A 144,179-nucleotide genomic window follows, 5' to 3' on the forward strand; every position below is an offset into this window, starting at 1 on the left:
CCTTCCTTAATTGCCCTCTATCACTAGTTCCCCTACATTATACATTATAAACCATTTGTTTTACATTTTTCAATGTTCACATTAGTGGTAGCATATAATATTTCTCTTTTTGTACCTGGCTTATTTCGCTCAGCATTATGTCTTCAAGCAAAATTAACCATTTTAAAGTGAACAACTTGCTGGCATTTATTACATTCACAATGTTGTGCAACAAACGCCTCTATCTAGTTCCAAAACACTTTTATCACCCCAAAAGGAAACCCCATACTCATTAGCAGTCACTCCCAAACCACCTTCCCTCCAGCCCTGGGTAACCAGTAATCTACTTTCTTTCTCTATGGACTTATCTATTCTTGATATTTCATATAAATGGATTCATACAATACAATATATCGCCTTTTTTTTGCCTGGCTTCTTTCACTCAGCATCACGTTTTTGAGATTTGCCCATGTTGTAGCATGTATCAGAATTTCACTCCTTTTATGGCTGAATATATACTGTTGCATGTATATACTGCAATTTGTTTATCCAGTTACCCATTTGCCCATCATTTTGATTCTATCATTCCATCTATAGCATTCTTATCAGACCCTGATTTGACGTCACCAGCCCGGGAGGGAGAGAAGGTCTTGGCACCACAAACGAGAGAGCCAGTTTGTGCCCTGCTGTTTCCTGCCTTTTCTTGTCCCCTCCCTTCAACCTTTTCCTACATGCTTCTGAGCTTCCTGATGGCCCCAAATGCAGCTCCACTGCCAGTTACCCTTAAATACTCCCCCTGAAATCTATAAATACACCAAACACTCAGCTGGGAAAAAAGGAACTTGCAAGGCATCTGAAATGAAAATACATTTTTTTTTCCCTATCATCAGCCAAGGATTTTCTCTCCATCTTCCCCTCTTTGGTTCTCGGGTAAGGGTTTGGATTTCAAACCATTATCCTACGTGGGTGAGAGAAGAGGTTCCTTGGCAAAGCCTTGTGGGTAGAGAAAGCCAGAGAAGATATTAGCACTAGCCCTCCCACGCAGAACAGCCCCTTGCCTCCTGCCCCAGCAGTCTGATTTATGGTCCGTCTTCTAGACTCTGTTGAGCCAGTTTTTGAGCTGGTTTACTGGATTGGTGAAGAATGGCTTTGGAGGCAGATAGACCCGTGTTCGAATCTTGGTTTCGCCAGCTACTAGCTGTTTGACCCTAGGCCCTCCATTAACTCTCAGGCTTCAATTTCCTTTCATTATAAAATGAAAAAAGAAAAAATACTGTCCTTGCAGACTTATTGTGAAGATTAAATGAGATGTAAGTGCAGGTGTTGTGCTGAAATGAAATAAGACCTAACTCTATGCAATGCCTAGGACTTCAGCTAAAGAGAGAAAACAGCTTGGAAAACTTGGGGGAGGACTGGTTGATCTTACACGGCCCTGATTGCCCATCGGTTTGATCCTATAATTAAATCGGTTTGCCCTGCAGACTCACACTCCACCTTTTTCTTCCCTGTTGTCTGTCCCAGGAGGCAGATCTGAGTGTATGAGCTCAGCTGCTCTCTGGCCCTTTGGCTCCCAGGTGGGTTTAGCCAGTGGAGCATGAGGTCAGGATTGGCTGCATCCTTCAACCAAAGGCTCCTGTTAGCCAGGCCTCGCCATATGGCTACTCTCTCGGGGTCCTCGTACCTGTTCCTTTCTCTTGCTGCTTCAGGCTTAGGGACAGCAATGGCCACCTTGTGTTACTGGCCCCTGAGGTTGCACTCTCCCTGCCTACATGATTATAAATATACCCTTTATTTAGCTCTCCTCCCTTACCCAGAATGTGCCATCTTTATCCTGCCAGAATGCTGACTGATACCAACATTATCAATTTTAGTCTGTGACTCAGATTTGCAAGAGGAAGGACATTTTATTTTATAAGCAACTTAAGTCCAACTCAGAGACACCATTCTCCAAATTGGAGAGAAACTTAATCTCCATCATTATTGGGCATTCTATCTCTCCACACCCCCCCCCCCCAAGTTACCTGAGTTCTTTTGCAGTAACAAAGTCTTGGGGAGTCCTCTGTCAGTGGCCAACCCTGGGGACTGCTTGGTCACCCATCATTCCAGGTGGCCTGGTCCTTTCCAGTGCACTGGCACTGGTGCTTCCATGTCAGATCTGGGACAAAGGAAATTGGGCCAGACTGGAAGCCACTGGACTCAGGGTTTGGCCTCCCTGGGGTATTTCTCCCTTCTCAGGAGCTGCTTGGGACAGATTAACCTGTGATCCCTTCCCACTTGTCTTAGTATTTCTCTCTTTCTCTTATTCTTCTTATTCTCCCCTCTTCCCCCTCCCTGAGATCAACCATTATAATATCCCCCAAGTACTTAAGGCCTTTGCAAAACACAGGAAGTGCAGCTTCCGATTCTCAACCTGCAAATATCCTTGAGGAGAGGATATGCAAATTATTTAAAGGGGAGAAACAGAAGGAATACACACATAAATTAATACGTTACTGAATTCTGACACATGTGAACTATTTAGCAAGTTCCTGACATACAGTAAGCATTAATGATGACATGATTATTATTTGAGCCCATTAAGAATGTTAGGTATATCCTATATTTCAATCCTGAAAACCAATCCACACTGGTAATTAATATGAACTGCATATTGTTTTGTATACTCTACACTGCCCATTAATCTCATCAGTGATTTCCGGTCTTTGCAAATCATAGCACCTATTTGACAAAAATGTATACTACCAGGCATACATTTAATGAGTTCTCTGGTATCTCATCCATTCAGTCAAATGTTGCACATATTATTAATCTTTTTTACCTTTTAGGAAAGCATGTCCTGCTACTAAACATGCCAACAACACTAAATTGCCAGAGCAGAGACAATTTAGGATATTTGCAAAACTCAATTCAGGTTTCCATTTAAACTTAATTTCTTTCATCTCCAAGTAACCTAGATGGCAAAGGCATTAAATGACAATTAGTGGGTAACAGAATAACCCACTTCCGAACTTGTTCCAGCACCTGGGTCATTTTTCCCAGCCTTAACACAGTGTGCAGAGTAGCCCCAGATGGGATAGCATCTTGAAAACTGGCATTCACTGAATACTCGAGCAGAATCCAGAAATATCTCATGGTCAGGATGAAAGGTCTAAATTTAATACCAAAAACAGAAAATTGGCTTGGCTTCTCTGTACACTGCATAGGAAAGTTCTTGTTTTGGAAGTTCTGAAATGAGAAGGGGCTGGAGACCTTATGTTCACAGCATCCGCAGATTCTGTGGGGACCTGGAGGGTCTGCTGTTATCCCAAGACCTCATTTGACCCACGATGGAAGCCTAGCATTGAAGAAAGATAACTTGTTGGAAGGAAATCAGGGTGAAGGTTCTCACTGATAACAGATACTTCCCACAATAAGTACAGGCTCATTTATTCTGGTTTTTCTTCCTGTTTGCCACTTTCCCTGATCGGCTGTACTGGACATCCATTGTTCTGGTTTGCATTGCACTCTAGCTCTAGTAACAGAATCTCGTCCTTCCTTTTGGGGAGCTACCCTCACGTAGTCTATTACTGTGGCTACAGCAGTTGGTTCAAGAGTGATCAGACACACTTCAGACTAATGAGAGTCAGCCCTGAGTATTTTGCTGGAACTGTTGGAGAAAAGGGTCTACCTTTACCGAGGTTGCTAGACTGGCAGACTGTAAGCCTGTTGCCACCGGTGGCCCACTGAGAGGAAAGTAAAGATGTGAGACAGAGAGATGAAGGCAGAAAGAATGTCAGGATAACCTCACAGAACTCCTCTGCCTGGAAACCTCTCCTCTTCCTGTTTGGCTAATTCCTACTGATCCTTAAGCATCATTTTGTCTGGCAGAACCTTTCTTGATAGTGACTCCCTCATCCCCTAATAAACTCGGAGTCCTTCCTCTGGGCTCCCCACCACTGGGTCCTTCTGTTCTGTCATTTATCCCACTTGTGCTGGAGTTGCCTGTTTCTTTGCTCCCCTGCTGACTGTTGCCATCTCCATGAGAGCACAGTGCTGGGCCTGGAGGAGGTACCTAACACATCATTTATTTTTTTGTTGTAAGTTGAATGCTAAAATTGCAGTTGATTTTTTCTAAGAGGTACAAAATTGGGTTTTCTCTCTTCTCATTTTGCAAACTGCAATCACCAAGTACGGTGGTCTCCAGTCTAATAAGGGGAGGTTCAAAATGCCATTCACCAACTAAAGTCTGCCCCAAACCAGCCAGTACCATCCCAGGGTCTCTGGTTCCACTAGTCTTCTGGGCGTGAAGATCTTCTCCCTGCCCATCTCATAGGATGTGAACTCCACCAAGGCCCTAAGGACGATGTAATTCATTTCTGCATGTGCATAAAGAGAGCCTCACAGAAGCCAAAAGAAGCCTTAGGCCATTTACAATTTTTTTCAGGCTCTCAGCGTATTAAAAAATTACTGGACTTAAAATAACTTTAACTCCCAGTACAATGTGGCCCAATAATGTGACACAGGAGCTGAAATCTATATGATGAGTGGGTCTTGCAATCCTGCCAAAGACTCTCTACAATTGCTCCTATGTATAACCTAATTTGGAGATACTCATGCCAAAAACCTAAATTTGAAGCTCAGGTCAACCCCTACAAAGAAGTCATCAATCATGTTTGGTGAGTGAGTCAGTGAATGAATGAATAAATGAAACAACACACGCATCTTGCAAAACTGCGGGACTTCTGGGAAGGTTTATTGCCGAGAGACAAGGTCCCGGTACGACCTGGGATTCCGAACAGCACCAAAAGCTCCTAGTTCTCCGCACAGGCTCAGCACCGTGAACCCGCTTTGCACGTGGGCCCGGCACGCGCCGTTCTTCCCCGCCCGCGACCTCCCCCCCAGCGTACGCTCGTCCCGGGGCCCCGCGGAAACGCGCCCAGTCCTCCCTGCCGGAAGTGGCGTGACGTCACGGCTTAGCAACCGTTGCCAAGGAGTTGGTCTCTTGGAACCCAGTTAAGCCCGGGGTTCCTCCTGGGGGGCAAAGTGGTTTCGTGGAGAGAATCTGAGGTAACCTCGCCAACCTTCGGCCGGAAACTCCCCCGAGCCCCGAAATAGGAGAGGCCCCCGCCCCCTCCCCTTCCCGGTGCTGCACCTCGCGAGTGGAGGGGGCGCAGCAGCTAAGATCCTCATCTGGGGTCGAGCCCCTGCTGGGCCTCGCGGTGACCCAGGCGGCTTTCCCCGCGGGAAGAATCGCCGGGGAGCCCAGGGCAGCCCCGCGAGGTGCCTGGGTCGGGTCGTGGTGTCCCGGGTCCCCTGCCCCCTCCCCCGAGTCCTGGGAGGCTGGTTCAGCGCTTGAGCCAGCCTGGGACCAGGGCAGCGTCGTTTCTGTCCCGAGTTGTCTCCAGATAAACGCACGTCCTGGTTTTAATTCTTCCCCCCACCCCCTCGGGTTCTTATGTGGGTAAGTGCTTGTGAATTAGTGTGGCGACTTTCCGCTGGAAGAGGGTGATTAATTGCTTTTGCTAATTTTAGAGGACAAAGCCCATGGGCATAGACAGCCTACCTGTTCTGTACATCTTTGTCCTTAGCGAGTGACCATTGGGAAAGCTGGTGAGCAACTAGGGGGAGAAACCCAACTAGTGTCTAGTTTCCTCCTGATAACCGGGTTATTCACTTATCTAGGGATTTTGGGGGTGGGGGGGTGGAGTGGAGGGAGGAAATAGATCTGTAGTTCATTTCTAAATCATTTAAAATTGTGTGTGTGTGTTTATGCGTGTGTGAAGGTTATGACGTGGACTTTTACTTAAAATACTTTAAACAGTGAAAAGCTTTCATCTCCAATGTGGGTTGGTTTTTTTTTTTTTTTTAACTTATGTAAAGGTTTTCCTTTTATAGCTTAAAGGAAATCTCAAATTATAACCACACTTGGCTACCCTTTTTACTTTCTTTTTACTTATTTCTTAATAATAATTATTAACTCATAATTTCATTATAATTCTGGAGGAATTATATCTCTACATTATAATATTTTCTAAATATCCACCCAATTTTAAAAACCTGTTTCAGACCAAAATGCATGCTACCCCAAATAATGTCTCTGGTAAAATAGCATCTATTCATTTTGTGGTTTTTACTGTTAGGTAATACTGAAACAATTTTTCTTTCAGTTTTTAGCAATTTATCTTTTAATTTATTTTGAATTGCTAAAGTTAAAAAAAAAAAAGGCCTGCCTGAAAAACATCTACAACTTCTCCCTATACTAAACAAGTGATGTTTGCATGCAGGAAACACTAGGGCCCTTGGTAAAGCTTTGGGCAATTTTAAAGATCAGATATTCAGGTTTTTTTTTTAAGTTATGATCTTTGTAACCCCTCTTTTTAAAGTGACACATGTTTTTTTCCCTGGCCTTGGCCGGTGACCAAATTTATTCAGCCTAGTGGAAGAAGTAACTCTTTTAGACACAGTGGATATTCAAAGATGGAATTAGGCACAGATACTATCCTCAGGGAACTTAAAAATAGACAAGATTAGTAGATAAGTTTCAGTGTGTGCATAAGTAACTAAAAAAATTAAAAATAACACTAGGAGAGAAGTGCAGATAAAGTGTGCTCAACTTGGAGGGAAGGAGCTGTTATTTTGCAGAAGATGAGCGATGACTAAAGAAAGAGTTCCCAGACAAAATTGCCTTTGGTGGGCAGGGCTTGAAAGATGGTTAGGACTCCCACTTCTGGAGATGGAGGAAGAGGAAAGGGTCATTCTAGGCCTAGAAAACAGCATTACCTAAAGGCAGAGCGGTGGAAAAATGAAGGAGCTGTGTTGTTTTCAGTTGGCTGAAGAATTGAGTGAAGAAAGGTAAAGGTTTGGAAATAAAGTTGGGAAAGGCTAGGTTGAGTTAGATCATGAAGGGTCTCGAAATCCAAGAAGTTTGGACTTTATTTTGTAGGTAATGAGGGGCCAACAATGGGGAATGGGGAAAGGCAGAGACCAGAAAACTGGGGCTGTTGTCTTATTAAAGGCAAGAGGAATTGAAGACTTGAATTAATCAAGGGTGGTCTAGTGGGTGCCTACAGCATCAAGCCAAGGACATAAAAGGGCAAAGATTGCTTGGTGGAGGAAATAAAAAAAAAAGTTGAAGACTTGGTTGTGACCATAAAAAAATGTAGGCCCAGGGTTGCCAGATCTGACTTTTCATGAGAAGCTGGCAATCTGGATTTTCATTTAGAATCTGCTAATGTTTTACATGTAGGCTGCTAATTAAAAAAAAAAATAAAAAAAGTTAGAGTGTTTGCAGCCTAACAGATTTTTACCCCTGAGGAGAGCTCAGGGAAGCAGAATTTATTATTCATTTGTCCATATTAATTCAGATTGTGGCTGTCATCCCAAATGCATAAACAAAAACATTTGACGTTAAATATTAACAGTATATACTGCAGCTTTCATAACAAAGTCTTCATATCCTGATTTCTTTCAGCAAAACAACCCTTTTGACAGCATTTTGTATGATACGTAGAATTATACTTTTCATGCCTGCTTTCTATGAACTTAATACTGATTTTTTTTCCAGAACTTTTCTTCCTAATATTGTGGGATTTGTCTCCATTTTTATTCTTCAGTAAAAGTTATAAGACCTGATTATGAGTGAACAAATCAAATTCATTGTGGACAAGCTCAATAAGGAGCCCTTTAGGAAGAACTATAATTTAATCACATTTGATTCTCTGGAGCCAATGCAACTGTTACAAGTTCTGAATGATGTTTTGGCTGAGATTGACCCAAAGGTAAGAGTTTTCTCTTTTGCTGTGGTGGAAAGGGTGATAGGAATTCCAGTGTCTTTCTCTAAGTAGCTGTGAGTCTTAGACAGCTTCCTTTAGCTCTCTGGGCCTTATTTTCCATGCCTGCAAAGTAACAGTAATTGCTCTTTAAGGTTTCTCAACTAGCTCAAGATTAAATTATCTACTTGTACTTTTTTAGAAAGTAAGTCTCTACTTTCAGACAGAAATGGATTTGGTCCTGGAATGAAAAAGCTACCACAAAAGGCTTTATTGTATTGCAAGTTAGCTCATGTCTCTCTTACACTAGTCATTTCCACTGGAGACTGCTTGTGTTTTTTTTTTGTTTGTTTTTTTTTTATAAGCTTAACAACCTCAATGTGAATCCTGATCTGACTTGTGTGTTCTTTACTTGGAATCTGGGGCCTCCATTCTTAATCTGTTTTATGAAGAGACCATTGTGCCCATTTTGCACTAGCAGAGTCATTTTGTCAGTGAGGTTAAATATTCTTTGTTAGATATCCAGTAATAACATATTTTTTTTTCAATTTCTTTATTTGTTAGCAAGTTGTTGATATCAGAGAGGAGATGCCAGAGCAGACAGCCAAACGGATGTTGAGCCTTCTTGGCATCCTAAAATACAAACCTCCAGGAAATGCTATGGACATGTAAGAATCTGATCATGTACTGCTTTTTAAAAAATATGTTTTAATACATCCAAGCCTTGGCATGCCTTGGTCAGTCATTTTTAAGCAATATCTAGAGTCCCTAAGTTTATGACCTCAGCATCATTGAATTCCAAAATAATCTTAAACCTTTTAATACTATTTTGACATTTAGAAATCTTAAATTCTACCCCCCCCCACCCTGCCCCATCAAAACAGTCAGGGAAATCCATTAATCCATTTTATCACTTATCTGCTATCCTAGATAAAAAGGATTTAAACACTGCCAAGTCAATGAAGTGACATATTAAGGCTGACTTCCAATTCATCGTTTCAACACAACTCCAAATTCTCCAGTGATATTTTGAGGGCCTAATTTTATGCTCATTGTTATTGTACAGCCTGACTTTAGAATAATAGCCTTTGTTTTATTTTTTAAAAAGAGTTGTGGAAAGCAATCAAAAAATTATAAATTAAATTTTGAGCAAATGCTGTCTCTTTTCAAGGTTTATGATAAGCTTGTGTGTATGTAACTATTTTATTTTAGGAGTACCTTTCGTCAGGGTCTGGTTATTGGAAGTAAACCTGTAATTTACCCAGTGCTCCACTGGCTTCTCCAGAGGACGAATGAACTGAAGAAAAGAGCATATTTAGCTCGTTTTTTAATAAAACTTGAAGTACCAAGTGAGTTTCTTCAGGATGAAACTGTGGCTGACACTAATAAACAGGTATACAACACAGAAGTCGTACTTTTCAACTATCTGTAGTGGATTTCAAGGGTACATATTCATATATACGTTAAAGTCCCTTTAATTTATTTACTATTTCTCTAGTGCCAAAGGTGGCACCAAGGTAAAACAGTATCGACTAATGTTCAACTATTGTCAAATCTTAAAATATTGAGTTTTGCACACAAATACCATTTTAGGGGTATGTGGATAGAAAGAACCCTGATATTCTTATTTTAGAATAATTTATTACTTAGGAATTTTGTGTTAGTAAGATTCTGGGCTGCTGGTTACAGAACTCTCTGCTGATTAGTAAAATGACTATACAGTTGGTCATCCAAATCACAGAGAAAGGGGTTGGTGTAGGAATTACACCAGGAAAAAGGTATATGTTGGCAATATCCCAAGCAAATTGAGGTATGTGAACCCCCTAGAGAGATCTTGGGTAGGCAAAGAAACTAGGACTCAGAGGGCTTCCTGATTAGGCAGAGGGTATAGGTATGGCCCTGAATTTGAAATCTCAGTGTACTTTCCTCACCAGCTAAGGATTCTGGCTAGCCTGACTTCTGGTCCTGGGATCTCAGAGCACATTGTTGATCAGACTCTGGGAAGAAAAGATTCTGGCTGGATGAAAGTTTTTATTAAAAAAAATTTGCCTCTGTTAAGCACTTTGTACTTTTAGTACATGGCATTTACATAGACTGATTTGTGCCAGAGTTTCTTCTGAGCAGTTTGTTGATCTGTCTCTCCCAATAGATTGAGAGGTCCGTGAAGGCAGGTGTCGTGTCTTATCCATCTTTTTTTCCTCCAGGGTTTTGTATAGTCACTTCAGTATGGTAGGTGCTCAGTATTTGGATTTAATCAAAACAATCAACTGACTGTTTTTATTTTTTAACCATTTTTTTTTATATTTTGAGTGAACATGGCAGTCAGGCAAAATAGAATCAATTTGATTTCTTAAGACATTTCAGAGGCTGAAAGACTTATGCAAATAATCATCATAGAAATAGCCTAATTTTATAGCATTATGAAATTTCACCATCTGACATTTTTGATAGGTAACTGCAAACCTAAGGTTAAAAAAAAAAAAGGTAAACTCATACATGTATTCATTCTCTTTGAATGTCAAACATCATAGTAGATAACCATGGGAGAAGTACAGTGAAACAAGACAACCCAGTCTTTACCTTTGAAGTTTTGAAATAAAATATATGTGTAAATGTGAAGTATTTCCTTGTCCCTCCATCAATAAGTTTGATAAAAAGTAATTTTTCTGAAGTAAGTTTATTAATAGTTTTCACTAACTATGCTCAAAATTAGTGGAAGAATTGCTAGTTATAGACATGTTTGTTCTTGAAGTATACACAGCTGAGGTGTATATAAAATGCCTTACACATTTAGCCAGTCATTTATCAGAGACCTTAAGAAAAATGCACATTGTCTTTGCAAATGAAGAGTTTTAGAATGAATTACTATATTAATCATTTGTTCATTTGTGGGATATGATCAGTCAAGAAAAATATTAGTAATTTCCTGTCATCACTCAAACAAAATATCCTGTTTTTTAAAAGTTTTTGGGTAACTGTTATGATTTCTTCATTCAGCAAATTTTTATTAAGCACCTATTAAGATTTTTGTACTATGCTAGACCCCAGGGATGCAAAGGCGTACAAAATCAATGATTCTTTTCTCCTAGTTCCCACCACCTAATGGGAGAATATAGACAGATAACTGGGCAATTATAATGTTTACCTAATAGCAACTGAGAGGTTTGGTACAGGAGCAGAGAAAGCATCTCTGAGAATAGTGCTATCTATGATGAGCTGTGAAGGATGAATAGGAATTGTTCAGGTTAATAGTAAGGGCGCCATAGAATATTAGAGGCAGAGAAAATAGGGTGTGCAGACTGCAGGTAAGAGCCTGGAATGTGCCCGGGACTGAAAGACAATCAACATGGGTAGTGTATAGAGTGTGAGGTGGAAAAGTAACCAGAAATGAAGCTGGAGTAGTATATTGGCCAGATTATTAACCTATTTTTTATATTCTAAATAAGGATGAGTTTTTAATGTTGTTCTTATAATGATTTAAGTAATGACTATAAGTTAAATTTCCTTATTAAGGAAAGCTTACTGGATCTAGTTATTAGTTTATAATTTTTTAACTTTTGCTTTTAGTATGAAGAATTGATGGAAGCCTTTAAAACTTTGCATAAAGAATGTGAGCAGCTCAAGACATCTGGATTTTCTACAGCAGAAATAAGAAGGGTAAAGAAAAGAAAACAATATTTGTTTGGATTTGAATAATATTGGGTTTTAGCATTTTTGTTTTAGTTAATTCTGTATGAGTCTTAAGACCATACTGGGGCTAGTAATAGCACACGGCAGATTTTCTATTGTAAAACCTTTGCTCTGAAGAAATTAATGAGGCCAGGGTAAATTGACGAATTCTCATGTATCCTGTTGACTACTACCATGGATTAAAAAGGATATATTTGAGTCTTTCTCAATATGTATTTGAGTCTTTCTATATAAACACAGAAAATAGAGAACAAAGAAGAAAAAAGAATCATCTGATTGTTAACATTTTGTTATATATCCTTTCAGACTTTTTTATGCATGTGTGTGTGTGTGTGTGTGTGTGTGTGTGTATAAGATTGGGGCCAAACTATATATAATTATTTGTAGCTTGCCTTTTTAATCATTACATTATGAAAATAATACCAATGTAATTTTTCTACAATATAATTTTTAATGACTAAATAATATTCCATAGTATGCACAGTTTATCCATGCTTGTTTTCATTTTTGCTAGTATAGATAATGCTGTGATTATCTTCTACATGACCTTTTTTGTATATCTGTGATTTTTTCTTTAAATAAATTTCTATACATGGAATTGCTTATTAAAATGTGGAAAATTTTAGGACTTTTGATGCACATTACTTAATTGTTTTCCAAAAAATATTTTATACTCCCACTAGGCATATATGAAAGTTTTCATTTACTCATGACTTGCATGGATTTTGTTTTTTTTTTTAGAATTCCCAGGGTATCTGTTCCATCTTTATCTTCTCATTCAGTCAGAAAACATTAGGAGTTGCTTCCTCAGAGAGGCCTTCCCTGATTCCCTGAATAGATTAGTCCCACAATTCTTTAAGCTCTGTAGCACTCCTTGCACTTATAGTTACTTTAATGTCGGTCTTCCCAACTACTTTCAAGCATTATGAGAACAAGGACCATGCCCATGTATCCTGTTCACCACTCTACTCCTTGTGCCTGTGATGGTGCTGGCACTTGGTAGGTTCTCAATAAGAGTCTGTTGAATGCATTAGAAATGGAAGATGGACTCATGTCACGTTTGGGAGAAAGACCCACAAGCAGATGTTTATAACAACTGAAGAATGAGCTATAGATATCCGTTTCCTGTTCCTCCGTTATGTCACTGTGACCAAACTGAAAACGGTAGAACCTAGAGTATCTATTTTTATTTTATTCATTATTACCAAAGTATTCTTAAACATACTCTTTGTAGAAAATATGATTAAACAAGAAATAGGGAATAATTCACTCATAATGCCGTGCTCCACAGTTAACCGCTATTGATGTCTTGGTGAATATATTTAAATCTTTTTTATTGGTATTTTACTATACAAAAGTGTTGTAATCTTTTTTTCAAGTAATGTCACATTATGATTTTTCCCATGACATTAACATTTTTCTTCATATTTTTTGATATCTTTCATTGTATCAAACCATACTTTATTTAACAGTCCTCAGGCATTTGGGTCATTTCCAAATTTTAGATATAATTAGCACCAATGAGAATCCTTATGGAGAAGTCTGTGCCCTTTCACGAATATTTTATTAGGACAGATTCCTAGAGGTGGAATTACTGGGTCAGAAGGTATGCACATTTTTAAAACATTTTATATTTTTCTCCAATGCAATTCTACCAGTAGTAAGAACACCCATTTCCCCCAAATCTTATATTTTTTCATTTTTAGTTTTACAGAGATAATTAAGCTTTTTTTTTTTTTTTTTTTTCAGTTTTAGGAAGGTGTGTGTTTGTTTTATAAAAGATAGTATGACCCCAGTTAAAAAGAGCATAGTATATGGGACCTAGAGATAGACAGAGCTAGCGAAGGGGGAGTAATAATCTAATTTGTACAGATACGATAATGAGGGAGAACTTAATGGTATGGGAATGGTCGGGTGTGACTATGGTTCATTAATGGGATTATAAGTATCAGTAATGCATTGAAGGCAAACATGTTCGTAAATGGTTGTTTAAAGGCACATAACCCACAGAGTAGCACCAGAAACCTAAATAAGTGTTATCATGGTATAAAGTATGACACTGGTGCAGAGGGTTAACAGCAGAATGGTATATGGAAAAACTATCCATTACATATTAAAGACTATATTTAATATGAATATTTTACCAATACTACACTAATACTAGGGATGAATAATTACCAGCTGATAAGAGCTCTGGGGTGTGTTATAACTGTTTAAAGTTGAGAGTGATGATGATTTTACAACTTAGTGAAGATAAGGTAAGAAACTGACCATTTATTTTGGGATAGAATATTTAAGTGAAGTTAGGAACCCACTACTTTATAAATCAAGCCCTTGACTTTTGAGGATTGCTCTTGTGAAACTTAGGGTTGTAAATAGGAGGTTGAGCCCTCCTATAATTATGCCTAAGAGGCACCTCCAGGGAACCTCTTGTGTGGCTCAGATGCGGCCTTTCTCTGTCTAAGCCCAACTTGGCAAATAAATTCATTAACCTCCCTCCCAGGAGGGACATGACTCCCAGGGGAATTAATCTCTCTAGCAACATGGGACATAACTCCCAGGAATGAACCTGGCCTGGCAGTGAGGAATTGAAAATGCCTACTTGACCATAAGGGGAAAAAAGAAAGGTAACAAGCCAAGGTCACAGTGGCTGAGAGATCCCAAATAGAGTTGAGAGGCTATCCTGGAGGTTTCTCTTATGCAGGCTCCAGCTAGACGTTCCAAATGGCTGCAGAATGCCATGCCCTTACCAAAAGTAGTCCCCAAATAACTAGGTCTCTATCTGAGATTCTATAAAAGATTCTCTCACTAAGTTTTATCTCTCAGAAACTTAGTCCACCAGAGTGTTCCTATGCCAGACAAGTCCTAAAACCCAGAGGCAACAGCCTCTTTAAGAACAACAATCAGATGCAGCCCCCTCCCCATGCTGTCAACACCGCCTTTTTTTTTTGTCATTTTATTTTATTTATTTATTTATTTATTTATTTATTTTAATTAAATTCAGTTTTATTGAAATACATTCACACACCATACACTCATCCATGGTATACAATCCACTGTCCACAGTATGATGACATAGTTATGCATTCATCACCACAATCTATCTCTGAACATTTTCCTTACATCAGAAAGAACCAGAACAAGAATAAAAAATAAAAGTGAAAAAAGAACACCCAAATCATCCCCCCATCCCACCCCATTTGTCCTTTAATTTTTATCCCCATTCCTCCACTCATCCATACACTAGATAAAGGGGGTGTGATCCACAAGGTCTTCACAATCACACTGTCACCCCTTGTAATCTACATTATTATATAATTGTCTTCAGGAGTCCAGACTGCTGGGTTGGAGTTTGGTAGTTTCAGGTATTTACTTCTAGCTATTCCAATACATTAAAGCCTAAGAGGTTCAACACCGCCTTTTAATATGAACAAGTTAGGGTGCTCACTGCCTAGACACCCCTAAAGATGGAGAAGGAGATTAAGTGAGAGGAAGGGGTGGCAACAAACAAGATAAGGTTTATAAAGGTCTATGAATACTGAAACTTTATATAAATATATGTTTTTAGATGCTGAGGTGTTGGAATAGTAGAAGGAGGTAAATGACATGGTGGAACTGTGCCCTATAACATCCTTTGCAATTTGCTCTGTAGCTACTCGTTGAATTGTGTTTTGAAAGTTGTCACCTTTTTGTATATACCTTATATTGCACAGTAAGGAAAGAACTGAAACTGTGAAACTATAACCCATAACAATTTTTGAAATTACCTATATAACTGCTTGTGAGCTGTGCAATGAAAGTTAACCCCATTCTATATGTATGTTGTATTTTACAATAATGGAAATAGCTGGAAAAAAAAAAGCACAATTTATTTTTGAAGTCTTTATTTTCGGGAAGGGAATTGGTTAATTGGCAAAACCAGGCACAAATTTATGTCTTGGAAACACCATAGCCTTAAAAATAATTATATTGGGAAATTGGCAGAATATATGATTTGGTATTTAACAGCAGATGGGATGTCAGCATCTGTTGTTCATGTATTTAGACCTGCACACTTTCTGTGATGGATGGTTTTTGAAAAATCATCTGCCCATATTTGGACTCAGAATACAAAGTGCTGGTTGGCATCTTCACCTTGCTGCATTATAACCTGTTTCAGTAGCTTTTCTAATTGTACACCAAGCTGCCAAATAGATTACTTTGCGTAGAGAACCCTGGGAGAAAGATAGAAATGTCCTTCATCCAAAAGATGATATTTGTTCCTTAATGCTCTGGTTAAAAGTGATGAAAATGGTAGATGTATATGCATATAAAAATCTTATCTGAATTCTACAGACTAGGAATACTTGTTCTGATAATGCCCTCTTTTTACTACTTCTTAGGATATTAGTGCAATGGAAGAAGAAAAGGATCAGCTCATTAAGAGAGTTGAACGTTTGAAGAAAAGGGTAAGGCAAAAATTAACACTGTAAGATGATGGCGCCAAGTCCCAAGGACGTGCAAAAGATTTAGGAATGCAGATAAAGATTAATCCAGGCATGGTGTATATCTGAGAATGGACTCAGAATAACAGTGACAGAAAGGAAATCTCTCTAGACAGTAGCCCAAAACTTTTAAGGACTTGGAGTCTGGAGCTTTACTGTCATCCCTAGGAAATGCTGTTTACCAAAAGGAAATAAGTGAATATCTGATTCAAGTGACATGCTGATTTTTTTTTTCTGAAACCTGACAGTAACATGTACTACTTATTCCCTTACTGTAGGTGGAGACAGTTCAGAATCATCAACGGATGCTTCAAATAGCAAGGCAACTTCGAGTTGAAAAAGAGAGGGAAGAATTTCTTGCACAACAGAAACAGGAACAAAAGAATCAGGTACCCACATAAAAGTTCATTTTCTCATCATGAGGGAAATAGTTCCTCCGGATAATTCAAATATAGAGATAGAAGAATTTTAGAATTGTAGATGTTCACATTTTCTTCTACTTTGTTAATGTGAGGAATTATTCATTTACTATCAAGAATATTTTATGGCACTAACAGCAATATCAGTGCCACCTTTTGGGTTCTGTACTATTTAAACTCATGTCTTCCCGACATTACAGAAGAGTCACTGTAATGTTAAATAGTGAGGTTAACTTCTGGAATTTCTGAAGGGCTTCCTGAGAGTTTGGGGCTATGAGAACATCCTTTCTATTCCATTGATCACAGGACCCTGTAAACTTCATTCCAATGGCAAATAAATCAAATCATGAAAAGGCCCCAAATCACCCACACTCCACATTTTTTAGACATTGCCTTAAAGGAAAAACAAATCAGCCAGAAAGTGTTACATTTATTTATTAAAGTCTATCTTAAAATTTGGGTAGACTTAGACATTACAAATATATTGCAAATCGGCTCCATTTCCTACTAGGTTGGTAGTTTAGTTATCTGACTCTCTTTTAAAGCTTGACCTGGCATCATAGTAGTTTCACTGCCTCAGCGAGCTATGTTGTCCAAACCATCTGAAAGGTTACTTAGTATCAGTTTCCGATTCTGAGACATCATTTATGAGAATGTTGACATTCCTCAGAATTAATAAAACCATGTTAAAACAAGAAAAGCCTGGTACATCTATTTCTTTAACAAGTATTTTTAATCCCACCTCCACCCCATCACCAAATTCAGCAATTAACTAAAGGAAAAATTTCTGAAAGCTTTTTAAAAATTTTTTTACATGAAAAGGTATTGAGAGAACCAGTTATATTTTGGTCTTAACATAGTAATTTACTTAGTTCTTATTATTAGTTCTTTTATATCATAAGAATTATATGGACCTTGCCTATATGAGTAGTAGGTTTTGATAGACTAAGTAATGGATCTAATTTTATTTTAAAGCTCTTTCATGCAGTGCAGAGATTGCAAAGAGTACAAAACCAGCTGAAAAGTATGCGCCATGCAGCAGCAGATGCAAAGCCTGAAAGTAAGTGAGATTTATTTTAGGACATTGGTCATCAGAAAGTATGAACTTCCTTTGATTATGTTACGTTAGTTTGAATCAAGAGTCTTCCTACAAGTAACCAATTAGTTCATTTTAATTATAGTCAAATGATATCTTAGCATTTTGGAGCATTGTTTCCTAGCTGTGAATGAGTGCCCAGATAAAGACATCCTTAGGTTTTCACCTGGGGATTTTAAATTTCCATCCAGTTTTATTAGCCAAAGGGTGAAAATAATGATAAACACAGTGGAGAAAGGCTCTCTGAAGTGTGAGTATTTAAAGGGCTTGGGATGGATGTCATGTGAAGATGGATGGAAAAAATGTGGACATTGTTTTAGAGCTAGAACTATAAAGAAAAAGAATAAAATGGTGGACTATTAAAATTGAATGTTTTCCATATTGTGCCTGGCTCTGTTCTCATCATCTGAACTTAACACAGAGAATAAAACTGTTCTAATGCCTCAGATTATATCACTGAACCCATCCTAGGCATTTAAAAAGTGTTTTAGCTTATCCAAAGGGAGACCATGCATATTGGAAGAGCAGTGCATAACTCTCGTTCATATTGGAGAAAACTTCCAATGTAAATAATCTAATTCATAGAGTTAGTTCATCTTTCTGTAGTATTTTATTCAATATTATACTATAAGATAAAATACATAGAATGACTATCATTAAAAAGGCACAATATCAAGTTGTGGCAAGAATGTAGAGAAATTGAAAGCCTCATACATACCTGGTGGGAAAGTAAAATGGTGTGTTATGGTAGTTCCTCAAAATATTAATCATAGATTTACCATATGACCCACCAATTCCACCCCTAATTCTACCCAAGAAAATTGAAAACATATCCACACAAAAACTTGTGCATAGATGTCCATAGCAGCATTATTCATAGTAACCCAAAAGTGGAAACAATCTAAATGTCCCTGAGCTGATGAATAGATAAACAAAATATGTATCCATGCAACGGAATATATTTCAACAATAAAAAAGAATGAAGCTCTGATACATGCTACAACATAATGAACCTAAAAAACATTATGCTAAGTAAAGAAACCAGTCACAACAACTCCATATTGTGTGATCCAATTATAGGAAATGTCCAGAACAGGTAAAATCTGTAGAGACAAAAAGCGAATTAGTGGTTTCCTATGGCTGGGGCATGTTGGGTGGGAGAGCAGTTGTTGTGGGGGAGTAGAATGGGAAGTGACTGCTAATGGGTACAAGGTTTCTTTTTGGGATGATAAAAATGTTCTGAAATTAGATTGTGGTAATGGTTGCATACTCTGTAAATTGAATTGTACGCTTTAAATGAGTGAATTTTCTAGTATGAAAATTATATCCTGAAGTGTTAAACAAGATAATACAGTAGTTCTTTAATTCTAGACACATTTTTTTCTCATTTTAATTGTTTTTGCAATTAGGATGAATCTTACAATTTATATATGTATATATGTAAGTACATTTCACAGGGTATTTTTAATTTGGTTGATGGTGTCTTATATTTGACGGTATATTAGAATCAAATTAATAAGGTATCTTTAATAGATACTTAAGAAACCAGTTCAGTGATCTCTATAAGAAGTATGGTTGATACATATTTACTAGTGACTTTCCACGGATTTTCTCACCCCCCTCAGTAAGTGTAAATTCAAATACAATTTGTGTAAATTGCTGTGCATTTAGTGGTTGGTGTCACCTGATTATTTATTCACTAAGTTTTTACTGTTTTAGGAAAATGTTAATTTTCAGTACAAAAGAAAATTAAGTTTTTAAGTTTTTTCCTCTTTAAGGGTAGGATAATATATATCTTTTTAGTATATGTTGTTTGCATCTGATATTGATTCCTTCTTGTCTCTACTATAAAAAATTAAGGTGAATCTTCAAATTACAGTCATTTAAAAAGTAAAATCAATAAGCAATTTATTTGTATAGGCTTATTCTTGCTAAGAAATTATTAGCAGTTACTATTAATAGTAAATTTTTTAGATATAAAGGTAATTAATACAAGAATTGAAGGGTTTGGTATGCAGAAAATTAATTGGTTGATCAACACAGTTTAATGTAATTTAAATTGTTAGCCCAAATATGTGTTTTTACAGTATCTGTTATCCTCAATTTTATTAGCTCAAGTATTTCTTGGTGTTGTGTTTTATCTCTGGTAACTAAACAGAATATACAAGAATTTTTGTAGTATTAGCAATATTTCATTTTTTAATTGAGTTGATAGACTTTATTTTGCCTTGGCTTCCACTTCTAGCCTAAATAGAAATTGTTTGGGCCAGGAAATCCATTATCATTTTTTTGGTAATGAAATGGGCAAATAAATTGTTCTGTTCTGGCATCTCTGTTTTGGCAACATCTAGGGATGTTGGCTTAAAATATTAATGTAAGTAATACATTGAAAGTAGATGCTGTTAAACAGTAAAATGAATTACACTGTTAAGTAATTGTCCCCAAATCCATAGTGCATTAATTCAATATTTTGTTGAGCATCTACCAAATGTTAGGTTCTGTACTAAGTGCTAGGAATAGAGAACAAAGGTACTTCTGTTACAGTGTTCACAGTCTAATAGAGGAATGGCAAGCAGTGGACAGTTACAAGGCAGTGTGATAACTCTCTGATGGAGCTGACCCCAGGGTTCTAGGAGAACCAAGAGGCAAGGTCCTTCACTGTGATGCAGTCAGATGGCTGCCTGGACCTGGTGGCAACTGAGTGGAGGTAAAGTTAGAAAGGTGAAGGGGTTATGGAAGGCCTTCTATTCCACACAGAGCACAGTAGCCTGAAAGAACATGATTATGGGGGGCCCCAAGAGCAAATGATAGTGAAGAAGTGGAGATAAAATGTAGGCTTCCTCCAAAGGCTTGGTTTTGAAAGGAAGGCAAAAGTCAGTACTGTGCCCAACTTGAGGGCAGGCCATGGTGGATTTATATGCTGAAGGAAAGAATCAGACAAATCAAGATTTGAAGATTCAGGTGGAAAAGTGAGACTTGAGGGTCATCACCAAGTCATATTTATCTTTGTGTTTCCAGGCCCTAGCACACTAAATTGCACATAGCAGGCCTTCAATAAATAACTCCGTTGAGGGAAGATGAGAGAGCTATATAAGGAGTTGGGAAGGGTGTGCGTTAGAGAGCTTAACTAGATGGGAAGAAAATCATCTTCTCCACAGACAGGAGGGGAAGCAAATAAGAAAAAAATGGCTGAAAATATTGATAAAAATAAGATATGATCTGTGTGATATGTGTATTTTGTTGGTGTACGTGGAAGAGGGTGCAGGAAGTGAAGGAATTCCTGCTTTGGTGACATCTTTCTGGGTAGTGGGAAATAGCCATAAGGGTTGTGTTTAACAGCTTAGGAAAAGAGTATTTAAACAGATCTTTAATGGAATCAGATGTTTAATTGAACCAGTAAAAATCTAAAATTTTTACTGACAAAAAATGACTTGCAATAAGTTTCTTTCTGCTTTCTTTTTAAATAACATAAAAAATATATTTAGTGAAACGATGTAATTTGTTTTTGCAGAGTGGCAGTCATTAAATCAGGACAGTTTACTTTAAAACATTCACTGAAGTTAATTTACCTTTATACTTTACACATTAGTGAGATTTATTACATAAGAGAAGCCATTTATTCATTATAGTAGGGTATTTATGGTAGGATCAGTGAGATATTTTCAGAAGGGGCTTAATAAAAAAGTTTGCTGACGTCTTAGTGACCTATATTTAATTTCACCAGGGTTTCTTAAAAAAAACAGCACATCACTATTTTTCAAAGTCTAAGCTAAATTCTTTAAGAGAAGAATTTTAAAATATAATGAAAACTCTTTTTATGACCTTTTAAGCAGCTTTACTGGGTAAAATTGACATAAAATAAAGTGCACATATTTAAGTATATGATTAATAAGTTTTATAGATGAATACATTGGGGGAACCATCACCATAATCAGAAAAATGAGCTAGTGAATGTATCCATACCCCCCAAATGTTTCTACTGCCCCTCTCCCACTCATCTACCCATCCCTTCGCCACCACTAATCTGCTTTCTGTCACTATGGAATAATTTGCTTTTTCTAAAACTGTAAATGTTCTTAATAGAGGAAAATTTTTTTTAGAAATTTTAAATCTTTGAAAATATTTTAGGCTTTGATTCTTTGCATCTCTGATTACATCTGGTATGTTTAAGAACTTGAAGATGGAAAACCTAGTAATCTAATAGCCAAAAAAGCCAGGATGTATATTTAATTGGAAACCACATAGGAATGAGTGCCTAATTATAGTATGATTCTCTAAATACTTTCCCTTTCCTCCCTTTCCCCAATTCTGAAAAAAAGGGGGGAAGTTGAGGAGATGAATGGAAAACTTGTGAATTTGCCTTGAATAAATTTTTACATGTTAATATATGCGTAGCACAACAGAACTAAAAATAATTTTAAGGCTTTGGGCCAGATTTGTTATGCAATTTAAGTACATAGATTACTTAAACCGGAAATCCAGTGTTTTAAAAAGTCAAACCAGAATGTGTAAATGTGTAATGGAAAGATTTGAAATAAACTTTTTAAAGCTCTCTAGACTGGGAATTTATAACAGAGCCATTCTTCATTGAAAATCTGTGTGTGTGTATCTGTGCACTCTGCCAAAATAAGAAAACTATTAAATCTCAAATACATAATTTAAGTTGCTACTTAACTGTAAACTAATCATTTAAAAACTCAAAACCAAACCATGAAAAGCCTAAAACATTTATGAATGTAGATAATTTCTCTTTTTTAAGTTTTAATTTGTTGTACCTTTAGTAATGTCTTCATTGGTTTGAAGCTAACAAATTATAATGTATTATCATTTATGAAGTATTAGAATAGAAATATAAATTGCATCAGGAGTATTACAAAAGAAAAAGAGTAAATGATTTCTTTCTTACATAAGAGAGAACCTGGGTTAGATATCATTAGCTTATTATTTTTGGTTCATGGATTTCTTATATATTTAGGAGGCTAAATATGACCCCAAAATATATCTGGATCTGTAAATGTTATTTTTGTATGTTGTGAGGTTTAAAATAATTAGACTAATTTTGAAATATCATATTACCTTTTTCTATAATTATTTAAATATTCTTCCATGTAAATTGTTTAATTTGCCTCTTTATCATTCTAATTACTATCAAAAGATTTTATTGGCCAATCTTTTATTGTACTACATTAGAATGCTTTAGACATATGCCTTCCTATCTAGGTCTTACATTCAAAACAATATCATTATACCCTACTCTTTGGGTTAATATTCGTTTATTTTATTTTTAAAGGTTTAATGAAGAGGCTAGATGAGGAGATAAAGTTTAATTCATATATGGTAACTGAAAAATTTCCTAAAGAATTAGAGAACAAGAAAAAAGAATTACATTTTTTACAAAAAGTAGTTTCAGAGCCAGCTATGGGCCATTCTGATCTTCTTGAACTTGAATCTAAGGTAAGTGACAATCATCTTCTTTTTATAACTCTCAATTTTATCTCACCTCCAGTCCTGTGAAAATTATGTGAACTGTTTCCTACAGTGTCCCACTCTTGATTCTGTACTAAGAGCGATAACTCTTTTTATGAGGAATTGTAGAATGTAGTGCTGTTATTTAATTCTTTATGGTGTTACAAAAACATAGTCAACTAATTAGAAATCTAAGTAAATTGGACATATAAATTAATATATGAGTTGATTCATAGGTTTCTGTGTAATTAGTAAAATGTATTAAATATATTTAAATTAATAAATCTCTTAAATTTTTATTTGAAGAATAACATCATAGCAATTTTATATTTTAAGTTAATATTTTTTGTTTACCCTTGTGTACCAGTTTTGGAATTAGTAAACTTTGTTGTAATGCTCATTGGAACCTAGTGTCATAACACTTTTGTTCCCTAGAAATAAAGCACTAATCAGATGTAGGTAGATAGATAGATAATTTAATAGGGAGTAAGTATCATGAAAATTGTTTGAAAGGTTTTGACTTGATAATTCCTTGTCATACTTCAACTGAAGTAGCCTCATCAAAAGATCCCACTTACAATGGGCTCACACACACACAGGAATGCATTAGCTTTGAGAACATGATTTTCTGGGATACGTACAGTTCCGGACCATCACACTCCACCTTCTAGACCCCAAAAAGACATGTTCTTTCTATTTGAAGAATACATTCATTCCATCATAATATCCCAAAGCGTTGAGTCATTTCAGTAACTATGCTCAGTACCTGGTCTCATCAAAATTGGTTACAGGTGTGGTGTATCCTGGGGACACATTCTCCTCCATCTGTGGGCCTGTGAAACCTAAGTAACAGTTATTTGCTACCAGTATACAAAGCAGATATTTGTACCTATTCTATCCTGGCATAGGTTAAACATTTCCATTTCTGTAGGGAGAAGTTAAAAGGAAAATGGATTACCGGTCCCAAACAATTCTGAAACCCTGCAGGGTATGCTCCATTAGATTTCAAGGTCTGAGAGTCATCTGTAGAACTATCTTTTGTCCTCTGGGCCTGATGGAGCCACAATCTCAACCCTTCCAAGTGGTTGTGCAGTGGCCCTGCTCTTCTCAAACACTGGAGTGAAAGTTCCATCCTCTTTAAGCATTGTGGCGACTCCTGGGCCCTAGGCCCCACCTTCATCAAGCATTGGGGTGGCAGCCAGATTCTCTGTCTTCCCCCAGGCATCTGAAAAAAACTGGAGTGGTAGCACTCTTGCCGAACAATGTGGTAGAAGGTCCACCCTCTCCAAGTGCCGGGGCACACTCACCCTTTACACACACACATGGCTGGGCTCACTCTCTTGGCCCAAGAAGATGTCTTTAGTCCAGACCTCAGTTTCCATGGGTCTGCCTTTGAAGTCATTTTTTCTTTGATCTGTCCCTTTTAGTCTAAGCTTCCAGTGATTCCATTCATACAGATCTTACAAAAAATGTGTTGGTTTCACATGAAGTACATAGGGGTCCAAACCATCTGACAAAAGAACTTTCCACAAATCCTTTCTGGATAACTGCACTTCCAATCCTGACTTGCACTGAAATGGATGACTGATTCCATGTTTAGTTAAACCCTCACACGGAGCTCTGTTCCCTGGGGATTTGCTTTCTGGAAGCTCAGAATTTTCGAGACCATCAATTTCTATTTTTTTTTTTTTTTTTTTGTGCCCAGGACTTTAGTTCTCAGTTTATCCCTTCCCTCTTGCATTTTACTGTAAACTGCAAGGAAACCAGGTTGCACTTCCCACATTTAGCTTTGATATCTCCTCAGATAAATATCCAACTTCATCAGTCTCAAATTCTGCCTTCCATCTGACATCAGAACTCAATTTTGCCAAATTCTCTGTCACTTTAAAACAAGGGTCGCCTTTCTTCCAGTTTCCAATGACACATTCATCATTTCTCTCTAAGGCCTCCCTGGAAGTACCTTAGCATCCGTATTTCTACCAACAGTCTTTTCTAAACAATCTAGGCCTTTTCTATCAGGCAGGTCACAATTCTTCCAGCCTTTACCCGTTACCCAATTCCAAATCAACATCTTAGCTAAAACCTAATCTGTTTTAGCTTCCTTGGCTGCTCAAAACAGATACTTTGAATTGGGTTGTCTTTAAACAATTGGAATTTGTTAGCTTACAGTTTGAGGCTGTGAGAACATCCAAATCTAGGCATCATTAAGGCAGTGGTTTCTTCCCAAAGACTGGCTGCTGGCGATTCTGGGCTCCTCTGTCACTTGGCAAGACATGGCTACGTCTGCTTGTCTGTCCCTGCTCTTCCGGGTTTGGTTGCTTCCAGCTTCTTGCTTCCGTGGCTTTCTCTCTCTGTATTCATTCCATTTACAAAGGACTCCAGTAAGAAGATTAAAACCCATCCTGAATGAGGTGGCTCACACTTTAATTGAGGTAGCCTCATCATAAGATCCTACTTAGAATGGGTTCACACCCACAGGAATGGAGTAGCTTTAAGAACATGATTTTATGGGGTACATGCAATTCCAAACCACCACATTCCTTAATATACTTAATTCATGCTTAATAGTCACTACCATTAAATCCATAATTCTGAACATTTTACTTTTAATTTATGTAGAGAAATTAGATACTAAGCCAGATATAGCTCAAATTTAATGTCATAGAATTAACAGGAGATCCCTAGTCTCTTACTGAAAGCCATGTAATTAAAAAAAATTTGTCAAGGTATTGCATGTTTTTATTGATTTTAATCATCTTTATTTTATTACTTTTTGGAAAGATTTAGATGAATGACAGGATAAATGACAGTTATCATAGAATCATTAGATCGTTAGAACGGGAAAAGTTTTTAGCTGTCATCCGTGTCAACTGTTGGCTGGGTTCATGAATTCCTTGTATTAAATCCCTTGGGGATATTTGTCCAGACTTATTTTTATCACTTGCAGTGACTTGAAAGGCATGACCTAATGAGGAGATAGCTTTAGCATTTTACATATCACCTTATTGATAATAATGTATACATTTTTCATGTAAAATGCATTAGGATAATTTAGACAGGAATAGTTAAATCTAGATAAATAATTGAAATATGTTAAAATATAATTGTACTATTAAATATAAGTTTTTTCTAACAGTAATTATAGCAACTCACTCTCAGCATTAATGAAAACTGTTCCTTCCATCAAATTGCTGATGTTAAGAATTCTGAATTCAGAGTTTGGCTTAGCCAGATGTCATTTACTTTCTGTAATCATAGGGAGTGTTTTAACATTTTTTACTTTAATTCTGTTTTAGATAAATGAAATAAATACTCAGATCAATCAGCTGATTGAAAAGAAAATGATGAGAAATGAGCCAATTGAAGGCAAACTCTCACTATATAGACAACAGGTAAGACCACTCTTTTGATCCATGTCTTTAGATCTGTAATCTTATTGATGAACATCTTCATAACAACCTAGAGCTGTGTTGTCTGTAGTCTTAAAGTGAGAAGGAAGTAAAAAATAAATGTTCTTCCGTCATTGCTAATCTCCAGATTATATCACAGGATTGGTGGAAAAGCCACAAAAGATGCATGTTCAAGTTAGAAATGCAATACAACTGATAATGCCTAGTTTCCTTAGTGTCTGCCAGCTGTGGTGATAGAGTTGTTTGTGTTTGTATCTGTGAGTGTGCAATGTCATTTTTAAAATGAAAGCTTACCTCAAGTGGTATAAATTAAAATATATATAATCTTGAATGAACTAAAAGGCACTATAACTTTTTCAGGTTGAAAGTTAGGTTGCATGTGTAAAATAAATTAAATTTTAGTGATAAGGCATTGGTTATTAGGTTGTGAGAGTACGTATGTTGTTTTGTATTTTCAACAAAAGAGTCAAATGAAAGCTGTGGCTTATATGACAAGAATCCAGACAGGAGGAGGTTAGTGTGAAGAGCATTGTATAACTCAGAAAACACTGAGCTATATAACAAAGCATTATTCAAATACACTACAATTTTTAGCAACTTTTTATAATGGAAAATTTCAACCATATACAAAGGTACAGTCGATCCTTATGGTTCTCCATACTATAGCTATCAAGGCCATCATTGTTTCATATATAACCTCCATCCCCAACATAATTATTTTGAGGCAAATCTCAGGTTTCATATCATTTCATCTATAAATATTTCAGAATTTTTTCTCTAGAAGATAAAGACTTATAAAGAACTAAATGACAATGACATCACATCTGAAAAATTTAACAGTAATTCCTTAATGTCACCAAATTCAAGCAGTGTTCAAATTTCCCTAATTGTCTCATTTTATTTTTGTAGTTACTTTGTTTGAATCAGGATTGATACAGCATTTATACACTGCATTTGGTTGATATATTTAAGTCTCTTTTAATCTATAGGTTCTTCTTCCCACTTATTTATTTATTTAATTTCTTGCAACTTGTTTATTGAAAAAACTGGGTCATTTATCCTATAGCATTTCTGTGGTTTGGATTTTATTGATTGCATCCCTATGGTGTCTTTTAACATGTTCCTCTGTCTATTAATTAGAACTAGAATCCTAAACAAATTCTGTTTTGATTTTTTTTGGCAAGAATACTTTCTAGGTGGTATTGTGTCATTTCATTTGGAGGTACATAATGTTTGATTATCTCTCTTCTTATGATATTAGTAGTTATCGATTATCATTGCCTATCCATTAATTTCATTTGAGGTTATAAAATGTTGAACTATTATTCCTTCTTCATTCATTAGCTGGAATAATTCTATGAAGAGAAGTCTCCTCTCATCAACTATTTAATTACCCTGAGATACAGTTTATATAGGAAAGGCAGGATACATGCTTGACTTTTATCTTTATGTATCAGTTTTCAGAATGAGTTCCAACAGTAAAAGTGATCAGTTGGGGTTCTTGATTTTGTTGTTTTAGTTGTTTATTTGTTTAATGTCTTTATGAGTCCTTGAAATAAGCATATTCGATAAGTTTTGAACATTTTCTTTAATGATGCTCAGATTATCCTGTTTTTGGCTAGTAGGGGGCTTTTCAAGTTAACTTCTGATCCTTTTAAGATTCTAGTGGTCTTTGATCATTTCCTTGCATTCTGGTATGATTTAAAACATTTCTAGGCTCATCTTTTACATTCCCTATCCCAGACCTAGAATTAGACTTTCACCTATGAGCACTGCTTTGTTTTAGTAGGAAATGATTTTTAGAGACTCCGCTGTGGATGATAGGAGTTCTCATTGCTCTTACGGTGGCCAATTTTAGGTGTTTTCTGTAAACAGAGCTAGTAAATATATTTTTCTTTCTCTCCCATGAAGTAAACCATGAGTTCATGCTAATCCTTCCAGTTCAGATTCAGAAATAACTGAGTTTTTCCCCCATCTCATTTTTCTCACATCTCTCTCCTTAGTCTACATTGAAAAGCCTGATTCTTTTGTTTTTTTTTTGTAATTCAGTTTTATTTATTCACATACCATACAATCATCCATGGTATACAATCAGCTGTTCACAGTATGATCATATAGTTACGCATTCATGACCACAATCTATTTCTGAATATTTTCGTTACATCAGAAAGAATCAGAATAAGAATAAAAACTAAGAGTAAAAAAAGAACACCCAAACCATTCCCCCCATCCCACCCTATTTGTCATTTAGTTTTTGTCCCCACTTTTCTACCCATCCATCCACACACTAGACAAAGGGAGTGTGATCCACAAGGCCTTGACAATCACACTGTCACCCCTTGTAATCTACATTATTATACAATCGTCTTCAGGAGACCAGACTACTGGGTTGAAGTTTGGTAGTTTCAGGTATTTACTTCTAGCTATTCCAATACATTAAAACCTAAGAGGTGTTATCTATATAGTGCATAGGAATGTCCACCAGAGTGACCTCTCGACTGCATTTGAAATCTCTCAGCCACTGAAACTATTTCGTCTCATTTTGCATCCCCCTTTTGGTCAAGAAGATATTCTCACTCTCATGATGCCGGGTCCAGATTCATCCCCAGGAGTCATATCCTGAGTTGCCAGGGAGATTTACATCCCTGGGAGTCGGGTCCCACGTAACAGGGAGGGCAGTGAGTTCACCTGCTGAGGTGGCTCAGTTAGAGAGAGAGAGGGCCACATCTGAGCAACAAAGAGGTACTCAGGAGTAGACTCTTCGAAAAGCCTGATATTTAATGACACTAAGATAATTCATCATTTGTCTTATTCCACAATTTACAGACAACAACCTCAGAAAACAAGTACCAATACCATCAAGAATATGAAAACTGTTTAAAATATATATATATCTTTAGTTTGTTTTGCCTTTAGGGTATATCCCATAAGGACTCTACAGTCCTTGTTTTAAAGTCACTTAGAATAGTTTCACTCTATGATTATGCTGCCAGTTAGACTGGATACATATGTAGGTTCGTTTATGTTTCAGGGATGACTTCTTAGGGACTAATTTGTTTTATAATTATTTAAAATATTTACATGGACGAGGGGACACATCTTGTTTTTGTTCTTGAAGAGCTATTGCCTCTGGGTTTTGGGACTTAGCTTGTATAGGGGTTCTCTGAAGGATTTAAGATTCTGAAGAATAAACTTAGTGAGTAAAACTTTTATAGAGTCTCAGATAGAGTTTCAGATATGGGAAAAGTATCCCCTTTTCTCATAATGTTGACACCCCTTTTCAACATGAACAAGTTTGGGTGGTCACTGCCTAGAAATCCCTGAAGATCAGGAAAGCGATCAAACTAGAGGAAGGGGTAGCAACAGACAAGATGGAATTTAACAAAGGAATATGAATACTGAATCTCTATAGAATTTTTTTCTCAGTTGCTAGGGTATTAGAATAGCTAGAAGGAAAGAAAGTAAGTGGTGGCACTGTAACCCATAGCATCCTTTGAAATTTGTTCTATAGCTACTTGTTAAATTGTAATTTGAAAGCTATCACCTTTTTATATATGTGTTATATTTCACAATAAGGAAATAACTGAAACTATGGTACTCATAACTCATAAGAACTTTGGAAATTTCCTGTATTATTACTTGTTAAATTATACTTTGAAAAACATTACCTTTTTGCATATATGTTATATTCCACAATAGGGAAGTAACTGAAACTGTGGACCTATGACCGATGATATTCTTTGAAATTTGCTTACTGCTTGTTAAATTTCTCTTGAAGAGTTATCACTTCTATGTATGTATGTTATATTCTACAGTAAAAAAAATATGAAGAAAAACTAACTTCAAAAAATTATTTCTTTAGGTATTCTAGATCCTTTGCTTTTTCATATATATTTTAGAATGGGATTTTGCTAAAAATTGCATTATGCCTGTAACTTTTATATGTTGACTTGTCCAAATACATTTTTATTTAGGAAAAAATAAAATATTTACATGGCTCTAAAGTCAAATCTATAAAATAGGCATATTTAAAGAAGTTTCTAGTGTCTCTACCTATACACTCCACTCTATTCTTTCTTTTGCCCATAGGTAACAATTTTTTTTTAATTTTTGCATTTATTTTTCCATTAAAAATAAGATATTATATATATATACATGCACACACATATAAATATATACTCATATATCTTCCTTAGAGAAATAAGAGCATATCATACATTCTTTTCTTCTCTTTGCCTTTTTTCGCTTACTATATGCTAGAGATCGCTCCACAGAATAATCATTATTCCTTTTTTATAACTTTATTGAGATTAAATAATTCACATACTATACAATACCCCCACTTAACTTGTACAATTCAGTGGTTTTTAGTGTATTAATACAGTTGTACAATTATCACCACATTGAATTTTAGAACATCTTCATTATCCCAAAAAGAATCCCCATACCCATTAGCGGTCACTCCCCATTTTCCCCAAACTTCCAGCCCTCAGCAGTCACCAGTCTACTTTCTATCTCTATGCATTTGCCTTTTCTGGACATTTCACATAAATGGAGTCATACACTATATGGTTCTTTGTGACTGACTTCTTTCTCTTAGCATAATGTTTTTAGTATTCATCCATGTCTTAGCATGTATCAGTACTTCATTTCTTTTTATTGCTTAAACAGTAAAATGTGGCTGTATACCATACATTTTGTTCATCCATTCATCAATTGACAGTTGTTTCTACTTTTGGGCTATTATGAGTAATGCTGTTATGAACATTTGTGTACAGGTTTTGTGATGACATATGCCTTCATTTCTCTTGATATATCTAGGAGTGGAATTTCTGAATCATATGTGGTAACTCTATGTTTAGAATTTTGAGAAACTGCCAGTCTTCTTTCCAAAGCACTTGCACCATTTTACATTCCCTCCAACAGTATATGAGAGTTCTGATTTCTCCACGTCCTAGTCAACACATTTCTTTTTTACAGCCACATGGTCTAATCCATTTAGTGGGTTTGCTACAGTTTATTCAACCAGTCTCCAGTTGATGGACATTTGGATTGTTGCCATTCCTTCTCTTACAAATAATGCTTGAGTGAATAAACTTACACATACATCTTTGCATATTTTTGCCAATGTATCTTTGAGATAGGTTCCTAGAAATAAGATTGCCATGTCAAAGGATAAATGTATATGTAATTTTGCTAGATTTTTGCCAAATTCCTCTCCATAGGAGTTGTACCATTTTACATACCCACCTTCGATATGAGAGTCCCTGTTTTTTCACAGCCTCACCAATACAGTATGTTGTTGAACTTTTAGATTTTTGCCATCCTCAAAGATGAGAAGTGATACATGATATCTAGTTATAAACAGGGTTGAGTATCTTTTCATATGAGTATGAACAGCCGTTTTAATTTCCTTTTCTGTGAATTGTTCCTTCATATATGTATACTCTTCTATAGGATCGTTGGCTTCTTTTCTATTTTTAGAAAATCTTTATATATTATGAATATTTACTCTTTGCCTAGCTTAAAAGTTGTAATATTTTATTCCCAGTTTATGATTTGTCTTTTTAATTTGCTTATGGTGTCATTTTTGCCTTGGAAAAATTCTTCATTTTTATGAAATAAAATTTATCAATCCTTTCTCTTACTGCTTCCAGATTGAGTCATAGTTAGGTATGTTTTCTCCACTTTTTGGCTATAGAGAAATTTACTCAAGTTTTCTTTTTTGACTTACATAATTCAATTTTTTATATTTAAATCTTTAAATCATTTAGATTTTTTTCTGGTGGATTACATGTATGGTATACAGCATATCTTTTTTCACATGGCTATCCAACTGTCCCAATATCATTTCCCCGTACTGATCTGAGATTTTGCTTTATTTTATTCTAAATTTCTAAATGCTGTTGGATTTATTTCTGGACTTCTTGTTCTGTTCCATTGGCCTATTTGCCTATTCATATGCCTATATCAACTGTATTATTTATAGGAGCTTTATAATCAAGTTCTAATATCCAGTAAAACTGACCACTTCCACCCTGAACTACTTTACTTTGTGGAGTTTTCCTAACTATTCATGCTTGTATGTTCTTCCAAATAAACTTTATTATCAGCTTTCCTAGCTCTAGGAAAAAGAAACTGATAATTTTTTTATTATTGGGATTACATTATTTTTGTAAATTAATTCAAAACTTACATCTTTATGATGTTGAAGCTTGCTATCTAAGAACATGGTATGTCTTTCCATTTGTACAAGTTTGCTTTTGTGTTTCCAGGAGTGTTTAATGGTTTTCCTCATAAAGATTTGGGACTTGTTAAATTTATGCTTATGTATTTTGTTTTCTTTTTTTGCTCTTATAAATGAGGTTTTTTCTTTCCTCTAACTGATTTTGTTTGTCTAGGAAAGCTATTGATTTGTTTGCTGTAGTTTTTTGATTGGTTCTTTTTTTTTTTAAATTTTTGATAATATCATCTGTAAATTCCAAATTTTCCTTTCAAATTCTTATGCTTCTAATTGCTTTCTCTTGTCTGACGGCATTACCTAATACCTTCATCGCACTATTGTGTTATAGTGGAGGTTATGGGCATTCTTATCTTATTCCTGACTTAATGGAAAATGCCCTCATGTTTCTCAGTTAAGTAAGATGCTGACTTTTGGCCACACGTCTCTGGCCAACAGACTTTTGACAAGGATGCCAAGTACATTAAATGGAGAAAGAATAGTCTCTTCAGTAAATGGTGCTAAAAAAATAGATAACCACATGCAAAAGAATATTGTTGGTAAAGATGTGCCATCATCAATTGTAACAAATGTTCCACACCAGTGCAGAGTATCAGTGGTGGGGAGGTGTATGGGAATCCTGTATTTTATGCAATGAGTGTTTTATAAACCCACAACTTCTCTAATAAAAGAAATAAAAAGAATAATGTAGTTGGATACTTAACTCACACTACATACAAAAGTTAACTCAAAACGAGTCAAGGGCCTAAACATAAGAACTAAAACTATAAAACTTTTAAAAGAAAACATAGGGGAAAACCTTCAGTTCCTTGGGTTTGACAGTGATTTCTCAGATATCACACCAAAAACACAAGCAGCAGAAGAAACAATAAATAAAATGGACTTTGTCAAAATTAAAAACTTTAGTGCATCAAAGATCATTATCAATAAAGTGAAAAGACAAACTATAGAATAGGAGAAAATCGTTGCAAATCATGTATCTGATAAAGGTTTACTATCCAGAATATATCAAGAACTGTTCCAACTTAACAACAAAAAGACAAACAACCCAATTAAAAAGTAGGCAAAGGAGTTGAATAGACATTTTTCGAGGAATATATACAGATGGCCTAAAGGCACATGGAAAGAGGCTCGGCATCATTAGTAATCAGGAAAATGTAAGTCAAAACCAAAATGAGATGGCACTTCACATGCACTAGGATGGTTATTAATTTAAAAAAAAAATAGCAAGTATTGGTGAAGGTGTGGAAAAATTGAAACCCTTGTACATAGTTGGTGGTAATGTAAAGTGGTGCAGCCACTGTAGAAAAGCAGTTTGTTGGTTCCTCAGAAAGTAAAACAGAATTTCTATGTAACCTGAAGGTCCCACTTCTAGGTGTGTACCCCCCAAAGGATTGAAAACAGGGACTGGAATGTGTATTTGTACACGAATGCTCATAGCAGCATTATTCACAACAACCAAAAGGTGGAAACAGCCCAAATGTCCATCAACAGAAAATGGATAAATGAAATGTGGTATATCCATACAATTGACTAATATTCAGCTATAAAAAGGAATGAAATTCTGATACATGCTATTACATGGATGAACCTTGAAGACATCACATTAAGTGAAGTGACAGACAGACACAAAAGGGCAAATACTGTATGATTTCACTTATATGAAATATCTAGAATATGCAAATTTACAGAGAAAGGAAGAAGATTGCAGTTTATCAAAGGGTAGGAAGTTAATGGGGAGTTGTTGCTAAAAGGGTACACAGTTTTTCTTTGAGGTGATGACAAAAGTTTCACTAATGGATGATGACGGTCATAGCACAACATTGTGAATGTAATTAATACCACTGAATTGTACATTGAAAGAGGTTAAAAAGAAATTTTGAAGTATATGTATGTTACCACAAATTTTTTTTAAAAAGATGTTGGCTTTTGGGCTAAGGCTTATATTTATTTAATCATGCTAAGGTAGGATACGCTACCCCATCATTTACTAGAAAGTATTCATACTCTGTCATTCCTTCAGTTTTTTGACCCAAATACTTTGAGAGAAACATTCTTTTATCAACCATCTTTCCTTTTTTTAAAACCTGGAAGGACAGTAGAATTTTTAAAGGGTTTCCCTGTCTCCTGTCAAATTTGTTTGAAGAAAATATTTACACTGTTTCATTCAAGAAGACATTTTGACTTAACGTTGTTAATTATTACAGTGGGCCATGTTCATTTAAGCAAATCCCTCAAGAGCACTTAGCGAATATAAAATGCTACATTCATGGCTTCAAACAGCTATTTGGCTTCTGTGAATATTTGCATAGTTCTGGTGTGTAGGATGTTTGGTTTTGAACCTGCATTTCGTTTATCGGAATGCTCCAAATACAATAGATGTTTTAACATTTCATTTTTTTAATCATATTTTTTATTGTAGAATATAACATATATACATAGAAGTCATAACTTTCCAAATGGAATTTAACAAGTAGCTATAGAACAAATTTCAAAGGATGCTATGGGTTACAGTTCCACAGTTTCAGTTATTTCCTTATTGCAAAATACAACATATATACAAAAAGATAATATCTTTCAAAGTAAAAAGATATGCCAAGTAGTTATATAGGAAATTTCCAAAGTTGTTATGAGTTACAGTACCAGAATTTCAGTTATTTCCCTATTGTGAAATAAAACATATATACAAAAAGATAATAGCTTTCAGATTACAATTTAACAAGTAGCTAGCTATAGAACAAATTTCAAAGGATGCTATGGGTTACAGTGCCATCATTTCAATTCTTCTCCTTCTACCTAGTCTAATATCCTAGCAACTAAGAAAAAAAATTATATAGAGATTCAGTATTCATAATCCTTTGTTAAATTCCATCTTGTCTGTTGCTTCCCCTTCCTCTAGTTTAATCACTTCCTCGATCTTCAGGGATGTCTAGGCAGTGACCACATTAACTTGTTCATATTGAAAAGGGGCATTGATTTTATGTGAAAAGGGGACACATCTGGTTGATTTTCTTGAAGAGGCTATTTCCTCTGGGTTTTGGAACTTAGTTGGCATAGGAGTACTCTGGAGGATTTAAGTTTCTGGAAGAATAAACTTAGTGAGTGAAACTTTTATAAAGCCTCAGATAGGGATTCAGGTATTCTTTAAGGTTTTCGGGCTACTATTGACTTGGGCTTATTATATTGTGGCCATCTGGCATATCTAGGTGAAGCTTGCATGGGAGTAACCTCCAGGACAGCCTCTTGACTCTGAATTCTCTTAGCCACTGAAACCTTATTTTGTTGTCTTTTCTTTTCCGCCTTCTGTTCAAAAAGGCATTCTCAGCCCCTTGATGTCAGGGTCAGGCTCATTCCTGGAATCCATGTTCCACGTTGCTAGGAAGATTCACTCATCTGTGGGGTCCTGTTCCACGTCAGAGGAAGGGTGATGAATTTATTTGCTGAGTTAGGCTTAGAGAGAGAAAGTCCACATTTGATTAACAAACGAGGTTCTCTGGGTGATTCCTAGGCATAATTATAGGTGGGCTTAGTCTTCCCTTTACAACCATAAGTTTCACCTGAGCAAGCCTCACAGAGGGCTTAACTTAGAAAGTAGGGGGTTCCTAAGTTCACATGGCATATGTTATGTCCACGATAATCCATTCATATCTCATATTATCATCACTTTTTAAAAAAATTTATCAAAAACTTAAAAAAAAAACCCATTTCAAACAAAACAAATATCCTAAAATAACTACATTGATTCCAGTATGCTCCTACCAAATTAAGGAAATTAATGAACCATAGTCATTCTTAAACGTTCCCGTATCATTACGATTACCCTCAATATCTTATCTATTCTTATTAGATTATCATTCCCCCTTCACTAGTTGCTGCCTGTCTCTAGGTCCCCTGTATTCTACAATATAAGACCCTCGTTATATGTTTTTTGCAGAGTTCACATTAGTGGTACCATACAATATCTCTCCTTTTGTATCTGGCTTATTTCACTCAACATTATGTCTCAGTGCGGGTTGCTGGTGCTGAGTTCCAACTTGGCGGGCCGGGGCCAGGGAACCTGGTCAGCCCCTGGGGGAGGCGATGAGCATGGGCAGTAGCGCTCTCCACAGCCCCCCCCCAGGGAACCTGGCCAGCCCCTGGGGAGGGTAGTGGGCATGGGCAGTAATACCCTCCACAGCCCCCTGGGCCTGAGAAAGTGGAGCCGGCCACAGGCCCCATCTCCCTCACCCAAAATACAACCGTTAGAGGAAGCTTGCCAGAGAAAACCGCCCCCCCTTATCTTGCCCGCACACTCCCCGTTGCCAGAGCAACTCCCGCCACCGCCAGTGCGCATACACCGTTGCCAGAGCAACTCCCGCCCCTTTTCAAACGACCTCCGTGCCCTCTCAGAACCAATCCTAGCCTTTATCCCCTCAGCATTGCCATGTAAGGACTCCACACCCCTAACTCCGACCCCGCCCTCTTGCCACCCTATATAACTTGTGATCACCCCTGAATAAACGCCTTGGTTCTTCTGCCCTCGAAAGGAGAGTGTCTCGCGTCCCTCTCTCGCCACCCTCCACACCTTGCACGCCTCCGCCGGGGACTCGGCCAAGTCCCCCGCCACACCTTCGCCTCTGGGAAGAGCTGCCGCCGGTACCCCTCAAGCAACCCTGAGCGCAGAGGGTTCCGTGGGTGCCCGCCCCTAGCTGCGACCGCATCTCAGGATTCATCCATACTGTCATATGCTTCAAAACCTCATTCTTTCTCACTGCTGTGTAGTATTCCATCGTATGTGTGTACCACAGTTTATGTATCCATTCATCTGGTGTAGTGTGTTTAGGTTGCTTCCATCTCTTGGCAATTGTGAACAATGCCGCTATGAACATCGGAGTGCAAATATCTGTTCGTGTCACTGCTTTCAGGTCCTCTGGGTAAATACCGAGAAGTGAAATTGCTGGATCGTAGGATAACTCAATACCTAGTTTTCTGATGAACAATCGAACTGTCTTCCAGAGTGGCTGAACCTTTATACAGTCCCACCAGCAATGAATAAGCATTCCAATTTCTCGACATCCTCTCCAGCATTTGTAGTTTTGTGTTTGCCTGATGGCAGCCATTCTTATTGGTGTGATGATACCTCATTGTGGTCTTGGTTTGCATCTCCCTAATAATTAGTGAAGATGATGTTTTTTCATGTGTTTTTTAGCCGTTTTTATTTCCTTTTCGGAGAAATGTCTTTTCATGTCTTTTGCCCATTTTATAATTGGGCTATTTGTATTAGAGTCATTGAGTTGTAAGATTTCTTTATATATACAAGATATCAGTCTCTTATCGGATAGACAGTTTCCAAATATTTTATCCCATTGAGTTGGCTATTTTGTCACCTTTTTGACAAATTCCTTTGAGGTACAGAAGCTTTTAATTCTGAGGAGTTCCCATTTATCTATTTTTTCTTTCATCACTTGTGCTTTAGGTGAAAGGTCTAAGAAGTGACCTCCTAATACTAGGTCTTGAGGATGTTTCCCTACATTATCTTCTAAGAGTTTAAAGGTGGAGTCTCTGATATTGAGATCTTTGATCCATGCTGAATTAATTTTTGTATAGGGTGTGATGCAGGGGGTCCTCTTTCATTCTTTTTGATATAGGTATCCAATTCTCCCAGCCCCATTTATTAAAAAAGGCTGTTGTGTCCCAATTAAATAGATTTGGGGGCCTTATCAAAAATCAGTCGACCATAGATCTGGGGGTGTATTTCCAAATTCTCAATTCAATTCCATTGTTCGATATGTCTGTCTTTGTGCCAATACCATGCTGCTTTGACTACTGTGGCTTTATAGTAGGTTTCAAAATCAGGCAGAGTAAGTCCTCTCACTGTTTTTCTTCTTTAGAGTATTTTTAGCAATTTGAGGCATCTTTCCCTTCCAGATAAATTTGATGACTAGCTTTTCCAGGTCTGCAAAGTAGATTGTTGGAATTTTGATGGGAATTACATTAAATCTGTAGATCAGTTTGGGTAGAATTGACATCTTAACTATGTTTAGCCTTCCCATCCATGAACATGGAATATCTCTTCATTTCTTTAGGTTGCCTTCTATTTCTTTTAATAGAGCTATATAATTTTCTGTATAAGTGCCCTTTTACATCCTTGGTTAAGTTTATTTCTAGGTACTTAATTTTTTTAGTTGCTACTGAGAATGAAATCTTTTTCTTGAGCATCTCTTCAGTTGTGTCATTTCTGCTGTATAGAAACATTACTGACTTATATCCTGCCACTTTGCTGCATTTATTAGCTCAAGTAGGTGTGTCATCAATTTCTCAGGGTTTTCAAAATATAAGATCATATTATCTGCAAATAAAGAAAGTTTTCCTTCTTCCTTTTCAATGTGGATGCCATTTGTTTCTTTTTCTTGATGAATTGCTTTGGCTAGAACTTCTAGCACAATGTTGAATAATAATGGTGGCAACAGGCATCCTTGTCTCTTTCCTGATCTTGGAGGGAAAGCTTTCAGTCTCTCACCATTGAGAATTATACTGGCTATGGGTTTTTCATATATTCCCTTTATCATATTGAGGAAGTTTCCTTTAATTCCTACCTTTTGAAGTGTTTTTATCATAAAAGGATGCTGGATTTTGGGGAATGATTTCTCAGCATCTATTGAGGTGATCATTTGATTTTTCCCTTCTGTTTTGTTAGTGTGTTTTATTACATTAATTGATTTTCTTATGTTGAACCACCCTTGCAAGCTTGGGATGAACCCCTCTTGGTCAGGGTGTATAATTTTTTTAATATGTCTTTGAATTCGATTTGCAAGTATTTTGTTTAAAAATTTTACATCTATATTCATTAGAGAAATTGGCCTGTAGTTTTCCTTTCTTGTAGCATCTTTTCCTGGTTTTGGTATTAGTGCGATGTTGGCTTCATAAAATGAGTTACGTGGTGTTCCATTTTCTTCAATTTTTTGAAAGAGTTTAAGTAGGCATGGTGTCAGTTCTTTCTGGGAAGTTTGGTAGAATTCCCCTATGAGGCCGTCTGGGCCTGGGCTTTTATTTGTAGGAAGCTTTTTGATAACTGATTGGATCTATTTACTTGTAATTGGTCTGTTGAGTTCTTTTATTTCTTCTTTAGTCAATCTAGGTTGTTCATATGTTTCCAGAAAATTATCTATTTCCTCTAAATTATCTAGTTTATTGGCATGGAGTTGTTCATACTATCCTGTTATGATATTTTTTATTTCTTCAGGATCCATAGTAATTTTTGTTTATTATTTTGTGTATTTGAGTCTTCTCTCTTTTTGACTTTGTCAGTCTAGCTAAAGGTTTGTCAATCTTGTTGATCTTCTCAAAGAAACAACTTTTGGGTTTATTTATTTGCTCTTGTTTTTTTTTTTTTTTTCCCATATTATTTATTTCTGCCTTAATCCTTGTTATTTCTTTTCTTTTACTTGCTTTAGGATAGTTTGCTGATCATTTTCTAACTTCTTCAGTTGTTCCGTTAGTTCTTTGATTTTAGCTCTTCCTGTTTAATGTATGCATTACCACTTCAGTGCATCCCATAAATTTTGATATGTTGTGTCCTCAGTTTTATTTGTCTCTGGATACTTAGTAATTTCTCCTTTAACCCATTGATTGTTTAGGAGTGTGTTGTTTAACCTCCAGATACTTGTGAGTATTCTGGTTCTTTGATAGTTATTAACTTCTAGTTGTATTCCATTATGGTCAGAGAATGTGTTTTGAATATCTTTTTAAGTTTATTGAGTCTTGTTTTATGCCCCAGCATATGATCTATCCTAGAGAAAGTTCCATGAGCACTAGAGAAGAATGTATATCCTAGTAGTTTGGGATGTAATGTTCTATATATATTTCCAGTAAGTCAAATTCATTTATCACATTATTTAAATTCTCAGTTTCTTTATTGGTCTTCTGTCTAGATGATCTATCTATAGGAGAAAGAGCTGTATTGAGTCTCCCACAATTATTGTGGAAACATCTATTGCTTCCTTCAGTTTTGCCAATATTTGTCTCATATACCTTGGAGCTCCTTAATTGGGTGCATAAACATTTATCATTGTTATTTCTACTTGATGAATTGTTCCTTTTGTTAGTATATAGTGTCCTTCTTTGTCTCTTATGACATCCTTGGATTTAAAGTCAATATTATCTGAAATTAGTATTGCTACTCCTGCTTTCTTTTGGCTGTAGCTTACATGGAATATTTTTTTTCCATCCTTTAACTTTCAATTTCTTTGTGGGAATTTTTTCCCAACTATGTCTTGAAACACTCTTCCTAGCCCTTTACCTTTCTATTCTTCTTCTGGGACACCAATGATTCTTGTTTGTTTGCTTCCTGTTGGCCACGATTTTACTGAAATCCATTTGTTCTTTTTTGCATTCACATTTGATTACTTTGTCTTCTAGTTCACCTATTGTTTCTTCTGCTTCTTCAAATCTGCCATTGTGTGTCTCTAGTATATTTTTAAATTGATCTACAGTGTCTTTTATTTTCATAAGGTCTGCTATTTTTTAATTTACTCTTTCAAATTCTTTATGCTCTTCTAGAGTCTTCTTGATTTCCTTTATGTCTTTAGCCATCTTGTTGAAGTTGTCTTGGAGATTTTTTTATACATCTTTAATTAATTGCTCCAAATTTTGTGTCTTTTCCGGCTTTTTAATTTGTTCATTTGGCTTTTCCGTATTTCTGGATTCTTCAAGTACTTTGTGATTTTCTGTTTGCTTCGGGGCAGTTGCTTGTCTTGATAAGATTATTTTGGGAAACAGGATTATTTGAGCTTTTATATATAATTTGGGAGAGCTATAGCTTGCTGGAGTGCAGTTTCCCAATCGTACCAGCAGGTGGCGCTTTCAAGCTGGTCTTTCTTGAACTTCTCTGGTGTGGTGGGTGGAGTCCAAACCAGCTGGGGAACCAGTCAGCGCACCAGTTATCTTCTTTGGGGACTGCTGGCCCTGGGGCTGCAAGATGAGCAGTTAGGCGGGAATTGCTCAAGGGCACCGTGCAGATGGAATGTGCCCCACTCCCTGCCTGCCGGTTTGCCTGCAAGTCTGGGGTGTAGGAGGGGCTCCTGATCTGCAGTATGGTGCCCTCTCCTTTCCCCGCCTCTTGCTGGTACAGCCCCAGACTTACATTGGGGGAGAGCAAATTCTGCCTCCTGGGTTCCCTCCCGGCCATTTGGCTGTGGAGGATCACCTCCCCAGCCAACTGCCAAGATAGGTGTTCTAGTTTGCTAATGCTGCAGAATGCAAAACACCAGAGATGGACTGGCTTTTATAAAAAGGGGGTTTATTTGGCTATACAGTTACAGTCTTAAGGCCATAAAGTGTCCAAGGTAACACATCAGTAATCAGGTACCTTCACTGGAGGATGGCAAATGGCGTCTGAAAAACCTCTGCCAGCTAGGAAGGCAGCTGGGAAGGCATGTGGCTGGCGTCTGCTCCAAAGTTCTGGTTTCAAAATGGCTTTCTCCCAGGACATTCCTCTCTAGCAAGCTTGCTCTTCTTCAAAACGTCACTCACAGCTGCATTCCGTTTCCTCTCCTTGAGCCAGCTCATTTATATGGCTCCACTGATCAAGGCCCACCCCGAATGGGTGGGGCCACACCTCCATGGGAGTATCCCACCAGAGTCACCTCCCACAGCTGGGTGGGGCACATCTCCATGCAAACAACCTAATCCAAACATTCCAACTTAATCCCCACTATTCTGTCTGCCCCACAAGATTGCACCAAAGAATATGGCTTTTTCTGGGGGACATAATACATTCAAACCGGCACAGTAGGTGTATAGATGTGGCAGCCATTGCTCACTTCCTTGCCCAGCAACGGTCTCACTGCTGCTGGCCCAAGGGGTGGACCCCACCGGAACAAACTCACCCCAGTCCCACAAGGCACCATCTCTCTTGTATTTTTGTCGAGGTCCCTTCTACGTCCTATGGGGGAACCTCTATGCTGTCACACCCGGAAACCATGTTCCTGGGAGTCCTCTGGCCCGTCTCTAGTTACTTTCTTGGAGAAGTATGTTCTGCCTCACCTAATAGGCTGTCTTCCTCAACATTTCATTTTTAAAGTGTAGATGTGGAACTCCGATAAGATTTGTGTTTGTAGTTTTGAGAATAAGGCATTCTTGTTTTCTTCCAATGAAAGAATACAGAAGAATGAATATACAAAAAACAATAGACTCAGTATTAGCTTCTATTTACTTACCTAGAATGTATTTTCATTAGCATTTGAGTGTTACTTGACAAAACTTTATTATTATTATCATTATTTCATTTTTGTTTCTCTGACAATATCACCTATATTTTCAGGGCTTTTGTCTTACTCGGTATATGTGGGTAGATTCTCAATGTACATTGTATGCTCAAACTGAATATATAACTGGTGATGGTAGTTCATGACACACGGTGTATTGGTCAGGAGAAACCATCCTGGTACTGAAATAAATGTTGGTAAAAATCTAAAATATAGATAATTTCATAAGATAATAGAAAATTGATTGTATAACTTATTTTATTCTTGTTTAATGACCAATTAGGCATCCATCATTTCTCGTAAAAAAGAAGCCAAAGCTGAGGAACTTCAGGAGGCAAAGGAGAAGCTAGCCAGCCTAGAGAGGGAATCATCAGTGAAGACAAATCAGACTCGTGAATTTGATGGCACTGAAGTTCTGAAGGGAGATGAGGTAAATTGAGGTATCTCATGGGACAGTGGTGTGAATGTTGTTTTTTTTTTTGAAACCATTAATGTGTTTGACTTTCTTAGTTTGAATGACAACTATGGGGCATTAATCTTAATTTATAACAGTTATTTTCTTAAAACTGGAATTACAGGCATTTTCCAATGAGCTATTGTTTTTTTTTTTTAGTTCAGTTTTATTGCAATATATTCACATACCATACAGTCATCCATGGTATACAATCAACTGTTCATAGTATGATCATATAGTTATGCATTCATCACCACCATCTATTTCTGAACATTTTCATTACATCAGAAAGAGTCAGAATAAGAATAAAAAATAAAAGTAAAAAAAGAACACCCAAACCATCCCCCCCATCCCACCCTGTTTGTCATTTAGTTTTTATCCCCATTTTTCTACTCATCCATCCATACACTAGATAAAGGGAGTGTGATCCACAAGGTTTTCACAATCACACTGTCACCCCTTGTAATCTACATTATTATATAATTGTCTTCAGGAGTCCAGACTACTGGGTTGGAGTTTGGTAGTTTCAGATATTTACTTCTAGCTATTCCAATACATTAAAACCTAAGAGGTTTTATCTATATAGTGCATAGGAATGTCCACCAGAGTGACCTCTCAACTCCATTTGAAATCTCTCAGCCACTGAAAGTATTTTGTCTCATTTTGCATCCCCTTTTTGGTCAAGAAGATATTCTCAATCCTACGATGCCAGGTCCAGATTCATCCCCAGGAGTCATATCCTGTGTTGCCAGGGAGATTTACACCCCTGGGAGTCACCCACATAGTGGGGAGAGCAGTGAGTTCACCTGCCGAGGGGGCTCAGTTAGAGAGAGAGAGAGGGCCACATCTGAACAACAAAGAGGTACTCAGGGGGAGACTCTTAGGCACAATTATATGCAAGTTTAGACTCTCCTTTGCAGTAACGAGCTTCATAAGGGCAAGTCCCACAATAGAGGGCTCAGCACATCAAACCGCCAGTCCCAGTGTTTGTGACAACATCAACACCAGTCCAGGTGAGGAAGTCCAACATTTCTGCACCTTCCCCCAGCTCCTCGGGGTGGGGGTGGGAGAAGGCTGTAAATATATTTTTTATTCTCTGCCCAGATTACTTTGGGATGTGCCACTATTTCACTCTAACCTATACTAACCTACCGTATCTCACTTCCTTTTCAAAGTTCCATGTAATTGTGGTGTTTGAACAAACTGACTGTAGAGTTATACTGTTTAGAAAATATAGATCCTGCACCAAATAGACATCTCTTCCCTTGGTCTCACATGGAAGTTGAAGTTTTAAAACACAGTCAGTTTCAACCTTTACCCTTTGGCCCGGTTTGCCCTAGACTTAACCAGATATGCTTCATTCATATCACTAATTGAAGTCTGGGCTGTTTTTCAGCTTTTTTTTCTATAGTTGCCTATGCACTAATACTGACATTCATATTTGCCGAGCTCTAGCTCTGAGCTTCAGATGGCTCAGAGATACGCATTGTTGCAGAGACCAATCAGGTTACACACTAAGGGATCAGCATCTCAAAGTTTAGAGATAGGCATTACAATTCAGGAATAGAGTTGACTGCTGTAAGAGCTTACAATCTAGGGACTATTACCATAATGATGTCCATGTTAGGCTATGTTCTAAGATTCAGTTCTGAGTTTACACATTGTAGTTAGTCCATATTGTGAGGCATTATAGTGTTTGCCTTTATTTCTGATGTACTTCACTCAAATACCGTGTACAGGATTCATTCACCTCATAGTGTGTTTCACAGCTTCACTCCTTCTCGTAGTTGCTCAATATTCCATTGTATGCACACACCACAGTTCACCATTCTGTTCCTCAGTCAATGTACCCTTAGGTTACCTCCACCCATTGCAACTCATGATTACTATCTCCATGAACAACAGTTTGCAAATGTCCATTTATGTCTCTGCCCAATGAGCTATTCTTAATATAAAATGTCTGAGATCCTAGTGGTTTTATGAAATAATGTTCCAATTTTTCACTTTTTAATTAAATGAATTATATTGGATTTATTATGAGTATTAAATTATACAAATATATAATTACAAGAATATTTAAAACAGAATTAATGAGAACTAGCAGATAAGATTAAAATTCGTATTTCTTGATAAATGTATTTCCATAAAGGGCTAAGAAAATATTGTCACTAAGTTACCTTGTCAATCATGTGTATTTGGCTAGTGGGGCTGGCACCATTGAAATAATTTCATCACTGATGCTTACAAGTTTAAAAAAGACAACTAAATCTTGCGTTGACCTACACTTTAAATTTCAAACATTGTTTTAACAGCTGTTGTTTCATTTATCTTTTTGTCAAAATCATGAGTTTGCTATGACAGAGAATATTGTTGTTCATAGATGCCTAAACTTGAGCACACACACACACACACACAAAAAAAAAAAACAATAATTCCCCATCCCTTTTTCATAAAGTTAGATCAACAAAGAATGAATGAACAAAGCCAAATACCTGAATGGAGCTCAGTGCTTTTTTTTTTAATAAATCAAGTGACAGGTTATATTTTATTTTCTTAAACAATGCCTGTACTTTATTTTTTTTTAATCTTCATTTTATTGAGATACATTCACATACCACGCAGTCATATAAAACAAATCGTACATTCGATTGTTCACAGTACTATTACATAGTTGTACATTCATCACCTAAATCAATCCCTCACACCTTCATTAGCACACACACAAAAATAACAAGAATAATAATTAAAGTGAAAAAGAGCAATTGAAGTAAAAAAGAACACTGGGTACCTTTGTCTGTTTGTTTGTTTCCTTCCCCTATTTTTCTACTCATCCATCCATAAACTAGACAAAGGGGAGTGTGGTCCTTATGGCTTTCCCAATCCCATTGTCACCCCTCATAAGCTACATTTTTATACAATTGTCTTTGAGATTCATGGGTTCTGGGTTGTAGTTTGATAGTTTCAGGTATCCACCACCAGCTACCCCAATTCTTTAGAACCTAAAAAGGGTTGTCTAAATTGTGCATAAGAGTGCCCACCACAGTGACCTCTCGGCGACTTTTGGAATCTCTCTGCCACTGAAGCTTATTTCATTTCCTTTCACATCCCCGTTTTGGTCAAGAAGATGTTCTCTGTCCCACGATGCAATGCCTGTACTTTAGCAACTATTAAGAGGTTTTTTAATTCAGTGTTAGGTTCTACTCCTCAGCAGAAGCTTCTTTAAAAGCTGCTCGTGTCCAAACCTTTTTCTGGCTTTGAAGAGTTGTTAAATTCATAGTGTTACAAATCAGTAGCGAACCTTCATTGTGCCAAACACAAATGAATTGCTCCCACAGTTCCCCTTTTCTTGGTGGTGTTTCTGATTGTTGCCTCCCCCAGAAAAGCCTTTTAGCTTGCTGGGGAATTAGCAGATTTAGGAAGTCAACACTTGATTGAAAATTTTCCTTTGGCTTTTAACATCCACTTCTAGATTGCTTTAAAACATAGGAGTATTTTAAATGATACTTGGAAGCCAACAATTTGTGCTTCATGACATCCTTTATATCCAAGGAAAAAATAAAGATTAATTATACAGCAATTTTGCTTTATGCTGCCTCCTAGTATTTTTATCGTAAGAAAATGCTTCCAAATAGACTGGCAGTACTGACTGATCTGACATAAACAGTGCTTATAATTCAGTATTAGGTGTTTTATATATGTAAATGTGAGGGAAAAGTGCCTCATACCAAGATAATGAGCTTTTATTTTCAAGAGTTCATGGTGAATAGGAAAAGCACCTGGTGATAGAAAAAGGCGTACTTTTTTTTTTAAGGAGAAAAAGATAACTTTGGAAATTATAAGGTCAACTTAATTTTGAACAATGCCTGGTCAGAAACTAGAACAAATCAGATAAATCATTTGACAATAACCTAAAAGAACAGAAGGTATTGGGGAACATTAAGCATAATTTTATAAAGAACAAATCTTGATAGACCAATTTTATTTTCTTCTTTGATAAATTGATAGGCCATATGGACAAAAGGGAGGAAGTTTGTTAAAACTGCATAATATAGCTGGACCTCACTGAAGTGTCTGATTTGGTATCACATGGTAATCACCAAAAACTCATGTTCTGTGCCACCCATCTGTTAACACAGTTGGTGAGGAAGTATTGAGAAGTAGTATCCTGGAGTTTGGAAGGAATAATGTGCTAGGGAGTCCTAACAAGGAGAACAAGATGGGGTGGGGGGGGTGTCTTACGTTTATTGAGCACTTTTTATATACAAGGCTCTGTGCTAGAGGCTTTACAAATATCTACTGCTTTACTTCTTGCCTTCATACTACAGAGAGGATATTGTTTACATTTTACAGTTGAGCAAGGCTCAGAAAGATGATAGATTCACATAGATAATAAGTAGCAAAGCTGAGATCCGGGCCTCTCCCACATATTCCTATTGACCTTAACCAAATCTCTTAACTTTTCTGAAATTTCTCCATCTGTAAAATGGGGATGATTGCTCTTAAATGTTGTGAGGAGCACCTGAAATAATAGGCATCAGAGCTTCTGAACAGCTCAAAGCCTGAGTCAACGTTAGTAACATCTGGCATCCCAAAGTGACTTTTCACGTGAGCCCATGTAAGCGGTGGTGTGCTGGAACAATTAAGAACACAGGCTCTACATCTCTGTAGTTGGTTTGCAAATCTTGACTTTGCCACTTATTAACTGGGTGCCCTTGGGCAAGTTCCTTGACCTCTTTGTACTCAGCTGTTAAATGTGAATGTTTCTAGTCTGTACCTCCTAGAATTATTGTGAGGATTAAATGAGTTAATAACTGTGAAGTGCTTAGAAGAGCACCAGGCACATAGTAGATTCTCATTAAGTGCTAGCTCTAGCTATTTTATATGTTTAACACTCACTTGGATGAAGAATTTGAAAGCTAAGAATATAATTCGCAACAAAAACCTGAAATTAGTCTTCCCAAAACTGGAAGCAATTCAGGAGAAATGAATATGAAATAGTATTTTCGTTTAGGGGTAAATAATTTATGCAGAGTTAAGATGGGATAAGATAGCACTAATGAGAGTTATTTTAGCTGCCATTTCATTGATCAGTGGTGGTATACTCAGCACTGTCTTGAGCACTTTAAACATATGTCATAATCTGTCCTCTCCAAAGGCTTAAGAGGTACATATTGTCTCCATTTTACAACTAAGGAAACAGTCTTAGAGCAATTTATGTAACTTGCCCAGAATTGCACAGTTAATTGCAGAGCAAAGATCTGAACCCAGATCTGAATGCATCTGCAGCTGTTCTCCTAATAGCATACCAAGCTATTGTGACATCTCCAATGCACTTTTAGAATAGGTCAATTTTAGAATTCATATTTGACTATAAATAGGACTGCATTGTGGATATTCATTAATTGAACTGTTAGCTTGCTAGTTGTATAGCAGTCATTTGTTTAGATGTATCCCTTCATCCTTGAAAATCCATATGTAACTGATGAATCTTTTCTTGGAAAAATTTAGGAATGACTGGGTTAATAAGGATAAAAGTAACAAGGACTATGTATAGAAGTTAGATAACAGTTTTTAAAGTTTGTTAACGAAGTATGCATTTGATGCTTTGCACATCATTCAGGTGAATATTCCAGATGTTATATATTTCATCTAAGAGGTTTAGCTCTTCTGATTACACATAACAAGTGCCACAGGCATTTGTTCTTCACCAGACTTCTTGGTGAAAGTTGTTGATTTTTCTTATTAATAAAAGATGAAGTCTTGAATGAGGAGGAAGATGGTGGCATAGAGAAGAGTGGAAGCTACTCAGTTCCCCTGGAACAACTAATAACAACCAGGAACAACTAGTAGATAATCTAGAATAACTGTGGGGGGAAAATGTGACTCTCCACTCATCATACACCAACCTGAATTGGGAGGAATGCCAGAGATCACAGCATAAAATCTGCAAGTAAAAACTTCAGAACCGAGCCAGTAGCCTCCTCTCCTCTTGGTCTGAACTGCAAAGCCTCTCAGTGATAGAGAGCACTACTCTCCAAGCAAACAAATATAGCTTGCTCCAACTGCAGTTTTAATTAACAAACATGGACTGCTCAATACAAGCTACAAATCCCCAACAAGTAGACAGAGGCTTTTGGTGACGACTGACCTTGGAGAGCCAGAGGACCTCTCTGGGGGGGAGGGGGAGCCCAGAGGATCGGGTGCTGTCTCTGGCCAACATGTGAAACTGAGGGTGGCCGCAACCTGGCCCTGAAGAGGGGATTTCTGTCCCTTTTTTGGCTCAGTGGAGAAAGCCTCAGCCATTTTCAGTTCCCAGTGCTCTGACCCAGACAAGGGCAGAGATCACAGGCAGAGAGACTATTCAAATGCAAATGACCTCTCCCTAGGGGGGTGTATCATCCCTAAGAGGAAAGAGTTGGTGCCAAGCTCTACTACCCGGTTTCCATTCAGAACCAGACCCCAGAGCCTGGGGGAAAACAGCCACAGGCCACACTTCCTTACACCAGTCTGGAGCTACAGGCTGCAGGTGCCACCTGCTGGGCAGAAAAGCACAGTGACTTGAGGCCTCACAGGGTGTATCAATCTTCTAAGCCACTGTCAGGGAAACCAGATACTGTAGCCTCCTTCTAAGACCTGAGCCCATTCTGGTCTGGGAAAACCTGATTTGGGTAACCAAGGAAACCAGATGCCTAGACAACAGAAAACTACAACCTACACTAAGAAAAACAAAGTTATGGCCCAGTCAGAGTAACAAACTTTCACTTCACCTGAGATACAGGAATTTAAACAACTAAAGCTAAATCAATTCAAAATGTTTAGGGAAGATTTGGCAAAAGAGATGAAGCATATAATGAAAACACTGGGTGTACATAAGGTAGAAATCGAAAGTTCAAAGAAGCAACTGGCAGAGTCTATGGAAACGAAATGGCCCAGTCAGAGTAACAAACTTTCACTTCACCTGAGATACAGGAATTTAAACAACTAATGCTAAATCAGTTCAAAATGTTTAGGGAAGATTTGGCAAAAGAGATGAAGCATATAATGAAAACACTGGGTGTACATAAGGTAGAAATCGAAAGTTCAAAGAAGCAACTGGCAGAGTCTATGGAAACGAAAGGCACAACACAAGAGATGAAAGGCACAATGGAGACATACAACAGCCGATCTCAAGAGGCAGAAGAAAACACTCAGGAACTGGAGAACAAGGCACCTGAAAGCCTATGCACAAAAGAACAGATAGAGAAAAGAATGGAAAAATATGAGCAACATCTCTGGGAATTGAATGACAGCACTAAATGCAGGAATGAACATGTCATGGGTGTCCCAGAAAGAAAAAAGAAGGGAAAAGGGGCAGAAGCAATAATGGAGGAAATAGTCAATGAAAATTTCCCATCTCTTACAAAAGACATTAAATTATGGATCCAAGAAGTGCAGCGTACCCAAACAGAATAGATCTGAATAGGCCTACACCAAGACACTTAATAATCAGATTATCAAATATCAAAGATAAAGAGAGATTCCTGAAAGCAACAACAGAAAAGCGATCTGTTATATACAAAGGAAGCTTAATAAGACTATGTGCAGATTTCTCAATAGAAACCATGGAGGCAGGAAGGAAGTGGGGTGATAATATATTTAAGATACTGAAAGAGAAAAACCACCAACCAAGAATCCTATAGCCAGCAAAACTGTCCTTCAAATATGAAGGAGAGCTTAAAACATTCTCTGACAAACAGACAATGACAGAGTTTGTGAACAAGATACTTGCTCTACAGGAAACACTAAAGGGAGCACTTGAGACAGAAAGGAAAAGACAGGAGTGAGAAGTTTGAAACACAATTTTGGGAGATAGTAGCACAGTAATGTAAGTAAACTGGACAAAGATGACTGTGAGTATGGTTGAAAGTGGAAGGTTAGGAGCATATGGAACACCGTAAGGAAAGAGGAAAGATAAAGACTGGGACTATATAACTCAGTGAAACCTAGGGTTCCTCAACAATTGTGATAAAAGGTACAAATATGTTTTTACATGAGGTAGAACAAATGAATGTCAACATTGCAAGGTGTTGAAAATAGGGTGGGATTGGGGGGGGAAATACAATCAATGAAAACTAGAGACTGTAATTAACAGAAACATTATACTATGCTTCCTTTAATATAACAAAGGCAATATACCAAAGCTAAATGCATATGGGGGGGCGGACATAGGGGAAGGGTATGGAACTCTTGGCATTGGTGATGTTGTCTGACTATTCTACTTTAGTTTGATGCTATCTTTCCTTTTGTTGCTTCCTAGCTGTCATGTTTTGTTTTTTTTCTCTCTCTCTCTTTCTATTTTCTTTTTCTTTTGTCTCTCCTACCCTTCTTTGACTTGTCCTCCTTTGTGGAAGAAATGGAGATGTCCTTATATAGATAGAGGCGATGGTGGTGAATACATAAATACATGACTATACAGGGAACCATTGATTGTTTACTTAGGATGGAATGTAGGGTGTGTGAACAGGACTCTTAAAAAAAATGGGTTGATGAAGAAACCTTGAGGGCACTATATTGAGTGAAATAAGACAGACACATAAGGACAAATATTGCAGGGTCTCACTTATATGAGCTAATTATAATATGTGAACTCATAGACATGAAATATAAGTTACCAGGATATAGAGCAAGGCTAAAGAATGAGGAGCGGTTGCTTGTTATGAGCAGAAGGTTCAACTAGGGTGAACTTAAACGTTGGAAATGGACAGAGGTGATGGTAGCACATTGTGAGAATAACTGACAATGCTGAATGGTGTGTGAATGTGGTGGAAAGGGGAAGCTTAGAGTCAGGCATATCACCAGAAGGAAAGTTGGAGGTTAAAAGATGGGAACGTATAAAGCAGTGAATCTTGTGGTGGACAATGTCCTGATTAACTATACAAATATTAGAAATCTCTCTTATGAAGTAGAACAAATGTATGACAGTATAACTAGAAGTTAATAATAGAGGGGCATGTAGGAAAAAATATATACCTATTGCGAACTATATACTAGAGTTAGTAGTATTTTAACATTCTTTCATCAATAGTAACAAATGTACTATACCAAAACTATGAATCAGTAATGGAGGGGGTGGTGGTGGTTAGGGGTTTGGGAGGATTTGAGTTTCCTTTTCTTTGTCTTTATTTCTTTTCTGGAGTAATGAAAATGTTCTAGAAATTGAAAAAAAATTTGTGGTGAGGGATGCACAGCTATATGATGGTACTGTGAGCAATTGATTGTACATTTTTGGATCTTTGGATAATTGTATGGTATATGAACAATCTCAATAAATATATATACATATATATAGATAGATGAAGTCTTAAAAATACTTCATTTTTTTTCCTATTGCATTTTGATTACCATTTGGACATTTTATTTTCATTGTATTGTCTTGCTTAAGATTACAGCACAGGAGTGGGTTCATCTTATATTCTGCCAGAATTCTGACATGGGCAGGAATTTCTTAAATGGTTGAAATTATCTTCTCAGTGACAGAGAGACATTTTCTTGCCAGTCTAGTCTATTTTTATTTCTTACTCTTCACACTAGTATCTGGTAGGTGATAAGAAGATTGTGTAATATCAATATTTTTAAATTTGTTGAGACTTGCTTTGTGACCCAACATGTGGTCTATCCTAGAGAATGTTCCATGAGCACTTGAGAAAAAAGTGTATCCTGCTGTTGTTGGATGTAGTGTTCTATAAATGTCCGTCAATTCTAGTTCATTTATCATACAATTCAACATCTCTGTTTCTTTAGTGATCCTCTGTCTAGATGTTCTATCCATTGATGAGAGTGGTGTATTGAAGTCTCCAACTATTATTGTAAAGGTATCTATTTCTCCTTTCAGTGATCGCAGCGTTTGCCTCATGAATTTTGGGGCATTCTTGTTTGGTGCATAAATATTTATGACTGTTACGTTTTCTTGATGAATTGACCCTTTTATTAATATATAGTGTCCTTCTTTGTCTCTTTTGATTGTTTCGCTTTTGAAGTCTAACTTGTCTGATATTAATATAGCTACTTCCACTTTTTTCTGGTTGTTGTTTGCATGAAATATCTTTTTCCAACCTTTCACTTTCAGTCTGTGTTTGTCCTTGTGTCTAAAGTGAGTTTCTTGTAGACAGCATATAGATGGGTCCTGTTTTTTAATCCATTCTGCCAGTCTGTGTCTTTTTATTGGGGAGTTTAATCCATTTACATTTAGTGTTATTACTGTAAGGGCAGTACTTTCTACTACCATTTTGTTTTTTGGAATTTATATGTCATATCTTATTTTTTCCTCTCCTTTTACCTTTCCTGATAATCTTCATTTCTGCACTCTTCTCCAACTCTCTCTCTCCTGTCTTATCCTATCAGCCTGTAGCACTCCCTTTAGTATTTCTTGTAGTGCCGGTCTCTTATTCACAAACTCTCTCAGTGTCTGTTTGTCTGAAAATGTTTTAATCTCTCCCTCATTTTTGAAGGAAAGTTTTACTGGATATAGAATACTTGGTTGGCAGTTTTTCTCTTTCAGTATCTTAAATATATCATGCCACTGTCTTCTTGCCTCCATGGTTTCTGCAGAGAAATCTGTACATAGTCTTATTGACCTTCCCTTGTATGTGATGGATTGCTTTTCTCTTGCTGCTTTCAGAATCCTCTCTTTGTCTTTGACATTGGACAATCTGACCAGTAAGTGTCTTGGAGTAGGTCTATTGGGATCTATTCTATTTGGGGTACATTGTACTTCTTGAATCTCTAATTTTCTGTCTTTTATAAGAGTTGGGAAATTTTCAGTGAATATGTCTTCTATTACTCTTTCTGCCCCTTTTCCCCTCTCTTCTCCTTCTGGGATACCCATAACACGTATATTTGTGCGTTTCATGTTGTCACTCAGCTCCCTAAGACCCTGCTCATATTTTTCCATTTTTTTCACCAGCTGTTCTTTTGTGTGTATGAATTCAAATGACCTGTCTTCCAGTTCACTGATCCTTTCTTCTGCCTGTTCAAATCTACTGTTGTGTCCCTCCATTGTGTTTTTCATCTCCTCCATTGTGGCCTTCATGCCCATGAGTTCTGCCATTTGTTTTTTTAAGTTTATGCATTCTTCTTTATGGTCAGCCAGTGTCTTCTTCATATCCTTCAGCTCTTTTGCTATATCTTCCTTCATTTCATCAAATTTATTTAGCATTAGTTGCCTCCACTCCTGTGTCTCAGCTGAGCTATTAGTTTGTTCCTTTGGCTGGTCCATGTTTTCGTGTTTCCTGGTATGGCTTGTTATCTTAAGTTGTCTAGGCATCTGATTCTCTTGATTAGTTTATTTTGGAGCTTGTTTTCTGTCTTTTACCTAGTGGTTTTCTTGTTGGTTGGCTTTGTTCTCTGGCCTCTGTTATTCAGTTCAACTTATTCTAGACCTCTAACTTAGATTCTATTTAGTTGATCAGAATTTTTCCCCTCTTGTTTTTTCTGTTTCTTGCTCTGCCTCTATGTGACCTTTTTGTGAGTGGGTCTCCTCAGATATGATCGACCCTAGTCAGATTTTCCCAGTCTAGTGAGGCCCAGGTCTCATTGGGAGGGTATGGAGTTTTCCTGAGAATGAGACCCTCCTATGAGGCCTTTAGAATTGGTGCTTTTCCTCTCCTGTCCAGCAGGTGGCGCTGGCCAGCCCGCAGCTCCCCCGCCAGTGTAAGGAGGTATGGAGCCTTTAGTTCTCCTGGTGACTCTGATCCTGCCAGGGGCGTGGCTGACTGAAGCCAGAATCTGAATTCCAGCCCCTGGGGTCTGAATTCCCAGAAGGAGGACTGCCAGTTGAACTGGACCTCCCTCCACTCTCCCAATCCTCAGAACTTCAGTTGTCTCTCAGGGGCACTATTCCCTTCTCCCCTCTCCTCTTTGGGGCCTCTCCAGGTAGATTCCTTGGTCAGCCTGAGTTGCCAATTAAAGACGGGGGTGGAGGCCTTCAGAAGTGAATACGGAATTCAAAGACACTGTGGGTACTCTGTCTCCCCCAAGCCCAGCCTAGGCCCTCAACCTGGGCTTTCCGATGGAAAATAACCACATATGTTACTTTTAGATTAAAAAAAAAAAAAAGAAAAGAAATCAAGAAAAAGAAAAAAGGGAAAAAAAAAAAAAAAAGTCTCTTTTAAAAGTCTTTCCCCAGCCTGGAAGTTTTGTCAGTGTCAGAATAGAGCATTTAAAGATATGCTTTGGGCTATTGTCTGATAATTACTCTCCAACCGCTTCAGTTCCACCCCTGCCAGGGGCTATTGAAATACAAAAAGATAAGGGATCAGTGAGAAGCCAGAAGGGACAAAATGTAGGAAAAAAATGGCTTTTTTGGAGTCTGGGAATGGGTGCCTGCTTTTACGTGCTCCCACTTCTCAGAGCCCAGCCCTTCTTCAGCACCCCAGCTCCCAAAGTTAGTCAATTAATTTGTTAATTAATTTTGCAGTTGAGGCTGGGTTGAGCCTCCCTTCTTGCCCTCAGCAGATTGCTGTTTTTTGTGTTTTTTTTCCCCCCCTTTCAGGGAGCCAGCAGCAAGACAGTCTGTGAGGTCTGGGTGGGGAGGGGCGCCAGACCCCTGGTCTGGGGAACTTACAATGTTCGCTGCGATCTCAGCTTTTCCTCCAATTCCAAACTTGTGTCCAATGTGTGACTGGTTAGTGGAGACCCCGAAAACACTGTTTCATATAGTTCTTGGGTAATTGCCAGCTGCTCTAGGGGAGAGACGAAATTCTGCTCCTCACCACTCCGCCATCTTGCCCCGCCTCCCTGGTTCTTTCTTCTTGTCAGAGGTTTCTGTCAAATGTCAGAAGATTGTGTTTACAGACTGTGGTCTCTTAACTTCTCTAAAAATTGATAATAATATTTTATTGCTTTTATATCATGAGGCTTTTTGTATTGGATTTATGTATATAATAATTAAGTATAAATCTGGTTGAATTGATGTTCTCAAAGAATTTTGATTGATGTCATCACTGAAAGAATTCATCAAAAAGTGTCATGGAGCTTTTTGCCCTTAATCCTGACCTGTTTATCATTCTTATCAATAATTTAGATGTGCCCGACTCCAAACTAGGCTTGTTACATGTGTTGTCTTGTTTATTTCATTGAACAACTCTATGAGAGGTACAGTTATTATTCCCAGTTTTTACATATGAGGGAACAGTGTCACATAGAAGGTTTCAGCTAACTTGCTCCAGGTCACAATGCTGGTGAATAGCAGCACTAGGATTTGAATTGCACCCTGGCTCCACAATGCCCAATCATTTGCATATGGCAGAAAGCTAGAAAGAATGGTCAGTCTGAGGTAGATGATAGAATTATGATTCAAGATCATCCTGATAGATGTGCTGAAACAAACAAAATGCCATCAATGGGATTATAAATATAGTGCAGTAGAATATGAGTTTAATAGGCTCTGGCTTATGTTTATCCTCTAGCTCTAGTTTCTGTGAATTTTAGTTGTCTGCCAAGTCAACACACCACTCATTAGTAATGCAGCTTTTTTTTTATTTTTTTTATCTTCATTTTATTGAGATATATTCACATACCACGCAGTCATACAAAACAAATCGTACATTCCATTGTTCACAGTACCATTACATAGTTGTACATTCATCACCTAAATCAATCCCTGACACCTTCATTAGCACACACACAAAAATAACAAGAGTAATAATTAAAGTGAAAAAGAGCAATTGAAGTAAAGAGCAATTGAAGTAAAAAAGAACACTGGGTAACTTGTCTGTTTGTTTCCTTCCCCTGTTTTTCTACTCATCCATCCATAAACTAGACAAAGTGGAGTGTGGTCCTTATGGCTTTCCCAATCCCATTGTCACCCCTCATAAGCTACATTTTTATACAATTGTCTTCGAGATTCAAGGGTTCTGGGTTGTAGTTTGATAGTTTCAGGTATACTGCATTAATAAAAATGTAATACAGACACACCTCATTTTATTGCACCTCATTTTATTGCACTTTTCAGATATTGCATCTTTTACAAATTGAAGGTTTGTGGCAACCCTACATCGAGTAAGTCTATTTGCACCATTTTACCAACAGCATGTTCTCATTTTGTGTTTCTGTGTCACATTTTAATTGAGATATGTACGTTGTTTTTCTTAGACATAATACCATTGCATACTTAATAAACTAAAGTATAGGGTAAACATAATTTTTATATACACTGGGAAAACAAAGTATTCATGTGACTTGCTTTATTGCAATATTTGCTTTACTGCTGTGGTCTGAAACCAAACCCACAATATCTCTGAGGTATGCCTGTATCCTTTTTATGGTCAAATTATTATACTTTTGGCTTCATGTTTTAAGAGGAACATGGTCAAGCCAACATTCATATGAGGGTGACCAACATGGATGAAAAGTCTGGAAACTTTTATAGAAACAGTTGATCATTGATAACTGAGAACTAAAGACTAAGGGAAGACATAATAATAGAGTTGCCTGTAAATATTAAAAAGAATATGGAAAAAGATGGAGTGCTAAAAAAAAAAAAAAGAGTTAACATAGCAGGCCTGAGACTGCTATCTTTAGAAAGGCCTGATTGCAAGCTTGGCCCTTGGCTGGCATCTGGGAACTTGGGTTTTAGAAGGATTCCCACCATTCTCTGATAAGATTGGCTCACTGCACCTAGACTGTATGAACAATGTGGTTTAAATTGAACACCCACTTTTCTTTGCTGGGAGTCTGGAATTTTGGCATGTGCTAGGTAGAAGATGCCTACATGACCAGTCCCCAATAAACCCTGGGCATGGAATCTCTAATAAACTTCAGGTTGAGAATATTTCATATGTACTGTTACAACTTACGCTGGAGAAATTAAGTGCCTGTGTGACTCACCTGGGAGAAGATTCATGGAAGCTTACGCCTGATATCCTCTGGACTTTATTCCATGTGCCTTTTCCCTTTGCTATTTTGCTTTGTGTCCTTTGGCTGTAATGAGTATAGCTGTGAGTACAACTGTATGCTTGGTCCTGGGAGGCATCCTAGCAAATCATCGATCCTGCAGGTGATCTTGGAGACCCCTGACACAGATGGATTAGTGTTACTCTTGCTTGTTTGACAGAAGGCAGAATTAGGACCAATGAATGGTGGTTGGAAAGAAATATTTGGTTGACTATAAGGAAAAATTACTACCATGTAAGCTGCCTTGAATAATGGTAGAGGCTACTTTGGGGAAGTAGGGTGCTCTCTCCTTTAAAAGATTCCAAGACAAACAGGATGAGGGACATTTTAGAAGTAAGGTGTGCGTTCAGTGGAGAGAAGATTGCACTGGATCAGTGTTTTGGGTTTTTTAATCTTAAAAAATCTTGTTATACAAGTAATACCCTAATACATTCTCATGGTATGAAAATCAAACAGTACAGATAAAGCAGAAGTCCCCCTTAACTACCTCTCACCTCCAGTCTGAATCCCTCAGTCCCTTTTCCAGAGAGAAACCATTGCTTCCAGTTTTATGTATCCTTTCAGTTCTTTTTCTGGAGATAGATATAGTTATGTTGTTTTGTGGATTTTTAAAACTACTAATGGTATTATATTATGTGTATTGTCCAACTTGCTTTTAATAATATGTCTTGGAGATTCTTTCATGTGAGTAAACCAAGATGCTCTTCTGTAGAGGTTTAAGAACAGTAGCTCTGGAGCCAGAATATTGGAGAGCGGATCCCTACTCTGCCCTTTATTTGCTGTTCTGTGCCTCAGTTTCCTCATTTGTAAAGCGGAGAATAATAATAGTACTCACTCAAATGATTGTTGTGAAGGCTAAATAAGTTAGTACAAGTAGACTATATAAAACAGGGCCTGGCTTATAGGAAACAATAAATATTACTTATTTTATAATACTAATTATTATCATGTACCTAATTTCATTTAACTGCTATATTATGTTCCATAATTGATGCACTGTACTAAGTTTATTCCAACCAACAATGTCTAAGAGTATCTGTTTTCTCTGTTTCTTAAAACCCTCATCAGCACTTGATCTCAATCTTTTAATTTTTTGCTCTTGCAACAGTAGTTTTAATTTTCATTTTCCTGATTACTAGTGTGATTGAACATCTATTCACGTCTATGTTTGATCATTTATATTTCTTCTGTCATTTTGCCTGTTTATTTTCTTTCTTTATTTTTTCCTAATGGAGGAAATGTTTTTTTTTCTTACTGATTTATCATATTTTTACATATATTCTTGGTATTAATGTGGACAGTTATTTTCTTCCAGTCTGTCACTTGTTGCCTAACCTTGGATAAGGTACCTTTTTGTCATGTAGAGGAATTCCCCCCCTTTTTTACAAACAACTTTTTGAGATATCATTGATACACAATAAACTGCATGTATTTAAAATGTACAGTTTGGTAAGTTTTTACATATATGTATACCCACGAAACCATCACCATCAAAAACAAAAAAGTAACAAAAAAAGGTTTCCTTGTGCCCTTTTGTAGTCCTTTTCTCCCACTCCTCCCCACACCCCACGAAACAACCACTAATCTGGCTTTTCTAGGGTATTATACAGATGGACCCATACAGTAAATACTCTTCTTTTGTCTAGCTTCATTCACTTACCATAATTATTTTGAGACTCATTCTTGTTGTTGTATATATATCAAAAATTCATTCTTTTTTTTATGCCTGGGTCATATTCCATTATATGGATGTATCACAATTTTTTTATACATTCACCTGTTGATGGACATTTGGGTCGTTTCCGGTTTTTGTCTATTACAAATAAAGGGCCTATAAATATTTATGTGTAATTCTTTGTATAGACGTGTATTTTCTTTTCTCTGGGGTAAATGCCTAGGAATGGAATAGCTAGATCATATGGTAGGTATATGTTTAACTTTTTAAAAACTCTTTTCCAAAGTAGTTGTGCCATTTTACATTTCTGGAAGTATATGAGAGTTCCAGTTCCTCCCCATCCTTGCCAATCTTTGGTATGGCCAGTCTTTTTAATTTTAGCTATTCTTATAGGTGTGTAATGGTAGCTGTGTAGGTGTGTATGGGGTGGTTTGGGAGTTTTCTTTTTTTTCTTTTTTTTTTTTTCCTTTATAATATTGGTTTGATTTTTTTATTTCAAGAAAATTGTTTTTTTTCCAATGTATGCCTTTTTCCCCCTTTGCCCAGTTGCTATAGATGGAGTACTTTGCATTCATGCAGACTATATTGCAAGTCTGTTTCCTCTAGTAAACTGAAAATTATTGCCTAATTTAAAAAAACTGCTTTAGCTTCCGAATAAATTTGATGATTAGCTTTTCCTTTTCTGCAAAGAAGGTTATTGGAATTTTGAATGGGATTGCATTGAATCTATAAATTACTGAGTAGTATTGACATTTTTAATGCAATTTGATTGAAATATATTCACACACTATGCAACCATCCAAAGTATACAACAGTTGCTCACAGAATCATCATTTAGTTGTGCATTCATCGCCACAGTCATTTTTGAACATTTTCATTACTCCAAAAACTAAAAGTAAAAATAAGAATAAAAATGAAAGTAAAAAAGAACACCCAAAACATCCCATATCCCTCCTTCCCCACTATTATTCATGTAATTTTTTTCCCCATTTTTCTACTCATCTGTCCATACACTGGATAAAGGGAGTATGAGCCGTAAGGTTTTCACGATTACACGGTCATACCGTATAAGCTATATAGTTACACACTCATCTTCAAGAATCATGGATGCTGGATTGCAGTTCCACAGTTTCAGGTATCCTTCCAGCTATTCTAATAAAACTAAAAACTAAAAAGGGGTAGCTATAGAATGCTTCAGAGTAACCTCCATAATGACCTCTTGACCCCATTTGAAATCTCTCAGCCACTGGAATTTTATTTTGTTTCATTTCTCTTCCCCCTTTTGGGAAGAAGGCTTTCTCAATCCTATTATGCTGGGTGCATCCCTGGGAGTCACGTCCCATATTGCCAGGAAGATCTACATCCCTGGGAATCATATCTCACGGAGGGGGGAAGGCAGCAAGTCCACCTGCTGAGTTGGCTTAGAGAGAGGCCACATCTGAGCAACAGAAGTGGTTCTCTGGGAGTGACTCTTAGGCACAATTACAAATAGGCTTAGCCTCTCCTTTGCAGTAACAAGCTTCATAAAGGCAAACCCCAAGATCGAGGGCTTGGCCTACTAAACTGGTAGTCCCCAATGCTTGTGAAAATATCAGGAATTCCCCAAGTAGGGAAGTTTAATATTTCCAACATTTTCCCCCATTCCCTCAATGGGGCTTTGCAAATTCTTTTTATTCTCTGTGCAAATTACTCTGGGATGTATCGGGGCTTCACACTAACCTATACAAATCAACCTGATCTCACTCCCTATTCAAGGGTCCATGTAATTATGGTGTTTGAGTAAACTAACCATACAAGTTACATTATATAGTGTGCTAGAGAAAATACAGATTTTGCACCAAATAAACATCTCTTCCTTTGGTCCCACAAAGAAGCCGAAGTTTTAAAACACAGTCAATATCATCGTCTACACTTTAGTCTGATCTACCCCAGTCTCAACCAAGTCCATTTCGTTCATATCTCCAATCAAAGTTTGATCTCCTTTTCCGCCTCGTTAACAGTTGCTTCATGGGGCAGTGCTGACACTCACAGCTGCCGAACTCTGACTCCGAGTCCCAGGTGCCAAACAGACACCCGAAGCTCGAGGGACCGAGCAGGTCACACATGAACAGCTCGGAATTTAGAAATAACCATTACAATTCATGAATAGATGTGACTGCTATTAAGACTTTACAGTCTAGGAGCCTTTACAGTAAGCCTTCCTCTGATAATCCATACTCCCAGATTCAATTCTCAGAAGTTGCACATTATTGTTAGTCCATATTAGGGAGGTATTATAATGTTTGATTTTTCATTTCTGGCTTATTTCACTCAGCATACTCTTTTTGCCACCACAGACACCAGTGTGCAAATGTCCACTCTCAGTTCCTCCAAGTATACATGCAGGACCATATGGCAACCCCATACTTAGCTTCCTATGGAACCACCACACTGCCCTCAAGATAGGCTGCGTTATTCTACTTCCCCACCAGCAGTGAATAGGTACATCCCTCTCTCCACTTTTTCTCCAGCACTTTTATCCCTCTGTTTATTATTTAAACAGTTTTATTTACACATCATACAATCCATCCTAAGTAAGCAATCAGTGATTCCCAATATAATCACAGTTATGTATTTACTACCACCATCTATTTGAGGACAGTTCCATTTCTACCACAGAGAAAGAGGTAGAGAAGAAAAAAATGAGGAATTAAAAAAAATAAAAGTTGGAAGAAAGTAAAATAAAAGAAAATACAATGAAAAAGTCATACAACACCACCACCAAGAATCCCATAGCACTCCTCTTACAGACATTTAGATTTGGTATATTGCCTTTGTTACAATTAATGGAAGCATATTACTGTGTTACTATTAACTATAGACTCTAGTTTGCATTGACTGTATTTTACCCCTGTACCATCCAATTTTCAATGCCTTGCAATGTTGACATTCATTTGTTCTCTCCCATGTAAAAACATTCTTATAGTAGTACATTTAATCACCATCATTGACCACTCTAGGTTTTACTAAGTATACAGTCCCAGTCTTTGTCTTCTATCTTTCCTTCTAGTGTCATCCTGCCCCTGGCCTTCCAAACCTCTCTCTCCTATCTTTTCCTATCTGCCTATAGTGCTCCCTTTAATATTTCTTGTAGAGCAGGCATCTTATTCACAAACTCTCTCAGTGTCTGTTTGTCTGAAAATATTTTAAACTCTTCCTCATTTTTGAAGGACAGTTTTGCCAGATATAGAATTTTTGGTTGGCAGTTTTTCTCTTTCAGTATCTTAAATATATCATACCATTGCCTTCTCGTCTCCCTGGTTTCTACTGAGAAAGCTGCACATAATGTTACCAAGCTTCCCTTGTATGTGATGGATTGATTTTCTCTTGCTGCTTTCAGAATTCTTTGTCTTTGACATTTGATAATCGGATTATTAAGTGTTTTATTGTAGGTCTATTTGGATCTATTCTGTTTAGGGTATGCTGCACTTCTTAGATCTGTAATTTTTTGTCTTTCATGAGATGGGAAATTTTCAGTGATTATTTCCTCTATTATTGTTTCTGCCCCTTTTCCCTTCTCCTTCTAGGACACCCAACACATATATTTCTGTGCTTTGTGTTGTCAGTTTCCTGAAACGCTGCTCGTATTTTTCCATTCTTTACCCTATCTGTTCTTTTGTGTGTAGAATTTTAGATGTTCTGTCCTCTAGTTCATTAATGCTTTCTTCTGCCTCTTCAAATCTGCTGTTGTATGTCTCCATTTTGTTTTTCCTCTCTTCTATTATGCCTTTCATTCCCATAAGTTCTGCCATTTGTTTTTTCAAGCTTATGAATTCTTCTTTATGGTCACCCAGTGTCTTCTTTATATCCTTCATCTCTTTTCTGACATTTTTCTTCATCTTGTTGATTAGATTTAGCATATTTGTTTGAACATCTTTAAGTAGTTGTTTCAACTCCTGTATTTCATTTGAAGTGTAAGTTTGTTCCTTTGACCAGGCCATATCTTCGTTTTTCCTAGTGTGACTCGTAATTTTTTGTTGTTTAGGCATCTGCTTTCCTTGATTTCCCCAATCAGATTTTCCCAGACCAGACAGCCCAGGTCTCAGGAGGAGGGTGTAATCAGTAACAGGTTTCCCTGAGAATGACCCCAGCAGATTATCAGACTTTCCTCTGAGGCCTCTAGACTCTGTACTTTTCCCATCCTACTCGGCAGGTGGTGCTTGTCAACTCCGAACTCCCCACTAGCATAAAGAGGTGCAGTGCCTTTAATTCTCAGCAGACCTGTCCCTGCTCTGGATGAGGGTGGTCAGAAGCCAAGCTTAAGCTGTTTCTGTTTTATTTTTCCCCCAGGGCCAGGGGTCTGAATTCTCTCCGGGAGGGCAGCCATTTGAGCTGGGTCCTTGTCCCCCCACCACCACCACCTTTCTTAGGGCAGATGTGCCCTTTATGGAATCATCTCCTTTACTTGACTTCTTCTTTTATCTCTCTGATTATCTTAACTCCACCCTGGGTCAGCACTGACAATTGAAAATGCCTGAGGCTTTCTCTAATGAGCTAATTAGAATGAGAGAAAAACAAACAAAAAAAGAGCCCCCCTTTTCAGAGCCACTTCCCAGCCCCCCAGTTTCTTTGGTCAAGAGCTGGAGTTGGTACCTGGTTCTATGGGCCCCTTTTCGTGGGTCACAGCGTTTTCCAGTATTCTGAGCTCAGCTGTCTCCAAAAGACTCTGATTTTATTTTATTTTTTCTCCCATCAGCCCTGCCTCCTCTCTGCTGGGAGAAACCTCAGGGTTCCTTTGCTGCTTGCTCTGGGTTTATCTGTGCTCATAGCTTATATTCAGTAATCCGAATTTGTTAATTAAAAGCACAATTGGACCAAAAATCTAGAGGAATTGCCTCTTCAAGAACATCAACTAGATGTGTACCCTTTGCTCATAAAGTTGACAGCCCTTTTCAACATGAACAGGTTAGAGTGGTCTGGCCTAGACATCCCTGAAGATCGGGAAAGTGATTAAACTAGAGGAAGGGGTGGCAACAGACGAGATTGAATTTAACAAAGAATTATGAATACTGAATCTATATAATTTTATTTTTCTTAGTTGCTAGGGTGCTAGAATAGCTAGTAGGAAAGAATTGAAATGGTAGAACTGTAACCCATAGCATCCTTTGAAATTTGTTTTATAGCTACTTGTTAAATTGTAATTTGAAATCTATACCTTTTTGTATATATATTATATTTCACAATAAGTTGTATATATAACCATGAATGCATGGTAATATAACTCATAACAACTTTGGAAATTTCCTATTTATCTACTTGTTAAATTATGCTTTGAAAGATATTACCTTTTTGTATGTGTGTTATATTTCATAATAAGTAAATAACTGAAGCTGTAGAACTGTAACCTGTAATATTTTTTTAAATTTGCTCTTTAACTACTTGTTAAATTGCACTTGGAAAGTTATAGCTTCTGTGTTTATATGTTATATTCGACAATTTTAAAATGATTTTAAAAAAAGGCGCAATTGGAGCTTGGTTGAGTTACCTTCCCTTATTCCCAGCAGAGACCACTTCTTATTCCCCCAGGGGAGTGTTCCAACTCAGCTTGCCATGCCAGTGGGGGAGGGGCATTGCCTTCACAGTTTTGGGGGCTTTACTTAGAATTCTGTGCTGTGGTTTCAGTCCTTTCACCCATTCCAGACTCGTGTATGATATGTGTCCAGTCACAGATGTCCCACAAAGAGTTGTTCCAGACTATTTACTAGTTTTTCCTGGAGATTTACTAGTTGCTGTAGTGGGCTAACTAAATTTCACACTGCCCCATGCTGCCATCTTGCCCCTCCTAGTATTGCCATCTTCATGATATTTAGTCTTCCATTCCATGAGCATGGAACATCCTTCCATTTATTTAGGTCTTCTTTAATTTCTTTTAGCAATATTTTGTAATTTTCTGTGAACATGCCCTTTACATCCTTGGTTAGATTTATTCCTTGATATTTGATGCTTTTAATTGCTGTCATGAATGGAATGTTTTTTTTTTATTTCTTCTTTTGATTGTTCATTGCTTGTGTATAGAAACATTACTGATTTGATGGTATTGATCTTTATTCCACTACTTTGCTGAATTCATTTATTAACTCTAGGAGCTTTATTGTGGATTTTTCAGGGTTTACTGTATATAGGATCGTGTCATCTCTAAATAGGGAAACTTTTACTTCTTCCTTTTCAATTTGGATGTTCTTTATTTCCTTTTCTTGTCTGTTTTCTCTGGCAAGAACTTCCATTGCAATGTTGAATAATGGTGGTGACCGTCGGTGTCTTTTGTCTTGTTCCTGATCTCAGAGGGAAAGCTTTCAGTCTTTCACCATTAAGTAGCATGTTAGCTGTGGGCTTTTCATAGATCCCCTTTGTCATGTTGAGGAAGTTTCCTTCTGTTCCTAGTTTTCTAGGTGTTTTTATCAAAAAATGGTGCTGCATTTTTTCAAATGCCTTTTCTTCATCATTTGAGATGATCATGTGTTTTTCCCCACTTCATTCTGTTAAATGTGGTATATTACATTAACTGATTTTCTTATGTTGAACCAACCTTGCATTCCAAGGATAAATTCCACTTGATCATGGTGTATAATTCTTTTCATATGCTGTTGGATTTGGTTTGCTAGTATTTTATTGATGAGTTTTACGTCTATATTCATAAGAGATACTGGTCTGTAGTTTTATTTTCTTGTATCATTATGCGGCTTTGGTATAAAGGTGATGTTGGCTTTGTAGAATGAGTTATGGCATGTTTTCTCCTTTTCAAGTTTTTGGTAGTTTGAACAGAATTGGAGTTAAGTCTTCTTGGAATATTTGGTAGAGTTCCCCTGTGAAGCCATCTGGTCCTGGGCTTTTCTTTGTTGGAAGATTTTTTGATTACTGATTCAATCTCTTTATTTGTTATTGGTCTGTTGAGATCTTCTGTTTCTTCTTGAGTCAATGTAGGTAGTTTATGTTTCTAAAAATTTGCCATTAAGCTTGGTTATCTAATTTATTGACTTGCCGTTGTAATAATATCCTCTTATTGTCCTTTTTATTTCAGCAGAGTTGGTAGTAATGTCCCCCTTTTCATTTCTGATTTTTGTTATTTGTGTCCTCTCTCTTTTTCTTCTTTGTCAGTCTAGCTAAAAGTTTGTTGATTTTATTGATATTTTCAAAGAACCAACTTTTGGTTTTGTTCATTCTATTTTTTTGTTTTATATTTCATTTATTTCCACTCCATTTTTTTATTTCCTTCCTTCTGCTTACTTTGCATTTAGTTTGGTCTTCTTTTTCTAGTGCTTCCAGTTCTGAGGTTAGATCTGTGACTTGAAGTCCCTTTTTTTTAATGTAAGAAATTTAGAGCAGTAAATTTTCCTCTCAGCACTGCGTTCTCTGTGTTCCATAAGTTTTGGTATGTTGTTTTTCATTTTTGGTATGTATTCATTTTCATTTGCCTCAAAATATTTCCTAATTTCACTGTAATTTCCTCTTTAAACCATTGGTTGTTAAAGAGTATGTTAATTTCCACATATTTGTGAATTTTCCATTTTTCCCTTTGTTGTTTAGTTCTAGCTTCATCCTGTTGTGGTCAGAAAATATACATTGTATGATGTCAATATTTTTGCATTTTTTGAGACTTGTTTTGTGACCCAACATATGGCCTGAAGAATGATCCATGTACACTCAAGAAGAATATGTATTCTGTTTTCGTTGGGTGCAATGTTCTACATATGTCTGTTAGGTCTAGTTGGTTTAGTGTATCATTCAAGTCCTGTACTTCCTTATTGATCTTCTGACTACATGTTCTACCTATTATTGAGAGTGGTGTGTTAAAGACTCCCACTGTTAATGTAAAACCATTAATTTCTCCCTTCAAATTTGTCAGTATTTCCTTCATATATTTTGGGGCTTGGCTCTTAGGTACATATGTATTTGTAATTGTTGTATTGTCCTGTTGAATTGTCCTATATAAGGACTATCTTTGTCCCTCATAACTGTTTTTGAATTGAAGTCACCTCAGCTTTCTTTTGGTTACTACTTGCATGGTATATTTTTTTCCATCCTTTCACCCTCAACCAACTTGTATCTTTGAATTTAAGGTCTCTTGCAAACAGCATATAGTTCGGTCATGCTTTTTTATCCATTCTGTCAATCTATGCCTTTTGACTAGAGAGTTTAATCTGTTTACATTTAAAGTCACTGTTGAAAATACAGGACTTTTTTCTGTCATCTTGCTATTTAACCTTTTTAAGTCTTGTACCTTTTTTGTCCCTCATTTCTGTTAATGCCTATGTTTATATTTATTTGCTTTTCTGTGTTGTAACATATTGAGTACTTTCTCACTTATATCTGGATATGTTTTTTCATCTATTTTCCTTGCACTTACCATGTGGTTAAAATTTCACATTGTGAATATATAACACATATTTGGTTTGGTATGAAGTTAGTTTCAATAGCATTAGCATGCTCATATACTTTTACTGTACCCCTTTGTCCCCCACCATTCTATTTGTACTTGTTAACCCTTATATCTTTGTACATTGTATGTCCAAAAACCTAGACTTATCATTACTTTTTATGCGTTTATATTTTAGCACCTGTAGGAAGTAAGAAGGAGATTTATATATCAAACAATACAGTACAATAATGCTGGCATTTATCATTACCCAAATGGTTACCTTTACCACAGGTCTTTACTTCTTTATGCTGCTTTGAACCACTGTCTAATGTCCTTTCCTTTCAGTCTGAAGAACTCCCTTTAGCTTTGCTTGTAGGGCAGGCCTAGTGGTGACGAACTCCTTCAGCTTTTGTTTATCTGAGAATGTCTTAATCTCTCCCTCATTTTTGAAAGAGCTTCTCACTGAATATAAAATTCTTGGCTAGCAGTTATTTTCCTTCAGCACTTTAAATATTTAATCCACTGCATTCTTGCCTCCATAGTTTCTGATGCGAAATCGGTGCTCAGTCTAATTGGGACTTCCTTGTAAGTAACATGTTACTTTTCTCCTGTAGCTTTCAGAACTCTCTCCAGTCTTCTGCATTTGATAGTGTGATCAGTATATTATGGGTATATTTTTCTTCGTGTTTATCCTATTTAGTGTTCTCTGAGCTTCTTGGATGTGTATATTCATGTCTCTTGCTAAGTTTGTGAAGTTCTCCGTCATTATTTCTTTGATTATTCCTTCTGCCCCTTTCTTTCTTTCTTCTCCTTCTGGGACTCCCATAAGATGTATATTGGGACGTTTGATTATGTCCCATAGCTGTCTTAGGCTATTTTCACTTTTAATATTTCTTTTTTCTTTCTGTTCTTCTGCCTGACTCTTTCCAAGTGACTTGTCTTCAAGTTCACTGATTCTTTCTTCTGCCAGCCCCAGTCTGCTGTTGAAACCCTCCTGAATTGATTGTATGGATCCAGAAATGGATGGCGCAATACCGGGTGATGGTAGCACAATATTGTAAGTACACTGAACACAGATGACTGTGAGTATGGTTGAAAGAGGCTAGGAGCATGTAAGACACCAGAAGGAAAGAGAAAATAAATAGTGGAACGGTATAACTTAGTGAAACCTAGAGTGGTCAATGATTGTGATTAAATGCACAAATATAAGAATATTTTTACATGAAGGAGAACAAAAAAAAAAAAAGAAAAAAAAGAAACCCTTCTGAGCATTTTTCATTCCAATTATTGTAGTCTTCCACTCCAGAAGTTCTGGTTTGTTCCTTTTTAAAACTTCTGTCTCTTTACTTAGATTCTCAAATCATTCATTTGTTGTTTTCCTGATATGTTATTTTTTTTTCTTTACTTTCCTTCATCTCCTTGAGCATTTGTAAGATCAGTTTTTTAAAAGCTTTGTTTAGTATTTCACATTGTCATCTTCTTCAATGATGTTTTCTGTATTTTTATCCTCTTCCTTAGGATGGGCCATCATTTCCTGTTTCTTTGTCTTGCACTGTTTTGTTTTGCACTCTGTACGTTTTTATATTTTAAAATGTTAATTCTGGATTTACCCTTAGGGATACCTCCTTCTTGGTTTTGTAACCAGCTGGTGATAAGACAGGGATTTTCTTGAGCTTCAGTCCTCCTATCAGGAAGGTCTGCCCAGGCAAATGTAGCCTACAGGGTTTTCCCTCTCTTTCTAGGCCTCTTTCTTGTCCTGGACTTTTGTTTGTTAATTGTTTTGGAGTTCCCCTGTTTACAAGGTCTGATTGTCCCCTCTGTTTCCCAGGAGACAGACCTCCTCCTCCCAGTTATTTGGTGCCAGCAGACCTTTGTCTCAGACTGTCTGCCTCTAGTTTTTTATCCTCCTTTCATTCTCTGATGCTGCTTTTGCTTGGGGAACAAATTCTGGGAGGAGGGTCACCTCAGAGGGGACTTTCCCAAGTCAGTCTTTTCTAGCCAAACAGGGCCAGGGACCCACAGAGGGGGTGCAGACCTTCTCCAGAGTGCCCTGGGGAGGGGAACAGGAAGGGCACTACCTATTTCTCTGATGGCTCCCCAAAGCTGGGCTTTCCTGTCCTGTCCAGCAAATGCAGCTGTTCAAATAACTATCTCCTGCAGCCCTGAGGAAGTGCTGCTGCATCTTTTAATCTCCACCACCTTTACTCCTCCCAGAGGAATGTTAAAACAATGGCTGCCACTGCCTTTGTCAGGGTGGGTTTGAAACAATGGCTGCCACCACCTTTGTCTGGGGTGGTTGAAATAATAGATGCCCTCAGAGCTGGGACCCAGCAATCCAAATTTGCTAATCAAAAGCTGTGATCAACGATTGGCTGTGCCCACCCCTATTCTTGGTTAAGAGGATTTTTATGTCCCTTTCTGTCACCAGCAGCTAGACAAGGACTGGATCCTGCAGCTGCCTGCCGTAAGAGTGGGGGATGAGTTCCAGTAGCTGCTGCACAGAGAGAGCAGTTTATGGTTCTTTATCATAATTTATCAGCCTCTTCCTCTTGCTCTTCCCTGGATGCCAAACAGTGTCCTTCTGGCCTTCAAAATAGTTGTTTGGACAGTTCCTGCCTGATTAATAGATGGTTTGTTGGGAGGATTGAGTCTTGGAACTCCGTATTCCACCATCTTCCCCAGAAGTTCCATATAGTAATTCTGTAGTTAACTTTCTGAGGAACCGCCAAACTGTCTTCCACAGTGGCTGTACCATTTTACATTCCCACCAGCAATGAATGGATGTTCCTTTTTCTCCATATCCTCTCCAACATTGTCATTTTCTTTATTTTTAATAGTAGCCATTCTAATGGGTATGAAGTAGTATCTCATTGTGGTTTTGATTTGTATTCTTCTAATGACTAGTTATGTTGAGCATCTTTTCATATACTTTTTGGCCATTTCTTTGCAGAAATATCTATTGTTTTTTTCTCATTTTTAAATTGGGTTGTTTGTCTTTTTGTTGTTGAGTTGCAGGATTTCTTTATATATTCTAGATATTAAACCCTTAATGGATATGTGGTTTCCAAATATTTTCTCCCATTCTTTAGGTTTCCTTTTTACTTTCATGATGAAATCCTTTGAAGCACAAAAGTTTTTAATTTTGATGAAGTCCCATGTAGCTGTTTTTTTCTCTTGTTGCTCATGTTTTTGATATAAAGTCTGAGAAATCATTACTTAAACCAAGGTCCCTGAAGATGCTTCTTCTAAGTGTTTTATACTTTTCATTTTTATATTTAGGTCTTTGATCTATTTGGATTCCATTTTTGTGTATGTTATGAGATAGGGTTTTACCTTCATCTTTTGCCAATGGGTATCCAATTTGCCCAGTACCATTGATGTGACTGTTCTTTCCCACTGAGTTGACACTGTTGTCAAAAATCAATTGGCCACCCTTGAGGAGCCTGTGGAGAATGCAGGGGTATTGGCCTACCTCACCTCGATGGTTGCTAACATGACCACAGACATAGGGGACTGGTGGTTTGATGGGTTGAGCCCTCTACCACAGGATTTACCCTTGGGAAGACTGTTGCTGCAAAGGAGAGGCTAGGCCTCCCTATAATTGTGCCTAAGAGCCTCCTCCCGAATGCCTCTTTGTTGCTCAGATGTGGCCCTCTCTCTCTACCTAAGCCAACTTGAAAGGTGAAATCACTGCCCTCCCCCCTACGTGGGATCAGACACCCAGGGGAGTGAATCTCCCTGGCTACGTGGAATATGACTCCCGGGGAGGAATGTAGACCCGGCATCGTGGGACGGAGAACATCTTCTTGACCAAAAAGGGGATGTGAAAGGAAATGAAATAAGCTTCAGAGACAGAGAGATTCCAAAAGGAGCCGAGAGGTCACTCTGGTGGGCACTCTTAACGCACAATTTAGACAACCCTTTTTAGGTTCTAAAGAATTGGGGTAGCTGGTGGTAGATACCTGAAACTATCAAACTACAACCCAGAACCCATGAATCTTGAAGACAATTGTATAAAAATGTAGCTTATGAGGGGTGACAATGGGATTGGGAAAGCCATAAGGACCACACTCCACTTTGTCTAGTTTATGGATGGATGAGTAGAAAAATAGGGGAAGGAAACAAACAAACAAACAAACAGACAAAGGTACCCAGTGTTCTTTTTTACTTTAATTGCTCTTTTTCACTTTAATTATTATTCTTGTTATTTTTGTGTGTGTGCTAATGAAGGTGTCAGGGATTGATTTAGGTGATGAATGTACAACTATGTAATGGTACTGTGAACAATGGAATGTACGATTTGTTTTGTATGACTGCATGCTATGTGAATATAGCTCAATAAAATGAAGATTTAAAAAAAAGAAAAAAATTGGCCATACATGTGAGGGTTTGCTTCTGAACTCTGAGTTCAAATCCATTGGTCTCAGTCTGTCCTTTTACCAGTATCATGCTGTTTTGATTACTGTAGCTTTGTAATAAGTTTAAATTAGGAAGTATAAGTCTTCCAACTTTGTTTTTCTTTTTCAAGATGGTTTTAGCTATTCTGGGCCCTTTACCCTTCCATATAAATTTGATGTTTGGCTTTTCCATTTCTGCAAAGAAGCCTGTTGGAATTTTGATTGGCATTTCCTTGAATATGTAAGTCACTCTGGGTAGAACTGACATCTTAACAATATTTTGTCTTCCAGTCCATGAGCACAGAATGCCTTTCCATTTATTTAGGTCTACTTTGATTTCTTTAGCAATGTTTTATAGTTTTCTGTAAGTCCTTTACATCCTTGGTTAACTTATTGCTAGATATTTGATTCTTCTAGTTTCTATTTTAAATGATTTTTTAAATTCTCTCTTCAGATTGTTCATTACTAATACATAGAAACACTACTGATATTTGCGTGTTCTTCTTGTACCCTGCCACTTTTCTGAATTCATTTATTAGCTCTAGTAGCATTGTTGTGGATTTTTCAGGATTTTCTATATAGAAGATCATGTCATCTGCAAATAGGGAAAGTTTTACTTCTTCCTTTCCCATTTGTATGCCTTCTGTTTTTTTCTTGCCTAATTGCTCTGGCAAGAACTTCTAGTACAATGTTGAATAACAGAGATCACAGTAGGCATTCTTGTTCCTGATCTCAGAGGGAAAGCTTTCAGTCTTTCACCATTAGGTCAGATATTAACTGTAGGTTTTTCATGGATCTCTTTTATCATATTGAGAAAGTTTCCTACTGTTTCTAGTTTTCCAAGTGTTTTTATCAAGAAAGTGCTGTATTTTTGTCAGATGCCTTTTCTGTATCAATTGAGATGATTGTGTGTTTTTTTCTATTAATGTTATGTGTTAATTTATTTTCTTATATTGAACTACCCTTGCATACCTGAGATAAATTCCACTTGATCATTGTGTATAATTCTTTTAATGTGCCATTGGATTCAGTTTTCTAGTATTTTGTGAGCATTTTTTGCCTCTATGTTCAAAGGTCTATAAATTTTTTTCTTGTATCTTCATCTGGCTTTGGTATGTATGAGGGTGATGTTGAATGAATTAGGTGGTGTTCTGTCCTCTTCAATTTTTTGGAAGATTTTGTGCAGGATTGGTGTTAATTCTTCTTGGAATGTTTGGTAAAATTTACCAATGAAGCCATCTGGTCCTGGACTTTTCTTTGTTGGGGGGGGGGGGGGGTTGATCACTGATTCAATTTATTTGTAATTGGTCTTTTGAGATCTTCCATTTCTTCTAGAGTCTGTAGAGGTAGTTTCTGTGTTTCTCGGAATTTGTCCATTTCATCTAGGTTATCTAATTTGTTGGTGTACAGTTATTCGTAATATCCTCTTATAATCCTTTTTATATCTGTGGGATTGGTAGTAATGCCCCCCTTTCATTTATGACTTTAGTTTTTTATATCCTCTCCCTCTTTTTTTATTTTGTTCATCAATTTTATTCATCTTTTCAAAGAACCAACTTTTGGCTTCATTGATTCTACTTTTTAATTCTCTATTTCATTTATCTCTGTTCTAATCTTTATTTCCTTCCTTCTATTCACTTTGGGTTTAATTTGCTCTTCTTTTTCTAGATCCTCCAACTGTGAGGTTAGGTCTGTAATTTGAGATCTCTCTTCTTTTTAATGTAAGCATTTAGATCTATAAATTTCCCTCTCACTTCTGCCTTTACTGCATCCCATGGGTTTGGATAAGTTGAGTTTTCATTTTCATTTGCCTCAAGATATTTCCAAATTTCCCTTGTGATTCCTTGTTTGACTCAGTGGTTGTTTAAGAGTGTGTTTACCACATAATTGTGAATTTTCCATTTCTCTCTTTGGTATTGAGTTCTAGCTCCATTCTATTGTGGTAGGAGAAGATGCATTGTATGATTTCAGTATTTTTAAATTTACTGAGACATGTTTTGTGACCTAACATATGGTCTACCCTGGAGAGTGATCCATGTGCACCAGAGAAGAATGCACACCCTGATGCTGATGGGTGCAGTGTTCTCTATATATCTTTTATGTCTCATTGATTTATGGTATCATTCAAATCTTCTATTTCCTTATTGATCTTCTGTCTAGATGACTGTCCATAATTGAAAGTGGTATATTGAAGTCTCCTACTATTAAAGTAGAACCATCTATTTTTCCCTTCAAATCTGTGCATATGTGCTTCATATATTTTGGGGCTCTACCATTATGTGCATATATATTTATAATTGTTATGTCTTTTTGTTGAATTGACCCCTTTATCAGTATACAGTGACCTTCTTTATCTCTTTTAACAGTTTTTTTACTTAATGTCTGTTTTATCTGATATTAGTATAGCTACCCCAGCTCTTTTTTTGGTTTATATTTGCATGATCTCTGCTTAGTATTTCATAAAACAAACCAAAAATCAGCATCAGTGATGTAGTTAGTGCTAGTAGCCTTCCCAGAGCTCTCATTCAAAGGAATGCATGCCTTTTGGATCTGAGCTTTTTTATAGTAACAAACAAACCTTTGGTTAAGGTTCCATTGGCACTTCATCCATTGAAAGGTCACTCCTGGTTTATGGTGTAAAGATATATGGTCCACGGTGTTTTCTCCCCTAGCCATTACAATACACTCAGCTGTTTTGCAGTTGTAGCTACTTTTAAAATGTGCTTGGTCAAGTAATATTATAAGCAGCTTTAGAAAGGCCCAGCCAGTTCATTTTACAGCTACTGACAGAAATCCTAGAGCTAAACAGCAGAGATTATGAAATTTCTTTAAATACTTCAAAGACAAGCATAATAAAGATGGGGGAATCCTGGCAAGATTTGCTGCAGCTGTCAGATCCCAAAAAATTAGGAATCAAATTTTGACACTTGTAATTGAATCATCCCCGCATCTAAGTGAGCCCTGGAAAACCCGTGATATTTTTAGAACCTTTCAAATCACATTGTACTCTTTAGAGTTCACTGCAGGACCTGTGGCCCCTGAAATTTCCCAAGAGATGGAACAAAACAGAATCAGATAAATTTGGCTCAATTGACTTAACAGAAGTATTGCATTATGCATGCAGTCCAAGTAATGCCATAATTTTAAACCAAAATTTGAGGATTTTTCACAGTTTATTTTATTTTATTTTATTTGTTTGGAGAGTTAACTGCTTGGGCAGCAGTTGACAAACCCATTAGAGATATAGTAACAGCTGTGTGGTGGTGGTTTGATTTATAATAGAAGTGCAGAGACCTTGGATAGATTAACTGTGTTTCACAGATGGATATTCCTGTGCAGCAAGTTCCATCTAAGACAGATTTCTACCAGGATATATCATACTGCTTATTATAAACTCTCTAAAAAAGAAATAGCAGCTACCATATGTAGGTAGTCAAATTATGTATGCTTGGCCTGCCGAGGTTTTCTAATTTAAATTTAAAAACACAGCACTAACAGGTTGGAAAAGGTCAGAATAGTATTTGTATGTGTGTTTTTATGGCACTAGGTTTGATGGGTGATTTGAAAAGAAAACAGAAAACAAAAGTTGCTTTGAAACATTCTCTCTTGCTTAAATAAGTAGCAGCTCTGAAAACCAGGCTTCAGGGAGTACACATGATTTATTGGAGACTGACATAAAAATTCAGGATCTTTTCAGGTTGCAAGCCTGGTTCAGACAGCTCACAAGACACTAACAATGGTTGAAATCATTGTGGCTATTGGGCATATTCATGTTACTCTTAAATAGTTGACCTTATCTGTGTCACACCTGCCTCTGTGGGACCTATTCCTAGAGTTTTCTGTGCTTAAAAATCATTTGCTGGAATAACTGACAAAAATGTGATTTTATTGGGAAATGGAAAATAGCATGGGTGTTGGACTAGCAGACTGAGGACAAAAGTACTTTCTTCTCCCATTTTTCTACCTTGCTAAATTTTGTTGAGTTGTATTAATTTCTCTGTAGAGCTCTTTCTTTGTAAACAGAAATAGTGATTTTTAGTTAATAGCTCTTGATGACTCTTGGTGACTCTTAGACACTATAAAGCTCTTATTACTTGGTTGTATTATAAAGTCCTCACAGCTTATTACTATAGTTTTCATGCCAAATAGTAGGATAGAAAATTTGCAGCAGGAGCAGAGTTTAGTTTTCACATAAATATCCAGAATGATGTCTTAAAATCCAATAATACTTCTTGAATTCCAGATACGCTTGGAAAAGCATTAGTAAATAGTCTTGTGTTTAGGGAAATAAGCTGCCCCATCCATTTGGCCCAGAATTTGATCATTGCTGTTAAAAGTTCTAAAACTCATTAAATGGTAAAGGGAGAAAGGACATATCTTAAATTCCATTTCAATCACAAAGGAAGTGTGTCTGTAAAATTGGTCCTAAAGCCAGAGGCTAACACTAAAAAACATTAATCCATTACCAAAACCAAATACACACAGTGTTTCAGATAAAGATTAGAGCTTCACAAAATTGAGTTGTCTCTCGGCACCTGCTGGCATAAACCATAAAGCATTAATCTTATTGTTTTCAGCATCTAAAATGATGATGCTCTTTCATAAATGACAAATTTAGATTACAAATGTATGTTGGTCCATACGATTAGTAGTAGCTACTATAATGGGCCTTCCTGCGCAGTGGCAAGCTTTGTCGTTCACTTTAATGACAAATTTGCTTGATAGGCTTGCTTGATAGTACATTATAGGATGCTTTTTCCTTAATGTTCCAAGGATTTGTTGCTTATCTCCTATGCTAGAGTTTCTTTAAGAAATTATTTTTAAATATTAAAATATTTTTAAAAACTAATGTCAGAGAATTCACTCATAGCCCTACCCTGCCCAACACGACAGCTATTTTTATTTCTAATTCTCTTCCAATCTTGGTTTAAAGACATATATACAATGTTTTTACACAGTTATACTCAGAGTATAGAAATTTGTAGCTACTTGCAGCAGTGGTTATACTATTTCAGTTCTAAAGAGCATCCATAACACTTAGGTATTTACTTTTCTACTCATTGTAATTACTTGAAATTTGTTTATCTCTTTAGTATTTAAAGTAGAATGAGTAATAACTGTCTCTTATTTTCTAGGTACTCTTTAGTCAAACAAAAGTACCATATGTTGATCATTATCCATTACTCAATTTTTATAGAATTTTAGTAGACTTTACTGATTTTGTCTAAAAGCTACATAGAATATTTTTAGACAAATAATCATTCATTTATAATATTTCACATTGTGTATTTTGATCCTCAGAGTTTATAAAAATGCATTACAAAATAAAGTATATTCAAGAATTAGCTACTAAATTGTGGTAATTTTTTATGGTGATGGGTAATTGCAGACATTTAAGTCAAGAATTTGTTTTATTTTATTAAATCATTATGGCAGAATTATTGAAATAATGAGAACTCCTTTTTATTGAATGCTGCACTGTACACTGTACCAATTGCCTTATACATTTTCATATATAATTCTACAATCACTCTTCATTCGAAGAAACTGATGCATAGTATATAAAGAGAAAAAGTAACTTGTCCAACATTTCCTCAAGTGGTGGAACTAGGTTTTGAAATTGAGTTTCTCTGACCCCAAAGCCATACCTAAACTACTTGTGAGACCCTGTTCTACTACCCCATGACCTTTAGTGATTAATTTCTAATGGATCTTACTTATGAATATATGCTCATATAAATTATCACAACATAATTATGAAAATATTTAATTTTTAATATGCCAAGTCTATTCAAAAATAGCTGTTAGATTTTTGTTGGTGCCTTTATTGGAGATGTTCTCCTTTTAGTTTAATTCTAAGTTTTTAGATTAGTACATGCATGTAGCTTAAAAAGTAAAACAGTATTGCAGAGCTCATAATGAAAATAATGATCCCCCTCCACACTCCCAGTTCATGCTCCCCAGAGGAAACCATTCTTAACTCTTAGTGTTCTTCTAGTATTTATTCCCATATTTGTAAATAACATGTTTATGCTGAAATTTCTTGATTTTTCCATTCTGAACATTCTGCTGTGGTAAACAAGAATTCAGTTCTTTTACTCCGTCTTCCCTGCCCAACCCCCATACTCCTTCTCTGCAGCCTCTCAATATAATTATATTTTTTGGTTAAATAATTGTTTAGTGTATTCATTATGATTATGTAAACATATTGTTTACAGAAATTAATACTGGCTTCATTTTTTATTGTTTGGTTAGTTTTCTATGTACCTATTGTTTAGTTCCAGATTTTCTAATAAAACTGTATAATTTCTCTTAATATGGTGTATGACCATACAAGTTATCTATCAGTTATATATTTTTTATTGGATTTATTCTTTCTGGAGCCCTCTCATTATTCTGTCCCAGTATAAGAATTCTTTCTAGGCTTGCTGCGCAACTGTAATCTGGGGCTTCCCATTCATCATCTTGGAAACTCCTTTTATTATTTTCCTGCTTTGGATCTCCTGTTTCCTACATCCCATATCTTCTCTTTCCTATTTCCTATTGTAATAGAAAATGTTCCTGAAAAGGAGGGTTGCAAGATTAATTTTTTGAGAAACTTGCATGATTAAAACTGCCTTTGTTCCACCTTTATACATGATTGGTAGTTTGGCTAAGTAATAAATTGTTGGTTGAATATCTTTTTCCCTGAACATTTGAAGGCATAGTTAGTTCTATTGTCTTCTAACACTCAGTGTTGCTGAGCAAGGCTGTTCTGATTCCCATCCTTGGGATGCAAACTTTTATTGTTACTGTTGTTTGTACTTTACCTCTTCTTGAAACTTTTGGGGTCCTCTCTATTCCTCTGATTTTCTAAATTTTCAGATGATGGGCTAGAATATAACCCTTTCCTTTCTCTTATTGAGTTGGGCATTCCATTGGCCCTTTTAATTTGGGGTCCTATATTATGTCCTTTAGTTTTGGGAAATGTTCTTATGTTAATTCTCTCCTTTTTGTTCCTTTCTTTGAAAACTCTTATTGGTTAGATTTGGAACCTTCTTTCATTTCTATTTACTTTTCAAAATGTTTATAAAAATTGTATGAAATACAGAGTAGATGAAAATGTTTTCATGTATACATGTATAAACATGTATGTGTGTTTATTTGTACATGTGAATGTATGTATATGTTTGTGTATCTCTTTATACTAAATTCTTTATAATAATTTGTGATATCTGCTAAGTATCCCCCACCATGCCCTTACCCTTCCTTGTTCTTTCTTTTCAAGATGTGCCTGATTTATTCTTATCTTTTTGCCCTTGCATATAAATTTTAGAATCAGCTTAACAAGTTCTATGCAAAACCTGTTTGAATTTTTATTAGAACTGAATTGAATCTGTGATCAATTTGGGGAGAATTGACATCTTTATGATATTGAATTTTCCAATTCATGTACATGAAGCCCCCCATTTATTAGGTCTTCTTAGATAGTGTTTCAGGAAAACATTATAATTTTCCCCATTTGTTTCACAAATCTTATATTGAATTTATTCCCACACATTTGTATGTGATTGTAAAATTACGTCTTTTAACTCTTTGTTGTTGGCATATAGAAATGCAATTAATTTTTGCTTTTGATTTATATCAAACTTTTATTTGATTGTATCAAACTTGCTGATTTTCTTATTATAATAATTTATAAATTATTTTGGATTTTATTCAAAGATAATCCTATTCAAAGATAATCCTATCACATGTGAATAATGACAGTTTTATTTCTTTCTTTCCAACCCTTATACCTTTTATTTATTTCTCTCCCTTATTACATTGGCTAAATCCTTCAGTACAATTTATATTTGCAGTCACACATGGATCTATAACTATTTCTGTATCTATCTGTACAGATATATTATAAAACCATGATTTTAAAACAATACCTCCAATTCCAGTGTTGCACCTTGGATTCTTTCTAGTTTTCTCTCCATGTTTTAAAATATCTTCTCTGGCCTTGAGAAACTTGGCTCTCTTTTTCCCTGGTACATTTAATTATTTGTTTAATCAGTTAACTTTTTTGCTCGACTTAACAATACGAACTACTCTGGTTTCTTCCCCCACACACCAAGTCTTTGCCCCCACCCCTCCATTCCACATCCTCGCCCTCTGCCCATGCTTCCCAGGGCTTCCCGGGACCGCTGCCCCACTCCATATCCTCCGCTGCCAGGTCTGCCAGCCTGTACCTCCATGTGGTTCCTCAGTCCCCTCAAGCGTACTGTTCCACATTCCTTGCCCTTTGATTCAGCCTGCTAGCCTGCACGTCCATAACCCCCTCCACTGCCTTGTGTCTCCTGCCACTAGCCCACTGGCCTGCAGCTCTCCATGAATCTCCAGCCCCCTCCCCTCCCTGCATACTTGACCTCTGAACCTTCTGGACCATGCCTCTATGCAGCTCCCCAACCCTGGCCTAGGTACCCCTGCCTCACCAGCCATCATTCTGACTCCTCTGTCCCAGGAATGGAAGGGACGGGGGTGCGGATTTACTCTCATTCTTTCCTTAGTGGAATCCAGTGGAGGTCCACAGAGGCTACATGAGTGATGATGGCATCGCTCTGGTGGCTAATGAAATACATACTTTTGTTTTAAAATGTCCCCAATTTTAATTCTTAATATGGTAAATAGTTATAACCCACATCAACAAAACCTCTGGGATCTTCAACAATTTTAAGAGTATTAAGGGTTCCTGAGAGAAAAAACTTTGAAAGTCACTGTAATAGATCCATATAAAAAAAAAAAAAAAAAAAAAGACTAACTCCTGAACAGAAAAGTGAGCTGAGGACAGGCAAATCACTAAAAAAAAAATCCCCACAAATGCTTAGTAAACAAGGAAAAAGTGAAGTTCCCTACTAATTAAAGAAATACAAATAAAAAGAAACATTTTTGTATATCAAATTGATAACTATAAAGAATATTCTAAGTATGCACTGTTGTTATATGTATAAATTGATATAGTCTTTTTGAAGGGCAGTTTGGAAGAATGTATCAAAAGCCCATGTTCCCTTTGACCATTTCTGCAAATAGGTCCTAGAAATTACTAAGAATGTGTCTGAAGATTTAGCATCAATGTGTTCATCATGATCTTTTTGGTAATATTAAAAATCAAGAAATAACCCAAAATTCAAAGACACTAACAATGGAAGAAAAACATTAAAAAAATTTCTTTCTTCTAAGTAATTCAGAGGTACAGTCGGGCTCTTGGAGCGCATTCTTTGATGGCCCCTGTGGCTTAATTGTTTGGAACTGTGATTAATCTGACCCTGCCTGCCCTTTCCTAAGGTGGTATGTACAATGAATGTCAAATAATACCCAATCAGCGTAGAGCACATTGAGTAATTTGTGGGTTTGTTCTTTCACCAAAAACATTTATAGCTTTTAGCTTTTAAAAATAGTTCTGGAGCACAACAAGATAGAGAAGGGGGAAATTGGCCTAGATATTACAGAGGATAGCAGATGAACACGGTTGATTTCATTTTGGGCACTTTGCCCAGGACACTTTTAATAGAACATATAGTTACTCTAGGGATTCTGCATCTGTGGTTATGTCAGGCTTATTCAATTATTCTTTAAAAGGAAAATTTGCAAGTTATTAGACTCTAGTTACACTGGAATGATTTAAATTTTTAAACCAGTTTCTGTACTAATAGTCATTGATAATTTGCTATTTGTGGGTTAGATGCCTTAAGATTGAAACTTACTCATGATTAGAAAAATATTTTGAACTGATTTCCTACCTCTAAAACACAATGTGTTTTTTTCCCAACATTTTCCAAGTTAAAAAAAGATTACTAAACTAGGAATTAGAAGATTATTTTTACATGAAGAATTTCAATCTTGTTACTTTTAAGGAATTTCTGTGTGTACTTAGTAATCAATCAAGTCTTTATGAAAAAACTTCCCTAAATTTTAGGAATACTGTGTCCAGAATATTTTACTATCTTATAATTTAGAACTACTGACCTTGATTTAGCTTTAGAAATTGGAAGGAAAAATATCACCTTGATAATAGAGCTTGCATTAGAGTCATGGCTTTGAGTGAACTTTTCTTCCTTTTTTTTGTTTTCCAAAATTTCAGTAATATTCTCATTGGTTTTATTTATTTATAAAATTATTTATAATTCCACAAATAAACTTTAAAAAGCCCTGGGCATTAAAAAACCTAACATTAGCTAAGAATTACTTCATATTAGTTAATATGGAAGTTTGCTTTTGTTTTGAACTAATGTGTATATAGTAAGCCAGGTTCTTAATATGGAGAAATGCATTTATAATGTAGTTAATAAAAGAATAGTTATAAACAGAAAAGTTATTTTATGCAATAAAAAAACACCTAAAAATTGTTAGTATTAATGGTACATAAAAGGAACTACAAAAAAGAAATACTGTGTTCTGTTTCAGAAACACCAGCAGTTTGTCACATTTGCTTTTGGCATTCACTTCTCTCACTGAGCAACACCTTTGATGACACAGTGCTGTTCCTGCTCCCTGCAATGCCCTTCCCTGCCTCTTTCCTCCTTCCTCTAGCACTCTCCTACTCCTTCAGTCTTGGCTTAAATATAACTTATTATGAGAAGCTTGCTGTAATCCCTGAGTACCACCTCCCACCTGCCTCTTCCATCCCAACCTAGGTTAAGACTCCTATTATTTATTCTTAGGGCCCCTACACTCCTTTGTAATGTTCCCAATGGTTGTAAAGATCAGTCAGTGTTTTCTCCCCACTATTCCTTAAGCAATATGGGGCAGGACCTGTGAGTATCTTGTTTAGAGTTGTATACTCAGAATCCAGCACAGTGCCTAATATATAATAGCTAATAAATAGTGCATATCAAATTAATTCCTTTCAATAGTATGCTCACTTCATTAATTTGTTTTTCTAAACTCTAGTTGGTATTACTTAATAACGGGGTTTTTTTTTCATTAGAGTAGAGTATTTATAACTTTGACATCATGAATGGGTAAACGGATGAATTAAGCAACAGTGAGTTTCCACCAATGTGGAATATTGTTAGCTTTTTAACATTTTTAATATGTTTCATCCCAATACCTCAGATGCTTCTTAGTATATATTTTAACAATACATTTCTCAAATGATCAATAGTGGTTGTAAGTGTTAACTATTCTGGTTGGCTATATTAATCTCAATAAATCCAATGCACTGCTATCAGAATAATGCAGTACATAAGATATACCATGATAAGACCACAGCCAGAATTGTGGTCATTATCTCCCACTTTTTCTTCTTTCTTTTGTTTACTTTTTTGCTCTTATAGGGTTAAGTTTCTGTTTTCCTAATCCTTAGTTGTAAATCCCAAAAAGAAAGCTTTTACAAAAAGACTTAGAATATTTAGATGGGTCCAAAAAATTAAAACAAAAGTGTTTTAAATGAGCAGTTACTATTTTCAAGTTTTCTAATAAAACTAATTTATTATATACATCTGTGGAATGTTGGACAGTAAAGAAAATTTTTCCAGTATACTGAGGTTATATATATTTAGTAACTACTCTTCTACTAATGAGATTACATATTGTGCTCCTTTACAGTTCAAACGATATGTCAGTAAACTTCGAAGCAAAAGTACAGTTTTCAAAAAGAAGCATCAGATAATAGCTGAACTTAAAGCTGAATTCGGTCTCTTGCAGAGGACAGAAGAACTTCTTAAGCAACGTCATGAAAATATTCAGCATCAACTGGTAATATCTTGCGCTGCCATAAATACAAATGCCAGGAGGTTTGTGGGTTATAGCTTTATACTGGGGCCATTGTTTTTACAGGAAAAACCATACAGTTATTAATTTTCTTGAATTAATTATGGAGATATCAAATGAACTAATTATTTTATTTTGAATTTAGCAGTAAGCACTAACTTTTGTATGTGTGCTTACTTTGGGGTTATTGATAGAAGTTGAATTCTGTATAGGTTTTTCTTTTGGTTAGCTATTAAACTGAGTAAAATTATAATACCAAAACAGTCCGAGTAAAATATTTATCTATCATGATTGCTGGGCAGAAATTTTTAAGCAGCTGTTTCCAAATTGCTTTGGAAAGAAATATCCAGGGAAGGTGCTATGTGAAAGTTTGCCTGCAGGCTTGTTCCTTACGTATTTATGCCTTGGTTGTCAGAAAAGACTTAACCCCAGATTAGTCCCTCTAATAGCAGAGCTGTTCTTATTGTGGATACTAGTTATTGCTGAGTGTTCTTGTTTGGCTTTTTTATTCTCTCACCTATGGGGAAACTGTTTCATCAGGATGCTGGTTTACCAGCTAGCAGTAATCTGGTAGAAAAAAAAAAAATTTCACCCAGTTGTGGTTCCATTTAGCTGGCAGTATCAACTTTTGTATCTCAAGCTGTTGAATCTTGTTAATATACTTAAGATTGAAAAATTTACGGCAAATCAACATGGATTCTGACAGGTGCTAACTTTTAAATTTGATAGGTAGTAACTGCATTATTGTTTATTTAAAATATTTTCTAATTTCCATTGTGATTTCTTTAATCTATTGCTTAATTTCCAAAATTTTAAGGATTTTCTGCTTACCCTTCTGTTCTAGTTTGCTAATGCTGCAGAATGCAAAACACCAGAGATGGATTGGCTTTTATAAAAAGGGGGTTTATTTGGCTATACAGTTACAGTCTTAAGGCCATAAAGTGTCCAAGGTAACACATCAGTAATCAAGTACCTTCACTGGAGGATGGCAAATGGCGTCCGGAAAACCTCTGTTAGCTGGGAAGGCATGTGGCTGGCGTCTGCTCCAAAGTTCTGGTTTCAAAATGGCTTTCTCCCAGGACGCTCCTCTCTAGCAAGCTTGCTCCTCTTCAAAACGTCACTCACAGCTGCACTCCGTTTCATCTCTGAGTCAGCATGTTTATATGGCTTCACTGATCAAGGCCCACCCTGAATGTGTGGGGCCACGCCTCCATGGGAGTATCCCACCAGAGTCACCACCCACAGCTGGATGGGGCACATTCCAAGCAGATCTAATCAGCACCAAAAGTCTGTCCCACAAGACTACATCAAAGATAATGGCATTTGGGGTACAAAATGCATTCAAACCGGCACACCTTCTATTATTGATTTCTAGCTTAATTCCACTGTGATCAGAGAACATAGTCTGTGATTTCAGTCCTTTGAAATTTGTTGAGTTTTGCCATGTGGTTGAGTTTTGCCCAGCATATGGTTTATTTTGGTAATTGATCAATGTGTACTTGAAAAGAATGTACAATCTGCAGCTGTTGGTTATAGTGTTTTTTATTTGTCAGTTCAATGAGTGTGTTAACCACGACATTCAAATCTTCCATATCCTTACTTATTTTGTTTTTGTCTGCTTGTTCCATCAGTTATGGAAAGAGATGTGTTAAAAATCTCTAATTGTGGTTTTGGATTTGTCTGTTTCTCCTTTTAATTCCATCAGCTGTTGTTTTATATTTTTTCTTAAGTTGAGTTCCCAAGAAGCAGAGCTTTAGAAGAGAATTCTCATACAAAAGATTTATTGAGGAAATGTCCTCAGAAGAAGGGGAGTGAGGGAAGCAGAAAAAATCTACACAAGGATGTGGTCTCAGATGGAGAAAGCTTCATTCTAATCCCATGAAGAACTCTGGAGCACAAATTGAAGTCGGTTCCACTTTGAGACAAAGGGGCTGGTCTTTTATGGCATTATGCTAGCCGGTCTTTGGCTGTGGTAGGGTGTAACTTCCCAGGGGAGACAGCTCCCATTTGGCTGAGAGCATTCTGTGGAGAAGGGGCAGCTATGAGCCATTAGTAATCAACATTCTTAGTAGCTTGGGGATATGGTTTGAGTGGGACAGCAGTGGAATCCACTACAGTCCACCCCTTGCTGCACTGATATCTACTTGTTTCTTGCATTAAATTCACTCCATCCAGGTATATATTCTATAAGAATTAGCCTTGGTGCAAACATAATGGTGGATCCAGAGGTGTGGAAGCTATGACCTTTAATCACCTATGTTCCCCTCAGCAGGCTCTCTTGGCCACCACATTCCCTTCCACCAATATTCCAGTTGATCACAAATGGAATGCTTAGCAATTGCATTGCTACAGCATGCCTAGGACTATCACTATTCCTCCTTCAGTGATGCAGTACTCAGTTCCATTCAGCCAGCAAATGATACCACTTCAGAAGCCCATTTTTTACAGCTGCTTCCTAAGACCACTCTTGATACCAACTGTTTTGGTCAGGTTATCTAGGAACACAGCTTGAGAGAGATTCTTAATGCTGTTCATGTGATTCATTGAGGGAGTGCTCTTAGGGGAAAGGAGATGAAGGAAGTAGGATAACATAGGGGGAGAATAGTAGATTCAATTGGATTGAAATGTCAGTCTGATCTTACAAGGAGCTTGGAACAAAAATTGTATCACAGATTATCTTGAGGCAAAAGGGCTAGCCTTTTGTACCCCTATGTCAGTTAGTCATTGGCAGTGGATCGCCCTCACCCCTGGAGGTGTGTGTGCTGCAGTTCTTGTTCAGCCAAATGTTCTCTTTGGAGAAGGGGCAGCTATAAGCCATGAGCAGCCAATACTCACAGCAGCTAAGGATGGGTGCACTGGCCCAATAAGGAGATAACAGCAAAGGACCAACAATATACACTGCAGATATTTTGAGATAATGTTATTAGGTACATACAAATTTAGGATCATTATCTTCCTGTTAAATTGACCCTCTTACAATTATGAAATGCCCCTTTTAATTTCTAATGTATATCTTGGCCTTAAAATCTTCTTAACTGTTATTAATACATCCACACAACTTTATTTTAGTTGATTTGAAGTGACATATCTTTTGCATTCTTTCAGCCACTGTCTGTCCTTAAACTTATGGTACATCTCTTGTAAGGAACATACAGTTAGGTTTCATTTTTTTATGTAGTATGGAAATCTTTGTCTTTTATCTAAAGTATTTAGTCCATTTACGTTTATCATGATTGCTGATTTTAGAGGCTTAATCATTATAATTATTAATCAATTATGAAATGTCCCATTTCTGCTTTGTTCCTTTTTGTCTCCTTTCTTTCCTTCTTTTTTATTCCATGTCTACCCCTTTTTAGCTTATTGATTATAAATTGATTTTGCTACCCTTTTAGTGTTAATGCCAGAGATTACAGCATGCATCCTTGACTTGTAATCTTCCCTAAATTTGTAATTTTACCATATTCTGGGCAATTCAAGAACCTTACAATATTCTAACTCTGTTTACCTCCTCCCATTATTTTGTGCTATTTTTGATACATATTTTAATTTCATACATAATTTAAATCTCACCTGATATTATTATATTCAGTATTCTTCCAGATTTATCTGCATGTTTATGCTTTTCATGGCTCCTCTTTTCTTCCTGCATCATCATTACTCTATTGGGATCATTTTTCTTCTGCTCAATGAGCTCATCTTTAGTATTTCATATAGGGCAAGTCTGCTGGTGATAAATCCTCTTCTTTTTCTTCTTCGTCCTCTTCTTCCTCTTCCTCTTCCTCCTCTTCTTCCTCTTCCTCCTCCTCTCCCTGCCCTTCCTCCTCCCCTCCTCTTCTTCCTCCCTTTTTCCCCCTCCTCTCCTCCCCCTTCCCCTCCTCCTCTCTCTCCTCCTCCTCCCCTTCTCCTCCTCTTCCCTCTCCTCTTCCCTCTCCTCCTCCTCCTCTCCCTTCCCCTTCTCTCTTCTCCCCTCTCCCATCTTCTTCTATCATCTTCATCTTTATTCCACCTTCATTTTTAAGGACATTTGACAGAATGAAGAAGTCTTGGTTGGTGACTATCTTCCTTCAGCACTTTAAAGATGTAATTCCATTGTCTTCTGGCTTCCATTGTTTTGTTGAGAAGTGAACTGTCAGTTTTATTGTTGTGTTTTATTTTTTAAAATAGTATGTTATTCTCTGGTTGCATTTAAGATTTTCTCTTTGTCTTTGGTTTTTCAACAGTTTTACTGTGAATTTCCTAGGTTGGTTTTCTTTTATTTGTCTTGCTGGAGTCTGTAAAGCTTCTTGAATCTGTGACGTGGTTTCTTTTGTTAGTTTTGAAAAGTTTACAGCCAATATTTTTTCAAGTATTGCTCTATCTCATTCTCTCCTCTCTTACTTGAACTCTGGTTACATGTATGTTAGACTTTTTTTTTACCATATCCCATGTTTCTGATGAGTTTCATTTTGTTTTGTTGCATTTTCTATTATTTTTTCTCTCTGTGATTCAATCTAGATTCTTTGTGTTATTCTAGCTTCCATTTCATTAATCCTCTTTATTTGTTGTATCCAGTCTGTTATTAAGTTCATTTATTGAATTCTTGGTATCAGTTATCATGGTTCTCAGTTCTAGAATTTTCATCTGATTTTGTTTTATAGATCCCAGGTTTTTGCAATTTTTCCTTTATTTTATTGAGTATACTAATCACACATATTTTAAAATTCCTGTCGAATAAATTCACTCATGAGTATCTGGATTTCTTTTCTCTTTATTTTCAGTCATTTGGTCCTGTTACTTGCCTTATCTGGTAATTTTTATTGAATTTTTTATCGATTAAATTTTAGAGGCTCTAGCTGCATTTGTCTTCCTTTAAGAGGATTTAGCTTTTTCTGGAAAGCAGGAAGTGCTGGCAGAGCACCTTGATACGTATGAAAATTGATGTTAGGTTTTGTTAGAACTGGTGTTTTCCCATTTTTCTCTTAGTCCTAAAATATAGCCCTTGTGCCTGTAGCAGAGACTTCACTGCTAGGAAGTGTTCCTTACTCTTAAGGAGTAGCCTTTCTTGGGTTTCAGCTGATATCCTGGTGCATTTAACAAGGTCCCTACATCTTCACAAATCTTGAATTCCAACTTCTATCTGCCTAGCGCCATAAGACTGCTGAAATGTTTGGTCAGCTCTTTAGTAACCCATCTGCTGATTTCCACTTGGCTTCCTGGAGTCATACCTTGCATGTACACACCTTATGATTCAGTAATGCATGAAGGTAAAATTGCGTACCAAATTTTGGGTTAATTCTCTGTAGTTCCCTTTTCTTCATGTCCCAGTCTTATTGGCAGCTCCAAATTCTAATCCTCTTCTCCTATTCTCTCTCTTCTTGTCTTTCTCTCCTTTTTTTTACTCCCATTTTCTTATTAACCTTCTTCGGTCATATTTTTACACCTACTAATCCATTGAAATTTCCCTTGTCAAGATCACTAATACCTTCCAGACATCGCTAAACCCAATGATCAATTCTTAGTCTTCTCTTAGTTGACTTACTAACAGCATTTGACATAATTGTTCACTGTCTTCAGTAAAATTTTTCTATATTTGTCTTTTAGGATACTAGTTTTTCTCCTTCCATCCTGTCATTATTTTCAGACTCCATTGCTGATTTCTGCTCATTTCTTCAAGGTCAAAGTGTTGGAGTTCCCCAGGCTTATTCCTTGGCTCCCTTCTCTGTCTATCCACATTCCTTTGTTGTTCTTATCCTGTCTCATGGCTTTGAAGATCCTCAGTGTGTTGAAAGCTTACAAATTTACATCTCCAGCCTCAATTTCCAGTCTTTTTTATATCTTGACATCTCCACTTGGATGCCTAATAGACATCTCAAATTTTTGATGTATCCAAAACCAAACTTTGGATTTCATTACCACCACCACCACCACCATACCCCCCTCCCCCCCCCCCAAAAAAAAAACACCTGGTCTTCCCCAGTCTTCCTCATGTCAACAAATGGCAGCTCTGTCCTCTCAGTTACTCAGGCTAGAAACCTTGGAGCCATTCTTTACCCCTCAGTTGCCCTCACATCCCATATCTAATCTGTCAGAACATCTTGTTGGATCTACCTTTAAAATATATACAGAGCCACTTATTACCTCAACCATCACCAACCTGGCTCATACTACCTTCATTTCTAACTCGAATTATTGGATTAGTCTTCTAACTGGCTTCCCCACTCTCACCCTTGCCCTTCTATAGTCTGATGTTGGCACAGATGTTAAGTTGATCATTTAAAAATTCCTCTACTCTAAACCCTCCAGTGGCCTCCAATCTCATTTAAAATAAGTCAAAGGTCTTTTATTGGCCTAAAAATATAACAATATAAATTATCATCTAAACTAAGATACTTTTGAGAGTGAAAGGGACAATAGATGTAAACTGGCACTGTTGCAGCAAGCCACCTGTTCCAGTTTGCTAATGCTGCCATTAGGCAAAATACCAGAAATGAATTGGCTTTTATAAAGGGTGTTTATTTGGTTACAAAGTTACAGTCTTAAGGCCATAAAGTGTCCAAGGTAAGTGTGCCGGTTTGAATGTATTGTGCCCCCCAAACGCCGTTATCTTTGATGTAGTCTTGTGGGGCAGACGTTTTGGTGCTGATTAGATTTGCTTGGAATGTGCCCCACCCAGCTGTGGGTGATGACTCTGATGAGATATTCCCATGGAGGCATGGCCCCACCCATTCAGGGTGGGCCTTGATCAGTGGAGCCATATAAATGAGCTGACTCAAAGAGAAGGAAGTCAGTGCAGCTGTGAGTGATGTTTTGAAGAGGAGCAAGCTTGCTAGAGAGGAACGTCCTGGGAGAAAGCCATTTTGAAACCAGAACTTTGGAGCAGACACCAGCCACATGCCTTCCCAGCTAACAGAGGTTTTCCGGACGCCATTAGCCATACTCCAGTGAAGGTACCCGATTACTGATATGTTACCTTGGACACTTTATGGCCTTAAGACTGTAACTGTGTAGCCAAATAAATCCCCTTTTTAGAAAAGCCGGTCCATCTCTAGTGTTTTACATTCCGCAACATTAGCAAACTAGAACAGTAAGGCATCAGCAATAGAGTTCCTTCACTGAAGGATGGCCATTGGTGTCCAGAAAACCTCTGTTAGCTTGGAAGGCACGTGGCTGGTGTCCATTTACTCCCAGGTTGCATTTCAAAATGGCATTCTCCAGAGTGTTGCTCTTAGGGCGTTTTGTCATCTCTTAGCTGCAGCTGCTCTGTGTCTGGGCCTGTGTGGCTCTTTTTAAAGTACTCCAGTGATCCAATAAAGACCCACCCTGAATGGATGGGGCAACACCTCCATGGAAATAATCCAATGAAAGGTCTCGCCCACAGATGATTGAGTCACATCTCTATGGAAACATCTCCAATAGGTTCCAACCTAATCACACTAATATGTCTGCCCCCACAAGATTGCATTAAAGTATATGGCTTTTTCTGGGGGACATAATATATATAAACCAGCACACCAGCTTAGACCTATATGATCCCCTCCATACTCCCCACCTCGTTTGCATTCTTATCTTCAGCTACACTGGCCTTCTTGCTATTTCTTGAACAGGCCAGATATGCTGCCAGTCGGGGCTTTTGCACTTGCACTCAGTTCTTTGCTTAAATGTATCCTCTCAGAAAGACCTTCTTTAACCACCCTATTTAAGATTCCAATCCCATTCTCACCTCAACTCTCTATGTTTTTTACTTGTTTATATATTGTTTGTTTACTCTCATTAGAGGTAAGCTGTGTGAAGGATGGGATTTTTTTGTTTTGTTCTTTGCTGTATAGTTGGTGCCTGGAACTATGCTATTTAGGTTTATAATAAATATGAATTGAGTGAATGAATGCAAGTATAATTGATCAGTTGAGAATTTAATCATTCACCAAATATTTATTGAGTGCATTCTATGTTTTAGGTTCTGTGCTCAGTACATAGCATTATGCTAAAGTCTAAAATTAGAAATACTTCCTATGTACCTGAAGATACCATGGTAAAATTTAGTGTAGATTTATAACCTATAAAGACATGTAAAGTATTATTGAAGCTAATAAAGATTGTCCTTTAGGCATCTAATTTATTTTATTTACAACTTTATTGTTCTTTATTAAATCCATATACTTTTATGGGACTCATCAAGGTTTTAACACCCAGTTTGTGGCCCTTTTATTCTTTACTTACAGCAAACCATTGAGGAGAAAAAAGGTATATCTGGATATAGTTATACCCAAGAAGAACTAGAAAGAGTGTCTGCGTTGAAGAGTGAAGTAGATGAAATGAAAGGACGAACACTGGATGACATGTCTGAAATGGTGATCCCACAATTCTTTTAGTTTCTTTTGTGTAGCTAGAAGGTAGATTTTTTGTATTTCTTTTGTTTTCAGTGAAACATTTAAACTTGTCATTTCTGTACATTGTTTGTTCATCTTATATTCTTTCATCTGTCCATGTCAATCTCTTTTGGATATTTTTCCTTTCTAGTAAAATTATTCGATTTTTAATAGTTGATGCATTTTGTGTTTTTTTTAAGTGTGTAAAAGTTACACAACATTTAAAAAAATTTTAAGATTAAAAGTAAAATTTCCCAAATCATACCACCCTAAAAGATAAAATTATTTCATTTTTGTGTGTGTCCTTAGTGTCTTTCCATATTCAGAGTTGCATGCATTGGTACAACCTCATCAGATATTAAAATTTTTCCTTACTCATTCATAAATAGCTGCAGACCCAGACTCTCACAGATCCCCTACTGGCTTCCTGGGTTGCATGGGCCCCCCAGGACCCTCTGCATTTCTCCACAATGTAACCACTAAAAAGAGTAACATTAAGCACAGAAGAGGCCTTCATGACCCTTTTCATCTCTATGACTGATGTCCATTCTGGTTGGTCATTGCTTACACCATTTGGGTTTGTTAAGCATTTTGAATATCACTCCAGCCACGTTTAGGTATATTTTGCTTACACTACATAATTGTATTTTTTTTTTTTTTAGGTAATACAACATGGTTGTAGTCGTATTTTACCGACAACTTTGTAATTTGTTTTATTTATTCAATTTTAGATTGCAGATATTTTCCCATGCTGGTTTACAGTCTTGATAGTTACCTTCTTGAATAGTTAAATGATATTTCATCTTATTGAGGAATAAGATTTACTAAATCACTTCCCAGTGGTTCAGCACTGAAGTAATTTAGATTTTTCTTGCTGTTTTATATAAGATTGCAGTAAATATCTTTGTGCATGTAGTGTTTTTCTTCTTTTGAATTTTTTGAAGGCATCATGCTTTTTGTTTAAATGACAGGTGAAAAAACTGAATTCACTGGTATCTGAAAAGAAGTCAGCTCTAGCCCCAGTTATAAAAGAACTACGACAATTGCGTCAGAAATGTCAAGTAAGTTGTTCTGGTTTGCTAATGCTGCTGTTTTGCAAAACACCAGAAATGGATTGGCTTTTATAAAGGGGGTTCATTTGTTTACAAAGTTACCGTCTTAATGCCATAAAGATCCAAGGTAAGACATCAATAGTAGGGCACCTACACTGGAGAAAGGCCATTGGTATCCAGAAAACCTCTGTTAGCTGGGAAGGCACGTGGCTGGTGACTGTTTGCTCCCAGGTTGCGTTTCAAAATGGTGTTCTCCAAAGTGTCAGTTTCAGTCTTCAGCAGCTATCTTTAGTGTCTCTTTGAGCTGCTGCACTGAGTTCCTTGTTTGTGCTCTTATATAGGGCTCTGGTAAACTAATCAAGGCCCATGCTGAATGGATGGGGCCACACCTCCATGGAAATTATCAAATCAGAGTTATCACCTACAGTTGGGTGGGTCACATCTCCATGGAAACAACCTAAGCCAAAGGTTCCAACCTAATCAACACTCATATGTCTGCCTCCTCAAGACTATATCAAAGATAATGGCATTTTGGGGGCGATTATATATCCAAACTGGCACATAAGTGATTTTGATTCTTTTACGATCCAGTCTTGTTCAAATGCACTAGTTAGAATATTGAGTATTTTACTTGGACAATTTATAGAAAAATTATTATTACTATATTGATATGATTCTATAACAGAGAGTAAAAATGTGACCTGTAAGACTTTTTGTTTAATTTATGCTACTTATTTAGTCATAAATTGTTGGGGCAGGGGAGAAGGAGAAGACAGAGTTTAAGCTGAAATCTTCAAATGCGGCCAGATGAGATTTTGCTTTAAATCATATGCATGTCAGAGCCATAAATATGAAGTCACAGTGTTCTATGGCCACGTAAAAGCTCAGAGTCTGCCAATGAGTGGTGACAGGTTAACCTTAGACTAATGAAGTTGCTGAGGGTCAGGCTGGGGTTAAACTATGGTAGCTTATGATAAATGATGAAATGCCATTACTTGGAAGCTAATTCTAACTACTGCTTTAAAGATAAACTATCAGAAGGGAAATGCCCTCCACAAATCCAGATCAGGTGGCCTTGGCCATTTGACATTAACAGTTGTTATTCATCACTCTCCATGAGTAATTTTAGTTTTGAATATGAGCTGTACCAGATATGCCTGTGGATATAACTATAAAACTTTTCATGAATTCTATCCATCAGAGTCAGAGAAACAAAGTAAAAAATCCCATGGACTTTTGCGGGACACTGATTACGTGCTTCAACTTGGCGGGCCTGGGCTGGGGGACCTGATCAGCCCCTGGGGAGGGTGGTGGGCACGGGCGACAGCGCCCTCCGCAGCCCCCCGGGCCTGGAAAAGTGAGGCCGGAGGCAGGCCCCATTTCCTCACCCAAAATACCACTGTTAGGGGAGGCTTGCCGGAGGGAACCGCCTTTTCCCCACCCCCTTATCTTGCCCGGACACTCCCCGTTGCCAGTGCAACTCCCATTACCACCAGTGCGCATACATTGTTGCCAGACACCGTTACCGGAGCAACTCTCGCCCCTTTTCAATCAACCTCCGCGCCCTCTCAGAACCAATCCAAGCCTTTAACCTCTACAGCTACCCCGCCCTCTAAACGCCCGATATAAGCTTGTACTCTCCCCTAATAAACTCTCTTGGCTTCTTCACCCTAAAAGAACCGTGTCCCGCCTGTTCCTTTCTCGCTGCCCTCCATACTTTGCACGCCACCCCGCCGGGGACCTGGCCAAGTCCCCCGCCTCGCCCTCGCCTCCGGGAAAGAGCCCCCGCCGCCGGTACCCTCCGAGCAATCCTGGGAGCCTAGGATTTAGCAACCGGCCGCCACCCCCCCCCCCCCGACGAATCAACTGCGACCGCAGACTTTGAAATCAGATAGAGATCATCTCCTTTTTATAGGAATGACACGAGTCTAAGACAGGTTTAGTGGCTTTTCATATGTACACTTGAGAGAGTTGGGACTTGACTCTCCAGCATCTTATTCCGTATCTCCTGCTTGTTACATTACACACCACTGCCATCATGAAAGAAATGGAGGAGACACATCCCTGTTCCCTGGAGTTCATACCCTGATAGGTGAGATGGGACAAACAGGTAAAGAAATTCAAGAAAAACAAAAAATAATCTCATTTGAGATCAAATATAGAAAAAATACAATAAAAATTGTATGCATAACTGATAAAGAGAAGGAAAGCAAATGAAGTGGTTGCCATGAAAAAAAGATTTCAGAAAAGAGATTTTTGAACAAGGTTTCTAGACTCAGGACGTCAAGAATTGGTTTTCACAGGTGTATTCTAATTCACTTTTTTTCCCATGATTTTCTTGAGTGAGACACCCTACCTAAGACAAAAAGGACCATTGTATGTATTTCTAGTGATGATAAAATTTCTCCCTGTTGGTAAGCTAATAAAATCTGCATTTTTAAATACATTTTTTTATTAAATATGCTTACATTTTAAATGTTTTTGTTATTGAAAAAAATATAAAACATTAGAGGTTTTTTAAATAAATCCACCTATATTTTTTGACTATTTAGGTTGAAGGAACAGACTCACAAAGGCTGACCCAAATGAGGGGTTTTGTTGAAAGGATACTTAGGGCAGTAAAGGAACTGTACTATATGGACACCCAAGGATCAGAACCCTTGGCCCAGGGAAGCTTCAGGGACCTCAGCAGCAGACACTGTAGATAATGATGATGAATATAATAGTAATAATATTTGTTAAGTGATTTCCATGTGCCAGACACTATTTACATTATTAATACATTTAGGCCTGACAACAACCCAAGAAGGTAGGGATGCCCCTTTACACAAATGAGAAAAAAAAAAGGCACAGAGAGGAGAGGCACTTGCCCAAGGTCACATAGCTCTTAAAGGGCAGAGCCAGGTTCTTGAAACTAACCCAACGCCAATAAGTTGAATCAGTGGATCTCTTTGTATCTGCTTTGTATCTCTTTCTGCTGCTAGCCAGATTTCTCACATTACAAATGAAATTACTTTGTATATTTATAGAGTTTATTTTACAATTTTTTTTAAATGTCTCTGTCGCTTTAAGATACTTACCATAGTCTCAACCAGGTTGGGAGTGTCCAGTTTATAAAACCAAGTTTAGAACAATATAGGTGGTCAAGAAATATTTATTGAATTAATTAAGATAATGTTTATAAAAGTATTTTAAAAATCAAGGCAAGTAAATGTGATAAGTGAAGTCTTCTAGAGATAGAAGCAGACTGTACAGAATTAGATAAATTAATAATTATTGAGTTTTTGCAATATGTATTAGCACTTTCTCATGCATACATTTAATTTTCACAACCACCATGAAAGAGATACTATCTGAGTTTCCATTGATGAGAAAACTGAGGCTTAGAGAAGTGAAATAACTTGTTTAGAATAATGTAAGCAATGAAACAGGGATTCCACCTGGAGTCTGTTTTGGTCCAAAGCCCCTTTTCTTTCCACTAAGCCATTCTGCTCCACATTTGTTAATTCTTTTAAACATAATTCCAATCTATTAGTTCAGTACAAAAATCATTTTGTGTGTGTGACTGAGCAGTGCTGTCTTTCAATATTAGGGCCAATAAAGGGGTATGTGGCATAGATTTAGGAAGTGTTAAAACATGCTAAGATTGGAAAACACTTCAGCGGGTGAAAGGCAGATTCCACTCGTGGCACCAATGGTGCTAACTGCAGGGAGACAGTCTGGGGACAGTGATTGTGAACATGGTTTGTGTGGCAGGCAGACTCTCGGTAACTTTGTGCAAGTGACTTCATCTCTATAAGCTTGTTTCCTCATCTGTAAAACAGCGCCGCCTTAATAGGGTGGGTGTAAAGATGAAAAGAAATAACACGTAATTAAGGCTTGTTACAGTGCCTAATATATAAGACTAAAAAACCCAAAGTATTTATCATTATAATTACTTAAAATAGTTTTAAATGAAAAAATAATCTTGCCTTTCAACCAAGTTGTTTTCTATGTAAAACCTTACAACAAATCTTAAATTCTATAGTCTTTTATTGCAATAATGTAACCAAATCTGAAACTTATGATTTAATTATATTTCTCTGTATGTGAAGCATGGCCTACCTCTCCCATTGCAAAAAAAGAGCTATCTCCCTGCCATTCCCAAACAATACAATTCTTTAATTTTTTCTGTATTCATCATGTCAGAGGGACGCCTAAGCTGTTTAAGCACTTTCATCCACCCGCTGCCATGCTGGAGTCAACTGTGTCATTAACTTTAAGCTATTTACAAATAAAAACTGAAATTCTTAATTACTCTGTTTTTGGTGTTATTTATTTTTAACTTGTATCACTGTATTTAACTCTTGAAACTGCTTAGATGCATTATCACATTGTTAAAAAGTAGGAGTACTTAAAAATACACTTCTTGCCTTAATGGGCAACCCTCAAATATTTAGGAAGTTTTATGGTAAAGTGTTAATACACTTTCTTTCTGTTGTACTTGCATGTCGTTTATAAATTATAATAGTCAACACTGAAAATTTGAGCATTGGTAACTCAAGGTGTATAACATATTTATCTAAATCTTTGATAATCATCTGGAATTAGAATAGCATCTTGAAAACTTTCATGTTTGTTTTCTTAGATGCCATTTTTAAATTATATGTAATTAAACTTTTAAAGAAGCTAAAGTGTTCATCTAAGTTCAGTAAAATATTTCTTATCTTTTGATTAATTTTCCTATAAAGGTAAAACCATGCTCTTGGTAAAAATTCAACTGTACAGAATTGTTTAAAGTAAAAAATAGAAATCCTTTCCCTCTCAGCTCTCTCCACCCCTGCCACACACTCGCCAGAAGCAATCACTGTTAACAATTCCTTACGTATTTTCCAGAAATTTTCCTTGAATTAATGAATTGGGAATTATTTATTGCCTACCTGAAATTGGTTCAATATAAGTGTGTTCTACTCTCTAAAAAACAAAGGCTTTTTTTGGCCTGAATTCATCCCTTCCTGATATATGATCAAAACTCCTGCTTCCTTTTGTTTGCATTTGCCTGCTATGCTTTTGCCCATCTTTCCTTTCAACCTTTAAAAATTATTTTGATTTAGGTATGTCTCATGAGTAGATTTTTTGAATTGGATTTTGCTATGTGATACAATCTGAAAGGTTTATTTTAATAGGTAAGTTTAGCTCATTTGTATTTATTGATAATGCCGACATATTTTGTCTTAGTGGTGTCTATTTTGTTTTGCATTTTAATTTTAGAGCCTATAAGAAATCTTCACTGTTAGTTCTGTTTTCTGTGTATGTGCATATGTTTTCTGGTTTGTGATTTGTTCTGATGGTTATATTTTTAACTTTACCCTTAATCATCCATTTCTTTAGATAGTATATATTAATCCCCACTGTGAGTGGTGATGAAATTAATTTCCTCTTCCTTCTCCTTCCTACCCTCTCCTCTAGCCCCTGATTATAGTTGATTATGTTATCTTTCTTAAGAGTTTGCCTTTATGCTTTAAATATGCTTATACTAATGACTAGATTTATTAGCTTTAAATGATATCCGTTGACATTCCCCCATCTACCCCCAGCAATTAAAAATGAGGAAATCAGCTTGCTTTTCTCTTTCCACCTTCTCCCCTTCTCCTCTTTGCAGGTTTTGTTGTGTCATTTCTATATTGTCAGGACATGTAACATTTAATTTCTGTTCTGTTACCTTAGTTCCCACTTTTATCATTAGCAGATTCAGTGCTCATTGCCAATCCTTTTATTGCCTTTTTTCCACCCGTCTTTTGATTGCCCTGATTGTCCTCTGGTAGTCTTCAAAAACGGCTCATGAAAATAACATTCCCTGAGTTATTAGTTTTAGAGCTTTTTGCCTACATATTTTTTTAATTTTATTTTATTGAGATTGTTCACATACCATACAGTCACCATGCAATCATCCAAAGATCCAAAGTGCACAGTCAGTTGCCCATGGTACCATCATACAGCCTAGATACTTTAACAACAGCTTGACTAAGTATAAAATTCTTAGATCATACTTTATTTTCTTGAGGATTTTCTAAGGGTTCAGATCTCTCTTGTGGAGAGATCTGTGGTCAACCTAATTTTGTTAGTGACTTTGTCTTATATTTTGGGGATTTTTCCTTTAAATATTTGTTATTTTCATTATTTTTAATTTTCTTCTTTGAGGTCTTCGTTTATACATGCAATGGATTACCTTTGCTTTGCTTCCATAGTGATCATTCTCTCTCTAATCCTTTTTAGCTGTTTAATTTCATTTTATTTTTCTCACGTTTCTTGTTGTAATACTCTGTGTCCCTTATTGTATTTTTAGCCTTGTCTATTCTTTTACACTTTTTCCCAGTTTTGTCTTCATTTCTGTGATTTTTTTCACTCCGTTATTGAGTTCTGCTAGCTTACATTTCAACTCCAGTGGTCTGTCTTTTCCCTGAGCTCCTGCATTTCTGCTTTTTGATGTTGCTTCAGAGAGGCAGCTTCTTTATTAAGAGTTTTTAATCTTTGGTGAAATACTTGGTTACTTCTTTAAAAAATGAAACTCAAATGCAAAAAAAAAAAAGGATTAGTTATAATCCTTGTTTTGTGGGATACCTTCATTAGTTCATGCATAGTACTCTTTAATAATTTATTTAATTTAGTTTAACAGCTTTATTCAAATATAATTAAAATATACAATTCAATTTTAGAAGTATATTGACAGAGTTGTGCAACCATTACCAAAATCTAATTTTCGAATATTTTCATTGCCCCAAAAAGAAACCTGTACCCGTTAGCTGTCACTCCCCATCCCCATGCCCAGGCCTCTATAAATTTGCCTATTCTGAACATAATCCCCTTGCTTTTTAAGTTAAGTTTTATTAATTGAATAAAATTATCATTTCTATAACTTTATTATACTATATTGTTTAGTTTTAGTTGGCTTTGAATTCCATAAAAAGAGTATAATGCCATGTGAATCTTCTGGAATGTCCTTTTTCTCTCAGTATATTACTGGGATTCATCCACGTCTTTGTCAGTAACTGTAATTCATTCATTTTTACTATTGTATAAGATTGCATTGTGTGAATACAGCAGGATTTATTTGTCCTTCCACTTCCTATTGGGCCTGTGGGTTGTTTCCAGATTTTTCCTGCTGTGGAACAGCACTGCAGTGAAAATTTGTGTAACATCTCTTGGGAAAAACCTAAAAAGTTTGACAATGCTAAATATTGGAAAAGACATAGACTAACAGGATAACTTATTTTGCTAGTGGCAAGTGTATAGATTGGTACAGCTACTTTAGAAGACAGTTGAATATTATTTTGTAGAGATGAACACGTACACAGCTCGTATGCAGCAGGTTCTGTCTCTGGTTACAGGTTGTATCTGCTATGTGACAACATTTTTCTGACATCACCTTTATTTAGCATTTGAATTTTCTTTTTCTTTTCCTCATTTTTTTTCCTTGTATATATCCTGTGCTTGTTCCTTCCCCCTACCCCCATCCCTACCGCCTTTCCATCATTAAAGGAAGTTTTTCCTGGACCAGCTATTATAGAATGGGCAAGACCTTATCCCAGGCTGACTGGAATTTTTTTATGATCCAGGGTTTGTGCAGTTCATTTATCCTTTATTTCTCCTCAGCCGTTTGGAATAGGCAGCTGTGAGGTTTTTCTACAATGCAAAGGCTCTCTACTCCACAGATGCCACTGCTCCCTGAAAATTTGACTTTTCTGTGTGATTCCTCATTTAGTTCTGACTCTTCTATTACTCAAAACCACACCAGGTCCAGGAAAACTCCTGCTGCCAGCCAGCATACCCCATTCTTGCTGTTATAATAAACCAGGGATATAGGTTTTGCTCCTCAGGGAAGGATCCTCATCATAAAGAAGTGTACATTTTGATGGAAATCTGCACACATTGTCTTCTGTTTCTTCTCCATTTCTTATTGTGTTCCCTGCATACCACCAGGTGTTCTGTCTATTTGGAGTCTGGATCTTAGTTGTCCCTAATTTTGCTGAAAATGGAGCATACAGTTTGTTCCTTATTCTACCTGTTGCTTCTGGAAAATTTCTAGGAGAAAAAGGGGAAATGCTGACTTTACATTGCTGTGTTCAAACCCAAAACCCTCTAGTATAGTATTTTTAAACTTCTTTGAGTACGCTTCTCAGTAAGAAGTCCTTCTACACTGTAGCTCAATGCACTGTAAAAAAACATGTTAAGTTCCCAAAATAATACTTGCTCTTAGGCTGTGCAATGCACTCCTTATATTTTCTGTTCTAATTAATTTTTTTAAGTGCTCATCTCAATCCACTGTACTGATTTTAGAATCTACTAAATAAGACATAGCCCACATTTCAAAAACTACTGCCCAACTGCTATAGACTTTTGGTAGATACCTTTAATCAGATTAAAGTTAGCTTCTATTGCTCTTTTGTTCAGTTTGTATCATGAATTATTGACTTATCAAATATGTTTTTTTATAACTTTTAAGGTCATGTGATTTCTCCTTTAATCTGTTAAAGAGGTCAGGTACATTAATAGATTTTTCTAACATTAAATTGTCCTTACCTCCTTGGTGTAACTCCACTTGGGGTTTATTCTCTGTGCTTGTGTTTTAATACATTTCTGGGTATGATTGGCAATAATTTATCTAGGATTTCTTGCATCAATTTTTATAAGTTTTTCATTTTGTCATCTGGTTTTGATATCAAGGTTTTGCTAGTTTCATAAGAGGAGTCTAGAGAGCAGTCCTTCTATTCTAGTACATTTTGTGTGTTAGCTCATAACTTCCTCCAGTGTTTGCTAAAACTGACTAGATAACAGCATCTGAACTTGGTGTGCCTTTTTTTGGTTTGTGTTTGGGGTAAAGTGAGGGGGATACGGGGATGAATCTAGACCCAGCATCATGGGATTGAGAACATCTTCTTGACCAAAAGGAGGAAGCGAAATGAAACAAAATAAAGTTTCACTGACTGAGAGATTTCAAATGGAGTTGAGAGGTCACTCTGGTGGACATTCTTATGCACTATATAGATAATCTTTTTTAGGTTTTAATGCATTGCAATAGCTAGAAGTGAATACCTGAAACTATCAAACTCCAACCCAGTAGCCTTGATTCTTGAAGACGATTGTATAACAATGTAGCTTACATGGGGTGACAGTGTGATTGTGAAAACCTTGTGGATCGTACTCCCTTTATCCAGTGTATGGATGGATGAGTAGAAAAAGGGGGACAAAAACTAAATGGAAAATAGGGTGGGATGGAGGAATGATTTGGGAGTCCTTTTTTACTTTTATTTTCTATTCTTATTCTTTCTGGTGTAAAGAAAATGTTCAAAAAATAGATTGGGGTGATGAATGCACAACTGTATGAAGATACTGTGAGCAGTTGATTGTACACCATGGATGATTGTATGGTATGTGAATATATCTTAATAAAACTGAATTTAAAAAAATTTAAAAAGACAAAAAAAAATAAAGTGGGGGGATAGATTTAAATTACTACTTCGATTTCTTTAATAGTTATACTACTGTTAGAATATTCTAATTTTTCTTGAATCTGTTTAATAAGTTGTGGCTTTTTAATTGTTCATATTATCTGTGTTTTCATACACTATCAACACAAAGTTGTTTATAATATTCTGTTAAGATTTTTTAAAATCTCTGACTATGTCTGTATCCCATTTGCATGTGTCTTACTACATCTCTCTTTCTCTTTTCTCTTTCTCTTTCTAGCAATCTACTTTTGTTGTTGTTGTTTAATTTTTATGTTAGAGACGTTGTGGATTTACGAATAATCATGCATAAAATACAGGGTTCCCATATACCACCTTATTGTTAAAACCTTGCATTGGTGTGGAACATTTGTTACAATTGATGAAAGCACACTTTTTTAATTGTACTATTAATGCCCAGGAGTTTATTTTATTAGTCTTTTCAGAGATTTAAGGTTGAATTTTATTGAGCCTCTACTATTTCTTGGTTCTCAGTTTCCTTGATTTTTGCTCTTTTTATCGTTTTCACCCTTTTACATTCTGAGTTCAGGTTTTTGCTTTTTCTGCTCTGGACTTGGACATTTGATACATTGATTTTTTCAGTATGTCTTCCTTTCCAAATAAGGATTTAGGACTAAAGAATTTTTTCTGTGGATTATTTAACTGCATCCCACAAGTTTCTATATATAGCATTTTCTTTATAATTATTTTAAATTTTTTCTCCTTTCCTCTATTATTTCTTAATGAGTTTTAAAGTGTGTTTTAAATTTCAGAATATATAGGGATTTGGGGTTATCTTTTGAAATTTGTAACAAACTTAATTACACTGTGTTATGTTATTGTGACATAGATTATTTGGTGTTTGTGGAGACTTTTGTAGACTAGAATGTAGACGGTTTCCATAAATGTTCCAAGTGTCATTGAAAAGAATAGGTATTCTCTTGTTGAGTAGAGGATTCTCCATATGTTCAGCAGATCAAGTTTCTTAAACTTACTGGTGAATTATTTGTTTTATTCTTATTTTTGACTCTCCTTATTTCTAGTAATGTTTTTTTGTCTTGGAGTCTGTATTAGTTAGGGTTCTCTAGGGAAACAGAATCAATGGGAGGTATCTATGACTATAAAATTTATAAAAGTGACTCTCACAGCTGTGGGTATGCATGAGTCCAAATTCTGTAGGGCAGTCAGCAAACTGTCAACTTCAAGGAAGGTGTCCGATAAACTCCTCAGGAAATGAACTGGCAAGTTCGACGAACTCCTCAGGAAATGCTTTGCTGGGGAGCCAAAGAAGAAGTGAAGGTCCTCTATCTGTCTCGCTTATAAGTCTTCAGCTGATTAATTGGATTAATTCCAGCCAATTGCATTCTCTCATTGCGGGAGACACGCCCTTCAGTGAGTCATCAGTCACAGCTGCAGCCAATTGACTGATGATTTAATAAACCAGCCTGTTGGTTTGTTAACCAGCCACAAATGTCCTCGCAGCAATTGTTAGGCCAGTGCTTGCTTGACCAGACAGCTGGGTACTATCACCTGGCCAAGTTGACACATGAACCTAACCATCACAGAGTCTGTTTTGTATGATACTAATGTAGGTGTGTCAGCTTTCTTAGGATTAGTGTCTTTTCCTGGTATATGTTTTTTATTTCTGTTTACTTTCAGCTTTCTGTGTTATTAATTTTATATATGTCTCATGAGTGGCATACAGATGGGTTTTGTGTAGATATAATGTTTTAATCCAATCTGAGAATCTCTGTCTTTTAATTGGTTAATTTAGTGCTATTTACATTTACTGTAATTATTGATACATTTGGGTTTATTGCTATTTTATACATGCTATTTACTTTTTCTTTGCTGCTTTTCTACCTTCCATTACACCTATCATATTTTCTTTTATCCTCTTTGTGTCCTTTATTTCCTTTTCTATATTCTATTTCTTTTCTTATATTGGTTATTCTTAAGATTTTAGATTGTATTTTTAATTTAACAAAACCTAAATTAATCATCATCTTCCAAATAATAAATAAATGTTAAAGTAATTTAACACCCTGTGCTGCTTTGCACGTGTATTGTTATCCTCTGGTATTTTATTTCCATCTTATTTCTGTATCTCTAAAGGAAGTTGCCATGGTTGTTACTTTTATGATTACTATTTTTTTAAAATGTAAACGGTTTTAATCATACACATACAATCCATTCTAATTGTTCAATCAATGGGTTTTGGTATAATCACATAGTTAATGCATTCACCACCACAGATAGTATAGGAACATTCTCATTTCTTACAAAAAAAAAGTCCCTTACCCCTTATATATAACCCCTGTTATTGTCATTTAGCTTTGGTATAGTGCCTTTGTTACAATTAATTAAATAATATTATAATGTTACTGTTAACTATAGACCTTAGTTTGCATTAATTGTATTTTTTATAATTACTATTTTATACAACCATTTCTTGTTTGGATTTACCTGCATATTTTTCAATTCTTTTGTTCACCATTTCTTCTTACATCTTATTCCTTCCTTCTGGATTCAGTTTTCTTCTTCCTGATATTCAGTTTCCTCATTTTGTCTCTTTTAGCAGTTCTCTCAGTAAAGAATCATTACTACAAGTAATCATCTTTTTAAATTTTTAAAAAAATAATGGCTTGGTCAAAAATACATTTTCATCACTTTCTGGTTTCTCTTGTGTTGTGCTATCAGTTTAATTATCATTATCATTTCTTTTTACGTAATGTCTTCCCTATAATTCATTTTAAGATGTTTACCTTCATTTTTGGTGGTGTCCAGTTTCACTATATGTATCTAAATGTGGAATTAGTTTATTTACTCTGCTCTAATTTATGCTCTATGTCTTCCATTAATTCTGGAGAATTCTGGAGAATTCTACATAATACCTTCAAATATTCTCTCTCCTATTCTTTCTAGTCTGTTTTCCAGTAACTACTATTAGATGTATGTTAAGCATGTTTATTCTGTCCGGTATTACTTAATCTCACTTTTATCTTTTCATCTCTTTGTCACCCTGTGTTGAATTTTGGATAATTTCTTCAGCTCTATTTTCTAGGCCATTCTTTATCTCCTTAGTTGTGTCTAATCTTGTTTCTTTCATCCACTTAATTTTTAATTTCAATGACTATCTTTTCATTTTTGCCTATTTTTCTCACTATGTCCTTTTTTTCTTTTGTTTACAGTTCCTTCTTTATAGTTTTAACTATTTTAAGTATACTAATTTTGTTGGTTTATTCTAGTATCTAGAATTCCAGCTGTTTCACTTTTTTAAATAATAAACTTTATTTTTAGAGATTTTTGGTTTACAGAAAAATTGTACAGAAAGTACAGAGTTACTGTGTACAACACACAGACACACACACAGTTTCCCCTATTATTAACATTTTGACTTAGTGTGATAAATTTGTTACAATTTGTAAACCAATATTGATACACTATTAGTAACTAATGGCTATAGTTTACATTAGGGTTCACTCTTTGTGTTATACAATTCTGTGGGTTTTGGCAAATTCATATCATGTATCCACCACCATGACATCATATAGAATACTTTCCCTGCCCTAAAAATGCCCTGTGTTCCACCTGTTCATCCCCTGCCCCCGCCACTCCCTGTACCCCTGGTAACCACTGATCTTTATTGCTGTCTCTATAGTTTGCCTTTTCCAGAATGTCATATAGTTGGAATCACACAGTATGTAGCCTTTTTAGACTGGCTTCTTTCACTTAGCAATAAACGTTTCAATTTCCTGCATGTCTTTTTGTGAATCAATAGCTCACTTCTTTTTGTTGCTGAATAATATTCCATTGTATGGATGTGCTGCCATTTGTTTATCCATTCACCTATTGAAAGGCATTTTGAGTGCTTTCAATTTTTGGCAACTGTGGATAAAGCTAGCTATAAACATTTATGTGCAGGTTTTTTTGTGGACATAAATTTTCAACTCTTTTGGATAAAATCTAGAAGCACAGTTGATGTATCATATGGTAAACCTATGTTTAGCTTTGTAAGAAATTGCTAAATGTCTTCCAACGTGGCTGTACTATTTTGCATTCCCACCAGCAGTGAATGAGCATTCCTGTTTCTCCACATCCTCGCCAGCATTTGGTGTGGTCAGAGTCCTGTTGTTTTTGTTATGTCTTCTGATTCTCACTCATAATGTATCAATTGTTTCCTTAGGTTTTATGCTTTTGGATGTGAGCTTATCTTTAGTAGGGTTTTCTCTCTTGAATTCTGGCAGCCCAGATGGAAGGTGTGTCCCTCCAGAATGGTTTTGCAGTTGGTCTGCCAGGTGTTGTAGGAGTATCATAAGGTTGGAGCTAATGTTGAGTTAATGTCTCTGCTTGGGAGTTCCTAGACCATGTAGGTAGGTAGGGTATATTCAAACCCCAAACCCGCTTGGGGACAGGCCCCTGCAGAAGGGCCATCACTTTCTGCAACAGCACAGCTGCATCTGCTGATCAATTTGACAGTCAGACTCACAGGCCAAAGAAAAGGCTTTCATCTAGGACAGCACTTTTATCTCATTGGGAGGCCCAGCTGCTAGCTGCTATCTAAGTATGCAGCCTCTGTTGCTCCTTCTCCCACATAGGCCATGTAGGACTGTCATCCCTAAGAGCCTAGGTGTCCATAGGTCATCTTGTTACATGAAACCACAGCCCCTTTTTCCCACCAATCTTTTATACTGTATTAGTCATTCCAACCCAGAAACAATTCCATACAGACATTCCCCATTTATGTTAACTCTACCGTTTCCAAGGAAACAGTGCCGTGCCAAACCAAGGTCATTCTCAGACTGGCTTGCGTCAGTCCAGGCCTGGTGTTAACCCTTTACTCACAAGTTCCCAGCTTGAAGAACAGCTTGAATTCACTGTGGGGTTCTCAGTTCTAACTTTCCACTCTGTACAGGCCTGAGGCTTGGTCTTCTGTCCTGTGTGAACATTACAATCATTATGTTAACCTGGCTGACCACCCCCCACTCCCTTCCCCAAGGGTAGCCATTATGTCATCCTTTGTTTCTGGCCCCAGGAATTCCTCATACATCCTTGAGAGTTCAATTCCGATCTGGATTTAGACGGATGTTTGCTCTACCTTATCAAGCATTTGTAGGTACTTGTAGCATTTCTAGGTATTTGTAGCAGAAGATTTTTATATTATCTCATTCAGAATATTAAATTAGAAGAAAATTTGAAACTACTCAAACGGCTTGAGTTCAACTCCTGACTCCATCCCTTTCTGGCAGTGTAATCTTTGAAAAGGTACTTGGCCTCCCTGGACTGTCTCCAAGCATTGAATGGGGTTATTAACACATACCTCGAAGGGGTTTGTAAGACTTAGTTAATGTCAAGAGTAAAGTTCAAACACCCTAGCATGGCTTACAGAGTTCTGATCCGGCCCCGGCCTCACTCTTCAACCTCTTCCTCTCTCACCACCTGACTCCAGCATAATAAACTACTTGTAAATTCATAAATTGTTCTTGTTTGCTCTAGCTTGTAAGCCTTTAGGCCTTTTTTTGAACACTCCTCCCCTGTTCATGGTATTCCTGTTTCCTGAGCACTCTCTTCCCCTTGTCCACCTTCCCGCTGCCTAGTTCTTACTAATCCTTCATGCCTCAACTTGGATATCAGTTTCTCCAGGAAGCTGTTCCCATTGATCCCCAAGCCCGGATTAGGTCCGGTGAGAGTCCTGGGTGTGCCTGGACCACCATGTGTGTGCCCATTGTTGCACTCAGTGGTGTGTTTACTTGTTTGAACATTTCCCTAGTTCCTAACAAAGAGCCTGGCACACACCGTAATACATGGTAGCTATTATTTTTATCAGCACCTTCATCTGTCATAACTCTCAAATGTCTGATTGTTGTATAAATAACTCTTAAGTATGCCAAGAAGCTTAGAGTTAAATTACAAGACTGACAAGGACATGCATTGTCTCAGAGCCACATTTTAGGCCTTTGTTTTTCACTTGTATGGTCATTTGCCCTTTTCACACTAGGAATTAACTCAGGAGTGTGATGAAAAGAAATCCCAGTATGATAGCTGTGCAGCAGGCCTCGAAAGCAATCGATCTAAATTAGAACTGGTAAGAACAGAATTTTTTCTTCAACAATTTAGTAAAAACTTCCACCGATTTCAAATGATCCCTCAATCCTTATCATCGTCTCCTGAATCTGTCTCCAAAGCCCTTAGAGATCTGTATTTCTTCAAATTCAGTGTGTATAAACTGAATTCTGTTACCACTGAAGTCCAGGCCACCATCATCTTTTTATTGACTTCCCCGGTAACTTTCCACCTGTCTCCCCACCTTCACCCTTGCCCTCTTAAAGTTTAATCCTCATAGAATAGCCAAAGAAGCATATTTAAAACTTAGTCCACCTTCCATTGGCTTCCCATTGCCCTTAAGATAAAATCTGACTTCCATATGCTTCTACCCCACCCCCCTTGCTCTCTGCTTTTCATCTTTCAAGTCTCAGCCTAAATGTCACCTCCTTGGAGAGGTCTTCCTGATCGTCCTATTTCACATTGCCCACTTTCCTCTCCCACCTGGCTTACTCCATCACTCTATCATGTTGTACTCCTGGAATTACCTTCATTCCATGTTCCCTGGTTTATGTCTGTTCTTTCCACTTGAATAATAGCAGGGACCTGTCTGTATTGTCCACTACAGTGTCCCCAGTATATGGGACACAGCTGGGCACATGGTAGGTCCTTAATAAATGAATAACTGAACTTGCAGTTTTAGAGTGATACGAATAGTCTCTAGAAGAGACTAACCTATTCTATTTTAGAATACAAGGTTAACACCACAGGAGAGGAAAGGACTCTGATGGTATTTCTTTCAATAATGTTGCTCATTTTAAAAAAATATTTTGTAGGAAGTCAGAGGACTCCGTGAAGAATGTCTTCAAGAAGAAAGTCGATACCATTATACAAATTGTATGATTAAGGTAACACAAAGAAAATAGATCTAAAACTTTTCTGAGATTTTTCTATATCAAATACTTACCTAAACTTAGTCTTTCCACTTAGAACCTAGAAGTACAACTTCGTCGTGCTACTGATGAAATGAAGGCATATGTCTCTTCTGATCAACAAGAAAAAAGAAAAGCAATTAGGCAAGTAGTCTATACTGAGCCACTTAATGTTTTCACCTATAGAAGCTTTATAAATAAGACAGACTTATAGAAATTTGGAGTACTTAAATAAGCATATTCTAAGATGTTTAGGACTAAATCTTGTTAAACATCATCCATGTGTTGCAGTCCTGCTAAGTAGGATTAAAAGTAGGATTAAGTTGCTTTTTTGTAAGCACTGAAGGTGGTTTCTTTTAAAAGTCCCATGTAGCCTGGACTCTAGATATCTGCCTGCTAATTGTATTGTGTGGCGACTGTATGAAGCTGTGACTGCAGCGTGCCAACCTTCAAAATGGGAAGGGTGTGTGAATACCACACATCCTTATATGGTGATTTTTTTGTGTGATCCTAGCTTGTGGCACACTGTAATAAATCAGATGTTACCTTAACACATTTATAATCGAATTGCAAGCTGCGAGAAAATGCAAATTGAATGAGAAAAGGTTTCTTTGCTCCTCATCATAATTCACATTTCACTTTTACCATCCAATAAGAACTCAAAGTATAGGATTCACTTTTATTCTAGATTGCATTTGAGATTTTGAGTGGCATATACATTAATGCTAAAAAAGGAATCTAAGAAATAGAGCGTCTATGCAGAGTCTGAACATTTTTTTTATATAATGCAATGGAATGTAAGACAGACTAAAAATATTCTATAAATAGAACAATAATTATTTTCTAATGCCCTAACAAATTAAAAATAAGACTCTGAATAGAGTCTTTCATTGTATCTAAACTTTACTCAAATAAATATAGTCAATGCTAAAAAATGTGAAAAGTTAATTTAGTTTTTGGAAAACAAAATTTTAGAAAAATTAAGTTCCATCTCTTCCAAAGTTATCAATTCAACGTAAATAGTAAAGTAGGAAATGTTGCTCCCAAATTAAATATTGATTTTCTTATCTGTTTCCTAGCCAGGTGTTCTTTTTCATCATTTAAAAAGTGAATAGAAACTTTTTCCATTCCAATAGTTTTTCTGTAAAAAAAAAATTATTCTGTGACTAGATTAGTTCTTACACTATAATGAATAAAATATAGCTGATTACATCCTAAATTCCCTGATACATGTTTAAAATGTTTTTAGAGACAAAATATTTTTATTATTCCATTTTCAACTTTGATGATTACTCTCTGGTAAAGTTAAAGTAGAAGAAATCAGCTTGATTTTGAAAGATTGTATGTAAATTTATGTTTTATTTAAAAGGGCAGCATATTTTAGTTCAAAGTACTAGAGCAGGGCTCATAAAACTTTCTTTCTTACCTGGTTTTTCCAGTTTCTAGCTGTGTTACTTTGGGCAAGACACTTCCTCGTGTATAAAATAAGGAGAACAATATATACCATAGAGGATCAAGTTAAATATTATTTATGCACCAGTGCTTTAGAGATTACAGTATGAGTCCCTTTAAGTCAAGGACCCTGTCTGTCCTGTTTCCACTTTAAACCCCAGAGCATGCTCGACACATAGTAGGTGCTCTGTACTTATTTCTTGATTAAATTCATTGAATAAATAAAAATTAAATATTACTAATATCCATGGGCTATTTGGAATATATGGGAAAAGGACATGAGTCTGTTGGTTTCTTCAGAAATTTTTCTGTAAATATAAATTCTAAAATGATTTGGGCATTTCTCAGACTTTGGGTAATAAATAAATTACTTAAAGCTGTCTGAGCTAGAACTCAGATATTCTTCCTGAGCAGTGTGTCCTTTACATGTTCCTACCTTGCTTTCCATTGGAAAGGAGGAAAGAAATAATTTGACTTAGCATCTCATTAATTTTAAAGGCAAAATGAAGGTTCGTCAGGATTGTGTCTGTTCCCCACTCACGCCCCCACCCTGTCCACAGATTCCCCCTTCCCTTCTGCTCTGAAAGGACCTGGGGTACTTTTGATTGCCATTCTCTTCATTCTAATCATTCTGACCTCCTTTTTTGTATAAATGCTAATCTTCCTTCACTTAGGCTGCTTTATTTTCTCTTTGTGGTTTGTAATTTCTTAGATTCACAGTTTTGCATTGTTTACTTTCTTCTTAAATATGACAATGTAATTTTACACAGAGAAGCAAAAACAGTGTTTCCATCCAAATCTGAGGTCTAAAGTCTCTCGTCCTCTTTGGCCTTAGTACCTAGTCATCGTCCTTCAATCTTTGTCCTTCCCATGTCACCCACTTTAAAACTCACTTCTTGCCTTGTATACTATTAAAATATAATTTTACTTGTTTAAAAATACAATATGTTAGTTGCATTTTTATTTTTTACATTAAAAATTTTGTTTTTGGCTTACAAAAAAATACTTGTTTAGAAAAAAAAAAACAAAAAGTAATCCTTATTGCCATGCCCCAGAAATGCCTATTGTTAATACTTTAGTGTTCATTATTCTATATTCTTTTCCTATGCATTTGTACATCTTTGTGTGTGTATTAGCAAATGCATGGGCAAATAATATGAATATATATATGCACATACACAATACACATATATGTGAGTACAAAAATAATATTAAGCTACATATACAGTTTTCCTCTTAATAATTTATCTAGAATTCTTTCCTCCACATTTATAGGTCTACCTCATTCTTTTTTACGAATCTATAGTATTCCTTGAAATGGATGTTTAAACATCTGTTTAAACATTTCCCTAGCTATAAAAATTTAGGTTATTTGCAAGTTTTCACTGTTACAAGAAATGAAGTAAATAGTTTTTGCTTTTATCTTTATGAAGTTAAGGGAGTATTTCTTTAAAATGACTTCCTAGAAGTGGAATTGCGGGGCTACCTACTATTTAATATTTCTTTAGGATGTGTATTCTTTCTCCTTTCTGCAAACCTCTTCAAAAACAAAGTGTAATTTAAGTAAATTGGTTGGCATTGTTTCAAGGGTAGATGAACCAGAAATAGTACTTAACATTTTAATTCTCTGAACTTATTTTCCTATACAATGTTTTGTTCTCCTTTCTTAAACTACTGTTTACTAGAAGAGCTAACTAAAGATGGGAAAAGACAAAGTATTTGATAATGGGCTGCAGTCTGACTCCAGTACCCTAATCTGTATTATCGAATATGTTTAGATAGCTATGTTAATTTATACTTTAGTTGTATAATTGAATCAAAGTAACTTGAAACTTAATCATTATCTTGATTCCCTAGAGAACAGTATACCAAAAATATTGCTGAACAGGAGAACCTTGGAAAGGTAAGAGTGTATTTTTTTTTTAATGCGTCTATCTAATTCAGGCTTTCAGTACATGGTTATGACATTGTTATCCTTTTAAAAAATGTTTCAATTCAGTGTTTGAGGGGAATTGGGTCCCAGTTAATCCCTTTCATGGATGAAGGCCCTTCCCGAGAATTTAGTTTTATAAAAATAAAGTCATAAATGGATTTTTTTTTCCACAAATGGATTTTTTGGGGAAAAAAAATCATATAGCTTTAGATAACAAAGAGTTAATGATAAAGTTCTAATTAACAAAAATGCCTCCTGTAATCTCCAATTTTTCCTGTTATTCCCAGGTATCTCTGTTTATGAGTTAAGTACACATTTATCATTTATTTTATTTAATAAATGCAAAGCTCTTACTATGAGCCAGGCGCTGGTCTAAGATCTTTTCAAACAGTGATGCATGTAATACAAATAATCACCTTACTTGAGATATTTAGCTCTCTTCCTTCCAATATAAGGGCTACTGAAAATAGGTGTGTGTGACTGAAGTCTTGTTTTCTCAGTTCTCTGAGCCATTCCTGGTAGAAGAGGTGGTAAGATAGTAAGAACTTTGACCGTTAGGACTTAAATCACCAACTAATTGATTATTCTAATTAGCTTCTCAAAGCCACACATTTTGAGAATTATTTTAAAGACATCAGCTTGTCATTCATTAAAAAAAAAATAGACTCTATCTTTATCAACAGATCAGGAGAAAGCTGACCAATCATCAGGTGGGCTGGCATCAGTACTAGGTTTGTGGTTCTGAATAAGCCCACTAACCACTTTGAGGTTCATTTCCTCATATTTAAATTCAACTAGGTGGATTAGAATTTTAAAAAGTAAATTGCCTAAATGAGTTTTGAGATCATTTCAATGATTTAAAGTCTGTATTCCATAGTGAAGGCTAAACATGCTTCACTATAAACTGTTTCATCATTTTGTTTTTGCTGTTTTGCTGCCATTTTTCTCTTAAAATATAGACTATATACTGGTATCTAATTTCACTATACAAATATTCTTGAGTCTATAACCTGGACAAATGAAAAATGTGGTTTTGTTTCAGTTTATTGATCAGTCTCAAAAAATTATTGATGGCAAAATTATCCATCCTGATTTACATTTTTTGGTTTAAAACATTATTTAATACATGCATGTGTTGATGCTTTTAGATAAAAGCTGCATTAACTCCCAGAAACCTGCAAGTAATATTATAAACGTGAACTTCAGAAAAGCAAATGGTAATAGAAAACAGTGGACTAATTGTTAAATAGAATAGATGTGGTCTCTGGTTTTTAAAAAACCTTTTTATTATGGAAACTTTCAAATCTGTATAAAAGTAGAGATAATAGTGTAATGAGCCTGCATGTATCCATCACACAACTTCAGCAATTAAATTCATGGCCAGGCTTGCTTTATCTGTAATCCCATGTACGATCCTCCCCCAAACCAGCATAGACTGGACATCCACTGACCTCCTCAGAGTGATTAAGTTTCTGGAGTTAAATCAGCCTATAGCATTACGGTGCCCACCACCGTATACCATAACATTCACTGTAACAAATACTGTGGAATATTGTTGCAACTTTTCCTCCTACTAGATTCACCTCCTCCTTTAAAGAACAGTGAAATCTGTGATAACTGTTTTTTGTGCAATGTAACTGTATACAAAGTAATTTGTATTAAAAGGCAATGTTAAAAATAAATAGTATGCTACATAGTCAGTAGTTGTATTCAGATAAAGATTTTCAAATATGCATGATTATGAAGCAAATTTAATATTTCTGACAGAGACAGTACCTCCATCCTGTCTTTATTTCTTTGAATAACATGGGTTGTTAGGATTTCTTATATGGAAACTATTCCAATAATGTAAGAAAAGTTATAGGTTAGTAGTACTTTAATCTTAAAAGCATGGTCAGACCCTTAAAATTCTTGGTCTGACTCACTGATCTTACTAAATACTTTTGTTTTAGTTTATAAAGATGAAATTGTTTGTTGGAAGATATTTTACTTGAACATAGATCTAAATAGATGTATTCACATTCCAGGTGTTGCATCAAAAATTTCCTGCTTATATTCAAATTATATTTTCTTAATTTTTTTTTTATTTTCTTTTGCTGTTGGCTCTTATTGTTTTCATTATCCATAGCTGGGGTGGGTGTTCTTTTATAAGCAGTTTGAATCTGTTCCTCAGCTTAGTTTATCTTCTTATTTGGGCATGTGCAAACTACCAGTCTGCTTCTATGTCTTTGCTTGTGTTTTTGTTCCTCTGGGTGATTTTCTAACTCTCTGGGTCAGTGTATGTGTTTCTGTCACCCTGTTTCCTTATATGTGTACTAGCATCTTCTCTCTGTTTCACTCTTCCTCAGTTTTTGGGTTTTATTTCCCCCTTCCTTCCTTCCTCCTTTACTTTCTTTTTAATTGTCTTTCATTGTTTTGGGGTTTAAGCATACGACTCCTTTCAGTTGCCCTTCCTCAATTTTCCATAATATAGACTCAAAATCAATTTTTCGCATATTTATTGAAAATGTTCTTATTCCTGTGTATAATTCTCAAGTCAATAAGTAGAACGGTTTGGTAGGTGAAACCATATAGGCAAAAACTATTCTGATAAGGATTTTAGTCCACTTAATGGTATGCTTTTTGTTTTTTTAATCACTGAGCCTTCTGCCTGAGAAACATATGCATACAATTTGATTTATTTGGGCATGTGTGCATATTTCAAGATAGAATACAGTACTTAATAACATACACAACACTTGATGGTTTGTACTATGTCATGTGAAAAATAATTTTATGACACTCTTATTATCCCCTCTCATTATCCTTAACTGTCAGTTGAGAAAACTGAGATCCAGAAAAACTAAGTTTCTTTCTTGTCATAAAGCTAGTGACAAAGCCAAGATTGAAACTCAAGTCTTCTGACTTCCAAACTCTGCATTTTTTCTTCTACATCATGATACTTACTATCTTGACTCTCTGTATTTTTTTTTTCCTTCCTTCCTTTTATATTTTTCCATTCGTTCTAACTTCAGGTCGTCCTATTTCTATCATAAATTTAATTGACTTTTATCATCTTACTTTTGGTACATCATAGAAATAACCTGCTTTAGTTAACTGTTATTCAACAAATACACAAAAACATGCCGTATTTCTCTAACTATAGCAGTAGAAGTAAATCCCTGTAACTGAGATTTAATTATTCTTGTGTGTGTTTTTTTATGACAGAAACTCCGGGAAAAGCAAAAGGCCGTACGAGAAAGTCATGGTCCAAATATGAAACAAGCAAAAATGTGGCGTGATTTTGAACAATTGATGGAATGTAAGAAACAATGCTTTCTGAAACAGCAAAGCCAAACTTCCATCGGTCAGGTAATTCAGGAGGGAGGAGAGGACCGGCTGATCCTCTGAAGGCGTGTGCCATCATTTTGGGCTTTTGATTGATGCTACTAGCTATAAGTAAAATCCCATGATGTATTTCTTTTCTCAGAAGTGATTTGCACATTTTGCTTTCAGATGAGCCATTCCTTATTATGTTTTCTTGGAAAATAATGTGAAGGTAGATTTAGATTTTAAAGTGTTTTTTAAATATAAAAGAGGCTTTTATTGTTTTGCTTAGTTTAGACCTCAAAGGTGTCTTGTGAGTTTTATGAGACAGGAGACTAAGTTTACTATCTGTAAATGTAAACGTCTATCCATTAAGAAACATGTAAGTTTTTTTTTTTTTTAAAGTAATAACCCAATGGCTTAATGTTTTTCTTAATCTTTTTTTTAACTTTAGAGGAATCTTTTAGGAACTAATATCTCTTGTTTTGAAGAAACATTTATCTGAAGTTCAGCAATTCCTACAGTTTCACTTCAGTTTCTTTTTCTTCTGTTAATTCAAGAAAATTTAATATTTCAAATAATATATTTGTTATATTTGTGTAATTTGAAGACAAATAAAAGTTGATGCACATATCATGGTTATTTATTTCAAATTATATAGTTAACTTATGTCAACATTTATTCTTTTTAAAGTACATAGTCATGTTATTGTATGGTATTAAATTTAAGGATTATTACTTATTTTCACCAAAAATCTAACACAGTATTTAAGCCTTGGGGACTGTTATTTAATTTAATAGTTAATAATATTGTCATATTATTTTAGTTTCCTAAGCTCCTCAAGTAAGTACCATGAAATGGGTCAGGTTAAACAATGGAAATTTATTTGCTTAGGGCTTTGAGGCTAAAAGAAGATCCAAATCAAGGCATCATCAAAACGATGCTTCTCCCCAAAGACTGTGGTGTTCTCTGGCAGGCTGCTAGCAGTTTTTAGTCCTTAGTTTGTCACATGGCAGTGCACATGGTGGCCTCTCAGTTTCTTACTTCCTGTGGCTTTCTCTCTCTGTCTGTCTGAATTTCACTCCACTTATAAAGGACTCCGGTAAGAGGATTAAGACCTATCCTGAGTAAGGTGGGCCACGCCTTCACTGAAGTAGTCTTATAAAAAAATCCTGCTTACAATGGGTTCACAATTGGCTTTGAGACCATGATTTTTTCTGGGGTACCTACAGCTTCAGACCACCACAAATATAGATATTATTTTGTGCTATAAAGTTAGCACAAGATTCCAAGTGAAATTCAAGAGTTCAAAGTGATTTCAATTTCTGCTCCATTTGGGCAGTGTGCTTGAAGATTTCTTTGCTTTTCTGTAAAGAAAAGTACTAAGTTTATTTGCCACTCTTCAATTCAGTTTCTGTATTATTTTTCAAAATGTCGTGCCTTTAGATAGAGAACTCAAATTTCAGAATAGTTATTATGTCTGTCCTGGGCTGGTTCTTTTCAGCTATCCTCAAACAAAAATTTTTAGTAAGGAAGGTTGTCGCCACCATGTACAAAATATATAAACTTGACTATGGTTTTTGATCTCTTAGTTCCCAAATGTGTTCTACTCTTAATTCTTGTTTGTGAAGAATGTTTAGAAGCCTCTTTCTTGGGTAATCAGAGAACCTTAATAGGGTAGAGATAATTGATAATTTTAGGGGCCATAGCAAAAAGAGCTGAGATCCATCAGATCAAGGAAGAACTGAATTTACCAGGAAATTGTAGAAAGAAACTTCTTTAAAAAATTTTTTAAGAAAAACAAAAGCATTTCAACATTCACTGTTAGTATGTGATTTCGGTCTAGCCTCAGCTTAGTTTTTCCTCTTGATTGGGTAAGTATACCTACCAGCATTCTCACTGTGCTGTTAGATTGAGTAGAGATCAACCATATAGTAATAGATGAAAAGATAGGTTTCATTGTATGGCAACAAGCCCTCCTTAATTCAGTAATCAATTTCTGAACATTGAGGTAGATAAATTTTTGTTCAGTGTTGTCTACTCATTTTTTTATTTTTGAGCCAAAGTGGTGCTCCTTTAACTGAATATGAATTCCTGGCCAAATATTCCAAAAAAACTAAGTGCCCGTCTCAGAAACAACATTTTATTACCTAAAAGAGCATCAACACTTCTTAGCTGCGCTTAAAGAGATTGCATGTTCTTGTTCATGGGAATTGTATATGTGAATTATAGTGTTTGTTCAAGAATGTGTGCAGCTTGCTCTCATATGTTCAGAAGACAGAGCAGTAGATGAGGGATGATAGATGGGGGGGAAAGAAAGAAATGGTGGTGTGACAGGATGTTAAAGTTGGTGGATTGGGGTATCGGGGGAGGGAGGTCAGGGAATGCTGGAGTTCTGTGTATGGGGTTTGTATTGTTTTTGCAACTGTTCCTGTAACTTTGAATTTATTTCAAAGTAAAATAAAAAAAAAAAAAAGCATCAACTCACAAGGTTATTAAGCCTAATGATGAAAAATTTTTTAGCCGTCTTCTGTCTTTGGTGCTCTTCTTTTACTTTTTAAAATTGTTAATGACAGGTACTCTAAGGAAGGCTTATAATTCTACCGATTTGATTATTGCTTGCCACCTATTCCACAGAGAAAGAGTTTGTGGATCAAACACTAAGGCAGCCTCAAAATTACTTTATTAACTGAAGCAGAACATCCTTATTACTTCAAGAAAAGCAAATTGAAGGGAAAAAAGCCCTGAAAAGTACAAAATTATTTAAAGTTTTTATGTAACAGTGGACATTTAGTAATGCAGCTTAATGGGTTTTATGCCATGACTTTGCACTAGTTTTGTGATTTGATTGGAACATTAACAAGCTTTGACTAACTCTGACAGTTCTTGACAGCTGGCTGGCACTTACAGAAGAAGAGCTTGTTACATTCCTCCTTCAGGATTGAGACTCTAGCTGGCTAATTGGCAAGAGTACTTAATGGTTTTGGAAAATCATCTGTCTCCCATGTGATGGCCCAAATAAAGGTAAAAAATGTACACTATGAAATCTGCCTCTGTGTTCACAGATTTCCTCCTTCTGGGAGTTGGTGTTGCCAACTCTTACATGGGACTGACTGTATAAACTGTAAATTTCAAAAGGCCACTGCTTATCTTGCTTTCTGTCTTAGATCAGCAAATAATCCAACTTAAAGGTTGTCCTTTTAAAATAATCTTATGATAGGGTAATATATTTTCTGTTATGAATGTTACCTACTGAATCCCAGATCATGTATTTTCCAGGTGTAGAGAGTTTACCAGAAGGGTCTTAGTACCTTGTGCAAAGTCATTTGGAAATAAAACCAAATCTCAGGAAATTGCAAAACACCTCATCTTTCTTCTTTAAATTTAATCCAGAGAGCAGCAGTAATAAGAGAAGCCATTTCATTGAACTATCCAAAAACTTCAAATGTGTTATTTTACCTAATTAGTTTATATAACACAAAGTTCTTGGAAAATTTTAAGCTCTGTGTATTTTCCAAATATGTTTCTTAGGTTTTGAAGCTAACATGATGCAGAACCCGTTTTGATAATTTGAGGAAAATGAGAAGCTGGATATGTTGCTCAAACTAAAAAATATGTATATGTGTTTTTGTATAATTCTTCTGAAGTGAATTAGAAAACATGCACAAATGGATTACTTGCCAGAGCTATCGTTACAAAGGCAAAATCGGAGTTTGTATTGAAAAATGACTCTGTAGGGAGGTGTGTATTTCCTAGGAACCTCCTTGACTTCCCCAGGCATTCACCCAACATGAGTGACTAATGAGTGTGAATCAAAGACTTGTTTCTACAAAGGGTTCCAGGCACTTTCGTCATTTCTCTGGCTTGGCATGAAGGAGTTTTTAGCCCTAGGGAGTGGGTAAGATAGCATGCTCATGATTAACCTGCTTTAAACTTGGTTATATCGCTATCTTCTACATTGTTGTAGTGCAGTGAGATCTAGATTACATATACAATAAATCTTTCTCTTGCAGACAATCTGTGGTAGCCAGGGAGGAAATAAAGTCTCACCTATGTTAACTGTGCAATTGTTTCCCTATTCAAACTGTCCAAGTTCCTCCTCCCTTTCCTTTTTTTTAAAAATTTTATTTTAAATTCAGTTTTATTGAGATATATTCATATACTGTACAGTCATCCACAGTGTACAATCAACTGTCTTCCTTTACTTTTTTTTTTTTCAATTTTTTTTGTCTCCCTTTACTTTTTAATAAGAGAAGTTTCATTAGAGCTTTTTGGTTTATGGAAGCAGGCATGAAGTGAGTGTTTTGTCTGGGGAGGATAGAAAGAGATCATTAAATGTTTTCTGTGTATTTTCAATCTTTTGATCTTAAAAGTAGAAAGTTGGCTATAACTATCATTTAGTCCCACCACATCCTTGCAAAAGAAATCAAAAAAGTAAAACAGGATCCAAATAGGCATTTCTTAGACACTTGGACAAACATGGGCTTTCTGCTCCCCTGCTCCCTCTTTTGGCAAACTTGAAGTACTTTCTGAAAACAAGCCAATAATTTCACAATTTCCTTTCTAGAAGTGCAAAGAGACTTGAGTCACCAAACTTGGTTGGCTGTTATGGAAATTGACTATTTAGAGCACAGGAGGAAATTAAAGATTCTTGTTTTTCAGTGAAAGTATTAGTTTCCACCTCGGTTCAAAGTGTAACAGCAGGTTCCTGGCAAGGCTGCTTCTTGAGGCTACACACAATGACGTGGTAAATAGAGAAGTTTGGAGCTTAAAAGGACCTCAGAACAATTCATGTCATCACTTATTAGATAGGACCTTTGAGAAATTTCTTTCAGCCTCTCTGCAGTGCAGGAATCAGTTCTGTAGCGCTGGTAACAAATTGTTTTCCAGCCTTGGTCGAGTAACCGCAAAGCGCCTCACTTTTCGTGAGGAAGTCTGTTCCATTGCTAAAGAGCATAACCTGATGAACTTCCTTAGTTCAGAAAGCAAAAAGCAAAGCAGACTCACAGAAGAGCGAGAATAGAGTTAAGAGCAGTTACACAGAATACGATTTAATAAATTTTACCGCCTGAAATTCTGTAATCATGATAATCAGAATAATGATGAGAATAAGAGGGGTGATGGTGATGCCAGCAGCTGAGCCACTGCTGAGGCTTATTCTGTAGCAGGCACTGTCCTGAGTGCTTTACATGAATGAGTGAATGCAGTGCTCACAATAGCCCTCCGAGGTAGGTACAATTATTCCCGTTTTATAGATGATGAAACTGCGGTGCAGAGAGCTTCCACAAGAAAATACAGCTGACAGTTGTGGCACAACCAGGATGCAAACCCAGGTGGTCCATCTCCAAAATGTGTTCTCTTAACTGCCACACTGTCCTGCTTTTCCCCTGAATATACCTGCATGCAGACAGGTTGATGTACATTCATAAGCTATAATATACATTAAATAATTTTAGTGCTTCTTGTAAGTACCTTTTTAAAAAAAAAAAATTGATACATACTGTGCCTTCAGAACAAACCAGTAAATGAGTTTTTTTACCAGTCAAAGTAAGCTCTATGAGTAACAAAAGTACCACATTAGTGGTAATAGGAAAAACTTTGTGTGTGGGATATATGGGAACTTTGTACTTCCTGCAGGATTTTCCTGTGAACTTACAACTGCTCTAATTAAAAAAAACAAACAAACAAACAAAAAAAAACTCTATCAACCAGATGAGGGAATTATACTGAAAAAATGCGTAACAAGTAAATGCATGAAAATAATGCGTAATAGTTTTAGATTCAGAACAAACTGAAGCCTTATTGGCTGTAGCTTAAATCTTTCTCGATGAAAGAGTTAAAAATCTTACATGTCTCATGCTGTCAGACATTTAGGTTGATTCTAGTTTTTCACTTTATAAATAATGCTGCAATGAAAATTAAGTAAAGATTAAAATGGAATACAGTATTAAGCAAAATTACAAAATATATTTAATTTGATCAAACCCAGAATCTGTTGAACATTTTAAAAGACATTTTTGTCTCTTTATGAAAAATTCAAATTTAAACCAAAGAAATCAGCAAGATATTACTTGATTAATTGGAGAGTGAAATTGTATGCATGTCCATTGATTTATTTTTATGCAAATATCTATTAGGTACTTTTCGGAGTACCTGACATTGTGCTAAATGCTGAAAATGTAAGAATAAACATGGTCTTGTTTTTGCTGTCAAAGAGCTCACAGGCTGAAAGACTTAAACATTATGCAGCAAAACTAAATATGTGCTATGTGTGCAAAGAACAGGGAGCTTAGAGGAAGAAGCAATTCATTCTTATGACAGGGATTGAGCAAAGGTGAATGGAAGAGGTAGGATTGAGCTGGATGAGTTAAGATTTTGACAGGCATGGGAAAAGGGAAGACATAAAGACATTTAGGGATGTGGCACGTTCAGGAAATGACAAGGAGTCTAGCCTGGCTCCATAGGTTTCACAGGTGCATGGGTGTGCCCCAAGCTCTTGCACTCTGTGATTGAATGTGCTGGGCACTCAGCTAGACTCTGTGAAAAGGTGCAGTAAAAGCATGAGGCATGGTCCTTGTCACTAACAGGACTACAAACAAATCACACAACAGCAAACATCAAAACCTTCTTCAAAATGCTAAATGTTGTGGTGCTATCTAGAAGTTCAGTCAAATGGAGATCTAGGGAAAACCAAAGGATCAAGGAGTTTTCATCAGAGAGTAGGAATGGATCTGGGCCTGGAAAGCTGAGTGCATTATAATTAGGTGAATGGGAGAGCATGAGAGAAAGCAGGAGGGAAAGCAGCAGGTATCCATGGCTCTGTCTCCTGTAAGAGGTACTGTGAGGCCCATAGCAGGAAAAAGCCTGCCTCCAACTTTAAAGGAGCTTAAAGTCTGGTTACCAAGATGAGAAATAAAACCAACAATTAAAGCAGTATCTAGTGCTGAATTATCCAGTAGGCAAACAGATGCACCTTGTGGTGGTTTGGAGTGTATGTACCCCAGAAAATCATGTTCTCAAATCTAATCCATTCCTGTGGGTATGAACCCATTATAAGTAGGATCTTTTGATGAGGCTAGTTCAGTTAAGGTGTTACTCACCTCATTCAGGATGAGTCTTAATCCTCTTACTGGAGTCCTTTATAAGCGGAGTGAAGTTCAGAGAGAGAGAGAAAGCCACAGGAAGTAAGAAGCTGATATCAATGAAGCCTTTATAAACAGAATGAATAGAAAGAGAGAAAGAGATAGCTATGGGAGCAAGAAGCTGAAATCAATGAAACTGGAAGAGAAGATGCTGCCCTGTGCCTTGGCACGTGGCAGAGGAGCCAAGGATCACCAGCAGCTGGTCTTCAGGAAGAGAGCATTGCCATGATGATGCCTTGATTTGAACATTTTCCTGGACTTTAACCATAAGTGAATAAATTCCTATTGCTTAAGCCAAATCATTTCATGGTATTGCTTTAAGTAGCCTAAGAAACTAAAATACATCCCAAATAGGTGCATGCCAGATTTTCTGAAAATACTTTGATATTTCAGAAATAAGAGACGTTTTCATTGGGAAAATCAGAGCTCTGTTAGACTTCCTTTTACTCGTGTTATGGTTTAGTTTTTATTTTATTTAGATACATAGAGTTTGGAGGAGCACTACAATCTTTTTAGGGTTTAGGGTATCTAAAAGTTTCAGTTTGGCTTTTTGGAATGGGATAAAGGCCGAATGGGTGGTAAAGTAAGTAGTGCTGAAGGAATTCAAATGAAAAAATAATACTAAACACTTTGGGCTAGAGCAATCTGGGCAGGCTGGAGGAGGAGATGGTGCAAGCTAAAACTCTTCTGGGAGGATAGGTAGAATTTGGCTCAGAGAGAGAGCAGGAGCTCCAATGGGGATGAGAAAGCCCTGAGAAGGGAATGCTGTGAGGTAGGAGCCAGGTAAAGCTGGAAGGGATAACGAAGAGAGAGTTGAAACCAAATGGCTGAAGGTTTTGAGTTGTAGGGTTGTGAATCATCGTCTGTTTGGTATATAATCATCAGAATTGTTCTTAATGGTACTACTTCCTTTTGGACATTCAATGGAATGAGAGAGATTTCACTACATTGTCGAGAATGACAAATGATGATCTCTACAGGAGACTCCTATCATGGACTAAGTTTATTTTATTTTATTTATACATACATAAATACATAGACACAAACATACCTATTCTGCATATTTCATATAAATAGAATCATACAATTTGTGGTCTTTTGTGTCTGGCTTCTTTTACTCAGTTTAATGTTTTCAAGGTTCATCTATATCATAGCAGTTTATCAATATCCTATTCCTTTAAAAAAAAATTTATTTTGGTAACATATCCAACATAACGTTTCCCATTTTAACCACTTCCAAGTATACGATTTAGTCGTGTTAATTATATTCACAACGTTGTGCTACCATCACCACCATCCATTACCAAATAGAAATTTGGGTTTCCATCAACCCAAATAGAAATTCTGTACTGGCTGAGCTTTAACTCCTCAGGGTTTATTTTTTATGACAAAGTTGTATGAGACAGAAAGCCAGTTATAATTTGTTTCCTTGTATTTGATTTTTTTTTGCACTGATTCAAAATTTCAGCATTTCATTCTTTGATTCACCTACAACTCTATATCATCACAACTTTTTTGCTACAGTTTTGTTTTGGATTTGTGAAAAAGATATGGTAATTCCAAAGGAGTTTAATTTGCAAAATGGGTATTTAAAATTTATGTTTTGGGGGGGAGAAATTTTATCAATAATGTAAGTTTGTATGATTTCCTTTATTTCAACAGATGTGAGAAAAAATTCCAAGTTTCTCTTTCAGTGTGCTCGATCTCTTTTTCTTGAGAGTAGTAGAAAGAAATCCTTTTTATTGTAATTATTGTGGTTGCCAAGGAGAGCCTCAGCCCTTACAGAGACTCACTTGCTAGTGACTTGTCAGTGTCAAACAAATGTTCAACTTTTATTCTGACACTTCTTGAAGAATTTGATTGAAACTATATATGTCCAGATAACACTTAGCAAAGTGCCCTTCTTGCATTTGTTTCAAGATATATTTGGAAACAAGAGAGATGACCTTGGACTCAGCTGCTTTTCCAATTTAGGACTTCTCTCTGGGTCCACTGAATAATAATATTCTCAAACATTTGAAATTCAACGAGTGGAAAAACATTTTAGCTACTATGTGCCATAAGTCCTATGATGGAGGACTTTTTTCCCCCAACAATATGTTCTGCCACTAAAAGAAACGATGTATTTAGACTACAAACTCTGTATTAGCTTTCTAACCATCTACTTCAAAATACGTTTGGAACACATGTGCTTTTCATCAGAGTGTCTTTTTGTAATCTAAATTGAGCTATCCCTGCTTTTTAAAACATTTTAGCATAAGAGATAAAAAATAACCAGCAGTTAACCCTTCGCCTTTGCTTTCTGGCATTCAGAATTTGGTTCGAGGCCAGGGTTCATTGTGGGTTGATGTAAGATCTAAAAGAAGATTTTGGAGGCTCTGACATCCCCTTCTAAGGGTACTGCCACCTGTCCAGATGACAATAGAAGTCCCTCTAGCATAACCTCAAGCCTGAAAGCTAAGGTTAGCTTCCAGTTGTATCTACATTTAGCCCATGGAGACGGATGGCTTTAACTGTCATTAAAGTGACAGTCTTTTACTTACTATTTTACATGTTTTGGAGATTTAATCAGTTCCGTTTTTAATCTGTTGTCACAGTCACAAGGCAAGACTTAGGTAACCTTTTTGATAAGGCAGTTTTACTTTTAAACAAATAAATAACTAAGAAATGTCGTCTGAACATTGCCCTACATGGCATATTACCAAGATAGTAGCATTTTCTTTTTTTTTCATAGTTCCCTAAGAAGTTATCATTGATCAGAGCATTTCTATAGAAATGGTCAGGTTGTTAGCAACAGTCTCCAACAGGCAGAATACCTTAATTCCCAATAATATGCTGTGTTACGCACATGCACACACACACGCACACGTGGAAGTAGAGAGACACTGTATAAACACACTTTAAAGGATAGCTTGTTCTTGAGTATTCCTTGTTGCTGATTTGTGATCAAGTATAACATCAACTGTTAGCCACGAGATGAGTGATTTTGAACAGATAGTCAACAGATTTAAAAACGGTTACCATTTAAGTTACTTTTAAAGATGACCCATCCAATCAGGTGACAGAGCTGATCTTAATTTTTAAATTGTTATAAATTATTGCATCAGCATTACTTTGCAGTTTCCTAACTTGAAAACTGGTGACATTTATTTTTAATCTGACATTTACTCCTTAATAAAAACAGGTTTTGCATGGGTGTGGCTATCCTGTGTACATTTCCATTATTTTCTTGATGTTGAACTTGATGTTGCTAAAGTCTCCACACTGCCCTCATTAAGTAAATAAGAGCTTGTAGTACCCGAGCTAATTGATTATACAGGATAAGCAGTCAAGTTTGCTTTTCCTGGCACCAGGGACTCCCCTGTCCAACTTTTGAACTGTACATTTTAAAGATACAAAAGGAAAATAAGATGATATTCTCAAAATGTACTTAAGAGCCATAGTCCTCAAGGAAGATTTTAATGAGGGCAAAATCTCTCAGAGAAAAGATAATTTTTTTTTAAGTAATAGATTAAACTTGAGTTTGGCTAAATGTTTTTATAAAACATTATTTGTTTTTAAAAGTATGTTTTCTTGGGCTTCTAAAAACATACATAAAACTTTGAACCAAAGAGAATATTTTATTCCTGTATGGTCTTTACTTATTAAATTTGTCAGTGTGCCTCAGGAGCCCATTTCTCTCTATCCAGCTCCCCTTGTATTCTCAAATACTCTGAACTAAAATCAGTGCATCATTATTGATTTTCAGTAAGTATTCGTTGCTTGAGAATGAGTACCTATGTCAGCCTTCTTAAAACAAGGGAGAGATCTAGGAACAACTGCAGAGGAAACATTTCTGTAACTCCTTTTATCTGCATCTTCCATAGATGGAATTCATGTCCAGCTGCTGCAGATTTATATAGAATTTGGCTTATCTAAACATCAAATCAAAAATTTCTCTATTTTACTTTCCTTATAATGCCCATATATCTTACCTTGATCTTTTTGTTACAAAACCCAGATGTGTTTATTTAATGGAAACAGAGCTAATATATTCCTAGCTTAAACTTCTTTTAAAATCGTTCTTTTTTTTTTCTGTCTCTGACCCTCTCCATTTTCTCTTGTTCTCACGTATTTTTCCTCCCTGTTTATGTGTGTCGTTACCTTACTATTCAAACAATTTCTGATCATATCTCACATTCTCTTACCAGTACTAAGTTTACTTTTGGATCATCTTTCAAAAATACCTTTCACTTTAAAAAACTATATGCTGTGGTAATAGTTGCACAACCCTATGAACATACGCAAAAACATTGAATTACAGACTTTAGATGGGTGAATTGTATGGTATGTGAGTTATAGCTCAGTACACTAGCATATATATTATGTATTTACATCCTTTTTAAATTTTACACAAAAGGGCTTATAGTCACTGTTCTGCAACTTGCTTTTTACACTAAACAGTCGTAATCATATATGCAAACAGTCATCTTATAATAGTTGCAGAGAATGCCACTATCTAGATATAGTACAATTTAATTATATTATTGATATCCTGCAAATCTCTTTGTACCCTTATGCAAGTATATCTAGAAGAAAAAAAATCCTAGAAGTAGAATCGTTGGGTTGAAGGAGCGTGTGCTTAGGAATTGCCAAGTTGCCCTCCGAATGGGCGGCACCCATCTGCCTCCCATCAGGCAGTGTGTATCGGCACCTCATCTGTGGCCCCCTCGTCTAGATATTGTTGGCTTTATAACCTTTTCCATTTCCATAGGTTTAAAGAGTTATTTTAATTTGCATTTGTAAAATTATGAGTGAGGTTGAGTTTTTTAATGAGTCCATTTTCAATCTTATGTAACATTTTTTTTTCTAATTGAAAAAGAACATAAGGTTTGTATAGAAAATTTTAATGTTACGGAAATAATTAAAATCACCTATAATTCCACCACCCAGAGACTATCACCGTTTACAATTTTGCTTCTAGTCTTTTTTTCTATGAAATTTATCTTGTAATTATTTTTAACAAATAATGAGGGTTGATAAAGGAACCTCTTTTTTTAATTTAAAATATCTTGCTTAGAAATGAGGTAATAATTCAACTACTTGAGAGTCCTGCTTTGAGCTCTTAATTGAAGTGCTATATATGTACTCTGTGGATGAGATCCCCTCTGCAGAGCTTTTGGGATCAGCTAGTGGAAAAGTCATTAACATTCCTTCCTTGACACTGTCCTGTCACTACCAAGGCTCAGCTGGGTGTATTTCCTAGGAACCCATAGGTCTCTTGGTGGGTGTCATGGAAGGTAGAGGAATCTTGTACCTTAAAAACATGAACATGCACATCTCTTTAGTATATATGTATACATGCAAACATACATACATACTCACGTATATAACATATGTGCCTATGTATATGTGTATATGTAATCATTACATACCTATCTGTGAGTATTACGGGTTATGAGATTAGTGAGCCAGGATGCAAACATGCAAGGGATGTGGTGAACACCTTCGGAATAGTAAAATGATTAGCACATGGGGTCAGCCACTCTCGATACTACCTTATCTGCTGTTTCCTTATCTGATTGTTCTTTTGGACTATAGGATCCTAGAAGACAGGATTGGTTTCTTGTATTCCTTGTGCTACTTAGACACATAGGCAACTTTGATCGATAAAGACTATGTTTACTGGATAACGAATGAATGAATATGACCTTGAGTAAGTCACATAATTGCTTTGGACTTCCGTTTACTTCTCTGACAACTTCATAGAATTGTTGAAGGGACCAAATCAGGTAATGTAAGAAAGTGATGGGCGACTGGGAGCCCTCTCCAAATAGAACATTCCCCATTATTTTTGCAGTTCTGGATCACATTTCCCACTCAGGCCCCAGTCAGGGAGCCCTGATATAGCAAGTGTCATTTTCTTGGTTAATTTGATAGAGAGCAAAGTAAACCTAATGCAGCTCTATAGTTACAAATAATCACCCTCCCATCTTTATAGTGTATCCTACAAGGGAACACATTATTGTCTTCTTACACAGCGAGAGGCAGCCAATGATAGTGTCACAGAATTTACTGGAGAACAACTTAAGGGATCCTGGTTTTAGTGAGAAAAGTTAATGTGTCCTGGAGACTTTGGCATCTTAGTCACTACCTCTTTCAGAGTATTCAGGCATATCTTATGTGAATCTAATATTAGAACACCCATAAGGCTTAGGATAAAGTTTATGGAAAACAGATGTTATGCCATTAAGACACTTAGAAATGTATCTGTGTGATTATTGTTTAAAAGGAGAAATGGTGACCCAGGAAAGCACACGGTACCTGTAGGGAATAGTTAGTAGTTATTCTTAGAGTTGACCTGCACATAATTGTAAGGGAACATCTGTCCTTTTTAGAATATTTTGTATGAAGTTGTCAGAGACAGTTAGAAGGAATGGTTGCATTTGGACGTTAATGTGATGAAATTTAAAAAATCTATCTGTATGAAAGATTTTGCATGTTACTCAAGATCAATTCTGTGACCTTTTAAGTTTGCTGAAAGAGGAAGCCAGTGCACTGTAAAACCATTTACTATGGAATACACTTGAAATATAAAATAGCATCAGCTCATAAACCTTAGAGAAGTTAACTTATCTAGTGACCCAGGCCCACAAATTCAAATTTATTTAAACATAAGTTTTCGTAAAAACTTCATACAAGTAGAAAGATTTCTCAGTTCTCTTTAATGTAATACCATAAAAAAATAACAGGCTACCAACATAAACTTTTCCCTTTTGTTTTATTTGTAACCAAAAAAATTGCATAATCACGCAGGAACCAGGAAGTAAAATTAATTGCAAAAGTAAACCAAGTGGTCTGTTTTCATTATTCCAGCAGGAGTAAAAAGTAAAGATAAACACAGCCAGCAAGTTTCTTAATCAAATTTGAAAATTCTTTCCATGTCAGTCATACCTTAATAGCAGAATAAAAATGAAATTTTTATTAAAGCTTTTAACTCCACACTGTCCCTTTCAATATATATTTCATGGTATTCTACTCTTAAACTCCAAATATTCTCTGTTTTAATGCCCCAGAGCATAATCAAACACTGAATGAGGAGAGACAAGTTGAAATGCACATTTGATCTTCCAGATTCACTTGTCAGGATATCAATAGGCTTTATAAAATGATTAAACAATGAGTATATCCTCAGTGAGAGAGAAAAACAGTTTAACTCTAAATTATCAAATAGGCCTTAAAGACCTTTTGCAAATTTTGTGTTGAAGGTTTTAGTTGCTATTTTGTTTTTCTAGAACTGTGTTTGACCTATTAAAACTTTTTTTTAATTACCTTGTATTGTAGCTGTGCTGCTGGGTTACCTTTTCCTTCAAGCCTGCAGACATTCTTCCTAACCTATTCAGGTTGAGTTAGCTGTATTCCTGTTTGTGAATACTCCTCCCTTATTCTGTTCTAGCAATGGCCTCGTGCAGTTCCACATTTTATTAAGAGATGGCAAGCACCAACCATAGATACCGGTAGGTCACGGAGCCTAAGAATAGTAATTTAATAAAAGAAGCAGAATTCATTTATTTTCAGTCTTCCTATCTTACTTTTTTTTAGCAGCTTTATTGAGATATAATTAACCTACCATACAATTCACCCATTTTAAGTGTACAATTCAATGGTTTTTCATATATTCCCAGAGTTGTAAGCATCACTGCATTCAATTTTAGAACACTTTATCACCCCTAAAAGAAATTCTCTATCCATTAGTGTCATTTGCCTTTTCCCCTCAACTTCTCCAGCCCCAGGCAACCACTAATCTACCCTGTGTCTCTATAGATTTGCCTATTGTAGGAATTCCTTATAAATAGAACCATACAATATATAGCCTTTGTGTCTGGCTTCATTCACTTAACATAATGTTTTCTAGGTTCTTCCATGCTAGAGCAGTAGCCTAAATATCACTCATTTCTTCTTATGTCAAATAATATTCCATTGTACAGATATACCACATTTCATTTATCCATTTATCAGATGATGGGCATTTTGATTGTTTCCACTTTGGGCTGTCATGAACAATGCTGCTATGAACATTCATGGAGAAGTTTTTTTGCATGCACAAATGTTTTCAGTTCTCTTGGGTATGTACCTAGGAGTAGAATTACCGGTCAGCTCTACGTCTGACTCCTTAAAGAACTGCTGAACTGTCTTCCAAAGTGACTATACCATTTTACAGCCCCACTAGAAATGTATGAGGGTTGCAATTTCTCCACATCTGGAGCAATACTTGTTAGTGTTTGTCTTTTTTATTACAGGCAACCTAGTGGGTGTAAGTTGTATCTGATTGTTTTGATTTGCATTTCCCTGAGGACTAATTTTCAAGAGCTTATTGGCCATTTGTATGTCTTCTTTCAGAAATGCCTATTCAAATCCTTTGCCCATTTTAATTGGTCTTTTTAATTTTGAATTGTAAGAATTTCTATATTCCTAGGATCTTGATTTGTTTATTTGCTGTTGTGAATGGAATCTTTTTCTTAGTATCTCTTCAGTTAGGTCATTTCTAGTGTATAGCAACATTTCTGACTTTTGTGCATTAATCTTGTATCTCGCCACTTTGCTGAATTTATTAGCTCAAGTAGCTGTGTCATCGATTTCTCAGGATTTTCCAAATATAAGAAAATATCATCTGCAAATAACAACAATTTTACTTCTTCCTTCCCAATTTGGATGCCTTTTATTTCTTTATCTTGCCAGATTGGTCTGACTAGAACTTCTAGCACAATGTTGAATAATAGTGGTGACAGGGGCATCCTTGTCTCATTCCCGATCTTAGAAGGAAGGTTTTCAGTCTCTCACCATTGAGTACTATGCTGGCTGTGGGTTTTTCATATATGCCCTTTATCATATTGAGGAAGTTTCCTTCAGTTCCTTTTGAAGTGTTTTTATCAAAAAAGGATGCTGAATTTTGTTGAATGCTTGTTCAGCATCTATTGAGATGATCAATTTTTCCTTTTTGATTTGTTAATGTGTTGTATTTAATTGATTGATTTCCTTATGTTGCACCACCCTTGCATGCCTGGGATGAACCTCACTTGGTCATGGTGTGTAAATTTTTTAATGAGCCTTTGGACTTGATTTGCAAGTATTTTGTTTAGGATTTTTACATCTATATTCGTTAGGGAAATTGGCCTGTAGTTTTCCTTTCTGGTAGCACCTTTACCTGGTTTTCGTGTTAGAGTGATGTTGGCTTCATAAAATGAGTTATGTAGTGCTCCATTTTCTTCAGTTTTTTGAAGGTGTTTGAGTAGGAATGGTGTCAGTTCTTTAGGGAAAGTTTGGTAAAATTTCCCTGTGAAGCCATCTGGCCCTGGGCTTTTATTTGTAGGAAGCTTTTTGATGACTGATTGGATATCTTTTCTTGTGGCTGATTTGTTGAGGTCTTCTATTTCTTCTCTGTTCAGTGTAGGTTTTTCATGAGTTTCCAGGAAATTATCCATTTCCGCTAAATTTTCTAGTTTATTGGCATATAGTTGTTCATAGTATCCTTTTATGCATTTTTTAATTTCATCAGGATCAGCCGTAATGTCCCCCATCTCATTTATTATTTTGTTTATTTAGGTCTTCTCTCTTTTTGGCTTTGTTTAGCTGAAGGTTTGCCAATCTTGTTGATCTTCTCAAAGAACCAACTTTTGGTTTTATTTATTCTATTTTTTTTTTTTTTTTGTTCTCCATATCATTTATTTGTGCTTTAATCCTTGTTTCTTTTCTTCTACTTGCTTTAGGATTAGTTTGCTGATCATTTTCTAACTTTTTCAGTTGTTCCATTAGTTCTTTGATTTTAGCCCTTTCTTCCTTTTTAATATATGCGTTTAGAGCTATAAATGTCCCCCTCAACACCTCCTTCACTGCATCCCATATGTTTTGATATGTTGTGTTCTCATTTTTGTTCATCTCTAGATATTTAGCAATTTGTTTTGCAATTTCTTCTTTGACTCACTGATTGTTCAGGAGTGCATTGTTTAATCTCCAGATATTTGTAAATGTTCTAGATCTTTGATGGTTATTAATGTCTGATTGCATTCCATTGTGGTCAGAGAATGTTCTTTGAATAATTTCAGTGTTTTTAATTTATTGAGGTTTGTTTTATGTCCTAGCTTATGATCTATCCTGGAGAACATTCCATGAGCACTAGAGAAGAATGTATATCCTGGTAATTTGGGATGTAATGCTCTATAAATGTCTGTTAAGTCTAATTTGTTTATCACATTGTTTAGGTTCTCAATTTCCTTATTGGTCCTCTCTCTTGTTCTGTCTATAGGAGAGAGTGATGTATTGAAGTCTCCCATGATTATTGTGGAAACATTTATTACTTTCTTCGGTTTTGCCAATCTTTGTCTCATATCTTTTGGAGCACCTTGATTGGGTGCATAAACATTTATGATTGTTATTTTTTCTTGGTGAATTGTCCCTTTTATTAGTATATAGTGTCCTTCTTTGTCTCTTGTGACATCCTTGCATTTAAAATCTATTTTATCTGAAATTAGTATTGCTACCCCTGCATTCTTTGGCTGTAGCTTGTGTGGAATATTTTTTTCCATCCTTTTACTTTCAATCTCCTTGCGTCCCTGGGTCTAAGATGCGTCTCTTGTAAACAGCATATTGATGGGTCCTATTTTTAAATCCATTCTGCCAATCTATATCTTTTAATTGGAGAGTTTAATCCATTCACATTCAAAATTATTACTGTGAAGGTAGTTTTTGAATCAGCCATCTTACCCTTTGGTTTTTAATTGTCAGATCTATTTTTTCTCTATATATATTTCCTTTAAGTTACCCTTACTAATACTCTTTAGTTCTGCGCCCTTCTCCAGGCCTTTCTCTCCATTTTTTTTTCTCAGCCAGTAGCGCTCCCTTTAGTATTTCTTGTAGGGTAGGTCTCAGTTTACTAACAAATTCTCTCAGCACTTGTTTTTCTGTGAAAATTTTTATCTCTCCCTCAGTTTTGAAGGAGAGCTTTGCTGGATAAAGATTTCTTGGCTGGTAATTTTTCTTCATCAGAATTTTAAATATGTCATACCACTGCCTTCTCGCCTCCCTGGTGCCCACTGAGTAGTCAGTACTTAGTCTTTTGTTTCCCTTGTATGTGGTGAATCACTTCTCTCTTGCTTCTTTCTGAACTTTCTCCTTCGCTTCAGCATTTGACAATCTGATCAGAATATATCTCGGAGTGGGTTTATTTGGATTTATTCTATTTGGAGTCCATTGGACATCTTTGATTTGCATATTTATGTCATTTGGAAGTGTTGGGAAGTTTTCCCCAACAGTGTCTTTGAATACTCTTCCTAGCCCTTTACTCTTCTCTTCACCTTCTGGAACATCATTGATTCTTACATTTGTGTGCTTCATGTTGTCCATCATTTCCCTGATATCCGTGTCAAATTTTTCGATTTTTCACCATTCTTTTGTGCTTTTGCGTTCCATCACCCTGTCCTCGAGTTTCACTAAGTTTTTCCTCTGTGTCCTCAAATCTGCTGTTATGTGTCTCAAGAATATTTTTAATTTGATTTTTTATTTCCATAAGATCCACTATTTTTTTATTTACTCTTGCAAATTCTTCTTTATGCTCTTGTAGGGGCTTTTTGATGTCCTTTATATCCTTAGCCATGACATTAATGTTTGTGTATACTGCTTTGATTAATTGCTCCAAATTCTGTGTCTCCTCTGGCTTTTTAATTTGGACATTTGGGTTGTCCATATCTTCTGATCTCTTCATATGCTTTAAATTTTCTGTTGTTTTTGGCCTCTTGGCATTTGCTTATCTTGATAGGGTTCTTTTAGTATGCAGGATTATTTGAACATTTGTCTATAATTTGGCAGAGCTACAGCTTGGTGGAGTGCACTTTCCCTGTCCTATCAGCAGATGACGCTCTTGAGCCACTGCTTATCCTCAAGCCAGTTCTCCCCCAACTTTGTCCATGTATTGAGTAGGGGTCCAAACCATATGGAAATTCAATTTGTGCACCAATTTTCTGTATACACTGGGGTCTGCCAACCCTGTTGGGGGGGGGGGTGTGCCCTGTGCAGTTTGGCAGGGGGTTCGTTCCAGGACACAGTGGTCCTTGCTATTCCCAGGGCTGTGGGTGGGGTACTCTGGGGCTGCAGAGCTGCTCGTCTCACTTTCCAGGTCAAATGCCCCACAGTCCCTGTCTACTGAGCACCCACCAGTCCCTGGTATTGGGGGAGGACTCCTGGCACTCCCATGTGGTGCCCTTGCCCCTAGGTTGTGCACATTGTGGACTTCTGTTGAGGAAGAGTGGATGCTATCAGAAGCCTGCCAAATCCCAAATTCCGTTAAGGGAGCTCTTGGTGTGGGGCTGTGAAGCATTATCTCCCCAGCCAATTGCCAAGATGGCTGCATGGGGTGTGGAAAGCTGCCCCCCTCCTCACTCATCCACTCGCTCCAACCGCCAGTCCCCTGCATGAGGGCTTTTGGCCGTGGAGCTGCAAAGGGTTATCACCCCAGGGAAGTGCTGAGGAGGGTGCACAGGGTGTGGAAGGCCACTCCCCTCCATGCTCTTCATCTGGCTCCAACCACCTGTTCCCCATTGGCATTCTGGGCCAAGCACTCACTGGTCTTAAATACAGTCTCTCGGCTTCTCCAGCCACACACTCACTATGCGGTGTGGACGTCCCTGCCCAGCCGGTAGAACCTAGGAACTGCTGTTCTGGAGCGCTTTCTGTCCTTTAGTGTTCTTCACAGAGGAGAATTTTGCTCTGTCTCTCTAATCTGCCATCTTCCCAGAACTCTTCTAAGAGTTTTATAGTCTTTGCTCTTGTATTTTAATCAATGATCCATTTTTTACTTAATTATTATGTATGATGTAAAGAAGCAGTCCAACATCACTCTTTTGCATGTGGCTATCTAGTTGCCTAGATACCATTTATTAAAGAGACTGTTCTTTACCCATTGAATTATCTTGGTACCCTTGTCAAAAATCAATTGGCCATAATTTTGAGGGTGTGAGAGTGTATTTCTGGACTTCAAATTCTCCATTGTGCTATATATATATCTTATATACACCATAATAATACAATATATATGTCTGTATTTATGTGTGTGTGTGTGTGTGTGTGTATGTATATATATATATATATATATATATATATATATATATATATATATATATATATATCTCCTTATGGCAGTACTGGACTTTCTTGATTATTGTGGCTTTGGAGTAAGTTTTAAAATTGGGAAGCATGAGTCTTCCAACCTTGTTGTTCTTTTTTAAAATTGGTTTGACTTTTCTGAGTCCCTTGCATTTACATGTGAATTTTGAGATCAGCCTGTCAATTTCTGCAAAAAAAAAAAAAATCAGGTATTTTATTAGGGATTGTGTTGCATCCCTATCGTTAATATTGCCATCTTAACACTATTAAGTTTTCTTATCCATGAACATGGAATATCTTTCCATTTATTTAGGTCATCCATTTAGTTAGGTCAGATTCTTTTGTTTATTCCCAAAAGAAATTTAGTTTCATTCCTTTTGATGCTATTATAAATGGAATTATTTTCTAATTTCATTTTCAGATTACTCATTACTAGTGTATAGAAATACAATTTGTTTTTGGATATTGATCTTCTTCTACCCTGCAAACTTGTCAGACTGGTTTATTAATTCTAATAGTTTTGTAATGGATTCCTTAGGATTTTCTATGTACAAGATCATGCCATCCATGAATAGAGATAGTTTTACTTCTTCCTTTCCTATCTGGATGACTTTTATTTCTTTTTCTTGTCTAATTGCCTTATCTAGAACCTCTGGTACAATGTTGAATAAAAATAGCAAGAGTAGACATTCTTGTCTTGTTCCTGATTTTAGGGGAAAGCATTCATTTTCTCACCATTGATTATGATGTTAGCTGTGGGGTTTTTGTAAATGCCCTTTATATACTGAAGAAGTTCCCTTATATTCCTAGTTGGTTGAGTATTTTTATCATGATTATATTTTTAACTCATTCTTTCAACTATTTTCTAATACCTATTCTATGCCATTCACTATTTTAGGCACTGGGGGTCAGCTGTAGAAAAGACAAAGTCCCCTGCTCTTATGGAGCTTACATTCAAATAGATAAGATGCTAAAAAAGTAAATAAGGAAAAAACATAATCACATAGTGATAAGTGACCTCATGCCCGCTTTGGTTGAGATACTCAGGGAAAATGTCTCCAAAGCAATGTGATTTAACCTGACATATAAATGATAAAAGTAGTCGGCCATGGACTGATATGGGGATGAGCAGCCCAAACAGAATATTCTACCAGTGCAGAGGCTCTACCATAGGAAGCAGCTCAGCATGTTTGAGGACCAGCAAGATGGCCATTGTGGCTGGGGCAGGTCAGGGAAGAGTGATTCAAGGTGAGGTAGGAGAAAGATGCAGACTCCACATTTTGAAGCGCTTTGGAGCTAGGGTAAAAGAAGATTCGATTTTATTCTAAAAGTACTGGAAAAGCATTAGAAGCTTTTAAGCAATGAAGTGACATGATGTGATTTGAATTTTAAAGATCACTGACTACCAGATGGAAAATGGGTCATAGGTGTTGTAGAATGGAAGTGGAGAGGTCAGTTGAGGAGGCCATTGTAGTAGCCTGGATTACAGATGATGACGGCTTAGACTAGGATGATGGCAGTGGAAATGGAAAGAAGTGGATGGATTCAGGATGTGTTTTGGAGGTAGAATCATTGAGACTTTCTCCTGGTGGGGTTGTCAGGGAAAGGGGATGACTTTCAGATTCTGTCATGTACTGAGTTAGGAATGGTTAAGGGAGAAGCAGATTGAGGTGGGGTGGGTCAAATGGAGAGTTCTGCTTTTTCTGTGTTATGTTTGAGATACTTATTGAGCATCCAAGAGGAGTGCCAGGTAGGAGCTTCATCTAGGAGTTTGGCCTTCACATTCCAGGAAGCAGTCAGGGCTGGACATAAAGATTTGGGAGTCTACAACATATAGGTCTTACCATCCCTTCCTGTCCCCTCCTCCATCCCTCTGTGCTCTTTTGGGTTCCCCCGACAGTCTTTCTCAAATTCTTTCCTTCCAGCTTTGTTACCCAATGTTGTCATTCTCTGGAAACCTTTCCATTATGGAACCTGCCCACAGCAATGTTGAAAACCTTTACTGCTCAACCTTTCAGTTGTTCCATTGTCATTTAGATATTGAAATGTGCAATTATCCAGAGATATTAAAATGGAAAGTAAAAGGTAGAGGGGAACTTTGGAAACTTAGAGGAGTTTGTAGAAATGATTCAGATTTGGATTGGCCCAGAAAGCATTGCTGAGCAGTTGTGACGGTGGAGCCTGAAAAGAAAGTAAAATGGGAGTGGATGTGGTACATAAAAGAGCTGGTTACTTCTCTCCACCTTGGTGTTTCCAGCTCAAAGGGATTCTGGGTACCTTTTTTTAGGGCTATTATCATTTAAGAGAGAAAGGGAAAGTAACTATGTAAATACAATTCTGTAGTGGCTGGATAACTGACCAGCAGACTGTGTCTCTGTCCTTATCTGCATGGTGCCATATAAATGTTATCAAATTCTTGTTTGGAGTAGGGGACACTCTTTTTCTCAACATCTTGTTGGCCTGAAGAATGGATGGAAGTCAGCCTGATATTTGAAAGTCCGCGATCTCCTCTCCTGCGTATCTTCTATGATGTGTCCATCATGAGGAGACTGACATCATTCTTGCATTCTTGGTAGTTTTCTTCTCAGAACTTGGCCTTATAAAGTGGGTCTGGGGCTTTTCTCGCATCAGATCACTTGCCCTGGGTCCCGGTACCCATATATAACATAAGGAGAGGGGGTTTGAGGACCACAGATTATGTTTAGTTTAGGGCTAGGGTAAGGTTGAGGGATAGTCAACCACGCCTGAGTCCACTAATAGCTTAGGGTTTTAAAAGCACCTACCAGTCTTTCCAGCCAATTGCCATGTCCCTCATTTCTTCAGTCATCTTCCATTTGGATTTTAAGGGCCATTGGCTTTACCTTCACCTTTGTCGCTGCTGTTTTCTGCCCTCTGCCTGATGTGACCCAGAATCCACGTTCCAGCACTGCCCACTCTAGCCCCTAAAGGGAGGGATCTGACAGCTTTGTTTCTATGTCTGCTTTTACCCAACCAACCCCATTGGTGGTCTGTTACACTTAAAATACTTGAAACCCTGCAATACCATTTGAACGCAAATCACTCATTCCCCTCTTTTTATACCTTAAGGGAAACAGGCCCCTTTCATAGTCTTTGAGAGCCACAAAATTTGGGTGTCAAGAAATGAGAGGGGCTCTGCAAGGCCCCTTGTGTGTGAAAGGGTAGTGAAAATTGCAGTCAGTGCAGAGCTCTGGGCATTGATAGTTCTGGGCCTGAGACCTCAGCAGCTATTCAGGATGAGGCAGCTCGGGGCCCTTGCAGTGAGTTTAGGGAATCTACTGGCTTTGCTCCTAGTCAGAGTCCAGCCTCTCTCAAAAGAATGGCAGGTGTGTGTGTGGAAGTGGGAGAGCAGGGGAATGAAAAAGATTCGTATTGATGCTAGAAAAAAATGGAAGTTCTTCATGGGTTTCTTTGTCCAAGGTAGAGTGACAAGCACCATAACCATGTAGTTGACTAATGCCTTCATTCCTCCCCTTACCATCTCCCAGATTCACACACACACACACACACACACACACACACACACACACACACGTGCATATACAACAGACACAGAAATTCAGAGTTCTGGTCTGGAAATCTTTCCACTGGGGCGTCAGTAACTTGCTTTGTGATGACAGGTTTAGTGGTTTCATATCTCTGCATTCCACTGAGACCACCTACCCAGATGCCGCACCCTCCCGACCAGGTTACCCAGGGCCTGAGACTAAGCATGAGAACACGGAGGAGTCAGGAGAGTGTTCTGGTTTGGATGCATCACTTCTGACTTGCCATTGTGACTACATCCATATTGCTTGATTGCTCTGTGCTCCAGGGCACCAAAGTGTAAAATGGAACTGCTTCTTGTCTCCTAGAAATATCATGAGAACAGAGTAAATTATGTTCTCAAAGTGCTTATGCTTCTAGTAGGCAAGAAACTAGAAAAATCCTAAGTGTTTTTCTCTTTTTTTGATTGAGATATAGTTTCCTAGGTTCTCTTGTGCAAGCCCTTAGAAGATATTTAATCAGAGAATAGTCCAAGGAAAAGCGAACCTGCTTACAAAAGAAGAGAGCCTTGAAGTCTCTTACATGTTTCCTTCCAGACACAAGTCTAAGAGATACTTCTGTAGTTTCTGGCCAACAACTTGGAGTGGGGGGTGCAGGTGATTGATTTTTCTTTCTCCCAGGTTCCCTTTCCAGTCTGATCTCCCTTTCGTTGTGATGGGCCACAGACATGGAAGAAAGGAAGGTTCCAGCTGCTCATGTCTGCCTATTGAATAATACATTGATCAGCCTGCCCTGTCTGTGGGCAAAAAGAGAGCAGACTTTTTTTTTCAGTTGTTTTTTTTTTTTGGTTGCTTAAAGTAAGCCACCAGTTAGAACAGCGAATCAGCCAGCTGATCTAGGGCCATCTGCTGTTCTGCTTGTCTGTGCTAAAGTACATCGGAAGGGTGGAGGGCATCCCCCTTGCCCAAGAACTAACTGTAGGTTTCTTGTCCTTAAAGTTCCTCAGGTTCTCAGCTGTCATACTAGTTTCCTACTGCTCCTGTAACAAATGACCACAAATTTCATGGATTAAAACAGCACAAATTTATTATTGCATATTTCTGGAGATCAGAAGTCCAGCTGGGTCTCACAGGGCTAAAATCGAGGTATCCACATGGCAGAGTTCCTTCTGGAAGATCCAGGGAAGAATCCTCTTTCTTGCTTTTCCTAGCGTGTGGAGGCCGCCTACCTTCCCTGGCTCTCAGCGTCCTCCATCAGTGGCACCACACCAACCTCTGCATCAGCACATCTCCTCCCTAACTCTGACCCTCCTGCCTCCTTCTAATAAGGACCCTTGTAATTGTATTGGGCCACCCATATAATCTAGGAGAGTCTCTGCATCTCAAAGTCCTTGATACAATCACATCTGCAAAGTCCCCTTTACCATTCTCAGGTTCTGGGCATGAGGACGTGGGCATCTTTGTGGGTCATTGTTATGTCTGCCATAATGCCTTTCAGGATCCAAAATTTGAGTTCTAGACACTTTACTCTCAATGCCTGTTGTCATTAAGAAGAATAATTGGATTCCACTAATAAGCTGAAAGTTTTTATAATCTCAAATTCTTCCAACTTCTGCTTCTAACCAGAGTTGGTCCCAGGGATAAAGTTGGGCTGCAGTGAGCCCAGGGCTACCCAAGGAGCCAGGCACCCCTTTGGTTGGGGCAAGGATGTGCATGGAAGGATGACTGGCTGGCAGGGATGCAGGTCTTGGCATCTGATCCAGGAAAGTGAGCACATTCCTGATGTCCTCTGCTTTTCCATTCCCAAGCCCTCCTACCCCAGCCCTCTCCATTCTTGGATTTCTAATGACTGCTGCAAATAGGATTTCCAATCACTGCCAGTGCTGAGAGCCAGTTGGGAAAGTACACTGATTAGCATTTTTGAAACTTTCCTTAGGACAAGGAGCAACCTGACCTTACAGGCCCACCCAGTAAGGGTGTTGGTGACCGTTGAAAGGACCAGGAGCCCAGGAATGAGAGGGAGAGAGACCCAATATGTCTAGATCATAAGAAAATCAGTGAATAAAGGTGAAAGCAGGCAAACAAGGGACTGATGTGACATAAAAGCAGCTAAGTGACCAAATTCTCCTTTGCTTTGATTTTGGAAACACTTTGCCCGAGAGCCACTAATCTTCCCATCCTTGAATGCCTTTATTTTTACTTTGGGGTATTTTCTATTGTTTGAAGGTTGCCTTGCAACCCATTTGCCTAGGGGATTTAAACAATATAGAGTTTCTTTGCTGAGGAGCAACAGTAGCCAAGAGAGACTGAATATGAACTTTTAAGTCTATTTTCTCAGAGTCTGTACATCAGCAATGGTTTTAAACAGAATGGCTCACGCTCCTGGCTTGCCCCTGCCTGGGGGAGGGGAGCAGGGTGGCCAGTGGAGAACATTTTGTGTTCTCTTATCTTTCATACTAGTGGAAGGGGATAAGCACCAGAATAGGAAAACAAAATATCTGGCTATTAATATACCCTAAGTCCTCTAGCACATGGGTTGGATTTGTTTATTTGTGAACGAGAAGGATGCTTCTCTCTGACCTTTGTGAGATCTCCTGCCAGCAGAAAGAGAACTGGTAGTCGAGGTGCCCTTTGGTAGATAAAGGGGGTGGGGAGCCAGGGCCTAACTCCCTACTTAAACTGAAAAGAGAAAATCCACAGATTTTTCTCAAGAAACGTTGCTTGTCTGGCTCAGTGCCCCTCAAGCCCTAGTATCATCAGCCGGGGAAACAGAAAGAAAAGAGTTAGTAGGAAGACTTGCCGAGAAAGAGCCTGAGAGCGCCCCCACCACCCTGCCAGATGTGCATCTCCATTACCTATTGGTGTCTGTCCTTGGCAGAAGGAGAATTCACAGGTTTCTCAAGAAAGTCAGTTAACTGGCAGTGAGCAAGGCTAAAGAGGAGCACTTCTCTCCACCCGCATCTGAGATCAGCTCCTGAACACAGTAAAGCAACCCCCCTCCCCAGCTCAGGTTGAGGCACTGTTCTTTGGTGTTTCCCCTTGGAGTGTCCTGGGGTACATGATAGTTTTCCAGAAGGGTAGACGGCTAGTTAATAATAAGCCTTCTGGCTGGACAAGAGCCAGAAGGGAAGAGATTTCATTTTGGGGCAGAGAATGCACACCCATATGAGCCCCACCTGCCCTGTCACTAAAGACATTCCTGAGCACCCTTTGGCTGCCTGAAGAGGTCTGTGCATGCCATCCACCAGGGATGGACCTTCTCAGGTCCTGGGGAACATGTGATTAGCCAGGAGCCCTGGGCAGGCACCGCGAGAGGAGAGCAGTGCTGGCAGGACCCGCCCGGTCCCAGAGCAAACAGGGACAAAGGTGGTGTGCTGACGGCCGCCTCTCCCATCCCACCCACCTGCTGCCAGGCCACATGCCCAGGTTGTCCCGGCGTGGCTACATGACACAGGAATCTGTCATCTCTGTGCCTGCTGGGTCACCCC

General features: G+C 36.9%; 1 protein-coding gene across 6 annotated transcripts; it reads left to right on the plus strand.

Moving 5' to 3' along the window:
- The first annotated feature begins 4,897 nt into the window (after positions 1-4,897).
- Positions 4,898-117,564, plus strand: IFT81 (intraflagellar transport 81). 6 transcript variants are annotated; one of them, XM_037817250.1, is made up of 19 exons: positions 4,898-5,025; positions 7,572-7,736; positions 8,292-8,395; positions 8,940-9,120; positions 11,295-11,384; positions 15,800-15,865; positions 16,180-16,290; positions 17,296-17,380; positions 22,707-22,870; positions 26,179-26,274; positions 43,061-43,207; positions 84,201-84,350; positions 92,564-92,692; positions 93,682-93,771; positions 109,246-109,332; positions 110,126-110,197; positions 110,280-110,365; positions 113,531-113,576; positions 116,814-117,559. In XM_037817250.1, exons 2-19 carry the CDS (start codon positions 7,593-7,595, stop codon positions 116,994-116,996), a joined length of 2,031 nt encoding a protein of 676 aa, XP_037673178.1. In that variant the 5' UTR covers positions 4,898-5,025; positions 7,572-7,592; the 3' UTR covers positions 116,997-117,559. The 6 variants fall into 6 exon arrangements, 5 of the variants coding, with proteins under 5 accessions (XP_037673178.1, XP_037673182.1, XP_037673179.1 ...); XM_037817251.1 differs by having other exon boundaries at positions 4,959-5,025; positions 7,523-7,736; positions 116,814-117,560; XM_037817253.1 differs by lacking the exon at positions 4,898-5,025 and adding an exon at positions 5,037-5,419 and having other exon boundaries at positions 116,814-117,560.
- The last annotated feature ends 26,615 nt before the right edge of the window (positions 117,565-144,179 follow it).

The sequence above is a fragment of the Choloepus didactylus genome, chromosome 23 (assembly GCF_015220235.1).
Source record: "Choloepus didactylus isolate mChoDid1 chromosome 23, mChoDid1.pri, whole genome shotgun sequence".
NCBI classification, from domain to species: Eukaryota; Metazoa; Chordata; class Mammalia; order Pilosa; family Megalonychidae; genus Choloepus; species Choloepus didactylus.

Bases quoted from the DNA above. Each gene is read 5' to 3' on its own strand.
- IFT81 (XM_037817250.1), top strand. From the start codon at position 7,593: ATGAGTGAACAAATCAAATTCATTGTGGACAAGCTCAATAAGGAGCCC. The intron at 22,871-26,178 runs GTAAGTGACAAT...ATTCTGTTTTAG, and splicing joins TTCTTGAACTTGAATCTAAG to ATAAATGAAATAAATACTCA. The intron at 43,208-84,200 runs GTAAATTGAGGT...GCTCCTTTACAG, and splicing joins AAGTTCTGAAGGGAGATGAG to TTCAAACGATATGTCAGTAA.